This window comes from Cyprinus carpio, chromosome B3 (assembly GCF_018340385.1).
Source record: "Cyprinus carpio isolate SPL01 chromosome B3, ASM1834038v1, whole genome shotgun sequence".
In the NCBI taxonomy this organism is placed as follows: domain Eukaryota; kingdom Metazoa; phylum Chordata; class Actinopteri; order Cypriniformes; family Cyprinidae; genus Cyprinus; species Cyprinus carpio.
This window is the reverse complement of record NC_056599.1, coordinates 19,939,825-20,084,003: the sequence shown is the minus strand read 5'-3', so window position 1 is coordinate 20,084,003 and position 144,179 is coordinate 19,939,825. Positions and strand designations below refer to the sequence as shown.

The window sequence follows — 144,179 nt, the reverse complement described above, 5'->3', positions numbered from 1 at the left end:
TTGGCAGAAATTCTGTAAGGTGCCTCTTTCTGGTGCATACGAACGGGTTTGTTGAAATTTCGTGCAGATTCTTCTGACCTTTGCAGCCCCTCTGCGCCTAAATACAGGTCTTGAACCACATCCTCTCCTTCAAAGCCTATTTCTATGACTTTTATATAGAACCTCAGGGAACAGTTTTTCTCTTTTATGTCAGCAAGGGTATGTCATAGCATCTTTGCTTTTGAATGTTAATGGCCTCCTTTTTTGACTGTTCCTTTTTGAGCTAAATTCCCCTCTCCACACGTAGCCCATTTACATGTAACCTTCCATCGTCCTTAGTAATAGATCCCTAAAGAATGAGCTAGGTTAAATGGTTCTGTGCTCCAGAAAACACGCATATCTTTCCTCTTTACAGTCACACTGACTAAACCAGTTATGGTAAAACACCACTTCTTCTTTTTAAAATTATTATTAATTATTATTTAGGGGTGCTCCGATTGATCGGCTACCAATCACAATCAGCCGATAATCGCTTTGGGATAATTGATCGTCGGTCTCTAAAAAGACCGATCTCATAAAACCGATCTTAAGCTGATGACGCTGCCGTAAGAGGTTTGGCATGACATTTCAGCAAATCAGTTTAAGTCAGGGATCTCCAACCCTGCTCCCGGAGAGCTACCATCCTGCAGACTTCAGTTCCAACCCTGCTCCAACTCACCTGTCTGTAATTATCAAGTAGCCCTGAACACCTTGATTAGCTGTTTCAGGTGTGTTTGATAGGGGTTGGAGCTGAAATCTGCAGGAGAGTAGCTCTCCAGGAGCAGGGTTGGAGACCCCTGGTTTAAGTGAACGCGCACAACCTGATTAATATTATAACATTTTATACTGTACTTATTAGTAGAATTCATATAATTATTATTATCATCATCATCTTATCAGTATTATTGTTAGTTTTTTACAGAAACACTGAATGACCAAAAAAGCACCACCACCAGTCCGTTCCGTTCCGTTAAAATGACTAATAAGCATTCATACATGGTTACTAGTTTTAATTGTAATTACTAATACTTGATATTATTATCATAATATATTTATTACAATATATTATAATGCTTGACTGACTGATGTTAAGAGTGTACTTTCAGATATTTAAAAAGCTGTGCCATTTTACAAACATAACATAATGTATAACACACATATATGTATATGTATATGTTATATATGTATGTATGTGTGTGTGTGTGTATATATATATATATATATATATATATATATTATATATATATATATATATATATATATAATATATATATATATATATACATATATACATACATACATATATATATATACATACATACATACATACATACATACACACATACACACATACACACATACACACATACACACACTGTATATATATCTCCCAGTCTGGTGAGTAAATAAAAAAATTTACTAGCCAGTGGCAATTCAATTGCCAAGGTCTCCTTAGGGGGTTGAGTATTATATTTTTATTATTATTATTATTTTAGGAGGTATTCTTATCTACACAATTCTCACGAAGAAATCCTGGAAATATCAGGTAGTTTTAAAAATGATTGGAAACATCATAGAAATTAATTATCTTAGTTTCTTGCATGGAAAATAATCTACATAAGTCTTTTTAAAAAATTCAGTCATTTCTCGGTGTCATCATCATCATCATCCTCATTAAGTTTTTCATGCTTGAATTATTATTATTTTTTTTTTTGTAGTAGTAGTAGTAGTAGTAGTAGAAGACAAGTTTTAATTATAAACTCAAAGAAATGTCCTCTGACATTCAACAGCTTTTGTTTCCAGCAAATGTCTTGACGTGTAAATATTTGTATTAACAAAAAAACAAGTTTCTCAGACATTTGATGAACAAAAATTAAATAATGACTTCCTGAATGTATTATATTTGTTTAAAATTTTATTAGAAACATTTGTATATTGAAAGGTAAAATGGTTTATATCGGTTAATTAAAATGAATACTTTTATTCTGCCTGACAAAAAAAAAAAAAAAAAAAAAACTTTCCAGTAATCATGAGAGAACTGAGAAGTCATGTGCATTCATTGGTCAAAATGTGTGTGAACCCTGTATCTAGGTTCCTGGCTTGTCAGGACGTTTCTCTGCATTAGGCACATTGTGGTGCAGAACTGTAGGAAATGGCAGTGGCAATCAAAACTAATTAGTGCAGATATCGTGTAGGCTGAGACTTTCTTTCTATTTCACTTTAGAGAAAGCGAGATTAACTGAGATTAGAAATGTGCCGTACATTGAGAGCACGCCTGCCTCCACCACACCCCTCACGAGGCATGCAGAAGAACACAGAAATAAATGCAGCTCTGCAGTTCTAGCCCTGTTGCTAAGAGTAGGACCCCTTCAATCATCTCTCGGTATGGTGTGGGAATGCAATCAGCGGCATAGCATTACCCAGTCACCTGAGATGTACTAAATAAAGTGACAGCCTTTGAACCACCACTCTTCTTACATGTAGTGCCATAAAGACAGACACACACTGTGCAACGTGCACTTTAAAACAAGGTTGTATTTTTAGACCCTCAGTAACACTTAATGTTCTCACGTTACTGTTATCACTAATTACGAAGACTTTGCTTTGACTGTGAGGCTGCGATTGTAGATAAGTGTTGAGTAACCCTGGTGTTTTATTTGCAATGTTTTGTCTCCGACTCCCAATTAAAATAAAAAACTAACGGAGTCTTTCCTTGTAAATGTAGCTTATTTAGACAGATCATCCGATGAATGTCTTTGCCACCCGTACAATGCATTGATAAACAACTCAACCACTGGCATTTTGGCGATCGTGTGACTAAATAATATTACCGAACTAGCTTTGTGGGCTGACTCAGTCCTTTATTTAGCCTGTTGTTGACACTATGTGTTTTAAGCAGCCCTAGGAATTTAATCTATGGCATATGAGATCCACAGAGAGAGATTGAAGACACATTTTTGGTTTCTGAGGCTTTGAGGCCGTTTTCGTGTTCCCCCAATAAAACTTGCTTCAGAGCTCTGGTAACGCTCATCGAAATGGGTCGACCTTTGACCCTGCCCCTCTATCAACACTATATCTATCTCTCTCTCTAAACATTGCGTCGAAGAACTGACCGCTCCGGGCGCACACAAGTCAATCCATAATGGTTGATGTGACCTGATTTGAATTGCACTGGTGGTAAGAACTAATCCATTACACCTAAGACACTCCTGCTGTTGTTCATAAACTGAACTTGTCAATATATGTGCACAGAGGAGACCGGTCTGTTCACACTGCAAATTTGATAGCCAAGAATGAAGAGTTTTCTATACACTTGCAATCTTTGTTTATTTGGAATTTAACTCTAACCCTCTGCTTTCTGTCCTTCTTCAGTTGCAGTAATTTGTTGTGAAATCTTAAAAGGTGCTTCAGCAGCCATGTGCCCCCGTAGCTTGGCCGTAAATCCAATATAACGGCTGCTTGACCTTTCTCCAGCAAAGCCTCTCTGAACGTGTTGCAATTTTGCCAGAGGGATGGGAGAAGTGCACATTCCAGCCTTATTTCGCTCCATTCATTTGCAGCAGAAGCTGCTCTCGCTTCTTGTTTCAGCAGCTAGTGTTTAGCGCGAACACATAGTTTACGCCGCACTCTTTGATTTAGTGGTTACTCATCTCTTCAGGGTGTTCTTATGAGTCATGCCAGCACCACCTGACCTCTCGCCAAAGTGCTAAGCCAGCATGAAGCAGCCGCTGGTGTTCTGAGTAATTGCATGCTTTAAGACGCGGCCGTCTGAAAACAAACATTTTATTCGCCTGTCCTCATGCAGAGTCGCGCTTGGATATGTGTGCACCGGGGGCCAGGGCGGTACGGGCCTGCCAGTTCACTCTTTGTATGCGCCTCGGGTCCTGCTGGTTTTAAATGTGAGCGTGCCCCACCCACAATGCATTGCAAGTCTCACAATGGAGGTTCTGAGTGAAGGATGTGATCCACCCCTTTTGAATGTATCTTCTACAAGCCGGAATGATGAATGCACATGCATGACAATATATCTTCCAGAGGATTATGCTCTAAACATCATCCTCCCCTTTGAATGTCGAGCATTTCTATCTTTAGAGGGCCGTTTGTTCTTAGCCCTGACAACCCTTTTGTCTTTCGTTAAAGCTTATTTTTTTTAAAGGAGGGATAATGTTATGTGTCAGCATTATTTGTGCGTGCCTTTGTGCTTTTGTTTATAGATGTTTGTAGTGTTTGAGGTTATGAATGTGCATTTGTGCGTCTTTGCCCTTGGTAAAATCTTAGATGAAATTCATGACTTTGCATGTGTGAATGACCGCTCCCCGATTACCAGATGTCAGGTTTGAGAAATATTTCTCTCCCTTTTGCTTTGGGTGGTAATAAGTCAATTTTATTTTATGATTGGGCTGAGGTGAGCTGCTGCTCCGGCTATGAGGCAGATTCATGAACTGATAAGATAATAAATCGTCAAATCTGTATATTTGTAAGTGTGCATAATTTGGCTATGAATAATGACACCAAAAGATTTTTGCTCGGCTGGAAAAAGGTTTTGTGAGCCGATGTACAGTCAATGACTCAAGTGTCGCTGTCATAAACTGTTTTCTATGCCTGATGATGGGCAGATACAGATGCTGCGTTAAATACTGGAGGTAGTACTGACAGTTTGGGCCACTCCCTTAGTCTTTCGAATAACAGGACTTAACTTGTCTGTACTCTCTCTCTTTTGCAGGTTTTTCTCATTTGCCAAGCAGTTTGTACCCCAGCCCTTACATTCCCTTGGGCCATCTTGAGCATCCACAGCTCAGCCAACATGCACTCTTTGACTCACAAAAAGGTCTGTATATGTCTGAGAAATAACATGTTTAACCATTATCATCACTGTGATTTATGTGTGTATATGACTATCATAACATTTAGGTCTGTATGTGTATATAAAACTATCTATCAGGGTGAATCTCTCTCAACTGTGAAGAATTATCCAGGTCATGGTTCACTCCAAATACAAAAGGCAAATAAAGAAAATGAAGCCTGTTTTAGGACTAATGCAAAATAAGAATAGTAATAATAATTGTTTAATATGAAAATTGCTAAGTGTTAAGTATTTTTAGTAGTTTTTCTTGTACTAAATTTATGTAGGAGTTCAATGTTCTTATTTTACTTATTTTATCATGAATCTTTGTTTTTGTCAAAGATTCTTTTACATTTATTTTCATATGTTGATTTAGGGATTTCTTCATGAAAGTACCAGTAGTATATATATGGCTTTCTGAATGTCACACTATTATTTTTTTCTGTAATATGTTATCAGATGGAAATTAGGCTTTAGAACTAAACTGTGTGTGGATGAGTGGTTTGATAGATTGCTAGCTATTATGTTAGATGGACTACTTTAGAGCTATGAACTAGGCCTATATATATATATTTTAAACTATGCCATTTTTGCATTGGCTTTATGTTCATAACCCTGTGTACTTTACCTTTGTCACAGTAAAATGTTACCATTTAAAACTTTAGCACTTTATTTTTGTTAGCATTTACTAACTAGCGCTTGCATTTTTACATGTCCTTTGCTATTTACTCTGCTGTACTTGCAGATGGTGCCTCATTTATAGTGTTTTAACAACTTAATAATATATGGTCTATCTTTTTATATACTTTTATATCTACTTTATATACTTATGCACTTTAGGGCCTTTGAGCAGTCTTATCTTTTACACCAGATGTCTTAAGGTCTGTCAGGCTCATTCTTTCTATTTTGTTCTCATTTTCTCAGAGGGGTTTTACCTGCAAGGTTCAGTGCACTCCCAGTCTGCAATGGCCAGGAGCCCAGTGGCTCACATGCCCGGCTCCTTCTCCAGGGAAAAGGAGGCCCTGCCTCCTCACAAAAGCTCTAAAGACTCAAGTAGGGATCTGGGAAAAGAGAAGCCCTGTAAGAGTGACCTCGGCCACTCCCTCCCAAGGAAGGAACGAGAAAGGCCAAAAGAGGAGTCACGGCCCCACAGTGTGGTGGACCTCACCTTGGATGTCAAGGCGGAAGACGAGCGTAGAGTGAGCAACTCGGAAAGGTCTGCGAAAACTGCGGAGTATACTCGGCATTTCTCTCACCAGCACTCGCCTGCTCTGAGCACCACGGACACTAAACCCAAACAATCTCACCAGAGTTTACTTGGCAACTGCGGGACAAGCAGCAGCACGCCAACCCGACACTCGAGTACAGAACAGGACAGGAGGGACAGTGACCGAGATGACGAAACCAGCCGACCGGGGGGCCACCTTTCCTCCGACAAGCAGAAAAGAAGCGATCCGTTTGCTACATCAGCTGGCACTCTGCATGTGTCGTATGCCTGTCCCTCTTCCCTGCAGCCCAACCCAACCCATCTCCCGCCCAGGCTGGTGTCCTCTGGCACCTACCCTCCCCCTCACCACATGCCGCCCAACATGTACCCGCTCTACTCTACACCAAAAGAGCCAGGCAAAGAACACAGAGTGATAGCTCCTACTTATGTGCCTTCTGTCGAGGTTTACGACGAGCGAAAAGGGCCAATTCAAATTGCCTCCCAAGCTCGAGATAATAAAAATGACAAGAGCAGGGAGAGGGACTCGCACAGATCAGCCCTGCAGGTGGGGAATGAGAGAACGCATATGGAACACGGTCGGTCCTCCATTAGGAGCGAGTCTCCCCCTCACGGAGACGTTAAGAAGGACATTTTACGAGAGGAAGGCTCGATAATTAGGTCAAATGGTTTGGCCATGAAAAAGCCCTTGCATTTGGAAATGTGCACAAATAAATCTGGAAACAGCCCAGATGCCAGGGACTTATCCAACACTACATCAAAACACACGATCAAAACGGGACTCGAGACCGAATCCCGCAGCCAAGAGCGGGATAGGATTCAAAGGTCCACCCATCCATTTTCTAGAATGGATCCAGCTACACTCCATTCGGAACAGCATTCGTTGAAGGCCTTGGGTTCCGCCGAACCCAAATGGAAGCCTTTCGAGATGGGCAATTATGCTACCAGTCACATCGCCGCATTGGCGGCCCAACACACCCATGGCACCCGAGGTGAAGAAGAGGGCAAGCGAATGTACCTGGACACTACTGGCTTACATAGACCAGTAGGCACCGGGGGAAGTCCCAAGGGCCACGGGGAGGTTTCAGCCATGCAGAGCCTCATCAAGTACAGTGGCAACTTCTCCGGCGAGTCTGGTTCCAGGCACGGATCTGATAGCTGTAGTCCGTTTGGAGGACTGGGCAGCATGAAACTGGAGGCTGGTTATCCTGGAGTATCCAGAGTACAGCACCTTCCGCCCCAGCAGTCTGGAAAGCAGCTGAAAAAGGAACCCGAGAGACCAGAGAGTGCTAAGTCCTTTGGCAGAGAAGGAAGCTCTTCTCAGGGCGAAGCCGAGGTTCGTCATCCACCGGTAGGCATTGCGGTGGCTGTTGCCCGCCAGAGGAACAACAGCAGCAAGCCCAGCTTGGTATCGGATAGGGACAGGGCAATTCTTGGAGGAGCCATCAAAGGTGTGTTGCTTCTTATCTTTAAATGTATTATTCTTAAAGAGATAGTTCACCCAAAAATGAACATTCTGTAATCTGTTACTCACTCTCATGTTGTTCCAAAGCTTTTTTCTTCTGTGGTACACAAAAGGATATATGTGACCCGTGCTGGCAAAATAAGTTGGAATGGGCTAATTTTGAGTTAAAGGCAAAAAAAGTAAAAATGTAGATTTTGAGGTTTTCAACAAAATTAGTTCATTAAGCCCTTGTCTAGTGATCCCAATGCTCCAAATAGTAATTTAACATCTAAAATGATATTTAGTTATATGTTTTCTGAGAGGAGTACATTTTCTACACTCGCTTCTTGCGATGGCTGTCATCTGAAGTGCGCAATCTCCATAAATATACACAGAATTACAGTATTTAAGTATTCACGAAAACATAAACTGTTATGTCTTAATTGAACTGGGGAACTGTTGGGGAAAAACTTCTGATGTGTAACTTTATATTAGATGCGTGCCTTCTGTCTAATTAATGTTAATCTAACAATAAAAGAAAAGAGGGAATCACTCGCTGCTCTTGATTGAACTGCTTTTGTAGTCATCAGTTTATTTGTAATGAATGCACTAAAAGGATTTTTACAATTGATTATTTGTTTTTCTTACTTAAATGCTTTTGTTTAAATGTAAAATGAAAAATGTGATGCATTATTTGTTTCTTATATAACTTATGTGAAGTTAAAAAATAGCTGATTATTAATACTGTAATTATTAATGAGAAAAAGATGCAATGTTGCTAGGTGATTTTGCTTTCGAACCTTCAGAAAACTTGATTTTTCTCAAAATTGACTTCGAAGACTTGACTTCAAACCAGATGTAGCTCAGTCATTTTTCGTCTGATTCCAACAAATCATTTTGAACGTTTTTGAAAATTTGCTTATTGTGACTCATTTTGCCAGCACTGGTCACTTATTTAAAAAAAAAAAAAAAAAAAAAAAAAAGGAGGCCTATTTTTATGTTGTTTTGGACCCCATTTACTTCTATCGTATGTAGTTCTTTTTAAGGTCAGCAGAAAAAAGCAGCACAACTAACTCTTTGAGGTGGCAAAAAGTGTCCATTTCTGGTCTCTGTTGTTACATGCTTTCACGCCTTTAACGAAACTGAAGAACAACACACTGACCCACTCTTATTTTCTGTGGTTACAGCCCATTTACGTGGGCATGCTCGACAGCAAGGTCGCTCCCTCTTTCGTTTCATTTCTTAAACAGCATGAGCTTTGCTATTGCTTTGGCCCACAGCATTTCCTGTTAGCATAGGGAGTGTGTTAAACCTTTCACTAAGACACCGCATTCCCGCCTGCTTATAAACATAATTTACAGAGCTCTACTAAAGGTGGCAAACAAGCAGTGCATTCTAATATGACTTTAGGTTTGTTGCTTAGCAATCGAATCTGCTTCGGAAAGGGACAGAAAAGGGTGGGGAGAAAGGCATTCATTTATGTCCCCTTGTGTGCAAGGAAATTGCAGTAATAACATTAATCCCCACACTCTGAGAGAAGGTTTGAATTTACATTTAAAACAAGTGTTGGGGACAGAGCTTTGCTTGACTAATTTGCCCTCTTTTTGATGCAAACGGATAGCATGTCGGACAGGCTTTTGGTAACCTTGGAAACAGACTGAAACCTTTTCCCTGGAGCATGACAGAGATCTGTGTGCACTTTCGTCCCCCTCCTCGGTTTAGAAGAACACAATCTCTTCTCAGCTGCTGTCTGTCAGTACTGAAAGGTTCAATACACTCCTAACTAAATCCCGCTCAGATACTTTCTGCACGTTTATCTTTTGCTATACAGGAATGTGTAGTTGTGGTATTTTGAACAGACTTCAAAGGCTCTTTAAATTTAGTTTGAATTCTGAAATGCTGCTTGTTTTGTCTCTATGAAGAGCAATTTGAGCTGTATATGACACTACAGTGGTGGTGAAACATTGATAAGTGACTGATGGGCCTCAGTGGGTTCTTGTAAATGTGATATGTTACTCTGCATAGGTTTTTTCCTCTGCGCGGCCTGTCTGTAATCTCATAGATGTGTAAGACACTGCTTATGACTGGTGCTGAGTGTCTGGACTGATAAACACCCTTAGAGTTTGGGCTATTTCTGGAGCGGTGTATTTATAAAGCGAAAACTGTAACATTTAAGTCTTGCCAGACTGGCAGACTGTTTTCGTTGTTTGTAAGCTAATAGTAAGAAATGTGTGTATTGGTATCAAACATATCTTAAATGATGAAAAATTAGCTATCGGTTGTTAGTGAAGTTAGAGGACCCACTTTATATTATGATGCCTTAACAACTTTGTACTTACATTAAAAAAATAAGTGCAATGTACTTATTGTGTTCATATTGTATTGCAAATCACTTGCTGCTATTGAGTTGGAATAGGGGTAAGGTTAGAGAAGGGTTTGGTGGTATGGGTAGGTTTAAGAGTGGGTTCAGGTGTAAGGGATGGGTCAACAGTGTAATTGCAGAAGTTAATTAAAGACGTAATTACATGCAGGAAACTTTAAGTACAATGTAAAAACATGTATGTACACAATAATTGCATTGTATCAAATGATTAATTTAAATGTAAGTACATAGTTAAGGCCACGTAATATAAAGTGGGCTCAAAGCAAATTTGGTTAAAATATTGTGGATCAGATGTCAGTGTCTTCAACTGGTGTAATGTCCTCTAGGCCCAATCCACACAGAGGAAGAGCGAGGAGACGAGAGGACGCGTCGTGGGGACGAGCGCCTGCTGTCGGGACGTGTGGAGCGCGAGCAGGAGAAAGTGTTAAGGTAAGATGAGAGTTTATAAGTGCTGGCGAAAAGCGCCTTGAGCAATTTGAGTGCATGTTGAAGCGAGCTCTCAGAAATGTACTGGGCATTGGTCTAGCTGCTAATTCAATCCTGCGTTTTAGTTGCATTAGTTCAGCAGATCTGGAAAGACGCTGTAACCTTCCTTTTTATATTTATGTAAACGTGTCAGTTTTAGTTCACAAGTCATTTCTTAGGATAACTTTTCAACCTCTTACGTTTGAGGTTTATAAAGGTTTGTGTTTCACTGGCTGTAAATTTTAACTGTGTGGTGACAGCTGTTGATGTTGCTTTAAACAAGACTGAGGGCTGAAATCACATTGACGTTGGTCATTTTTGTGGTAAACCATACACTCAGTTAGAGGAATAATATATGCGTGTGTGTGTATTTTATACTCAAAATAGTTTTACAAAGAAATGAATAGTAGACCTTCCTTTGAAAATTGCCTCTGATAGTACTTTGTAGCCTAATTAAAGCATTTTTGTTTTACATAGTACATCACCTAAAGCTTATCACATGATTGGCCATTTCCTAAGAAAATGCATCATGGCTCACTGCAAATGCAGTTCTTCAGTGGCATTGTTGGTGTCCACATTATTAGCTGTCAGGACCACTGCCTTATTGTCCAGCACAAGATAAACAAAAATGAGTGAGGGCACCTTTTAGAGTCTCAACATTAAAATATGGGTATTTTCCACAACTTTCACTTTCTAATACCAAATGGTATATTACCCTGTGTAATTTTTTTGTCATACAAAGTCAAAAATGTCAACGGTTTTGGTTCAGAGGTTTGATTGAAAATGGAACAGGACATTTTTACAGTTTTCTCCAAAAAGCACAGCATTGATCTGAAAAAGAGATTTTTTTTTTTTTTTTTGAGCCCTGATGTTGTGTGGAAGCTGGTGATATGGGCAGCTAATGCACAGATGCCCTGTGAAGGTGACTTATTAAAGTCACTTCAGTCAAAATCAGTGACATCTTGAATGTGTGGATCTTTAAAGATACTCTCTCTGCTGCCTTGGTCGAAGCTAGTTTATAATCTCAGCAGACATTTAGCAGCAATACTGAAGTGCTGATATGTGCCAAATAGATGTTTTTTTAAAAAAGCCTGGATGAAAGTCTGTTAATTTAAAGCAGCTTTTTATTAAAATAATTCACCTTGTAGTAAGGATTAAGCATATCCAGCCAGTGTGAACCGATTCTTGTTTCTTTGATTCCACACACTGGCTAAATGGTGCAACATTTTACTTTCATTGGTCACACTCTCAGTGTGGTTTTCTTTAGAGTGGACGGATTTATGGCAACAGTTCTTGGCAAATATGAGCCTATTTTCAAAGTGTGGCTCTCATTTCGAGGAGCAGAAAAAGTCTGTCTTCCCCACTGGGGAAATTGGTGCTTATAAAAGCGACTGGCTCTCTCAGCAGGATTCCGCCCTCAGTGTCTGTCCTTAAGTGTAAGGCAGAATAGAAGTCATGGACTGGGGAATTTGTGTCTCAGTCAGGGCTAAATGGCCACTAGTCTTCCTGTTGGGCTTGAATAAGCATACATTTTGCAATTTAAAATTATCCATGACATTTAACTGGTTGTCAAATGTGGATGCCTGGATATTGGGCACTTAAAGGAAATAGGTCAGCCAAAAATGGTAAAGATTTACTTGCCTCATATTGTTCCAATCCTGTGTGATGTATTTCTTCCATTAAACACAGAAGGGGAATTTTTGAGGAATTTTCTTGACCGCTATAGTGAAAGTGGCTGTTCAGATTCAAATGATAAAAAAACACCTTAAAAGCACCTTTTTAGTTTGTTTCACTTTGTTCAGTCAAACAAAAAGTCATGAAGATTTTGAAAGAATATGAAAATAATTACATAATTATTGAAATGGCAATGAACTGTGCTTTTAAGGAATTAAGCTTTATGGGGTTTTTAGGGTTAGTTCAGTAAAAATAGCTTTCAAATGTTTTGAAAATATGTAGTGAAGCACCAAACTAAACATTCTTGACCTAAAACAGAAAATTTGGACACTTGGCCAAAAACTTTAACTTTAGTTTTTATTGGGAATAATAAACAAATTATTTAAAAATATATATTAAAAACTAACTAAATAAAATTCTTAAAATTAGATTTGTTGGGAATAATACATTCTAAAAACAAAAATAAATTATTTAATTAATTGATTACTCTTTTCTTCATTCAGATAGCATTACTACCATGACATCAGGGCTTTAACATATTTTCTTCTTCCTTTTAAATGTTGAAAAATATTAAAGTATGTAAATTAGAAAACTACCTTTTGGCTAATACAAGTATGTATATTTTTTTACCCTAAAAGTAGGATATGTTTGAATATATTAAAGCATATTTTTGCATGTTTTTGCTGCCATGTCTCTTTTAAAGGTAATGTGGCAGGTTTTTTTTTTTTTTTTTTTTACTACAGAAGCTTTTGTTGGAATGTTGACTTTAATGTGCAAACGCAAATTCTAACTGACTTTGCTATAGATTGGGCAACAATAAGTAAGTCTCTTGTCATTCACAGAGAGAATAAAGAGTTGGCAGACTACACCCAGTTGCATCCTCCTATGGTGCCTGCTAGTGGACTGAACCCCAACCTGATGGTGACTGGCGGACCGACTCTGGCTGGTGCAGGCCGCTGGCCTGCTGACCCCGCCTCCCACCTGGCCTCCCACCCGTGGCTGCCCCGGCCAGGAGCCCCCTCCATGTGGCTGTCTGGTTCTCCATATGGTACCCATCTTTTCTTTGCTTATGCCTGTTGTATAAGAATTATGTCATGTTACAACAAGCTATTGGCTTTCATTTATTCCTATTTTAATGAGTAATAACTGATTATGGGTCATGGACATTGGAATGCTGCAGAACTGTGTTGTGAATGGGATTTGGACGCTGAGTTATTTCCTCAAGGCAGTCTGTTCCCCTGCCAGACGGCCCGAGCATTTTGTCTATGCTGAGTGTTTTAGCCATTCTTAGAAACAATCAGTCTCACTCCACAACTCCCATCCAAGAATAACAGCTAACAGCAAAACAGCACGGTCAGTTCACAGTTGTCTGACATTTGAGTTTTTGTCTAGACTTTACTTTAAAAACAAAAATGTCCCCTAAGTAAATTGCTGTAGTTAAAGTGCTGTGCCTCTTGGCAGGATTTCAACGAGGTCCGTGCTCCACACACAAGGGTGAGATTATGGTGGGAATGGTGTTTCTCTTGGGAATTAACTCTTGAGTGTTTCACGAAGCTGCCAGAAAGCAAGTGCAAATGGACCATCAACTACAAGTACGGTGAACCCAAACATTTTCCTCTCTGTTGTGTACAGGTCTGGGTCCCCCTTCCCTTCATCAGGCACTGCCTCCAGGATATTCTCCTGCCTTGACAGGCTCCATCCCCCCACCTTACCAGTTTGCCCGAGATCCACAAACCGGGCAGGTGGTTGTTATTCAGACAGAGCATCTGCCACACTATGGTAGGTCCCATGTATTCGTCAGAGTTTCTGTGTTCATATTTACCGGTGTTTACATCCTCACACACACATAAAACATGCATTTCTAAAGGTGAGTGGGAGTGATATCCCTGACACGTAGCAGAATATATCTACTTGATGTGTGTTGCTCAAGTATTCCTCCTGTTCTTTTAAAAGCTGAGATGTTAGAGCGAGGCCCCCCGCTGTGGTCAGCCATGTACCCGGCAGCAGGAAGCACTCTGCAGCATGCCCATCAGCTCCAGCTCCTCTCCCACCAGCAGCTCCTGCGCCAACAGGAGCTCTACATGATCCAGCACCAGACCGCACAGGTCATGGAGCTGCAGAGGAATGCACAGTTAGTGGTATGAGGCTCTTTGTCTGTCAATGTCATTATAATCGTTGGGAGGCACGCATGTATTTCCCATTATGTAGTCCTTAAAGGATAAGTCCACTTCCAGCATAAAAATTCCCTGATAATTTACTCACCCCCATGCCATCCAGGATGTCCATGTCTTTCTTTCTTCAGTCGCAAAGAAATTACGGTTTTTGAGGAAAACATTCCAGGATTTTTTTGCATGTAGTGGACTTCAATGGTGGCCAAATCTGATTTTCTCCTCCCAACTTTAAAATCATCCGACATCAGTGTTTTACCTTTTTTTGTAAAGGGCATTTGACTTTTTTTTTTTTTTTTTCTTAAATTATCAAGAAATTTTTATACTGGAAGTGGACTTATCCTTTAGACCTAAAGGTTTTTTGCACCAACTCAGGATGTTAAACATGAAAAACAGGCATAAAAGCCAAATGCATACATCAACTTTTCATATCAAGTCCAAAATACTGTACTGTGGTATTTATTTTTTGTGTAAAAAATTTTGGTTTCAGTTTTTTTTTTTACAATTTTATTTTTACAATTTTTTTTTTGTTTTTATACATTTGCATGTATTTTATACTTTTTGAACATTATGTATTTTATAAAAATATATTTTGTGACATTTTTTAATAGGCTTGTAATTAAGTATTTAACATTTTTTTTTTATTTTGCAGGAGAGATTAAATGCAAGTCATACGAGGACAGATTTGGAGGAAAAGCTAGATAAAAGAGGAGCTGAAGGGACCAAATCCAGTCTCTCGGGCATCCCCACTCCAGCCCTGCACTCACGCAAGCCTCCCCCACGCTCCCCGACCCCCTCCACCTCATACAGCAAAGCCCTGACACCGCTGCCTGTCCCACCGCTGCCTTCACCTGTCACTGCACTGAAGTCTGAGGACAGACCCAAAGTGGAGAAGTCCCTTCCTCAACAGCCCTACTCCCATCCGTCGTCTCCTGTGTCTCACTCAGTCAGCCCCGCTTCAGCATCGCCCTCTCCTGCCTCCCCCATCCAGACCAAAGAGGAGTCTGTGGAAGTGCCTGAGAAAGAACCACTCAGTCTACAGAAGCAGCCTTCTACTCCCTTCCCATCCATTTACCGTGGTAAGTGGAAAGCAGGGCTCTGAACCGGTTCAAGGAACGAAAACGAAAACTGGAAATGAACTAAATTTTGACAGGAACAGAAACAGAAACTAAATCAAATTTTATAGTTCCGAACAGAATCGAAAATTTTAAATGGCCATTAACTGGTTAAAAATGTTATTTTTTCGTTCCGTTTAATATTTGAAATTTGCTGTCAAACAATCACAAATTCCAGTAGTCTATCCAAATGTGACGCTGAAGCCAACGAGTGAAATGTCACTCAGCTGTGAACTCATCATAGGTAAGTCGCAATGGCAATGCACCGCCCTTAGAGTTTATCTGAGGATAGTGTAAGATGAATTCAACAGATCACACACACCTGCAGCGCTTCTGTGAATGGAGAAAACAGAAAAACTTTAGGCATACATTAAAAAGAAAATATAGGCATATGCACTAAATATATTTCACTTATATTTATAGTTATATTTAGACTTCATTATTTCGGAAAGTAATAGGGCTAATAAAATGTGACGTGAGCCGCGACTTATGTGTTTTTCACTCGCAAAACGCAATCTTATACAAGTATTTTTTTTTTTTTTTTTTTAAAACAGTGCAGCAAACATTTTTAAATATTTAAAAAATACTTTTCAAGCCCTGGTGGGAAGATCAGCTTTCCCAAAATTAAATGTCCAGGATTGAGCCTGCTTAATTTGTCACAGTCGCCTCAGATGTAGATTTGCATGGTCTTATGAAATAATTGTTTATTTGCTTATTGCGCGGTAAATGTGAGGGACACTAATCAAAAACCCAAAGGAAAGCTGTTTAATAATGCATGGTCATTAATCACCATAGGGCTGTTTTTAAGGAAACATGTTTGGGAGGGGACCGAGAATCCACACAGGACTGCAATCAAATGCACTGTGCTATTCTTCATGTCAGAATGTGCAGGGTAGTACAGTCTTAATGAGTAGCCTGCAAATATCCCCACATATGGGATTACCAGCTGCCACTTCACTGGAATAGAGACTTCTTGTGACAGCAGCCCTTTTGTACCCGTATCCCCTGGCGGTTTCCCTTTAAAAATGTTCAATGCTCAGAATAAATAGATTTTCTGCTCACGGTGCATTCTGAATGTGTGAGTATGCATGAACATGTTGGCCTATGTGTATATAAGGGCTTTTGGGATGCTTGTGCTGAAGCCATTTGGTTCATGAAAGTTTCATAAAGCCCCTGTGCAGAAGAACATGTGGGGTTATTAATCACTTTGTCACTCTCTCGCAGGGAACTAAAGCCCCTCTACTCTTTGCATAAGCACCTCAAAAACCTGTCTCTTCTGTTTCTTTGGCAGAAATTCCTCCCGGCTACCCATACCAATCGATAACAGCACCTTTCGGCAGCCATTACCCCTACCTCCTCCAGCCGGCTGCTGCTGCAGATGCTGACGGCCTGGCTCCAGATGTGCCGTTGCCAGCTGGGACCTCTGAGCACTTGGCGACCGCCGCAGATGTCAAACCCCAGCACTTGTGTTCTCCAGTGGTTGTGGAGCCACTTCAGGCATCCAGAGAGCCAGAGTCCATGGAGGAGGGCGGCACAATGTTAAAAAAAGAGCCAAACCTGGAAGACAGCAAAGACGTTCTGGGCCAGGACAGCCTGAGGCTTGCACCCATCACCACCCAAGACACTAGCTCCCCCACAGAGCCCGAAGCCCACCCTAGAGACAAAGCCACACCATCGCCAGAGGAGGAATCAGATGAGGAAGATAGGGAGGCAGTCAAAATCGAAGCAGCCTCCTCAAGCCATCCAGGGCTGTACAAAACATCTAGGCTGGACTCTGAGAGAACCACCAGAGCAGAAACTGCAGAGGCAGTCTACAGATCCTCATCTAGTTACACGGACACACACCATGTCGTTTGTGACAGCCAGCCAGCAAAACCGCCCTTAGATCTCTCTGATAGCCTGAACCCAGTAGATCTCAGAGATCCTGTCCCGGACACTCCACACCTGGAGTCCAAGCTTGACAATCCTTTCCTGCCTAACAGCAGCCCTCCTCACCTTCAGCCCTCTTCCGCACCGGTGGCCATCCTGCCTGAAGACCCCATGGCAGGCATGTTTGCCCTGGTCACAGCCAGTGAGCTTCCGCAGGCCGGAGCGGTGGCCATCCTGGCAGATGCGTGTAGCTCTAGATCTGAGCTCTGCGTGGGCGTCAGTCCCCTAGAGTCCACTGCTCTGGAAGGCATGGCCCTGCTCAGCCAGATGGCAGTGCTGGAGATGCAGAGGCAACCCAGAGATGACAGACAGGGTGAGTCTCGTTTCAGAGAGAGGAAGGGAAATCTGAAGGATGTGGGACTTGATCTAGCATGCTCCAACAGTTCTCAGGGAAGCGGGGTGATTGGGGAGAGAGATTTGCTTGCTGTAGTGTGCCGCAAAGTAAAATGTGCTGAAACAAGCTCAGGAATTGTTTCAGCTCTAGTGAATATATTCAGAATTTGCTGGAGTGTGCTTGTGCTGCTTGTTCTTCATGCAGCTTTTAGAGTAAAAATGTGTGTTTAAGGAATAAGTAAATGCAACTGTCTGGTCTTTTGGATGTATCTGTCAGTCTGACACAAGAAACAGCCATATATACTGATGTATTGGAGAATGCAGGGCTGCCCTGTGCTCCCTAGAGGTAATTAATGTTGGTATCGATCGTGTGTTTGTGTGTGCAGCTGTAATGCTCTGTGGACTGGAGAGTCTGCTGGAAGCTGGCAGGCAGGTCCTCCTGGAGGCCATCGAGTGTCAACCTCAGATCAGCATCCGCCTCCCCCGAGAGCTCAACCCTAATAAGAAATACAGCTGGAGACAGAAGAAAGATGAACCTGTATGCTTGTTTTTTTATTTTCTTCTCCCTCTCATAAACCTCTGCTTAAGAAGTTTTTTTTTTTTGCGCTCAGAATAGTGATTCTAAAATATTTGTCAATTTAAATGCAGACAGTGCTAACATTTTTAAATTTGTCATGTTTACAAATTCCAGTAGCATCTGAATTGCTCAATTTTTAACAATGCTTACAAATGGTGGCATTTTAATTTTTGTACATTTGAGCAGTGTTTACAAATTCCAGTGGCATTTACATTATTTTAACTGTGTTTGCATCTAGTGGTGTTTGATGATTTAACTTCTAAGCAGTGCTTACAATTTCCAGTGGCATTTAATTTTTTTACGTTTTGACAGTTTACAGCTAGTGACATTTGAAGTTTTATCATATAAGCAGTGTTTACAAATTCCAGTGGAATTTAAATGTTTGTTTTCACTGTTTACAGCTAGTGACATTTTGAAGTTTTAACATTTAAGCAGTGTTTACAAATTCCAGTGGAATTGAAATGTTTGTTTTCACTGTTTACAGCTAGTGACATTTGAAGTTTTAACATTTAAGCAGTGTTTATAAATTCCAGTGGCATTTGATATATATATGTTTTTTTACGTTTTAACTGCGTTTTCAGTTCGAGACATTTGTAGTTTTTACATTTAAATGCAGTTAAAATGCAAAATCCAACGCCATTTTAATTTTTATATTTAGCAGTGTTTACTTTTTTTTTTCAGGCATTTGGCATAGCTAATAATACTTATGTTGCTTCTAAGAGTACTGGCTATGGAAGTCCAACCACAGACAGTAATCTGGTTTTCCTCTCTTAGATGTTCTCCAAATCCTCTTTGGAGGGAATGGACACCTCAGAAGTGGACTACCGTGTGAGACTCGCTGAGCTTCAGCAACGTTACAAAGAAAAGCAACGAGAGCTGGTCAAACTGCAGAGGCGGAGAGACAAAGAGTGAGTCTCCCAATTAACATTACCTCCCTTTATACCACTTCATTAAGACCAGTAATGCAAATCTATCTGATTTAATCCCTCTAACAAACAGTCTTCTGTTTGTGATCCCTGTGATTCACAGAGATAAACGTCAGCAGCAACAACAACAGATCCAGCTGCAGGAGAAGAACAGAAGTTTGGCCCGCAGGGGCCCGGGACGTCCCCGAAAGAGGAAACATGGCCTTTGCGCACTGTCTCCACCCTCCAGCAAGCTGGATTCGAAGTGTGCGAAGTGAGTGTGCTACTCAGGCACCGATAAGGCCCAGCTGTGCTCCACACGGCCTGCCCTCCAGCTGAACGCTCTGTTGTTTTGCAGGTTGGGCAGAAGCATGCTTTACTCCGAGGACTCTGAGAGCGGGGAGGTGCTGAGGAAGCGCTTTCGGGCCTGTAACCGAGATGAGGAGGAGGAGGAAGAGATTGCGTTGAGATTGAAGAAGAAAAAAAAGAGCTGGAGCGAGCTGGAGCCATCTTCAAGCTTCTCCCATGAGGTTGGTCTCTGTTATACTGGAGTGGATTTCTAGCTCCTAAATATCTGAACATTTTTGCTTTTGTAGAACATGCATGTTATATCAAATAAAATCCATTCATTGCTTGCATCTCTTTTAACAGGCACCTAAAATGGCTGTGAAGAAGAGCCGAGTGAGCATGCAGGAGCAGTTGGCATCTAAACTCGACAAGGCCTTGTCCCTCACTAAGCTCAGTATACTCAGCAAGCCCTCTTGTAAGTTCATAGACGGTTCCTCAGGGAAGTCCAGGGCTAGTTCTGGAAGCAGAGTCCCCATGCTTACCGATATAGACTTGAGAGTCAAGATGGGAAAATCCAGCCTGTCGAAAGATCTCAGCATCTTTCACAAGTCTTTCAAAGGAGGTAAAAGCAAAATGGCAGCCAAAACTAAACCTTCAGATCCATGCCTTAAGGGAAAAGGCCAGCGGAAAGCACCTTATTCTCCAATGAGGTCAGAAATCAGCAGCTATTCTAACAGTAAGTCAGACTTTTTGTAAGTGTGATTTTTGTTGTTGTTGTTGTTGTTGTTGTTTCCATTGTTTTGTTAGTAATGTAAACAGGTTACAAGAACCCCAGGGGCTTTTTCCTTTTAAACATGTCTTTTTTTTTTTCTTCGTCTTCGATAATGGAGAGTTTTTGTTGATAACTATCTACCATTATGTGTTTATGATAATATCTGTAATAAATTACTGTAGGCTGCATTTAGATGTTACTATTTAGGAGCATATATCACAGTAATAGTATTAATCAAGATTCATTTTTTTGTTACATAAAATGAATAAAAATGCTGTCCTGATATATATACATTTATTCATTACCATTCAAAATTTTGGGATCGTTAAGATTTTTACTGATGCTTTGAAAGAAGTCTCTCATACACACCAAGACAGAATTTTTTTTATCATAAATGCAGTAAAACCCGTAATATTGGGAAATATTATTTTAGTTTTAAAAGAACTTTTCTATTTTAATATATTTCCAAATGTAATTTATTTTCGATGGTAAAGCTGAATTTTCAGCATCATTACTCCTGTCTTCAGTGTCACATGATCATTCTAATATGATGATTTGCTGCTCAAGAAAAATTTCTTATTGTCATGTTAAAAACTTGCTGCTTAATATTTTTCAGGAAACTGTGATACATTTTTCAAGGATTCTTTGATGAATAGAAACAAAAGAACGGCATTTACTTGAAATATAATTTTTTTTGTAACATTACAAATATCTATGCTGTCACTTTTGATCAATTTAAGCATCCTTGATTAATACAAGTATTATGCATAAGTCAAAAAATATCTTACTGACCCCACATTTTTGAATGGCAGTGTGTATATATATATATAATAATAGTATAGTAAAATTGTTTTAAGTCGGTTTTTAGTTTATGATGCTTTTGGACCTCTATCCTGAGTGAAATCTGTTGTGATTTGTACCAGACACAGATTCAGAAGAGGACGATTTCCTGAAGGATGGCTGGCCTCCCAGCTCCATGTTGGGAAGAACAGGGTCACGTCCACAGCTTCCCGGCCTGTGCAGCACTCCATCCAAGAAAAAGCGCTCATCGTCCAAGAGAGCCTCTTCATCTTCTTCTTCATCACTCAAGTCCAAGCAGGCGGCCAAAGAGAGGAAAAATAAGCACTTTGCTTTATTGCTACAGGAGGCAGGAGTCAGCTCCTCTGAGGACTCATTTGACCAAGGTTAATAAAGCATACCTCACTATGCACAGAATCGAGAAGGCAGCCTCTCGGTTTTAGGTTTTTTTTTTTTTTTTTTTTTTTTTTTTTGGTCTTTGTATTTTTAACCATGACCATTTGTCATGTTGACCTTTTTTTCCTGAGAAGCCATTTTAAGATGCTTGCGTCAGAATTTGCTACCTCACATCCAGTATATAATATAATCGGCTCTTGTTAGAGTCACTTCGAAATGGTTTTACTTTTTATATGGGAATGTCTTGCCATTGTGCATTAAAATGTGTGTGGCTGTGGAAAGTGTTCTTTATTGTATTGCAGTTTGGTACCCAAGCTTTATTAAACATGCTGATTTCATTTTTACTGAAGTAAAGAAGTGCAGTGTTCTCTGTCTCTTTCGCTACATCTCCTGCTGTAGAGTGTTAGATTGCAATGCTCCACACTCCTGGTTTCCTCTGTTGTTCAAATATCCCTTTCATCAGTGAAGAGCTGTCACAAGGAGATCTTTGCATTAATTCAGCGCTTCATTCATTCATTAGGCCAGATGACTTTGAGCAGCATAACAAACTTCTTGTTAGGTTCTTCAAAGAGATCAGATATTTAACAAATGAGAAACTGTTGAATTCAGATAAGATGGATGTTGGCTGATGTTTTCTACATTTAATAATAATATTGTATACTTTGTAATTAGTCCTATAAACTAACGTGAAAGCACTGGTAGTAGAGCATACTACCTTTATAACTGCATTTAAGTCACTAAATCAACATGCACACAACCAGAATTTGACCTGCGATCATAAATCTTAAACGGTTCCAAGAAGTGTTTTCCACTATGGTAAATGTGTGAACATGCAAAGCATTGTGGGATATTTGGAAAATAGGGAGCTCCCCGATTTACTAAAAAATGAATAACCTAGCTTCTCTAGACTGCTCGCTCTCTCCCTGCAGCTGCTTGGCCACCCCTCCACCTCTGACCCCTTCTCCTACCCATGATGCTTTTGAATGTCTATCGGTCTGTGCGTTTGCTTGTCCTGCTGCAACAAAATAAGAAGCAAAGGGCTTGGCTGGGAGTAGAGCAGCCAGCTGTTCAGCGTGAGGTCACTATCCATGTCACCTGAGCCTTGAGCATTGTTCTGTAAGTAGGCCACCACCCTCTTTTGCTGTGACTTCGCAATAATTTCTACTAATTTGTGCTTACACTGTTACAGAACCAAAACACAAACAACAACAAAAAAAAAGACTGGATAACAAACGAGGTGTTAAAAATACCTTTGTAACATGCTCACCTCCTGTTATATGCCCTCAAGCCATGGTTATGTTTGTATTTGATAGAAAAAGTTTTATATATATATATATATATATATTTTGGAGATCGCTATCTTCTTCTTCTCCGTCACCATTATCTTCTCTTCCTACTTCATCTTCACAACCTTGTTCTTCATCTTGACTTCCTCCTCCTCCTTCACATTCTTCTTTACCTTCACCTTTTTCTTCTTCACCACCTCATTAATAATTTCATGTTTTAGAAGTTTTCTACATCTGCAAGATTTTGATTTATTTTGCCATTGTTATACAGTATATAACTAAATAGTGTTTCTCTTTTATGTTGGTTAGAATTTAATGTATGATTAAGATTGCTATGTATGTTCTAATTATTATTTTGATTTAGTTTTTATTATTATTTTTCCTTAAAGTTTTTTTTCTTAATTTCCTGCAAAGGAAGCAAGAGGTTTGAATAGAAAAAGAACATAACCATGAGTGAAGTGGTTAATGGTCTGAGTTGAGTCTCAGGAGTCATGGAGGACTGTCCTCACAGAGCCTGCTTTGTGTTCCTCAGCTTTCTTCTTCCTGTGCACATCCTCTGCTTGCTGTCAGTCCATGTAATACATGCTTCAGGTTTTAACGCTTTGCTTTGGAACATAACCAATCTGCTACAAAGTCTATGTCTTTAACAAACTCACCTCTGGCTTCAGCTACTCACATCCTGTGTGTCTGTTTCCATCACCAAGTGTGTTCCTCACCCTCCAGAGAATGAGAGAAAAGGGGGTGTTGCTTAAAGTGGGTACCTACTGTCTTACAGTTAATCCTAGGGAGATTTTTTTTGTCCTTTATCAGTTTAGACAAGCTCCGAGCTGAAGAGACTGTTAATAATTGATGACTTTCTTAGTCAGGGATTCTGCCAGCAACCTTAGCTTTCTGCAGTGCTTGTGGGTTATTTCTATTCCCATTTTTCCCTCAGTGATTCAGCTCATTCAGCACATTGGGCACGGCCACTTTTCTGGCTTCTCTTATTTGGTTTGGGCTTTTGCATTCCCAGCCCCTCTCGATTTGGAACGAGCCAGCAGCCATGTTGATTTTAAATCCTGCCCTAAAGCTCTGAAGGTTTGAAAGCTGCGCTTGCTAGATCCTGCCTGCCCAGCTTAGTATATGCTGCCCGCATGAAACCAGGCTTTGTCCCCCTCCAGTAATCTTGTGTAGTGGTGGGTGGGCTGCAGTGTTTGAGCAAGAACACATTAATCTAGAGACCGTCGGCTTCTGCAGTGCTAGATTACAATGGATATGTGAAAGTGAGAAGAACACTACTGCTGGCAGAATGATACGTTAGTGATAGTAAGCTAGTATTCATAGCCATGCAGATGAATTTGATGGTTTTATTTTTCTAAACTAGCAAGCAAAATGGTCTTTATATGTTGGATATTTCTTATTTATTTGCATGGGATTGAGGTTTTGATTAAATGGATAGTTCACACAAAAATGAATATTTTGCCATTCACTTCCTTTCATGTTATTCCAAACCTGTGATTTTTTTTTTTTTTTTTTTTTCAAATTTAGAACACGCACAAAAAAAAAAAAAAAATTTTTTTCATGCAATGAAAGTTAATAGGGTCTGAAACAACATTGATTAGAACTTCCATTGTATGGACAAGAAAAAAAAGAAACATTCTTCAAATTATCTTTGTTCAGCAGAAGAAATAATCTCATACAGGTTTGGAACGACATGAAGGTGAGCAAATAATGACAGAATTTCATATTTGAGTAAACGCCTTATCACTTTAAACCTGGGCACTTCAACTCCAGTGCTGGAGAGCCAGTGCCCTGCAATCTTTATCTCTATTTAAGGCACTTGTCTGCACACTCTTAAAAATAAAGGTTCTTTATTGGCCCCCACAATTTCCATGAAGAATTTTCCAACTGCACAAAACATTCTAGCGAAAAAGCGTTCTTTAAATTATTAACATGTTCTTTACACCAAGAAAATAAGTGGTTCTTTTAAGAACTGTTTGCTTAAAGGTTCTTTGAGAACCCTAAAATGGTTCTTTCAAAAAAAAAAAAAAAACCTTATGAAACCTTTGTTTTTAAGAGTGTAATTTACAAGTAATTCTTAACGCCTTCATTAGCTTGTTTGGGTGTTTGGTTGGGGTTATAGTTTAACTCAGCAGGACACTGGTCCTCCAGGTCTAGAGTTGAAAAGCTCTGCATTATATCACAGGCTTCATCAATTTCTGAACCGTTCATGTTTTGTCAAATGTCCTAAATGATTTTCTTCCCACTGTTAACAGAGTATTTTACCGAACGGGATGATTATGAGGATGATGACGATGATGAAGATGGGTATGATTACGAGCTTGATGAAAGCGATGGTCTGTGTTCGTCATCCATAGAAGAAAGTGGGCTGGGTCTTCTGGCCCGCTTCGCCGCCAGTGCTATCCCGAGCCCCATTGTCACCAGTCCGCTCTCCGTTGTCCAACTGGAGGCTAAACAGAAAGCCAAGAAGAAAGAGGAACGGCAGAGTCTTCTGGGTAAGGAAGTGCTTTTTTCCCTACGCTCTTAGGTTCAACTATAATCTCTTAAATGTGACACCAGCTGCTTTTCCAAACCCATGGGGCTTGAATTCCCAGGTGACAAGGTGATGCATTGTTATTGCCTGTCTTTTGTTGCGCTGTGTCGTGCATGCGCGCCGGCGAGTGAGAGAATTGAAAGGTGCTGGCAGATGAAAACACATTGTGCTTGGAGCAGTCACTCAGTAGGGGTGTTATTCAATGTAGACACCCATCAGTTGCGCCCCACCTTGAGAATGGAGTGTCATTATACCCCCGCCGCATTTGTGTGTGTTTGCTGCGCCGCTTGCGCTCGCTGAGCATGTGATGCTGACAGGCCTTGCTTTGATGAGGTTGTGCTGTGATCCTGAGCGGGTTCCCAGCAGTGCACACGACAGGCCTGCCAGCGGAGACCAACAGCCGCCTTCATTAACTATTCCAAGACCCTGCAACAACACTCGGACTTAATTCTGCTCCCACATCTGGCCCTGTTTATGTCTCACATGTGCACATTATATTGTCGTTCTTCGTTTGCAAATGAGTTGACCACATGTAGATGGTTTAAATTATAGCAGATGGCCTAGTATTTACATTACTGGTGTGTTTTTCATAAAAGGCACTTTGCGTTTATGTGCGAGTGCATTTAGTTTGCATGCTTTAGTAATAACAGAAGGTTATGTCTTCTGGATTGTAGGTACAGAGTTCGAGTTTACAGATTCCGAGAGCGATGTTAAGATGAGAAAGAAGTTTCCGTCACTGTTGCATGGCAAATGGTCGGCTCCTGAGCTCCCGCTCTTGCCGCCCGCGAGCGTCATGCGTGATGACTCCAGCCCCACCAAGCGTGGACGCAAACCCAAGAAACCCAAGTCTCCCCGGGAGTTCAGTTTCGACCTTACTGCTGATGGGAGCGAAGACGAACAATGGACACGGCGGAGGAGCGAACGCATCTTCCTCCACGATGCTGCCCAAGCCAACCCCATCTCCCCATCTAGCAAAACTCCTCTTCCGCTTACTCCCAAACCCATCCGTGGCCCTAAAGTGTCCCCGCAGAGCCCTAAGGAGCTGGCCAAAAGCAAGGAAGCGAAAGACCCCAACAAGGTAAGCCCTTGTTTTTTATGAAGACCAAGTTCTATGTGCCAGACCCAACAAAACAGTGAGGGCGCTTGATACCAGCAGGTGACTTGCTACATTTGTTGGACAAGAAAGCCTCCCGCTGTGAGTGTCATGTTGTTGGACACAAAAGGATGACTGCCGCTTGCCAGGCTACAATTACCAGCCATCACCGAATCCTCCCTCTGTTTTTTTTTTTTTATTATTTTTTTTTTATAGTGTTCAGTGCATGACTGCCTATTAATGTTTGCTTGTCTATCCAGTGTTGTTGAATGGCTGTAATGTGTGGGAGAACTGAGCCCAATTGTGTCTTGCATTTGCACTTGTATTAGGCTTTTCACTCTAGTCCATGCTGATGTTTTGGTTTTGTATCTGGTGTGAATGTTCCATCCATGTTCCAGAAAGAGGGTTAAGGAGACCCCCCTGTGTCTGCCCCCACCGCAGCTCTCCAGCACACCCTCGGACGGCACCGGAGCTCTCCCTGTCAGCCCAGGGCGCAAGAGCAAGGTGAAGCCCAAAGCCAGAGAGGTAACTTGCCTAAAACTGCAATGCTAATAAGTCATAAACTGGCTGATATTTTGCAAAATGAACAGAAATTGTAGTTTCCTCTTGAGTCAATTCCAAGATCTTCCAACAACCATCAACTGGGAAATAAATAGTTTTTATTGTTTATTAAAAACAGTTGTCAACATTTGAAATGGTTCAAAAAAGTTATTCAAAGTTGTCCTAAGACAAGAACGCATTTTGGTTTTAGGACAACTTTGATGAAAGGTTTTGATCCACTTCAAATGTTGATTAGTGTATTATAAAGGTTTTTATAAGCTAAGCTTATCTATTAATTTTATTAAGGCTCATGCAGTTGTATTAAATATTATTTTCCATTTTTCCATTCAGATGTTTAGTGTCAGTAAGACTTCTTTTTTCTCTTTAAAAAAAATTAGGGGCATTAAATAACCAAAATTGACAGTAAAGAAATGTATAATGTTACAAATGATTTCAAATAAATGCTGTTTTTTTTTTAACTTTCTATTCATCAAAAAATCCTGAAAAAATGTATGGTTTCCACAAACATATTAAGCAGTATGACTATTGATATGAAAATACAGATTTACCATCATGGGAATAAATTAGATTGTAAAATATAATGAAATATAAAACAGTTATTTTCCATTTTAATAATACTTAACATGCAGGCTTGAGGAGCATTACAGACAACTTTCCATAACCCAAAAAAATCTTACCAACCCCCAAACTTTTAAATATTATATTATATTATATTATATTATATTATATTATATTATATTATATTATATTATATTATATTATATTATATTATATTATATTATATTATATTATATTATATTATATTATATTATATTATATTATATTATATTATATATATTATATTATATTATATTATTTGACCACACTTAGACTTATACATTTGTTTGGCCTGCCTTAACACTCTTAGTGCATAAAATACATGATGCACTGTGTATTTCCTCACATTTTTAACATGCCACATAATAAATATTTGAAACAGACTTAGTGTTGCGCAGCCATTTTGTGCTACACTGTGACGCAGAGGAAAAACAGCGAAAGGGATTAGAATAATTTTACCTGGCAGGCTCCAGGCCTATTGGGAGAAGCCTTGCATATAAATGAGCCACCCCTTCCTGCTCCCCTGTCCCAGTCTGCATGGGCCTGCTCTCAGTACCCACTGTGACCAAAGGGAGGGAGGTGAGATGGGGAAGAAAGAGAGAGAGAAAAGGGGCGAGTGCAGTAGAGCAGCAAGCCTAATTAGACTGCACACTCAGCGGGAAAGCAGTGAAATTAACCAAACGACATCTCGCTCCATCCATTTCTCCACCCCTTCCGCACAATTTATTTATTTCTTCTCAAGATAAATCTCCACTGCTGCTGTTTTTTCATCTTCTGTATAAATCACGTTATAATGCACAGTGCAGAAGCTCGGGAACTCCTCTGGGTATTTGCCGCATTCAAAATCAAGAAATCCTACATCTCGTGAGCCGAGCTTGTCACTCATCTAAATGGGTTTTACTGAATCAATTCTCCTTTAGTAAGCACATGGGTCTCATCTTTAGAACTGAACCAACAATGGCTCAGTGTTCAATATTTCATATTGTCACAGGAATTGGGGCAAAATGTGCTTGAATTCCCCCAGCAGGCTCGAGGGAAGGGCGGTGCTGTCAGCAAACTGATGGAAAGCATGGCTGCTGATGAGGACTTTGAGCCCAACCAGGACAGCAGCTTCTCCGAGGATGAGAATTCCCTTGTGAGCGCTCAGCCCGAAAGACCCTGCACCCCCGGTGAGACGCTTTCACATTCCCTCTTGTCAGCAAGGCCACAGAGCTCTTTCCCTTCATTGCTCCCCCGTTTTTAATTGCTGTTTTACGACTAAATCAGACTTCATTTTCTTGTCCATGCATGCAATTAAAAGTGAATGTCTTTTGAATGACGTGAGGGAGAGATCATTTCACAGTCTATCTTATCTTAATCCAGCATTAAAAATCAGAAAATTGATTCGGTCTGATTGCATTCATGCGTTAATGTGGCGAGCTGAGTGTTACTGCATGCATTAGCTTGTGAGCTGCTTGCTTCCTACACTGACAGGATCATAACCGTCATGAAACCTCACAAGTGACCAATTTGGAACATTGTGCATAGACAGCAACTCTGTGTTGCCACACAAACAGCCCTTCAACCCATGAGAGTGAGGCACAATTGATTTCAGTAGACTTGAGGATGTTGCTAAGCTAGCCCTGCTATACACTTATAAGCACAGAAATACATAGCACATCAATTTTGGGAATAATATTACCTTTTTTAATTATTTTAACATTAAACAATTTTATATTAATATTTCAATTTAATTCACATCGTTTTTTTTTGTTGTTGTTTTTTTTCATTGACCTTGTCACAATGCACTCTGGGATTTACTTCTCCACGATTAATACATGTGATGCTGTCTCAGAATTTGGCTAAAATGAGGTATCTTGGAGAGCAGCATAATAAAGTTACCTTTGGGAACAGTTTTCACATTAAGATGCTGCATCCATAAACAGCTCCGTGGGTTGTGGAAGCTAGCTATTTTCTCTAACATTTGCAGTTTTAAGGTGATGATGAGATGTCTCAGGTTTTATTTAGTAGCACAATTCAGCATGTCTCTCTTCTCATCTCCCTCTGTTCTGTTTCCCCCAGCCCCTCGGAACTGTGTCATTAACAAAGATGAACTGCAGGATGGGTTACGCGTCCTCATCCCTATGGATGATAAACTCCTGTATGCCGGCCACGTCAACACGGTTCACTCTCCTGACATGTAAGAGACTGTTTTCAATCCTGAAGCGAGATCCACCGATAACAGAAGTATATTTGTAACAGAAATCACTGCAAAGATGGCTAGGTAAAATGACCTAACTGAAACTTGTGGTGTTTGATGCATTTACAGATCAAAAGAATGTTTTATTGTAAGCAAATACATTACAGTGATACAAAATTTGTTAATTTGATTGCATTATTCTCAGTACTTTACGCAAGGAGAAAGTTGTCTAGTTTTGCTCTGAATGAAGTGTTGGTTTGGTTTGAGGCTTCCAACCAAGGGCGCTAAAAAAGTTGGCGTTCATTCCTGTGCCCTATTTAGCTGTAGCTCCCTGGCCATTCGCAGATTTTTTGAGACTTGAGCCACTTAGTGTTACAGGCAGTGAAATATTGCCAAGGTCCAGTTCAGGGTTCTCCGTGGAAAAATTTGGAAGTACAACGTTTTGTTTGGTCAGGAAACAGAAGGGGTGTGAAGTGTCTTGCGGGAGGCGATGACAGAAATGGGCAGTTTTGTTTTGTTTGGACTTTGTATGCTTTCTGTAGTCTCCCATGGCCTATTATCCACTTGGATGAACAAATTTTAGTCCATTGAGGGGTGAGATAGTTCCTCTCAAAGTCATCTCTATAAAAGATCATTTCATTTGGTGAAAAATGTAAAACTGGTGCAGCATCTGGTCGGGGGGGGTTCTTTAATGAGAGGGGCTCTGTTGCATTTCTGCCCTCTGTGAAATGTGTTGTCCTCCATTTTAGTTTCATTAGAGCGACGGCCCGCGGTTGTTTAGCATGCAGCACAGAAACGCATCTTCCTCTTATCAGTCCGAAAGCGAGGAGCAACCATTACAGTCCCTTCTCCCAAACTCCAGCAGTCTGCGAGCCAGAGGTCAGGCGATGTGTTGAAAATCTGGATGCTAGTTCACAAACATGAATCCCTAAATTAAGGGAGCAGAAAGGTGGTGCTTTATCTGTTCGTTTGCAGCACATTTGCGTGGCATAGTGAGAGATGTTTGTCGTATTTTGGCAGTGAAATATCTCTCCCCCATCGCTCGCTCTGCATGTGTCTCTTGTACTAAAAATAGCAGTTCCAGCCAAGCAAGGGAAGGTGGCTTTGTGCAGGACTGTGTTACCGCAGCTCTTCAAAGCGGGTAGTTCGGTGTGACGGTGAGAACTGCTTGCGAGAGGATTTAATATGACGACACCAGGCGCTAGTGCAACAGATCGCTTGTTGTCCAGCCTGCCCTCTGGAAATTCAATTCTGTAACGGCTTGTGCTACATAACACCTTAAAAGCATCCAGAGATTGAAAATCCGTGCTTGGGCACTCAGATGTTTATATGCCTCGCCTGTCTTCATTAACAGAGCCTGTTGTGGAGAGCCTGGGCTTCTGCAGGCATGAACATACTTGCAGTACATGAGAGCGGGCTGGTTAATTGTGCAGTCAATAGCTCACACAGCCGGTGTCGAATTGGAACTGAAATCTAGGGTAAGGAAAAGTGTCTGTTCTCAGCCTGAGCCTCGGCTTTCACGAAGCCTTTGTGTTCTGCTCAGAAAAGTCCTTTGGCAAAGCCATTGTCACACTTTCTGACGTGAAGACCATGCTAATGGCACAGGCCCATTATTTATGGGTAATGGCAAACTAATTGAAGCTTTCACTCCATCCTTCACTGGCTCGCCATATTTTTTTTTCTCTCTGTTGTATCTTTAATTATGTTTTAGAGATGTGGCTCTATGTAAAGAGAGAATAATGTGATTTTTTTTTTTTCACAGTTAAAATTCCCCATCTCTCACTGTTCCGACAATAATCAAAGATTTCTAAATGTCATCATGTCAGCTCAGAGAGAAATATAATATGGCAAATTGCATTTTAAAGCCTCTACACACTCTCTAACTTTCTTTTGAGCAGTTTTCTCCATTGACATGAAAATAGTCTTTTTTTTTTAAACCTGTTTTTTATGCTGTTCTGCTGAAGGGTTTATTTATATTAAGTGATGCTGTAGTGTGTGTGTGTGTGTGTGTGTGTGTGTGTGTGTGTGTGTGTGCGCGAATCAAGTACAGTTTCAAGATATTCAACACTAAAATAAACCCACACAGAGCAACCAGTATAAGGCTACTTCCCAAATATATAAAACAATGGGTATAAAAAATTGATCTGAGCTGAAATTGTTTTTTATTTGAAAACAAAGAGACTCTGGAATGATAATAATCACTTATTTAGGAAAACCAGTTTCTTGGGAATATTCTTTGTGGGTATCGTACAAAAATATTTGACTGCAGAATGCTACGAGTGACCAATCAGAATAAGTCATTTCCCAAAGGAAATATTATTTTAAATTATGCTGTAAAGACTTTTAAGTACCAAATATTTTCCACTTAACAAACAAAAACAAATTTACAAGCCCACATCAGGCGAGCCATCCACAGACGCGACAGATATTTAACCCCGCTTGTCCGGTCAGTCTTCCTCCCCCCTGACGCAGCTGGTGTGAATTTGTCCCAGGCTTTGCAGACAGAACCAATCAGGTTTGGCCAGCCGAGTCCTCCCCCTCAGGCCAGATCCAGGAGGAAGTGATCTGGGGGACGCTGTCCCACATCACCTCCCAGGTCCATGTCACAGTAATAAGGCTGCCACTCGGTGATGGACACCTCTGAAGCCTGGCTCTGGGTCCATGCTTGAACTGCAGGCACCCTCATGAATCCAAATGAAAAAAGGCCAAACATCCAACTGTCACTGCCTTTTTTTTTTTTTTATTTAGACAGAAGCACCAACATGCAGCTGCATGTATGCATCCCTTCTGATTTATAAGGCTCATGTGCTTACATCCAATAATAGAGAGTGACCTGCACTTTAAAGGACCGTTCACTGTTGTTTCTCTTTTCTTTAGACAACCAATAAAAGTCCAAAAGCTTCCTTTTCATTTAACAGTACTGAGGCATTTAACTTTGGCAGTGGAAGCTAGTTTAGCTGAAAGTGGGTGTTGCAGATTGTTCAAAGGTAAAATCTGCCAACTTCCAGAAATAATATTCCAATAATATTCCAAATCTGGAGAGAGAAGCCTATGTTTGGATAGTGGTCTGCCTACACACTGACTTAGCCTGGTCTGCTTCTTTTTTTTTTAAATTCCTTTTTTCCATTTGCGTCAGAGCTCATTTTGGCTCTCACATGTGATGTCAAGAAACTGACTTATCTTGCATATCCCCACTGCTCTGACTTCTTGACAGTAAAGACAATAAAAGCGCCACAAAAGGATACATTTATCGGGCAAGGAATTCAAAAAAAGGGGGCAAGCTCCTCCAAATTGTATCCCTAAGGTTGAGCTTGAATAAGGAAGGGAGGGTGGTTGGAGAGAAAGTCAAGCTCCTTTGGGCATTGTGAATAAAGGCCGGTTCAAAGCTCAGTGTGTTTCTCAAAAGAGCCTTGTCTTCAGGCTCTGAGTCTTTTGGTTTGGCCCCTCTGCATCTCTCCTCAACAGCCTACTACATTATATTTTTAGACAAAACCATTATGCACTGGGTACAGACAGCTTCCTTCGACAGTTTCATGTGTGTTCTCACCTATCCGACATGACAAAAGTGACCCCCTTCACTTTATTACTACACATCTGTGGATGCTATTCCAAAGCATAAAAACAACGGTCATCTTAGTCTTTTGTCACATTGTAATAACTTGCTCAACTTTACTTTTTGCTGACATCAGCTAGGATGTGCAGGCTATTATTTGCTAATAACCAATAGCCATATAGCTCTGCAGCCATAGTTTTTGTTATTTGTTGTGGTTATTGCAGCCTTTGTAGAAACTTCATGATATTCAAAGTCTGCATTAACTGAAACGTCGCCTATCGCCTATAACTGTTGACGTATGCAGGACTTCTAACATGGTCTGTTAAAACCTGATCACTATCTTAGTTTACTGCAAGCTCGCATTCAGATCAAACAATGCATAGAATCCAATAGAATAGAAGTCCCTACTCAGTTATACTTCACAATACAAAAGAAAAGCTCTGTCACTATTTGTTGCAATTTGCAGTAATTTAATGCCATATAATATTTTATTTACAAATTATACCACCTGTATTTCAGAAAGGGAGTAATTCTTTTCCAAAATGGAACAATCACTTTTCACCATCAAATCAATTACTGATAGATAGATAATACAAAGTCCTGGCCTACATGTTTGTTTGTTCCCATTGAATATTCTGACGCGTTCTTAAGTCGCAATAAGGAAACAATTTAACGTTAACATTTTCATGACAACAGGATGTGCGTACCCTTTTTTTTTTTGCTTATGACCGTGTCCTGTCTTACAGATACAGTGTGGTGGTGGAGGGCGAGAGGGGGAACAGGCCACATATCTACTGCCTGGAGCAGCTGCTACAGGAGGCGGTCAGTATACCACACTGCCCCACACCATTCATTGATCCACACACACCTTACGCCTCACCACAACAGACTTGTGTGTTTTACTCCTGGCACACTCCTCAGTTTCCTCTCGCTGCTAACAGGCCCGAGGCACAGTGTGATATAGAAGCTGTTTAGCACCTTCCCCTGCTATTAAGCTAAGGGCATGTTTTGCTCCAGTACCTCTGTCTGTTGGTTTAGGCACACACGCTTTCGCGGCTACCGCCTTTCCTTCCTAATGTACCGTTGGAAGCGGACCACTGCCAAGAGCAACCTTAGCCATTACCGCCTCTCTGAGATGGATTATATACACAAAATGTACATTTCCACGCCAGAAAATGATTCATTAGTTATTCGGCTTAGAAGATAGACGACCGCGAAGTGTCTGAATACACACAGGTGTTGATTTAATAATCCTCTCTGATCCACACTGGCTTTGTCCTACAGATTATTGATGTGAAACCCCCATCCGTTAGATACCTTCCCCAGGGGACCCGGATTGCAGCCTACTGGAGCCAGCAGTACCGTTGCCTCTACCCTGGCACGGTCGTCAGAGGTATGGTTTTCCTGTTCTGCTTAATTGAGCGCCTTTCACTGGCTATTACAGACTATTAACCAATGCGTTTTACTGCATCTACGTTTCTCAAATGGAAAAATATGCACAAATGTCCACTGTCCTCCGCATAGAGGTGTAGTAAGAGAACCTTTCAGGGTTGTTTCATTTCCTTTAATCTTAAATCTTTTAGCCAAGCCCATAAACCGAGCCGGGGAATGAAGGATGGTGTGGTTAGCTACATGCAGAGCTCTGCTCTATTATTATTTATTTTCCCTCCCGCTGAGGAAGGAGGGAGCTGGAGACTTGTCAAGAAACTCTTAAAGGGAGGTCGCTGCTACTGCCGCTGTCAGCCAATGAAAATGAAAAGGCCCTGTATGCATCCCGGCAGCCGCTGAGAAATATGCGGTCGCTCTTTTCGCGCAGCAGTGTTTGCTGTTTCACTCAGTGGAAACGTAAATTGAGGTGATGCGTGTTCTTTTGCGTCAGTCGTCAACCCTGTTACTTGTCCACAGGGAGCCCGGACATGGAAGACGTGGACGATTTGATTACAGTGGAGTTTGATGATGGAGACACTGGCCGGATCCCGCTCTCTCATATTAGGCTGCTGCCGGCGGACTACAAGATTCAGTGTGAGTATTCAGAGAAGCAGGGAGTAAAAGCCAAGGCATGAAGGAGCGCATGAAACATTACCTGAATGTTGAAGTTAGGTAAACAGCCCATATGCGTTCTGTTTGATTTGGAGTCCATACGGCAACTGATTTGTGTTTGGTTTTGCTCTTGAAGCTTGATGATGGATTCAGTAAAAGATGTTTTTCCACTAGTTGCCAGGGGGTTGCATATGATTAAGAGTGAGACTGAGAGATTTGAAGGCTTGTGTGTAATATTTAAGAGCACTGGGTAAATATTAATGTGTGTATATGTGTTTGACTGTGAAAATGTTTGTGGATGATCATTTTCAAAATATATAAAATAGAGAAGCACAATTTAAATGTGCCAGAATTTTTGTGCGTGTCAATTTTGTCAATCACAAATGTCCTTATTGGTCTATTGATAATGTTTTCTAAACTGAATTTATCTTAACAGGTGCAGAACCATCCCCTGCGCTCCTCGTGGCTAGCACCAAAAGGCGAGGAAGGAAGTGCAGTAAGGATGTACCTGATGGCAAAGAAACACCACCCAAAAACACAGAGGAGTCTGCTCCGAAAAGCAGGGGCAGAGGAAGAAAACCCAAACCCAAGCCAGGTAATTTCCACTCCATTGAATCAAACATTTAACCTCATTGACATTTTGGCTGGTATTTTTGTAAAAGTGGTTAATGCTTTGGTTCAAATTAAATATTAAGACGTCAGAACTGGTGTTACTGAAATGAGAAATGCAGTGATCTTACAAAAGTGAACCGGATTGGTGGTTTCATAGATAGTAAATCACTTACTTTTGCTTGGAAAGAGCTTACTGTCATAACAGGAACTGCTTTTAGCCTCCCAGCATTTTTATGGAGGTAAGTGTGTTTTTGGTCTGGCATATTAAAACCTTCCCTCCTGTGCTGCTTTCCAGAGCCTGAAGTCGCTCCAAAGGAGCATGAAAATCCTGACACACCACCCCCAACGCAGGTCCCCGAGAGGCCCCTGTCTGGCCAGAAAAGCGGCCCACAGCCAGGTAGAAAAATTAAGCAAGTCTGCACAGCCAGCCCCTCCATCCCCATATCAAATGAAAGCCAGAAGAAAACCACAGGAATCAAGCCCCCGGCCAAAGTGCGTTCCCAGTCTGTCTATTCACCGCCGCTCTATGGAAAAGTTCTGTCTGTGGATCTCTATAATGAGCCCTCCAGTTCTCTGGCCTCCTTTATATCCAACAATGAGAATGCGAGTCCCGCGGGGAAAGGGAAGCCGGTCAAACGCTTGCGAAAGCCTGAGGAGGAGGCATCTGGGTTTGGTGTGAAAACGCAACGCAAGCAACCGCAGACTGAGATTCTCATCAAACTGGACCATGAGGGAGTCATGTCACCCAAAACCAAGAAGACCAAAGCCCTCATGATGATGGAGGGCCAAAACCTCTCCAAAAGAGAGAATAAGTCTGTCATGGGTGTCAGCTACACTACAATATCCACTGCAGACAAAACACTGAAAGCTAAAAACAAGCCGAGTGAGGCAGACCCGCCTACTACAGAGAGCGTGTCCACCTACAGTGTTCGTAAGCTTGGCAGTGGAAGTGAGGGTCTGATGAAGGTGAGCAAATCAGGGGAGAAGGACAAGAAGGAACTGGAGTGTCCCAACTGCAGTAGCAGCAGCAGCAGCAGCTCGGAATCTGAGGGAGAAGAGGAGCGAGGGGCCTCGCAGGAAAAGAAGCCCAAACAAGACTCGACTAGCTCCAACAGCTCGCGGGCATCAAGTCCCACCTCTTCCAGCTCATCCACAAGCAGTTCCTCATCCTCAGCTGGTTCTCACTCCTCTTCCTCCTCCTCATCATCCTCCACCACCAGTGAAGAAGAATCCTCCTGTAGCTCAGATGAAGAACCGGTTGTTGATTCTCAACCATCCCCAGCCACAGAGCATGTACCACCTCAAGAGGAGGAAGACGAGAAGGCCAAGTCAAAAACGGGGCCTTCTGCCAACGTCCTTAAGCTCCAGAAGCAGCAGGCATCTGACACACAGCAGCAGAAGCCCCAGAGACAACAGAAGGTGAAGCAGGGAGTCGGTCGCCCCAAAAGACGAGAGGGATTCCACCTCCCAACTACTAAGGAGCTGGCAAAAAGACAGAGGCTACCCTCCGTCGAGAACAGGCCCAAGATCTCCGCTTTCCTTCCTGCCAGACAGCTGTGGAAGTGGTTTGGAAAGCCTACTCAGGTAAGCCCATGTATTTTAAGATTACACCTTTCTTGAAGTCCCTATGCTAAATCTACAACATCTTAAATTATGTATTTCATTGAATAAAGTCCCAAAGTATAGTTCAGTTTTGATGTGAACGTTAGGGAAAACCCTTTCAATCTATGCTTCATATGTAGCATACACAAGCTTCACCCTTGTCCAGTGTCTGTGCTATTTCTCTTCAGAAGTTATGACTGATTAAAAAATGTCTTTGTATTCATTTATACTGGAGTTGCGAATTTTTGGAAGAACAATGGCCAACCCCTTTGTTTTGCTAAGGCTAGGCTTTCAAAACTAGCATTGTATGTATACTAAATACACATAATTGAATAATATTTTTACACTTTTTGCATAATTGGACAAAATTACAGCTTGATTGGAAATGATGCACAATGAAAATATTATTTTTACACATCACATCATTTTATCTCAGACGTGCTTCTCATAGACACCTTTGTCTTAGTGGTAAACAAGTAGACTATTTTCTGACATTTCTAGTAGCATAAATGTTTTAGTAAAATTCTTTTAAAATGGTTTTCATTCTTTTTTTTTTTAAGTGCCATAGTTAAAATTTTAATTTTTACATTTTATTTTAAAAAGTTGCAAATACAAATGAAGGCCTTGTAAAAAGTTTCCAAGACAATTTTAATGTGACCTTCATATAACAAAATGAAAAAAAAGAATCTGTTAGTTTTTAATAAAAGGACACAAAAGTGCCCGAAGAAATATCCTTTTGCTTTTCCTTCAACTTCTGACAGAGGCGGGGAATGAAAGGGAAGGCAAAGAAGCTTTTCTACAAAGCCATAATGCGTGGGAAGGAAATGATCCGTATTGGAGACTGTGCCGTGTTCCTGTCTGCTGGACGACCCAACCTCCCCTTCATTGGACACATCCAGAGCATGTGGGAGTCCTGGGGAAACAACATGGTGGTCCGTGTCAAATGGTTCTATCATCCTGAGGAAACCAACCCTGGAAAGAAACTTCATGACAAAAAGGTTACTTTCATCTCCCTTTGCTAAACAAGAATAATGGTTTGCGGGCACAGCATTATGATGTTAGTATTGGAATGGTACTTGATCTGTCCCAGTCTTGCCTTTATCTGGGTTTGTAACTAATCAAATTTTGTTTGGCAGAACTGGGAACAAATGTCTGGCCAAAGTCGTCCTGCTGTTCTGCAGGCTTCCAACCAGAGAAAAGACTTCATGGAGGTAAGAAAACCAATCCAGCAAATGGTTTGATCCTTTTCGTCTGGGTGAAAACAGACCGATAGCTCTCTCTGCTTTCTCTTTCCAGCGGGCCCTCTACCAGTCCTCTCACATTGATGAGAATGACGTCCAGACCATTTCTCATAAATGTCTGGTGGTCAGCCTTGAGCAATATGAGCAGATGATTAAAACTAAGAAGTACCAAGACAGCGAAGACCTCTACTACCTGGCCGGCACTTATGAACCCACCACAGGAATGATATTCAACACGGATGGAGTGCCTGTAATCTGCTGAGGATCAACAAATGAGACGCGTGGAACCAAACGAATGAGATACTAGGGCTAGACAAGATGTGTTGGCTTCACCCAAAGCCCAACTAATCAGACGAGTACAGAAAACGTCCTGACAAATACACAAGCATCCGTTGAGAACAGAGACCAGATGCCCATCATTTCAAACACGGTCAAATTGCGCTAGATTCGAAGTTCAACGCAAGTGTTTGGTCTGCTTCGTGATTGTGGTGGATAAATAATGTTCTTGGGAATCTCCAGCTGAAGAGTAAAACATGGCACAGAAAGTGAAAGCGTGTCAAAAATGTCTTGAAGGTCAACTGCATCTGCACCGCTGAGCCCTGTTTCTCAGCCATCACCGGTGCGGCTGAAATGGAGGTGACACCACTTCTGCAGGACTCATTCTCCGGGTGAGAAGGCCTGCTTGGAACCAGCTTCTTTGGCCATGGGACCAACAGTTACGGAAAGAGTAATTAAAGCTGACAGGCCATGTCACACTTCTGCCCAGAGAGTCGTCCCCATCACACGCTCTGCTGTCCAGTTACTGCTGGTAGGTCCCTGGCAGAACTTCAAGGGCTGGCTAATGAACTCAGACAGGTAAAACGATAGCAGACGTAAAGCTGCGGACCATGTGAGAAGCACTTAAAAGAAAGGACTGAACAGTGGTCTGCGAGCCTGCAAGGACTGTTTATTAATAGGAAAGTGTGAGTCACTTTTCCACCGAGCGGCCCATAAGATCTATCAGAATATTTATATACGATCCTCGGCACCTCAGACGCGGCGGCAGAAAGGTTTCTTTTTACGAGTCAAGGGCTCTCCTGGGACGGAAACGGATGCAGATGACGCCCGTTTGTAAATACATGCATACATGCTATATATGATATGGACAAATATATTTTATTTTCGTGTACAATAGATTTATGTGACGGTAATTTTTTTAAAGCATCAAAAGAATAAAAAAAAAGCTTTAATAAACTGTGAAAAAAATGTTAACAAATATCAGGAACAAGTTTTAGAGTACAGATCTTGTAAGTCGTTACTGGAATCTCAGATGCCCACTACATTGACGACGTAATGTAATGTAATCTTGATATCAAAACTACTATTACAGGACAAATGGTTCGTGGGATTTGACAGTGTTCGAATCCGGTTGTCCCATAATGCAGTTTTACAACAGAAAGCACTTAAATTCTGCCCTTGGTCTTACACAGGACAGACTTCCCTTGACAATCCCCTGTTCAGGTGGACGTGAAGCGCTTTGGCGGGAAAACCATTTTAGTTCTCTCATTGCTTCTCAGGGTCAGTGAGAGATGGAGAATGAGAGTTTAAAAGCACCATATAATCAGGCTACGCTTGCTTTATCGTGTCTATTTTACTCGGCTTTCTCTTTTTTCTGGAATTATCCCCCACAGAAAGCAATTACATCTCATGCATGAAAGCACTTTCTTCGAATAAACAAATAGCAGCAGTGCAGGTGACGTTATCTGTTAGCGCTGAAAGTCGAAAGCCGAGTTGTTTTTTGCCTTTCTCAAGTCTACGTTTTTTTTTTTTCCATCTCGTTTTCTGGTTCGTTCCTAATAGCCTTAACCTTGGTCCCTAAAAGCTGCCGTGTACCGGCAGAATCAAAGTCTGAATGTTCTCTTTGAAAACAGGTCCTTCTGATTGATATTGTGTTTCAGAGAAAGTGCCATCAGTCATCAGAGGCAGTTAGGACCGGGCTATGTATTCGCTGCTTCTCTAATCAAGACCAGTCAAATGTATTTGATTTATGACATCCTTACATGGATGAAGAGACTAGCAAACACCTTATTTGCTTAATTGTAATTAGGGTTCTTATTTGTGCCTCATTTTTACGGTTCAGAGGAGGTATGAATGTCTTTTTCTTTTTAAAGTGTTGTTTGATGCTGGAAGGAAACTGTTTTTCATGTCTATGTGTATGTTTTTTTGTGTTTGTTTTTTTAATGAAACAAAAACCATTAGATGATCTGATTCTGTACTGATCTTTTTTTAAACAATTATGGTTACCAAGATATATAGAAAAGATGATTGTTGTTGTCTGCAGTTGCCCAGCCCAATTTTTTTGAACTCTGTAATTCTTTCTACCTCCCGCCTTGGTTCAACGTTTCATGTTTTTGTTTTTTAATATTTTCTCTTGGTGGTATTTTTACACTTGTGAAAGAAATGTCACTGCATGTAGGCTTTTAAACCATTGCCTGTTTTTAATTCTTTCGCCATGATGAATGCCCTGATGTCTTTGTGAATGATGTTCATTAGATACTTGGTTCTTTCTGTTGTTTTGTTTGGTTTTTTTCCCTGTTTTTAGAGGGAGAATTGTGAGATCGAGAAGGGTATGGACACTAGAGACTTCCAGTCTTTGCGACTGGAAAATATTTGGCCTGCTCAGTATTTTGGAAATGTCTTTATATTATAGAAATGTTGACACTATTACGTATTGTAGAACCGTCTGAAATGTCTGAAATATATATATTTTTTTCATGTACGTTTCATATTACATTGCCCGGTCTCTCTTAAAGAGATATTATCTTGTTGATATTCAATAGGTTGTATTTCTTAACATGTTTTATCATTTGTATGTGTGGTCTTGAGGCTTAAAACGATATTCAGCCTATTCCGGTTCGGACTGTTTTTCTAAGTCACCTAATTTGGTTGAGGATTGTACACGCACCCAAAGCTAATTCAGATGCCAAATGATCTTCGAATGCACAGTGAATCTGAAGCAACAATAAGCAAGCTCTTTTTTTTTTCATTATTTGACACGCTGTGTTGAATATTTTTGCCTGTTTAGTGAGTTGTACAATTTAAGTGCCCCTCAAAACAAAAGTTTACTCAGAGCTTGAGTCAAGCTGAAAGCACTTTTTAGAGTATTTTTGTCTGCATGTTTTAGAAATCGCGTATATGCTTCTAGGAATAATATTAGAGCAATCAACAAAAGTATATTTTGCTTATTGTGACGTAGTGTAACGTGAATGGAGGCTGGGTCACTGAATGAGACAGTGGCCTCTGCTGGTAGCAGTCATGTGGGATGAAGCGCTGAAGTCCTCTGCTACTCGTCCAGGGTCTGTTTGAGTGTATCTTATGATGTATAAGGTTTAACTGGCTTGTTAGAAAACAGTGTATAGCCCAGTAGAAGCGTTCTAGAGTTCACTGTTTGCATGATTCTGTTCAACCTTTTTCTTTTCGTTTCTTTCTTAATGACATTCCCCCTCTCGGAACAATCGTCCTCCATGCTTAATGTGCAATACTGCTGAATTTGGATTCTGTGAGGTAGCTGCTAGCGAGGGAAGGAACGCGTTCATGAATGTGGGAGATGAGAGAGAGAAAGTTAGTGTGGACTGGAGGCTGGTCCTTCACTGGTCTTCATCTGCTGTTCCTTCTGCATTGATATGGTCCTGTTACAAAAGAAAAATAATAATAAAAATTTAAAAAGCTATAGTTTTGAAATTATTTTGAAATTTTAAAGCATCAAGGTTTTGTAAATGATCCTTTATGAGAGGGGGAGATGAGTATGGATATACTTTGTATACACATTTAATCTTGTAAAAAGCAAAATTACAAAATACATTTTTTTTTTTTTACATTGAAACCGATATTAAAGATTACTGTTTACTCGTGTGTGTGAACTTATGGAATTGGATTTTTTTTTTTTACCAACGCAACCAGCATTATCAGTGTTTTTCAATTCTTTTAGTATCTCAGTATTTTCTAGTTCATCAATAAACGTCATGAAATGGAATTGAGTTTGTCTGTTTTTTTTGTTGCATTTTTCACTTTTTTAATCGAGTGTGTAAAACCCTCTGGGTTTGAATCGCCTCAATAATCCACATTGTATTTGGATCCAAAACCTTTTTGGAGAACTGTTATTATGACTTGATGAGCTTTTTACAGCTCCTGTCATTTGCTGTATAAGTGAATCTTTAAAGATGCCTGTGAGAACAAATCAATAAGACTAGCAGTGTAACGCTCAGTCTTCCTTATGACCACCATCAAACTGAAATTTCAGTCATGTGACCGCAGGAATGCTGTAAAAAGGTTTCATCTTACAACATGGCTGAATTGCATATTCATGTCCACATTGAGGAAAATGAATACTGTCCTCTGTGAAAATATTGTGCTGCTCTACTGAATGAGTGTTATTTGTGTTATGGTAGTCCTTGAGCCATTTAACTGGCAATGGAATGTTTTCCATCTCTTCCTTTAAAAATCCCATTTCTGAAAGAGTGTTTTTCAACATGCGTGATGATTCACTGCACACTGTTCACAGTGGTGCGATAGATTCAAAAGGTCACCAGGGTGTTTTGTTAGGTAAGAGGTGGTTTCTTAGTCTCCCTTGTGAGCAATCACATCCATCAGGATGCCATTTTAGAGCTTCCTGGAACAATTTACAATTTATAGCAGCGATTGTTGCATTGAACTGAAGCTGAGCTTATTTTGCTAATGCTAGTGCAACATCTTTAGTGAATTCGACAGAATGAAGCTTGCTTTGAGGGAAAAAAAGAAAAAGTTTCCTGAGCAATTAATGTTACCAAGGGAGTCATGTTTGCTGTGTTGACCATTCATAAATTATTTCTTCAAGTGGAAATGAGCCACCTCCCTGCCAAAATGGCAAAACATGTTTGTGTATTCGCTGATCTCTAGTCTACCATGGTGAAATAGAACTAAAGTGCTCTCTTTGGAGGGAACTCCTATTGTTAGTGGGCTGGCATGACTGTGACCTCACTGTTTGAAACCATTCACTCTTCCAGTAGTCTAAATAAGGAAGAGATTGCATTTTAAGTGCTTGTGAAATCGGAAAGAATGCTTGCTTTGTGCTGACACAAATCATGTTGAATTTAAACCCCTTGGCTTATTTTTTGCTCCATCAAAAGCACAACTTCTCAATTTCCATTAGCACTGCAGATGAGATTTGAAAATGCATGTCTTTGATTTTGCTTGTAGTGGCATAAAATTAGCATAATGCAATCTAACAGAAGTGCGCCTTAAATTTTATTACTGACAAAATGCATCTTGCATATAGAGGCACGCATCATGATTTCTCATGCGTTTTTAATGTTCTAAATAAGCAAAAAGATTGTTTATGATTAAAGCAAATGGCTGTGAAGTAGGTTTAGCTGAAAAGTTCACTCTTAAAGGGACAGAAAGTCATACAGATTTGCAAAGACAAAATGATTAAATGATGAATTTTTGTTTTGCACTTAACTATCCCTTTACAGTGCCTTGCGAAAGTATTCATACCCCTTTATTTTTTTCACGTTTTATGTTGCTGCCTTATATTAAACTGCTTTAAATTACTTTTTTTTTTCTCACTCCATTGACCATAATGGTAAAGCAAGAAACTGTTTTTTAACATCTTTGCAAATGTATTAAAAATAAAAAACTTAAGTGATTCCATTGCATAAATACTCATACCCTTATCTGAGACAGTTGAAAATTAGCTCAGGAGCATTCATATTACTTGTAGATGTTACTACACTTTGAGTAAAGTTAACCTGTGGCAAATTCAATTGAATGGATATGATTTAGGAAGGCACACGTCTTAATTAAAGGTCTAGCAGCTGATAATGCATATCAGAGCAAAAACCAAATCCTGAGGTCAAAAGAACTGCCTGTAGAGCTCAGAAACAGGTTTGCGTCAAGCCACACATCTGGAAAAGAGATCAGAAAAAACATTGTTTCACTGAAGGGTCTTAGAAGCATGTAGTCTCTGTTATCCTTAATGGAAGAAGTTTGAAACAACCAGGACTCTTCCTAGAGCTGGCCTTCTGCCCAAACTAAGCAACTGATGGAGACGGGCTTTGGTTAGACTGGTGACCAAGAAGCTGATGGTCACTCTAGTTGAGCTCTATGATCATGTGTGGACAAACATCACTGCAACACTCCACCGATCCAGTCTTTATGGTGGTGTGGCCAAACTCAATCCTCTCCTCAGTTAAGACACATGAAAACACACTTGGAATTTGAAAAAAAGACCTAAAGAACCTCAGACTGTGAGAAACGGTATTATGTGGTCTGATGAACCTCAATCCAAACATCATGTTTGAAGGAAACCAGATCTGCTCATCAGCTGCACAGTACCATCCCAAAAGTAAAATGTGCTGGTAGCAGCCTCATGCTTTAGGGCTGTTTTTCAGTGGCAGGGACTGAGGGACTCATCAGAGTAGAAGAAAAGTTCAGTGCACCAAAATATAGAGACAGCTTTAATGAAAACCCAGTCCAGAGCATTCAAAACCTCAGATTGGGCAGAAGGTTCATCTTCCCACAGGACAGTGACCCTAAGCACACAGCAAGAGTGGCTTCTAGACAACTCTGTGAATGTCCTTGAGTGGCCCAACCACAGCCTGAGCTTGAACCCAATCAAATATTTCTGGAGAAACCTGAAAATGTGCATCTTGGGCACATTTTCTACTAAATATTGTAGAAACTTAATTTTCTGTAAAGTTGCTTTGCAATGATTTGTATCGTAAAAAGCGCTATACAAATAAACTTGAATTTAATTGAATTGAATCTGCCCCCATCCAACCTGCCAGAGCTTGAAAGGTGGAGAGGCGATGTAAAGAATGGCAGATAATTGACAAATGATGATGAGAAAAACTTGCATCAAACAAAAAAGACTTGAGGCTGTAAAGGTGCTTCAGCTAAATATTTAGTTAAGGGTATGAATACTTATGTAATGTACTTATTTCTGTTTTTTTATTTTTAATACATTTCCGAAGTTGTGACAGTTCTGTTTTTGTCAATATGGTGTATGGAGTGTAGATTGATGTGGAAAAAACAGTAATTTAGAGCAGTGTAACATAAGGCAGCAACATAACAAAACGTGAAAAAAATGAAGCGGTATGAATACTTCTCAAGGCTGTATAAAACAAACTGTAACTCCAACATTTGGGTTCGCTGTATTTCATCAGGGTTTCACGATCCTTTCATGGATCACATTCATAGACAAAGGAGAAACAAATCCCTCTGTATCTCCAGTGTAAAGGCGCTCACAACCGCAGCGTTTGAGGTGCTACGATCCATTCAGGCTAAAGACATGTTTGAACCTGCTGCTCTGATGACAAGTCAACACATCAGAACGCAGGAAGTTTTAATGTCAATCACTTAACCAGTGGCATCGCGTGAGAAAGTTTTTTTAGAGACCTCTGCGTCTCTTTGAGCACAAGGATAACTTGCAACAAGGCACAATCAGAGTAGCACATGCAACCTGTGATGTGTAGTATGTATGAGAAATTACAGACTGATGACTCTCCCAGCACTCTTCTGCTTGTGCTTTCAGCACGAGAGAATTCACATGTGAGTAAAAAATATTCAAAGGTGTACTGCCTCAGAATTATCATGGGATTTAATTTAAATAAATGAGAGAACAGGAGCTCTGGGGCAAAGGCAGCTACGGCTCAATAATGTGCCCGGAGAAATCGGCGACTCCTGCTGTGTGTGAAAATGACAACAGTCAAAGAGATGCGGTTGCTCAAAGGGAGCATATATTATACTCCATGGCTACACACATTATAACACCCAAAAGAAAAAAAAAAGAAGAAAAAAGTGAGTATTTTTAAGAGCAGAGCTGCAGCCTTGCGGGAGTCAACCGCTGCTGTCAAAGCTCATAAAAGCAATTAAACCCTCCAGTAAACCCACCAAAGGCCACCACCTTCTCTGTCAACTAGCTATGATCCTCTGTCAGAAGGGGCCACAGCTCAACGCAAAGAAACATTATGCTAATAAGACCAAAAAAAGCAGAAAGCAAGCATGCAATATTCATACCCTCCATCATGATAAACTATTCAGGAGTGCTCATTTAACGAGGCGTGGAACAATTAACGCGCGCCAAACGATGGAAGCATACTGTGATGGAGAGGACGGCGGCGGCTCAATCTCGCACCAGGGATGCCATTTGAAGTTCTACATTCTAATGGTTGACTTTACCCTCTACACTTCTCCTCAATATCCAGAGTCCATTTTGTGTCTTCCATCACCAAGGCCAGCATAAAATGGCCCCCGAATGGAAGCGGAGCTGATTTTCACCGTTAACAATCACAAGCTGCGTTTGAATGGAGATATGATTAAGTGTTTTATTTTAGGACTGTATTAAACATTAAGTTCCTCGGAGCAAGGGTCGTCCATATTGCAGGAGCATTTTACCTTTTATGACCCATTAGAATGATTGCAGTATAAAAACAAACATTTACCGGCAGTCTCAGTCCATCACTATAAAAGGGAAAGTGGAATAATTCAGAAGTGATTGCTGGGTAGAAAATGGCTTCATTTCAGTGTAGTGGTGCTTTGACCCTCTGGGGTCTGTGGATTGGAAGGAGACTCAGTCTAGAACCTCTGCCTTCCTTCATTATTGCATGTGCTGACAGCAAACAAGCCAACCGGCATTGCTCCGGGCCACGAGGCCTGTGTCATGGCTCTGAGGCCCAAGACCAAGACCAGTCCTGTCATGGCCCATATAGCTCTGCCTACCAAATTGCTTCACTCTCAACAGGAACAGGATTTATGGCTGTATGAAGCGCAGAGATGCATGTCTGACCGCACTCTCGGCTGAACAAACTGCTTCAGGGAGGGCCCTGTTCATATTATGATCTCCAGGGCATAGCAATCACCACCTCAGCATTAAGACAAAATGAGAGAACAGCACACAGTGCCGATGCGTGTGTGTGTGCACCTGTTAGGAATAAACCAAGAAAATGTGTGCAATGGACCTCGGCTCCTCACAGGAGAGCCATTTACCTTGTTGTTCCAATATCCTGCTGTGTGGATACATTAGTGGCCGACTCCCCCATTCCAACTGTCACCGAATCTCCAGGCTCCCATTGTGGCAAGAGAGAGACGCCCAGAGCCTTGGTAATATCACACTGTCATTTTGCTGGAAATGGTAATATTTTACACGGAAAGCAATAAATGACCAGTTGCATTGTGTTTTTGTACATTATAAGCTGTCTTGGAAGGGGCCGGCTGAGATTGCACATGGTTTTTATAGTAAAATTACACAGAGAAATTGCATGATGGAAGTGAATCATAGTATCTGTGGGTTATTCAGTCCTCGGAGTACTGAACTTATTAACAGACTTCATAATGAAAACTGCAGTCAAGCGCTTCCAATTTGTTTCGCAGTGCTTCATCGGAGAGGGGCGTTTGTTTAGCTGCGCTGATGTGCCGTGATGTATTTACTCTGATGGCGCCTTTGAGCACATGTTGGCTATCTAGTGGTGGCATATGCACCTTGGCAATTTAAGGCCGAATGTAAAATGCAGTTCACAAGCATTCCCACTTGGTTTTCTATTGGCCAATCTGTTGCAGAGTCGCATATTGTATGATGGAAGTTGCATGCGACTCACGTCAATGATTTTCCAGCATTCAACCTAGTCGCACATGCTTTGCTATTGATTGCAACAACATCATCATCAACAACAACATCAGCCATGCTGGTAATAAACTGTGTGCCAAAGTTGACTTATGGAGGTGAAAAGCCAAGCTCCAGCTTAGCGTTTTCTTTCAGGCAGAGCGTGCGCGAGTGAGAACCAGACAACCGGAAATCAAACTGAGCAAAAGGCAGTTTAGAGGAGGGGGTGGTTGGTGGTGGGGGGGGGGTGATTGCAGTGGTTGGATCAAGAGCCATTATGTTCAACAAAATGGGACCTTCAAACCCTGCGGAGCACTTTTCCCAAAGATTGCCAAAGTATGCAGTCTGAGGGGAGGCTGGGTGGGAAAAAAAAACAGATCTGTCGCTGGGAGGATTGCTTTTCCTGCTGCCTTCCTATCAAGTCACCGTTAACAAATTACTGTCGATCTATTCGGGAATTAGCAGTTGGGTCCCTAAAAGTGAAGGGCTGATAGATGGAGGTGTTAATAAAGGCTGCTCACCTCCTCTAGCTGTGACGACTGTCAAAAAGGGAGGTGGGCAATAATCAGCAATAGGCCATCTACACCGTTCTTCTGCCAGCAGAGCGACTTCAACGACCACGAGATTCACAAACATTCCACACACACCTAGGATGCCTGTCTTTTGAGGAGGGCTATTTAACAGTAATTCTGGCTCTGTGTTGCAGAGAATGATTTGACATTGGTGGAGGTGAATCTTGTGACGCCCCTTCAGTTTGCCGTTAAGGAGGAGGAAATTGACTGAAGGAGAATTGTCACCCTCAATAGAGTCCACAAACCGTGCAGTCAAGGGCTGGTTTCATCCGTCAAAGCTTGGCCCGGAATTAATGAATTCAAATGAAGTTATATCCAATCAGCCTGATGAACATTTTGGAGTTTTGACTGTCACAGTTTTAAACGGTGGGAAGCTCAGCTCAACTGCCAGTATAAATAGGATGTTGTCCTGAAGAATAACTCACAAAAGCTAGGCTAGGATGTTATTACTTTCTGTCTGAAAGCAGTGCCAGGTTTCATTTAGCATCTATTAAATTGTCGGTTCAATCTGGTGATGATTAGTTGATAAACCTTATTCTACACAAATATCATTAAAATTAAATTCGTATTTAGATTGACTGCAAACAAGATTAGGATTAATATGTGACCCACTCCATCACTGGAAACTGTCTTGATCCAGAAAGTCATTTGGTATTTTATGCATTGAATGAAAGTAAGTAATTTAAATAGTGATAAAAATCTTCACAGGTTTTTTTTTTTTTTTACATGTATGCTTAATTTATTCAAGCATACATTTCAGTAAATTAAGACATCAATAAATGATGACAAAAATAATCCATACATTTATAGAGCATATATTCATAGTTATATTTAAAGTTTTAGCTATATGCTCTTGTAAATGTATTTCCTGAATTTCATAATTAAACTGACATAATTTGAAAGCTGAGACTTTGTTTGATCAAAAACAACATTTTAATAATTTTCCGTCTGCTAAGTACCTCTTGTCGCAGTAGCCTTATGTAAGGATACTTTTTTTTTTTTTTTTTTTGCTTGTAGCTTTATTGTGCTTGTTTAGGACCAAATATGTAGGATATTATTATGGCACCATTAGCCCCTGCTGGTCGATGCTTTAACTACACACTCTCTGGGCAAGTATCTTTTCTTCAATGACAGCCATTAAAAAATAGCTTAGTATTCCTGACTAAATACATTTTTTTGCAAGCAGTATGTTTCACATTTTTTTTTTGTTCAGAGGGCTCTTAAAACCATTAAATAGACTTTCTGAAAAAGATTTTTGTTTTATAATAATTGCATATTTTGCAGTCATCACAATGTTTTTTCCCTGATGGACTGATGGATTTTTCTGTGTTTAGCTTTACCATATGCATGTATGTTTAGTTAATGACAAAATTAAATTCTTTTCTCTCCACAGTTTAACAAACTGAATGGGAAATGATGAAAATTGTTTCCAGCCTTTTCCATCTAAAGTCTTTTCTTCTTTCCCTCATTTCCATTATGTGCCTTTTCAAATGTTTTGATTGTGTGAGACATTTTCTTTTTACTACTTCATAATAAAGAAGCGGATAGAAGACTGCTGTGTTCTCAAATGGCTCACTATCTGGTTATTAATCTGACAAAAGCATCTCCACCAAGATCAACTGAAAGTACTCGCAGTGCAGCTCCTTTGCCAGTAATAACAAAGCGTGCTTTTTTAATATGCAGACCGAGAGTGCGAATGCATAAGCAGTTTGCACTCAGAAAAGTGCCAAGGCAGTTTTGAATTTTAATCAAATCTCGACTAATGCTTCTTTGCGTAAAAGAGTGCGTGTGAAGTGAATGCTCTGAAACGACACACTGAGGTTGTGAGCGCTCTCACTGCATGCTAACATACGATGCATTCATCTGCTCAAAGAGAGGCAGAGGAGGCCATTGATCTGTGTTGCCTGGAGGGGTAAAGGTCTCCTTTCCTGCGGGATCCGGTAGGTCTGCCTCAAATATTCTGACAGGAGTCCCAGATGGAGGCCCACCACCGAGCTCTCCCATTCCACTGCCGCCACGCCCCTCTGAAAGGAACAAACAGTGAAGAAGGAGCTGTCAACACCCAGACTGCCTGGAGGTTCTTTACCATCTTGCATTAGATGGTCCGGTCCACTGTAAACACGCCTGAAGCGCTGAGCTTTATCCTGTAAACTGTGTGTTGAAAGCAGAGTTCACTTAGCGACGACTGACGCCAGGATGTGAAAAAGTAAACCTTGTTCCTCTTTTCCTTTCAGCTGCCCTGCGGTGCCAGGCCTGCCGAGAGAGTTGGGCGGAAACTGTCTTTCTGCTCCCTGCAGGCAGGTAGACGGCCACTGTGATGTTCAATCAAGCCTTGCACAGCTCCGCACTTCCTAACTTGAAAAGAATCTAATCCATCATAGTCACCATAGCGTTTTTAGCTTCACACAGCATTCGCAGGCAATGCACCGAATGTATAACACATCTACCTGTGGTACTAGCAAAGTGCTTTTTCCATACATGTGGCGAACTCCACAATATACAATAACTTTGTCCCTAGTTCAACCCTGAGTGAATGAACAGAGACTGGCAGAGAGGCCACGAGGTTCAGTGTTCCCTCTGAGCTCATTAGTTTCATTCTACACCCGATGTCCTTACAGATTGATTGATGCCCTTCATCTGTAGATCACAGCATCAGAGCAGCAGGATGGCTGAGATTGTGCTGCAGCACAGGCTCCATTAAGTGTGTAGTCCAGCTGCTCACTGTCCCCGGGGTTTAGAGTGTGTGACCATGGGCGACTGGCGATTTCACCCAGGGCCTGGAATATTTCTGACAGCTTTCAACAGCTTGATGGAGTGAGTCACATAAACAAAGTGGCACTCTATGTCAAAGCGTCCATTAGCTTAAAAACATGTTTAAAAGAAGAGCTCGTACATATAATAAAAGTTCTGTCATCATTTACTCACCCTCATGTCGCTCTGAAACCAAATGACTCTTATTTCTATGCAGACATGTTGAAGACTGCGTCGATCTAAAGCTACTGAATCTATGCCGCTGCTACTGAATCTTTAGCACCACAGTAAAAAGATTTTACCTCAGTTTTACTATGAGTATGCGGTCTACTTTGAAAGTAACAGTTTAATAAATAGCAAAAAATAGTATTTGTATTGAGGACATTGTTGTGGACTGTAGGCAAAAACAACATACAATGCTATATGAGTGTACTATAACTCGATTCACGAATAAATGAGTCGGATCTTTTTAGAGAATCAAAAAAAAAAATGCAGTGACTAGGCCTAATTCGTTAATTAAAGACTCGATGAGCCAGTTATTTTAATGAATTGCGCAAAAAGTCCAGTTTGAATCAGTCTGATGAATCCTTCACTAAACTAAATCAATTAAAGCGGTTACAGAATCATCGGACTCACTTACTAAACTGCAAATAATATTTATTTTTAGTTGTGTCCATAGAAACCAATCAAGTTTTTTGTCAGTAAATAGACTGGCTGTGTTTTATAATTATGCTGCTATATATTGCTAAAACAAAATTTGATTATTAAATATTTAAATATATTAAAAAAAATTGTTATCTATATGTCATTATAGTTTTATTAGAATTGTGATTTTAAAAAAAATCTGTTTTTTTTTTTTACTTCCAGTTAGTGAACAATTTTAGTTCTTCCATGTAAACTAAACAATAACATGGCCTTAACTAACTTTTTCATTTTAATATTTTTATTTTATTTTTGCTTTATTTCAATGAATACATTTTTTTTACATCTACGTTTATTCATTTAGCAATTAGCAGACGCTTTTCCGAAGTGATTTACAAATGAGTAATATAAGCAATTCATCATAAAGAGGCAAACTGATATATGAGAAGTGCTTGTAAGGCAAAGTTTCAGACATAGTTCAGAATAGTACAAGCTAGAACAAGAAAGGGTTAAGAAAAAGTGACAGCATAGAGGAATTTATTTATTTATCTTTCAGAAGGATGTGGTTAAGTGCTCACAGAAGAGATGAGATGAATGTTCCTTTGAATGTTGTCAGGGGTTCTGTGTTCTGGATGAGGTTGGTAAGATCATTCCACTGGCAAGAATCAGTTAAAGAAATTGTTGTGTTATTGTTCAGTGACATTTATGGAGTTATGGAGCTGTGTGACATTTATGGAATTTTAGTTAATGATAATAACCCTGTTTCTCTATTGTGTCGTACGTGGCTTCAGAATAATATAAAATATGGTGTCACTTTCATGTGCATTAAATTTACTGCTTTTGTGCCTTTTTAGAAGCTTGAAAGCTTTAGTTACTAAAAGGCTTTGCGAAGTGAAAAATAATTCTGCTTTTTTGGGGGTCTGGCTGCTATTTCCTGAGATTTCATCCTTCCCATCTCGTGACTGCACTGTAAATGTCTTGGATGCTGCAGGGATGTCACCTCCAGCTGCGTGAGCTAAAACACAGGGGGAGATGTATAGGTTCAAGGATGAAGTGTGTTTTTTGACAGGTACATTCTAACCATGTGCCCAGAGCGGGACTCTGCACCTGCTGTGCCATCTGGGCACCATCTCACGAACTTTTATAACAGTGATGCTCCCGTGGCTGTTCTCTATGACTGACATATTCTGTATAAAATGTCCAAGGCACATGGCACTTTTTGGTAAGGGCACCACTGAGCACTATGTTTATTGGACGTATATCCGTTCCGAGCTGGAGTGTGACATAAAGCTCCCCTGACAACATGCAAACAGATCACAGGAGAGCTGCTGTTACTCACTTGTGTGCACATTACAACTAACACAAAGCTGTGTTTAAATGAAGACAGCAGGGTCAATGGGCCGTGAAGAGATGAGTCAGAGGATTAGGGCATGCAGAGAATCTTCCCACAAGAATATTCAGGTGTCATAATGTTATAATAAGATAGTTATTAGTGGAATTTTATCTCAGGACATAATGATTAGATGCCTTTGCGCACCACATAAGAAGTGTTTCAGTAATGCAATAAGCCGCTTAAAGGGATGGTTGCCTCAAAATGACAATTTTGTCATCACAAATCATCCATATGTCATTCCAAACCTGTTGGACTTTTTTTTCTTGTGGAATAAAACGAAGAAAGCTGATGTTTTCCATACAATAAAAGTGAGTGCTGATAAAGCACTGTCAAGCTCCAAAAATGACCCCCTCCCAAAAAAACATTAAAGAGTATGACTCTCAGAGTGTTACATCCCACATCTTTAAATGGCATATTATAGCTTAGTGTGAGGGCGACGTGAGGGTGAGTAAGTAATTACAAAAATTATTGTTATGTTAACTATCCCTCTACTGACGTGCATTATGGGGATTTAGGTTATGATGTTTACATTCATGATATAGATGATGGTATATACATTAAGCAATGGTACAAAAAATACTTGATTTCTTTATATTTTTAATATTATTATTTTAATTTATTTTTTTGTTACGTGTTTGTATAGGCGTATCGTTGCAAAGCAGCTTTACATAAAATGCATGTTTCTACATTACAATTAAGGGTAATCTGTTATCAGAGGTGAGTGTGTCAAAGTAATCTCCATATGATAGAAATTCACAAGGTTCTAAGGTTCTAAATGAACTAGTTCTAGGATAATACAAATCATGCAGTTAGATAATGACAGTATTTAAGCAGAAATGATGAACACAAATTAAAGCAATGATTACATGCTGTGATCATGATGATTATAATATAGCAGTTTCAGCTGTTGATTGAGAGTTTGTGCCATCTGATATGCTCACAGGGCTCGGCGTCTTCTAAAATCTTTCATTTAAAAATCTTTAAAATATATAACATTAACAATAATCCAAATAAACAGTTTTTCCATTATAGCTGAGTTTTAATGATTTGCAGCAATCCAATTGTTGTGTTTTTAGTACTATAATTGTATAAAGCATTTAAAATGAACACAATACAAATTTTACCGGGACATGTAATGTTACTGTAAATAGAAGTAAGCAGTTTTGCTCATTTTGGTTATGTTACACTATGTTGTTCAGTCAGTGTTTACAGCTGTGTGTTACAATGATGGCATTTTGTCTTTGTAAGGGTAACATTGCAACATAGCATTAGCAATTGTTCATGGAAAGCGATATTTATGATGATCTTTAATTCATCATGTGGCTTTCTGTTTTACTCCATGACATTATTGTTGTTATTATGGCACAAAGCAGATTTTAGTAGTTTAAGTAGGCTTGTATATTAATATTATTGGTTAATGAAAAACAGGCCTACAGTTATGAAATGCAGAACAGGCACCTAAATGCTTCCTGTAGTGCTTGAAGCGCTGGTACCATATTTTTATGGTGAATATTTGTTATTCTTTAACGCATGGAGAAATAAAGAATCCTTGGTTTGATTCTTTTTAAAGTGGAATGACAGTGTTTGTTGCGCAAGACAAAGAAATGCAGCGATGATCACAACACCTTGACTTTGTGGAATGACAGCGTAAAGCACATCATTCGAGCCTGTGCAGAGCTGTAATGAAAGCCATGATGAATGTGACATCCAGTGAATAGGGACATTGTATAGAATCCCTCAACGCCTCAGAAAGCCTCTAATCCGCAAGCAAATTGAACTTGGAATTAAGCATTTATTTATTTGCATGATTTGATTTATTATTCTAAGACTAGAAGATGAAAGATGAGATATTATTTATTAGAATAGCTGAAGATTTGACGTCCAGATGGCTTGTCTCACTTTCTCAATATTTTTCATTTGAGGCCAGAGTTAAACTGCTCAGAGGACAGACTGGCGCGTTTGGTTGCGCCTCGTGGATTATCCATCACTTCAGACAACATCTTTCTCAATTTCTTTGAGTGTGGCACATTCCCCATGCTTTTAATGAAATGGTTTAATTTATATTGGAGTTAGGAGATATAGCAGATTTGATTTGTACAATTATTTTTACATATAATTCTAGAAAGAGTATAGAAAAAAAAGCAGTTCATTGTGCATTCACAATACAAATTCTATTTGTGTCAAACAGTCATTTAAAAGCTGTATTTCATATGAACTGACATAAAAATATAAAGAGCAAAAGGAAACAGAAGCATCTATGCGGCTTCTCATAAGTATTGTAACATATTGCAGAACTGTCTCCTAATGATGAGTTACCTGCCATTATATCTGTCCCTTGGGCTCTGCAGGAAATGGGACTCTGTACTAAAAGTGGGAGATGCTCTTTTCAAATGAAACTTTACAAGGACACTGTAGCCAATCAATTATACTTCACCGTATGATGAAAAGATTTATTTCATGAAGTTAGAAAAAGCCTAGATCATCACAGATACTGAACATCTGGCAGCACAGATATTTATGTAGTCGAAAATCAGATCATTTTTCCTCTCTTTCAGCTGCAGAATCAGGTTCTTATAGTTAAAGGTGCTGTATGTAAGATTTTGACTCAACTAAAGCATAAAAATACCATAATATGTTTGCAGATATTTAAGAAACATGCCAAGTTAACATACTTGTTTATCTGAAAACCAATGCTACAGTCAGTTATTCTCCTTTGAAAATGTGCGTTCTGGGCCGGAATGTCGGTGTTTGTTTTGGTTTGTTAAACCCGCCCACTGCCAGTTTACCCAATTGTATTTCGTCTCCCACGGTTGCCAGTTGGCGGAAAACACAGCGTATTTCATTTCATTCATCGTCAAGTGCGCTCGTTCCTGTTTGTGTCGTCAATCTGGCAACCTGCTTGTGCCAATTCTGAGGAGGAGGGGCCGGGTGAAAAAAACACTCTCCAATGTTAAGAATTTGGACTGCAATACCTAGTTCAACCACTCGGTATCAATCCTACATACAGCACCTTTAACTAAAACTAAAACCATAAAAAACCTTTGTCACTTTGTCACAAAATATATTTTAAAGGGGTCATCGGATGCTACGTGCACTTTTACAAGTTGTTTGAGCTGAAATGTGTTTTGGCAGTGTGTGTACACAACCACCCTATAATGATAAAAATGCACCCAGTAGTTTTTGTTTTTTTAATCTACTAAATTATTTACCCCTTTCTCAAATCAAGCCAATCTCAGATAGTGTTTTACACTACCATTGAGACATTTAACCACTTTTCATCAAGACCCTAAAGAATCATATCAACTTGTGGAAAATGGGAATCCAATGACCCCTTTAATCATGTTATTCATACAACTGAAATGAAAAGATAGCTAGTTGTTAACATTTATTCTTTCTATTTAGTTTAAGTTGATGTAAAATAACTAATAATAATTAAAAAAAAGTTTTCATTTGTTTAAAAAATACATAAATGAAAAAGTGTTTCATTGTAAAAAAGAAAATAAAAAAGAAAAGAAAAAGAAAAAAAACTTAAGCTTAATTTATTTCAATTAGTTGCCAAGGCAATTTCTCATTTTATATTTATTTTAAGTTGTTGAACTAAAATTAACTTAAACTAAAATTATAATGAATAAAACCTACAGGACAGACTGTTAATTGGTGGTTCATTTAAAAATATTTATTTGAAAAATTATTTTATCTTATATTGTTCTAGCTAATTACAAAGCCAATTTTAAGCTGTTGTAAAATAACTCAAAGTGAAATAATAATGAATAAAAATACATAAAAATTCTCTCTCTCTCTCTCTCTCTCTCTCTCTCTCTCTCTATATATATATATATTTATATAGAGAGAATTATAAATAAGAATGATACAAAAACTTTAAAGTTAAAATGAAAACAAAATATAAAAATAAAACATTCAAAATATCAATAACTATAAAAATATAATAGCAATGAGGCTTAAATAACACTGGTTAGACAGAGGGTCTATCCTGGAGGCGACATTGCTGTGAGCAGAAGACCTCCTACACGCTCAGTCGGACACTGTGAGGCACCACCAAATTGTTCTGAGACCTCCAGTGCTCATTTGACCACAGTCCTACAGGGGCCCCGAGCACAATAGATCTAATGAAACTGGAGCTCGTCCATATCACAGGCACAACACCTCGCTTCCGTTCATTATAAAATCACAACCAAATTAAAACATCCTGCAGTCTAATTTGCATTAAGCAATCAATCACAAATGCTCATGTCTGTGGGACAGGACTAAATGAGCCTCTCAAATAATTGCGCAATCAATAAGAAAAAGCGCCGTGGATGCTGATGCCTCTGTCGCCCACTACTCACTTATTAGCGGCTTGCTCCTCTGTGTAATTATTTCATCATGAATGGAGGGGAACATTCGCGCGTGGCCTGCGTCCCTGCGTGGGAAGTTGAAGGGAAGAATGACATTGTGTGCTTGTGTTGGGGGCAGAGAGCGAATACAGATTAAATCGGATGATTATGAGATCCACGAGATTCATTTTAAAGCATTTATGTTTGCTGCTTAATGAATAGAGGAAAGATTTAAGGCCAGCTTTATAAAAACGATTAAATGGTCAGTGGTAATAAAAGATACATATAAAATAAATCTAAAAAGAGAATATGGTAGTATGTTGGTTAGATAAATAATGAATATTGATGTTGTTATTCAATCCACCGAAAGTTACCTCAGCTATTAATAAAGCACAATCTGTATTATGCTGTAGCTACACTCGCACAGATGTACACAGCAGGAAAATGTCTTGATCATTTTTCATCAAGTGCTGTCAGACGAGGAGCAGCTTGCAGTAAATTACATGCAACTAGGCCACCCATATTTATAAGTATATCCACTACATCAATAACCGAAGTTCAAGCAGACCAGGATCAACCTAAATACAGCAGACACTTATTAGAGTATATTGTTTGCGCAAATTGGATATGTGCCACGTTTTGTTTTTCTATTTACTAAAATATTTTTTGGGGATTCTTCCCAGGAGAAAACACCGAGTCTCTTGCACCTTGATTGAGTTGGTCTCTGTTTAGTGGCTGTTTTCTTAAAGCAAAGCAACAAGAACTTAGTTTACTGTGAGTGTAGCGCCATCTGCTGTACTCTTGTGAGAAGCACAAATTAAAATGCAGCACCATCTGACCAGAAGGTGGCATAATGCTCTCTTACAAAGATGTACTGTAGACTTTATCAATATAAAGGTGCAATTATGCATCCGCAACCGCTCCATAATATCGTCAGAAACTGATTAATATTAAATAAAGTCAATTTGTTAGCCCCTTGGGTCAGTTACATAAACTTTTAATAGAAGCTTGATTATTCTCTTACATACTTTAGCAGACCCAAAGTCATGTTTGGTAACACATTTGAGTTTATATGCATGAACAGTTTATGTCAGCCATGCTGGCAGACATTTTTAACCTCCAAGAAAAAAAAACTAAAAAATGGCCTCACAAAGCCTTGGTATAACTTGATCCAATGGAGGCTTAACCAAGGCTAAAGGCAGTTTCAAACTAAATTTAAGTACACCATTTGTAATTTCAGGAGAAGCAGAGTAGATAATTTAGACAAATGCACTCTGTATACTGTTTGTTTAATCTGATATTCTTAAAAGATCATTTGAGCAAATTCTGCATTATAGGCCACTGAGAATAAAGTATCGATTGTATACTTTTAAAAAAAAAAAAATCTAAATTTGTCAGGCCAAGAAAACCTCCATTTCCAATTCTCTCAAGTGCTCTAATTGAAGAAAACTAAAGAAATGTGAAGGTCCACAACCCTTTAAGGAAAGCAAGACTGCATTTATTAAAGAGGGAATCTACCAGAAGACTTGAGCAGGTTCATTTAGGACAAACAGGAAGTCACACAGGAGTAGGATGTCTTACACATGTGCACTTTTATTGGAATTGAATTAGTCAGTGTACAGGTTGACCCAACCAAATGTCTGGCACCGCCACGTTCCACACAGCTTTTACAATATGCCCAGGGGGAATGGAAACCTTTACAGCTTGAATGGTAAAGATTCATTTTTTTGGGAACAAAAGAAAAAAAAAAAAAAAATAACCCAAGATCTTAAGGCTGAAAGTACAAAAACCACAAATTGGTTTGTTACATAATTTACATACAATACTACAATGTTAAGTATGCTCCCAATTACTGGGCAGCCTTCATAGAGGCAAATAAGTTTCGGAACAATGCATTTAACAAACATTTGGAATGACTAAAGAAAAAAACAGAAACATTGAGTCCTCAGATGCATTGTAGAACTTCGGGGATGCTTATTTGCCAAAAAACATTGCCGTCACCTTCACCGTTCCAGTTTTTAGATCCTGAGTCAAGCGCCAAAAATAACAAGCCATGCCAATGTTGTCGTTTGAAGTTTTTCTCTGCGCAGTTTGAGTCGGCGTGAAGTGGTAACAGTCCATTTAGAAGCATTTGCGGTGGACGATGGATGGTCCAGACTCATCGTACTCCTGCTTGCTAATCCACATCTGCTGGAAGGTGGACAGGGAGGCCAGGATGGAACCTCCGATCCAGACAGAGTATTTACGCTCAGGTGGGGCAATAATCTGTGGAGAGAGATGAACAATTAGCAAGATGCAGAGCTGACACAAATGTTCAGTTATAGACTGATATGAGAGGCAAGTCATAATTCAGAGCCTAGCTCACCTTGATTTTCATTGTGCTGGGGGCCAGGGATGTGATCTCCTTCTGCATCCTATCAGCAATGCCAGGGTACATGGTGGTACCACCAGACAATACAGTGTTGGCATACAGGTCCTTACGGATGTCGACGTCACACTTCATGATGGAGTTGAAGGTGGTCTCATGGATACCGCAAGACTCCATACCTGCAAGAGGAAGATGAATGGTTAACCCAAGTTCTTCAAATCTCCTCCAATGCAAATCTGGAAGTACACACACAGAGCAGGGTAATGTTTGTTAGGACACCTACCCAAGAAGGATGGCTGGAACAGGGCCTCTGGGCACCTGAACCTCTCATTGCCAATGGTGATGACCTGTCCGTCAGGCAGCTCATAGCTCTTCTCCAGGGAGGAGGAGGAAGCAGCGGTGCCCATCTCCTGCTCGAAGTCAAGAGCCAAATAGCAGAGCTTCTCCTTGATGTCACGGACAATTTCCCTCTCAGCTGTGGTGGTGAAGCTGTAGCCTCTCTCGGTCAGGATCTTCATGAGGTAGTCAGTCAGGTCACGGCCAGCCAAGTCCAGACGGAGGATGGCATGGGGCAGGGCGTAACCCTCGTAGATGGGCACAGTGTGGGTGACACCATCACCAGAGTCCATCACGATACCAGTGGTACGACCAGAGGCATACAGGGACAGCACAGCCTGGATGGCAACGTACATGGCGGGGGTGTTGAAGGTCTCGAACATGATCTGGAAAGAGAGGGTTTGAGAAGTTAACTTCATGCTCAAAACAGTTACAGCACACGATCCACACATCCATGCAGAGGTTAGTTGGAAATCTGGAGTAAAGAAACAAGTGCAGAAAGAATAAGGGAGTGTGGCAGAAAACTGCAAAAACAGGCAGGCAAAGTATAGATAACCTGCTGCTTCCAGCAAAAGAGGAGAAACTCAGGAGCTCAGAGGACACAAAGCCTGGAGGAAGTGAATGAATGAACAGGAGAACTTAAAATGAGGTAACAGGACAGACAATAGACGTCAAAGCACCACTTGATGGCCAAAAACCAACCTGTGTCATCTTTTCCCTGTTGGCCTTGGGGTTCAGGGGGGCCTCTGTGAGCAGGACGGGGTGCTCCTCTGGGGCAACACGCAGCTCGTTGTAGAAGGTGTGATGCCAGATCTTCTCCATGTCATCCCAGTTGGTGACAATACCGTGCTCGATGGGGTACTTCAGGGTCAGGATACCTCTCTTGCTCTGAGCCTCATCACCAACGTAGCTGTCCTTCTGTCCCATACCAACCATGACACCCTGTAATAAGACAAAAGCATGTTAAAATTAGATAAACGTCAAGGAACTAAGTAGTAAAAACTCATTTAGCATCCTGAAATTAATCCTCCGTTTCTCACCTGATGTCTGGGGCGACCCACGATGGATGGGAAGACAGCACGGGGAGCATCATCTCCAGCGAATCCGGCTTTGCACATACCGGATCCGTTGTCAACAACCAGTGCGGCAATTTCATCATCCATGGCTGAACTGCAAAAGAATAAGAAACCCTGTTTAGAAGTGCACAGCTGCCATACAAGAGTGCTTCAGTGAGCATGTGACCACGTGGAGTCAACTTCCTGTTTCGTGCTGCATTCTACAGTCTGACCGCTAGTGGGTGCTAGAGTGACAATGCGCGCCTCAGATATGCCAGACAAAGGAAGTCCCTCTGCATTCTCTCATTATTACCATAAAAGGCAATGGTTTTAGCCGCTTTGCGGCTGCCGGCAGTGTGGCACTCAGCCAGAGTCGTAGGGTTCAGTAAAAAGGAACAGATTTCGACATTCATCACGCCAGGGCCACTCCCTAAATTCTACACAAATGAAGTTTTACATCCTCTTCGTCCTCGCCTGGTATCAATTACACAACCGAAATTCGGCGGGTGTCTGCCCGAAATGACTGCGTCACAGATCTGCAGTCCCTTCACTGACTCCTCACGAGCAGACTTCACACTAAACACGATCTTCCTCAGCCCTTTCAGTTTATATTAGAAAACCTGCTTTCTCCAACACGATTATAACCACCATTAAAAAAAAAAAATTAAGAACACTTCAGGTTATTAAAACTGACCAACTTCGCGTTACCTTACGTTTAATAAAGCTTTAATAGTTAACGTAGAATAACGTACTTGAATTAATCTTATTCAGTCATACTGAAAGACTGAAGGGCTGCACTATGCTAGAAAAAGCCATTTTCACTAAAAGGTGTCAGACGCGCTGAAAGTGAGCGAATAGACGCGTCTTTGATCACTTGAATATCAAAAGAGATGATTGTTTCATCAGGGTAAGGGCGGCAGATGAAGGCTGTTAGCCGGCTAACGTTAGCTAAAGTAGGTCACACCCTGCTGCAGCACCGCCTGCACAAAGAGCTGCCCATGCCGGCTACCCATCAAGTGTGCAACATGCCTCGCAAACATCTTTAAAACTACACTTGTACATATTTACAGCCGTCAAATCACTGTTATCCAGGGCACATCTCGATGTTAAAAGGGTTTAACGCTTATTTCACACCGGCCCATTCAACGTCGTGCATACAACGGGTGCCGTCATTGCCACCTGACATATCCACTAACTTACATAGAATTAAAATAACACAGCAGACATGTATCACGATTACCACATGTTAATACAGAATAACTAACATTTAAGCAAAAGTTTGTAACGTTACTTGACGCAAACTGCGAAATTACCGGTAAGTTAACTTCAATCTTCAACTAAATCTTCATTTGTACATGATAATTAACTTCTTAAATTAACGTTAACGAATTAATAATGTAATAAAAAGCTCACAAATCGACTTACCTTAGGTTGGGGGGGTTTGTCGACTTAAGAGAATGTGTTACAAGCAGATGATATTCCGCACTAGCTGCGTGTGGAGGAGCTCAAAGTGAGGCTGAGATGCTGGGCGCGCTCTTTTATATGACGGCAGATGCCCGGCTCTAGCCATAAAAGGTAAACTTTCGGAGCTCTGCGCTCTGATTGGTCCGGCGTCACACACCCGGCTGTCGCGTGCACATTGCTACACTTGCTTCTCGCAAGCAACTCGAGAGCGAAAGAAGGGGAAGCTAGACTATTTGAAGAGCCGGGCCTAGGCGATTTTGATCAAAGTTGGCTTTTTGTTAGCGAATTTTAATGCATTGCTTTCGGTATTCACGTATGTTGTTGTGAAAACGCCAGTAAGGCTCTTTTCAGTCTGTCCAAAAGTCTAGTATTGGTCATAGTGACGGACACCTCCTTGATCCTGTGTTGTGTTTACAATCTAACACAGCAGCAGCTCTGTAGGTCATTTACTTCTTATTGTATTCACAATAATACCATAATACTTATGTGTAGTGCTTCTCTATGCTAAATAGGGTTGACGTTGTTTTTCATTGAATTGAGGATAACAACAAAGTGACATTGACTGTATACTGTAGCAGAGAAGCCACTAACTTAGCTGGTTTCATTAGGTAATGTTTTCAGTGAAACCTGCGATGAATCAGGTTTGCATTCCTGTAATTGTGAGTTGCCTACACAAAATTCACAGGAGTAATATTTTTACGTGCTTAGGTGTGTGCATGTTATGTGATAAAGATGATAAAGGGAGAGATAGTAATGTTAGCTGCTGAGGGCTGTATGTGGGCCTAACCCAGGTTTATATTAGACATGACGTTAACTTAGCATTCAAGTCTTGACCACTGAAATGATGTAGATGTTTCAAGGCAAGGCTGGCTTCTCATTCGGAAATATATTACACATTATTGATATCCGTTCAGACAAATTAACTTTGACTTATGCGCTGGAGAGATTTAAAATAATAATAATAAATAAAATAAATAAATATTGAAAACATTGTTTTCTTCGCATAAGAACACAGTGTAGGCGTTCATGGTCAACTTCATTAAATAAAAAATATTTCTTGCATATTTCGGACGTTGCCACGGTTTGAATAATAGATAAGGCTGTGCTTGAACAGCAGTGATGCTGGGAAGCTGCATGTGACTTTCGTGCAACTTGGGAGTAATGCACATGGCCTTCAATGGCAGTTATAAACAAAAACAGCTGATAATGTCAAAATCTCTTGCTGATATCAAGGATAGTGTGGTTCTGTGGCTTATATTAATGTTTTTCGTCTTCAGTACATTTACAACATTTTTTAACGGGACACTTTTAAAGTTTTGAGCACTTTTCCTAACTTGTAAAATACATGAAATGATGTTCTCTGAATTGAATCCTTAGATATCGAAAGTTGAGTATAAGTTATGGCTCAAACAGCGCACAACAAATTTGTATTATTTGTATTAAAATTTTAGCTTCGGCAATTAAACCATGCATGACATTGTACGATTTATTGAGATAATATTTACTGTATATAGGCCCAAAAGTAAAAATGTCTAAAAGTATTTTATCTACAACCAGGACATATACTCATCAATATGGTCTATTCCTCCCATCCCCCAGCGTTTTTTTTTTTTTTCTTTTCAAAGAATGCCAAACATCCATCTGCCCTTTATAAAAACACAAGTTGCTGTAAGATTAGCAGATAGTAACTAGGCACCATACTGTGATTAATGTGATGTGACATGCATCTTCCAATGCAGTTGGTATTTTATTTTGAACAGCCATGCTTCTCTTTGTAACTTTTGTAGATTGGACTGGGGTCTTGTTACAGCAGATGTGCTTTTGTGAGTCCATAGTTCCCCTGAGGACCACCGCCCTTCCTTTATAGCAGCCTGCCTGTCCCCACTTCAGCATTCCCATTCATCTCTAAATAAGGTACTATCCTAATGATGTTCAGCTTTGCCCCATGACATAAGACGTCCAGAGCAATAAAAATTATGTTGTGGGCTATCACCATGATAATGTCATTGTACTTGAGAGTGCTGAAGTTCTTATCTTGTTTCTGATACCTAAGCAACACTTGCAACAAGATAAGAAACATAATTATGAAGTTCTTCTCAAAGGACCACTTTCTGGGTGTGTGTTGTTTTTGTGAAATCTGTTGCATTTAGAAAACTATTTGTCTGACATTTGTTGTCTGACTGATCATTTCCCTCAGTTCAGTAATATACTATCCCGATCACCAAACTAGCCTTTTCTTTTGTTCTTCCACACGTTTAAGTGTTGAACAGAAACACTCTTCATCTTGAAATAAGCATTGAAGCACAGCAGAAGGCCAAAATTTGCCCCCCACAAATAGCAGAAGGACCACCGATTGATTTTAGATTCACTTATACTTTTTTGCTTGATGGTGTGTAAAGCCAGATACTCAAGCTAGAAAGGAAGTCACATAATGCCAGCTGGCCTCTTAGTGTAGAGATTGGATTATCCCCCCACTTTATGACCCAGAAGGATCCATATGTACTCATCCATCTCCTTATATGCATGTAAACAAATTAGATACTTTTCTGACTCAAGTATTATGCAGTAATGGTTGATTTGAGATGCATATATGGGGGTTTTACATTCAACCAAATAATGTTCCGAGGGGATTCTGAGCTGAACTATTGCAGACAGAGAAATCTCTTGTATCTTCGTTTATGCTGTCAAACCATATGCAACAGGATTTGATACTAACCAAGAAAAAAACCCACTGTTCCTCATTTGTGTTCCTCAGCATAACAGTTGTGACTGTGTCCTTTCTTACCATACCAAAGCTTCACTTCCTCTTTGCTGTAATAATGGGTAGTGGACCACAGGTCCCAAATATGGCTGTCCGCATGTATACGGTTGACAAACATAGCTCTGCATACCTGTTGAGTCTGGGTTTGTTGTCATTCATATGCAAAAAAATAAAATTCTGGTACTTTTAACTCTCATATCAACCCAACCCTGTATAACTTTATTTCTTTTGTGGAGGAGTTTTTGAAGAACTGTTTTTGTCCATAAAATGAAAGTTACTAGGGTTCAAAACAGTTATTCTGTGGTCAAAAACAGTTCTTCAGAACACTCAGACAAAAAATTATTTTGTTTTCCACAGAAGAAATGAAGTCATACAGGATTTTAAATTATTGGGTGAACTATCCTTTTAATGCTGCATATGTTTTGGCACCTTCTGGTAATGTTTACACTGTACAAAAATTCTGTAGTTTTTACGAAAAAATTTTGGCTACTGTATGTGCCAGAATAATTTTGTAAAAAAAACAGAAAAACTCTAAACACATTTACAGAACTATGAATTTTACAGTATAAAACTGTAATTTAGAAAGAAGAAATGTTGAATGTAAACCAGTAAATTTCTCCTACTACTAAAATCTGTTTTGTACCCTTAACATATACTGACAACAGGTGGTAAAAGAGAAAGCCATGTGAAAAATCAAAGTCCATCACAAGTAGCTTTTCCACAAGCTGAAGTATATATAATATATAGAAGGTAGACAGAGTCCTTCACACAAACACAAAACACTGTCATGGTAACACACGACACTTAAATAATGCAATAAATATTAAGCAAACAACAGAAGATGTAACTTAAAACCCAAACGTACGTAACTGATAACAAAAACTATTGAGAAACATGATTATTTAAACAAAATACTTTCAAATGTGGAGTCATGCAGGGAATTCTGGGAATATCAGTTTACAGCTTTTGACTGTAAATTATACATTGATTTGTTCTTTTTTACTTCTAAAAATTGTATAATTAGCAGTATTGTACTGTAAAATTACATGAAATGTCTGGTTAGATCTTTTACACTTTTTCCTTGTATATAGTACGGGAACTTACTGTTAACCTATTAAAAGTTTTTTCTGTAGCATTTTTACAATATTTTACAGTTATAATTACACTAATTTTTTTACAGTGTACATGATGCACTCTCTTTTTAAAAAAGTTATACTCGCTGTAGTGATGTAAAAATCTGATCATTTTAATGTCTTGGATCTTTGAATCTCATTCAGGAAGATAAACAAAACTTTAATCAGGTCATTTTGCTTATTTGAGCTATTTGAGTTTTTTTTTTTTTTCCCCCAATATCCAGATCTCTATGTCAATATGTCTTTCATCAACTTTCATCATATTCCGGGTTAGAAAATCATGATAATGAAGCCAAAGACAAATCATGAGAAATGATTGATGACTACTTGACTCCTCAACTGGGCCTTCGTTCTTTTATCACTTGACAATCACATACAATGTGTGCAGTAAACAGAATTAATTAGTTCACCTGAGGAATCTTGTTCATGAACGAAAGGATGTTAAGCATGGGTGGTCACAAAAAAATGAACAAATCAAGTAATATAAAAATCGTCCATGATTGACACACCTCCCCCACTTTGACTACTGCTAGTAGATATACATAACATATGTATTGATATAACTGAACGTATTGATAGAATTTCTTCAGAGATTGCATAAAATGCCTACTTACCATTGTAAGCCCATGCATTATCAATGCCTGCTTATGATCAGTTGACATACTGGAATGTAGGATTAATGCATTTGGTTCCACTACTGTGTGGCCTGCAAATTTCCTCTCCAAGTGCATTGGGATTTACCCAGAGCCGAAGGGGCATGTGAGATGGTACTACCATATCGGTCAGTTTCTAGAAATATCTATTTTTCGACCAGGACCCTAGGCCTGCTAATCTACCCTCCACCATCTGTCTGCTCGTGAGAGGAGGGCTGAGCAGGGATTGGCTCTGGAATGAGTCAGACATGGAGACTCAGTCAGCCTTTAAACCAGCATGGGAGAGATTACTGTGCCAAGCAGCATCGCCTAAGCCTGCTACAGGAAGTTGAGTAATGCTAGCAGGAAAGAGATCCTGCATCATAATAGAATTTTACATATCAGAGAGCGGTTTCAACATAGCATACACTTAATACAAGATTGAAATGTTCCTTTCAGATCATAAAAGCTCTGGTTTTCTTAAAAGAAATTACCAGATTAGTGTCTTCAAATAATAACAGTCATGTTGACTACACCGGAAACTTTATCTAAATATTGTAAAGAAAGCTTGCTGTCATTTTGTCACTACCCTATTCATCAGACCTTTTATTCTGAAGAGTTTCGTATTAATGTCTCTTGTGCATGAAATATCTGCCATTCCTGAGTGATGTCTACGTGAAACTGATTAGGTGTGGCACTCTCAACATCTTTGGCTAGACTGTGTGAGTTGTACCAAGGCCCAGATCCAGCATTAATATTGGCAGAGACCTATGTTTGGGTCATCAGTGCACAAAACATACATTATAACTTCAAGTCTAACCAATAGCTGAGCACTGACCTAATTAACTACTAAACAATTGTCATTTACACAGATTTTCTTAACTTTGAGTATCAACAGATTCGGATCTGATCCAGTCAAGTAAATATGCTCATTGGAATGTAGCTCCTTCCTTAAAAGATTCAAATTCCACAGGATGAAAACCAAAGGCCATTGTTAGTTGCCAAATAAGGGAATGACCTACGCATGTCTTAGAGGAAGTTAATTTTTAAGGGATGTCATTTCTTCTGCAAGTTTGCACAGGAAATCAGATTCAAATATTCTGGTGTTGCCAACTCAGGAATGTACAGCTGAGTAGTACTTACTTACTGCTTGATGTGCAATACACGCTTCACTCTCACTGATGTGTAAAAGACAACATTAGAGCACACAAACAGTTTTTTTTATTACTTTGTAAACAGCTGCCCAGCTCATATGATTGCTTTATTACTTTAAGCAGAATTGCTCAAGAGCTTATAAAGATCATGTTTATTGTCTAATTGTATTGCCTGATTTTTTTAATAATATAATTCCCTCCACCAGAAGGCATTTATTTGTTTAGTTGTTTTATATGTTTATCTCATTTCATCACTCATTAATAGAATGCTGGAAAAAAAGAAATCATTTTGGGACTTAGCATAACATTGTGTTTAAAATATGAGCAATCGAAAGGAAAACCATACTAAGGTTTTCTGATGACTGCTCTGTTTGTAACCTTTTGCCACAATCCTTGCAATTCTTTATCTTATTTTCAGTGGCTTGAAATGCACTGACTGTGCAATGTGAAAGAAATAGGCAAGTCCTTTCTTGTAGAGCAATTTGGGAGCTCTTTTGGCACAGGTGTGGCGCAATGCTCAGAATAATAGCCAACGGAAAGAGTGGCTTTTGTAAATGTACAATATTTTACAAGTAATGTACATTTAACACAGTGTAATATAATATCATTTACAATTATGTTTTTGTAAAAGTAAAATGTTTTCATACACAAGCCTGTAAAACTATGTTTGACATTTGTGTATGATAGGAACCCTTGACATCACCAGATATGTGAAGAATTTTCATGCAGAGAGATAAGATACAATATAACAAGGAATTCAGCTTGGCTTGTGCTGCATTTTTCCTCTAACTTTGTCCGCAAAAGGATTCTTCATATTTATTTTCTCAAGGGCTTTTACTGTAGACGGTTTGTGCACTTTGGCTGTGTTAGGCCTCGCCCTCTAGTCGATGTAACAGCAACCGCCTTAAAAGGAAATCTTTAAGTGTGTCACATGGTAACAATGTCAAGAATTCAAGGACCTTGTCACATGGGACTTTTTCATGGAAATCAGATTGAAACTTCTAGGCCTAATGAATGAAGCAGCGCTTGGTCAGAGATGCTGGGGAATTTTAATTAAAGAAGTTTTTACTTTTGTTTTGCTGCAGTTTCAAACTGCACAATGTGAGTCTCTTTCCTTCACACATGCTTGCATATTAGAGTATTTTATGTAAATTAAACCTTCACAATATACAGAAATGTTTCTGATATTTGTTTGTAGTATTTCCTTTAGGTTACAGTTGGATTTCTGTTTTGTTTATTTGAGTTAAAGCAACAGTGTTCCTTATTCATTTCTTTAGTGAAAAACTGAAGGTTTGCCTCCAAATCTGCCTCACTATGAGTAAGAAGGAAGTGGTTTTAAATAATGACAGCGAGGTCATATCCATATATAGTCAGCCTTGGCAGGGCAGCGATTACTGATGATGTCTCAACTTTAGATAGCTGATTTCATCTCTCGTTTTTTTGCAATGTTCTCTCAACATCATTCGCTCACATTGCACTTTCACACACTAATGTTTGACAATTCATTAAGCCAGATATACAATCAACAATCTCTCGCTCTTTTTCAAAATCTCTTTCACTTTTACTCTTAATCTACCGCTCCCAAACAAGCACACATTCGCATACTCGCACTGTCACTCTCATGCTCGGCCCCTCCTTACACTGTTTAGACAGCAAACAATTATGAGTAGAGAGCTGGTGGGCGGGGCTTAGCTTTATCTTCAACTTCTCAGCCTCCATATATGGAGAGGACTAGCAGGTAGTGATTGCCAAACTTAGTCATCAAAGCATGCGTCTCATTCATTGCACACTCAGCTTGTGCTTTGTTTGGGCTCTGAAGACGTGCAACTCTTGCCTTGTAAGCTCTGACTACTTTCTGATTTCCTTTTTCTCTACAAAATTCCATGACATAATATGCTAATTGATTTCCAGCGGCTGAGATCTTTAAAGGAGTTCAGGGTCACTTCCTTCAGCTGGATTTGTGAGAGAAAATGGCATTGTGTTGTAGCAGAATCATATATCTTCAGAATTGACTTGTGGATGTGGTCACAGCAGCCTTTCCTTTGGTTTACAAGGTGGTAAATTCTTCTCAGCAGATTGTTATTTGTTGATTATTGACTGAACCAGTGTCATGTTTAAGATTGACGGACACAAAAGATTTCCCCTCTCCCTCCCTTTGGCTGAGAAAACAAAAGCGAGTGACCACATTTGTCAATGAAGATCCAGTCTGAATTATGTTTAGGTCTCAGTGTGTTCACTGCCCAGTGCCACAACTGTTCTTTAGAGAGGAAAATTATAGACTGTGCCCATGACTCTTGACTCAAAAGTTTTGTTAGGGTGGGTATGGTTGAGCCCATATGCATGGTAATCATCAACTTGACATTGTGGGATGAAACAGTGGTTTTTGGGTGAATGTTTGCCCATGTCAAAGTCTACTTTCATGGAGGCACAGCAAGACGTTCCCTGAGCGCCACTAGAATTACCTGCAGCTCTTATGTAACTAAATCTTATTGGCTCATGGAAAGCTGACCCTGATGACCCTGTAATTAAGAGTTAAGCCCTTGTATCAGTCAACAGCCACTCAAATGTGCATTAACCATTCAATGTATGTGAGCAAAGTACATCTTGGGAAATGTAGATTTTAACCTTATTAGTGTTTTTATTAAAAATGTAGAACATAAGAAAAATACCTTCATGGATTAAAAAATAAGATCTTTGTTTTGAAGGCCCCCAAATGCTGTTTAAGGTGACTAAACTGTTTAAAAACAGATTGAACATGAGGACTATAGTTCACGACACTGCTCAGTGCAGGCGTTCCCAACATACAGAATGTAGGTCAGGAATAACATCCCCCTTTCCTAATGTTACATAATGCAGGCTTTGCACAGCTGGAAGACTCGGGCCTGTTAACCATGTAATGAGGCAGCAAAGTGAATATAAAGGCTGCTGATATTAAGTAAGCTTTAAAACTCACTGACTCGCAATTCAGGAATCACGCATTCAAGTGGGGAATTAGCATTTTAAGCCAACTAATTTATTCACGTCATTCAGGATTTAATGCCGTTAATTATTCACATTCAGACTTTATTAAAGCTGAATCTTCCATACTGTGACCTACTTTTTGACTGTAATGCAACCAGCTTTTCACACACCTTCTCTGGTAAGCATAGGATCTTTCCTCTTTTCAGTGCATGAACAATTCTAAAAGAAGGAGGCACGGCTGTTTTTTGGGGCTCTGCTGTTTTATGGGGTATTGAAATTGAGATGCTTAGTATTCTGGCTGGCCCTATGCCTGGCCTCTTTCTCTTTTAGCTCCACCTCTGAACTGGGAAGCCTCTCCACCCTGATCCCCTCTCTTTCAGCAGCATTTCATTCTCTCCCTCCCTTCCTAAAAACACAGCCAAGCCAACTGCCGCAGGCAACAGAGGGTCAGTCAGCGGCCTTTAAGGGTACCATGACTGCAGCAATAATTTTGCTAAGCCATGGAAAAAAAAAAAAAATCCCTACAGGCTGAGTCTGGAAGGGTTTGTCTTCATATACTGTGTGCCCATCCCACCACCACTCTTTATGTATGACTGACTAGTCGATGCTCTGTTTACTAGATGAGGGCTGACGTCACTTCACCTGCTTTTGTGTCTAAATATTGCTGCCTGTTAGAAAGGAAAACGAGCACTCTGGAAAACCATTGTCATGTAAAGTCTGGACGGAGGTAATGAATGTTTAAATGGAATATTCATTTGCAAGATCAAGTACTGTCAGAGTTTTCTTGTTGAATATTGATGAAACAATAATTTGTTTACAAAAAATGGTCTGATAAGTTTGGTTTGACAAATAATGTAAATGCAGTGGCGGTCTATCTCTAGATGTTTATAGAAATAGTTATGTACATTTCACTTACATTTTGATGAACATTGATTTTATAGGTGTACTTCAGACTTGAATCTTCATTATGATTTCTGCAGTCTGTTCCTTCTTGGGTTCAGGATGAGGAAGTGTTTTCTAGAACTATCTAACTGTGTTTTGGCATTTTTGACCATAGTGGTTTTCAGCCACTGTTTCACTCCTTCAGCCCCTTAAAAAGGGTGGCCATTTACCCCAAATACTATTATTCCCCTTGTTTGACTGTTACAGGAAAACTGTTGATTTAATCACTTGAATAATCATAATCAAATCATGTTTTCTCTGCATGTCTGTGATACTTTCAGAATCATCAATATAATTACATATTAGATTAAATGACTTCTAAATCTTTTGTTATTGTACACACTGGCCTCATGGATCAGGACTGTTGGTGTTTTCAAGTCTTCCTGCGACGTTTGTATTTTATAAGTTGGGAAATTGCAATTATGATGTCAGGTGCAGATCACTTTGGTCAGAGCAAGATGGCAATGTACATTTTCTACAAAAATACAGCAAGGTCTTTAAACTCTACTTCTACAAAATTATTAATATATTTGTGAATCAGGTGTGTTTTTGCTTATGTTTTTATAAAGTTTTCTAAAGATGTAAATTGTAAACTGAATTGTTATATATGATAAATGTTGTACATGCAACTAGTTTTTTGTAAATAAAAAGAAATAGTAATTTCATACATTTTAACAAATTAACCATCAACTACAGATGCTGCATCCTTTGTGTCCACCATCTTATCTCAATGACATGCTCTCATCTCGGAAATCCTCAGTTTCCACTCGTAATTGTGACATTGTGGTGGCATTCATATGTGTTCAACTCACGAATACAATCTTTTCTAACATGACTTGAACACACCATTATTTTGCAGTTCATAGGTGTTTTTTTAATATCTGGTTGGGGGGTGGGGGTTGTTGTTGTTTAGTGTTTTGATAGAAAAAACGGTCTTCTGATGATTAAAGCTGTTTACTATGCCAGTGTAGCTTCTTCAATTTGATGTGAATCAGAGAAGTCTTTCAGTCTAAATACAATTCTAAAAATGGCATCAAATATCATCAATTATTACTGTGTTATAGAATGTGTTTCGTAGCATGCTTGTTGATAAAGAAAATTTTACACATTCTGACAGGAAGAGAGGGATGAAGAAGGAAACATGGTGAACTGAATAAGAAAGGAAGCAAGGGGAATCCAGAGCCTGCTCCAGGTCTGTGACAGCTATGCCCTAAAAAGGAAATGAAGTCTGTGGGCATGATGGGAGGGGCACCCAAATGAAAGAGAGAGGCAGAAGCACAGGCCAGGTAATGACAGACAGGTCTCTCTCTTGGAGACGGCAGTCCCAACCAATTAGCTGCCACCTTGTTTTAATTTATGACTGTGTGAATGAAGCTGGGGGAAACCACAAGAATCCCCAATCTAATTAGCTGTCCCGTTGACCATTCTGTTTACTACAGGTAAGCACTACCCTCATCCCACCTATGCCTTCAATGCATGCTGCAATGCCTAAAAAGGCAATTGAAGGTTGACAGCGGGGATTGGCAAAGCACGTCTGGAAATTTTGATCCTGTCTTTCCCTTTGTCTCTCTCTATTTTCTCTTTTCACTTCTCTGTAGAGACATAGAGCAGAGGCTCCTCATTTCTTCTCTCTCAGTCTGTGTTCCAGGAGGCCAGAGTGAGGAATTAGTCTACAGATATGATGAAAAATTAGTTTGACCAGCTACAGCCACAGAACCAGTACTGTGAACATTAAGGCTTCCAAAAAGAGATGATATTTCCATAATGGATGGAATATATGGGTCAGGTGTTCTACTCGAGGGAAGAGCCTGTTGAAATAACACATTTATCATATTCAAATATCTGTTCGTGTTTCCAGTAATTAATATCTGTGAGGAACATGGAAACTTGAGCAAAATCGTTAAATAAGAGCATTTCTTGTCAAGATAACAAGCAGATTTGCAACAGCAAATCACAAATGGAGTCAAGTGTAATCTCAGAAAATGAATTTCTCAACTCTGTGTTGAAATTTCATTTTAGTAGCAACAGATATTTTCTTTCATATTGTGACATATGTAGTGGTTTATAGTCCAAGACTTGGTTCTGTCCATCAGTTGATTTGAAGGAGGCAGATCTGAATGTGATCTCACAGTCAGTTGTTAGAAAGGATTTAAGCTGACTAAATAATTGATGAATTTTGGTATACGTCACCAGAGAGAAGTCTGATCTTTAACTGGATGGTTATGAAAATCTGATTAAACATAAGCTTAAAAAAAAAAAATTGTTAACAGCAAGGTCAATTACATGCATTTAGAAAATAGGGGGAATTTTATAGCAGCTTTAATTACTTTACCAAATAGTTCAGTTCATTTTGGTGTCACAACTATTCAGTCTGGTCTCATTGTTTATATGTAAGTATTAATATGTAACATTAACAAGTACAAAACATACTTTTTTTATTGATTCTGAAACTTACAAATGAGACGTATTTTAACGTTTAAAACATACAAATTGTTACGTATTTTTAGCTAAAAAACATAAAATATTTACGCATCTTTTATATCAAGATGTTAACATAAAACAACAACCAAAAATTAACAAAAAAATATAACATATAACAAAAACCACATAACCTACCCCCAAACCTAAACCTACCCATTTTATATCAAGTATGCATTTTTATAATTTTGTCAAATGCAATTTAGATTTTTAGACCCCTTTACCTACCCATTTTATAGTCAATATAAAAGGATATAAAACGCAATTGACCCAAATATGCAGGAAAATAACCATTTTGGTAACAATATAGCATTAAAAATTTTTTATGGTCGTTAGTCCCACTCCTACCTCTAAACCTAAACATAGCTATTTCTGTACAGTATAAAGCCTCGTGCATAACGGGACGATTAACGCGCGCTTATCGCCAGCGTTTTTTCAAGACGTTTTTCAATGCGTCTTGTGTGTTCATTCTTTTTTACAGTCTGTGGTTCATACCCAAGCGATTTTCACTGGCGATGAGCTGAGTGAATGTGCAAAATCACTCCCTGACATTAGATGGCGCTTAATGAAGAACAGAAATACCCACACATCGAATCCTATTTGATCTGCAATTCCTCTCCATAACAACTCCCTCTAATCGAGATTTTTGTACTCGCTGTCGCGTTAATCATAAAACTTTTTGTGTTCAGACACTAATGAGACCAGCAGCTCTACATTCATCTTGCTTCGATGCATCTTTTTCGTCTACTTACTTCTCCTTCGTCGTTAGGTCAATGTGTGCAAATGCCCCAACCTCATTGGTCAGCCAGTTTTTAACACTGCACATCAAAAAAAAAAAAAAAACGAGCCAGAGGTGTTTAAAAAAAAAAATAGGCTTTTACGCCTGCCTTTTTGCAAGTCGGTAGGTTGTGTGAGGTGCAAAGCAGAATTTATGCTGTTAATCGCTGAAAATATTATCCAGATAATTTTCCCGATCTACTCCATGAACTCGTGAGGGCGTTCACATCATTCAAACACACCAATCCCAACAGAAACACGGCATGTCGCAGTCTGTGACAAATGCAGGCAAGGGCCAATGAGCGTTAGATTTTCCTGCCGTAAAACCTGTCGTTTCATGAAGCGTCAACATTTGAATTTGTAAAGAGCACGTCAGTCAGCGCGGGCTTTACTGTTTATGGTCGCTGGACTCGCTGCTCGGGACAGAGATGAAGAACACCGAATAAAGGCTTGGATTTGGGTCTGTTCCTCGCAGTCGTATGGATTCTGAAGATTTGGATTACAGCACAAGAATAAAATTGTTTCATTTCGTAATTATGTTGCGTTTTTGGTGTATTTTGGTGTATATATATATATATTTATATATATATATATATATACCAGCAGGCATATCACCCTGCAGCCCATGTCTGGTAGCACACTGACGCTAAGCAGGGTTGAGCCTGGTCAGTACCTGGATGGGAGACCTCCTGGGAAAACTAGGTTGCTGCTGGAAGAGGTGTTAGTGAGGCCAGCAGGGGGTGCTCACCACGTGGTCTGTGTGGGTCCTAACCATAGACAGTAAAAGAAATGGGCACAGCGACCCCATTGGATTCAATGGAGACAAGTGAAGTCAATTAGAAGCACGCACTTTCTGGGGGTCGAGCGTACTGCGCAGACTCAAACTGAGCTTGATGACGTAGATATGACGTGAGCAACCTGTCTGACAATTGAATTAAAAAGTCTTCTAATAGCTGTGCCAAGAGAAATCTGAATCAACCACCGAATCTTGCAGAGACGGCGAGCGTGAACAGGAGCAAATTTTGGTAAGTATTCTGATTAATTATTTTGTCATTTTGCATAGTATTTATTTATTTTTAAATTTAACGCCAGTACGCCATATTAAGTTAAGATTGCCTGCGAGCTTCTCCTCCTGTCCATACGGTAATTTTTCTACTGTGCGACAGAGAGTTGCAGGTTATGACGCAATCGTTAGCCTATTTTTACTAAATCTGCTTCTACGGGGCCATAATGTAAGATACAAGTTAATGGAGCCTTTTATACATTTTCGTGTTTCTTTAGAAATAATTAATGGACAAATGGAGTCTTTAAACACCTCAGATGTAAAGTTATTAGCTGTCAAAGTGACGCCAAAATGAATGGGAGTCAATGGAATGCTACCAGCAGGTGGGGGTCCGCTAATCAATGGCAGCGCCCGGGGAAGCTTCAATAAAATATGAAACCCTGCCCCCGGTCCTAACGCCCCAGTATAGTGATGGGCACACTATACTGTCATAAAGCACCGTTCTTTAGATGAGACATTAAACCAAGGTCCTGACTCTCTGTGGTCATTAAAAATCCCAGGATGTCTTTCAAAAGAGTAGAGGTGTGACCTCGGCATCCTTGCCAAATTCGCCCATTGGCCTCTGACCATCATAGACCATCATGGCCTCCTTACAATTCCCATATCTACTGATTGACTTCATTACTCTGTCTCCTCTCCACCAATAAGCTGGTGTGTGGTGTGTGTTCTGGCGGACTATGGCTGCCGTCGCATCATCCAGGTGGATGCTGCACACTGGTGGTGGATGAGGAGATACCCCCCACACAGTGTAGAGCGCTTTGAGTGCTTAGAAAAGCACTATATAAATGTAATGAATTATTACTATTATTGTTATTTTATAGTTCTGTTGTCAGTCACAACATGTCTGAGACAATGCTTTTTATGACTCATGGCAAACAAAGTAAAGGTTAAACGATTGCAGAAATTTTATTTATTTTTAGGTTTAAAGTGAAGTCTTGTTTATGTAGGCCTATTCTTGGAAATGAGCTGGCAGCAGAAATCACACAACAAAACGAAATGTTATCATAAGTAAACGAGTTAATTTAATAATGCAATTGAAAACAAGGTCATTTATATGACAACTAAAAACAATGAATAATAAAATGAATGCCGCGATTTCAGTATTCATGAGGATTCATTTTTAGCTGTCGTCAATACGTCAGTTTTGTACATTTAGATGCTGAAATTATGTCAGTATTGTACGTTTTAGTGCCTGTAAAAACATAGGTAAATGAACGTTTTATAGAACCACATTTTACGTTAAATACATTGTCATGAGATCACGATGAACTGTTAGTCACAAATATTAGTCTTTCAACCAAGCAAATAATTTTACTTATAACCATGTTTGAGGATAAGCAAACCTAAGTCAACAGTCACATTTAAAAATGTCTGCTGCTGAATTTGTAGTTTTTATAGACAAATTTCAAATTAGCTTAATTTGGTGTTTTGGAGCCTTATAGGACACTGAGAAAATAGTTAAATTTTGTGCAGCTTGAGAAAATCTCTTCAGCTTCTTTCTTTCATCAGTCTAATCTGAAACTAATAAAAATGTTTGCTTCTTAAATTCAAATGCTCGTAAATTGCACTGTCAAAAAGTATGAACATTTATTACTTTCAAATATGTTTTAGCAAGATACTTTGATTTGACACAGCATACTCAATTGAGTATCTCAGCACTTTTTATTCCTGACAAGGTATTATAACAGGTGAAATCCTAGTAATAATTGTCAATGTCCCTAGTAAAGCACCTCTCTTCCTCACTTCATAAGAAAGCTGCACTCTGGCACTAGCACTTCTCCACAGATAGGTGGCAGACCTTGTTTTACTTCAAAGCATTTATTCCATGATTCATGCCAAAATGCCTGTTGCTCCAACAAACAACTCACATTTGACCTAAATTTCATAAACCATCAGTTTGTAAAGAAGGAGACTGGCTGTGCTCATGTTTTTAAGTACTCAGCCCTTCCCTTCCCCCAAATATTGTTTCTCTAATGGGATGTGATGAGAACACAAATGGACTGGAGCCAGGTAGATGTGTGCCATGGCAAACAGATTGCTGTTTGACTAATGAATGAGAGAATGTGTGTTGTTGGGAGCTGGACAGATGGGCAGTGCTGAGGCAGGATCTCCGATCACAAAGACTTGGCTCAGCATGAGATGAGAGGGTGGTGCCTGCAGGCCCCTTTCCTCCACCAGCTTCAACCTACAGGCCTACAGCTGGCCTCTGGTCACCCCCACTGCTTTCTGATACATGGGTGGGCTTCACAAAGACATTGTGGGCTGGTTAATAGTTTTGGGACATCGTATAGTCTTAAATCATAAATATTTTGACATTTTATTAATATTTTCATTCACATTTTACCTTAGAATTTAACAACAACAAAAAGAAGTCATTTTTGGATACTTTTAAAAATAAAGTTTTTTTTTTGCTGCAATAGAATATCCATTTTGGCGATGGAAAGTTAAAGGTTAAGTTAAAGGTTCTTTATGGACCCATCAATGCCATTAAAGAACCTTTATTTTGAGGAGTGTATTTTTGAAGTGTGAATTCTGGAACAGTTTCATAGTAGCTTTCCATAGAGTGTTTGCCAAAATGAGACAATGGACATGAACCTTGCAGACTGTACTCTGATATCAGTAGTGTATGTACGTGTTGGGCCATCAGTGCCAGATGTTAGTGAAACATCACTCTGTCTGAACAGATGTCCCAACATATAAAGAGTATGACACTTGGTAAGAGTCTCTGACTGGCATCAGTGTCAATGATAATATCTTTTAATTCATGACAGTGTTAAAACAACACAATGTTGAAAATAAACCTTCAATAAATGAGGCATGTTTTTTTTTAAATACCATCTCCATGGAATCTCCTCTAGAGGTGCTATAATCTGGTTCTTAAATATTTAGTTTAATTTAACTTCTCACAACCTGGCCAATATGTGTGGAGAAAGAGAGCAAACAGCTGGTTTGAATGGTCAAAAGAGTCAGCCCCACATGAGAGCAGAAGCTCTTTGTTGGACCAGAGCATATCATTAGCATATAAAATAACTTATTTACCCTGTGGAGACAGAGAGCTGAGTGAAGACAGAGGGGGAGGGAAGCCAACTGAAATCTTTAGATGAGCACATGATAGCTTTCAGTTACACCTCAAATAGTAGATGTGTCATTCACAGTCCTAATTCACAGCATGAATGACAGACAATGCTATAGAGGGCTTGATATTACAGAATTAACATGCAGTAACAACTTACTGTATATATATTTAAATTACAGTATGCAAAACAATATTTTAGTATGATTATCCAACAATAGTTTTATATATGTATTTACAGCTTTTTTCAGGAAGTGCCACTCTAAACATGTGAATGGCATTACACTAGATTACATAGATCGCATCAAATGGCATCTGAAATAAATGATTCTAGACCTTTTCTCAGGACTAACTTCATTTTTTTTTTTCACAAAATGACTTAATTTTGATTTACATATATCAATTGGTTATTCTTTTGATATAAAAGCGTGAATTGTGGAATGTTTTACTTGAAAAGTGTGCTTGTGCTTTCATACATTCACTTGGTTTGATATTTTGATATTACATTTTTACATTTCTATGTATGACCTATTTTGTCCAAATTCTTCTTGGGTCCCTTGTATTCAGGTGTGGCCTGGCAGTAGTTATTATATATGATGCAGTTGCACTAAAGGGTCAGTAGATGGCGCAGCAGAGCCCCAAACAGCCACAAAATCCACGTAATGCTGCACCCAAAAAGAAACCGGGTCAGTATGGCAGCTGGTTCAGTCAGACATTGTGATTGCTGTGTAATTTTTTTTCAGTTACGGAGCTTAGCCCGATGTTATATATATTTATATAATATAATATATATATATATATATATATATATATATATATATATATATATATATATATATATATATATATATATATATATATATATATATATTTTTTTTTTTTTTTTTTTTTTTTTTTTCCTAAATGATGACACATCATGCATCAACTAACTGTTAAAGGTTTTTGTTTGTTTCACTGATGGCCTGACCTTGAGCTCTATCATATCAGCAGCTGCAAGGACATGCATTCCACCTCCTCAGATCCTGTTCCCTATCCATCTGACACACTTTGCACATGAAGATCAATGGAGCCAAGGGCAACGTGAAAGGGGATCCAGGGCCAAGGAGGAGAGCAGATTTGTGTTTTATTTGTTCTGTGGCGCAGACCCGTTTGATGTGACCCTCTCCTGTTTCATTCATCCGGAAAATCTGCTGTGTGTGAGTGAAAACTGGGGGAGTGGGTCTCACTTGATACTCAGATGTAATGAGGAACTGCCAGTCATGTATAAGGGACAGTTCACCCAAAAATGTTTAATTCTGTCATCATTTACTCCCCCTAATGTCATTCCATACTTTCTTTCTTCTGTGGAACATGAAAGAAGATATTTTGAGAAATGTCTACATGTTGTCATTATTATTATTATTATTATTATTTTGTCATTACAAAGGTAGTCAATGACAACCAAAACTTTTGTTACCAGAATTCTTCAGAATATCTGAATATTTTATGTGTATTGCAGAAGAGAGAAAATCCTACAGGTTTGCTACAACATGAGGGGGAGTAGAATTTTCTTTTTTTTTTTTTTTTTGGGTGAACTATGCCTTTAAGAAATAGCAGTAGCGTAAAACATTGAATGAATTAAAAATAGTAAAAGATATGGAAATGTTGGTATATGAGTACTGTTTCCTGTCAGGGTCATCTTACAGTACCAATTTCTGAGGATCTTGGTGATGATGTGTAATTTTACTGATCTTAATTTCATATGCATAGACTTCAGCTTTATTAGGAATTTACTCCTGAAAGTGTAAACACTGTACTTTTATTTAGTTTGAGTGTATTTTGATCAGCCCCCAACACACCAACATTGACTCAACGAAAATGTGACTTTGGGCCAGGACGGTCTGTTTTGCAAACTGTCTTAGTTTCACATACATCTCACACTTTTTTTTAGCACAGAAGTCTCACACTTTCACAGTTCTCACATTAAGTTTCTATCGAAATAGCAAAAGATAAAACAGAGGATGCAACAGGAAAATTAGTTTGGGGTTTCCGAAAGCATTGTAGTGCATTGCTTGTTTAGACATGACAGAGATATGACTGTTATCTAGTCTTTTGTAATTAACCTCCGGGCTTTCCTGTGTGCTCCTAATTACTCTGCATAAACAATGTGGGATCAGTGCTAATCTGAAAGAGCCCATTCAGTGGCTTTCATGTGGGGCTTCTAATGGGCTCTGCATGCGGGGGAGTGTAGGCTGATCCAGAGGAGGTGGTGGGGGGAGTTCACAGGAGGGAACTGTTGACAGATCACCCACACAACTGGATTCAGAAACCAGGGTTGAAGGCATAAACTCGGCATCACATTAAACAGCCTGGTTCCTCTCGGAAGCCATAACCACCAAACCCACACCATAAACACAGGTCCTGCAAGTCTTAATGCACATATGGCGATGCAGACAAGGCTTACAGACTTTGATTAGATTATATTAGATTACAAGTACAGCCAGTTAAATGCACTTCACATCCAACTAGAAGTATAAATTGTAGCAAATAAAAGATGCAAATGCTGGACAAGTGTCATTATAGTGAAAGTGGTCAGTGCAGAAGATATGGAACAGAATGTGTAACTGAATGTCTCTGCATTTTGAAAGCTTAGGGTTAGGTTAGAAACAAAGAAACTTCATAATGTAAATGAATTAGAACTATTTCAGATTGTAATAAGCAAATTAGTGACATTGATCACGTGACTGTAAAGAAGGTCAGATGTTCTTCCATTGAAGCTCAAGATACTCTTTGGATCTCAAATCATGCAGCGCATGGTCATCAGGTTTCAGTCAATCTTGCTCGGGTTCTGCTATCATGAAAACAAAAAAAGGGGCAAATTAGTCAAATGCAAAATAGAAGCATTTTCACCAGAGGGCCCAGATGTTTGGATCTCACAATATCTAAGAAATGTGTGGTGAAACAAAATACTGTAGGCATGCCATTGTTTTCCTCTTCTCTTTTCTATGGTAATGTTTTCACTTCCAGCGGTTGTCTCAGTATGTTTATTTGGACACAGGATGATCACCTTATCTCTCACACCATGAAATCTATTTTATCTATTCTATTATGAGTATGCAATCAGCAGCAAGCCTAAAAAGACAGCTGAGCTGATAGGATGATCCTTCATTAAATCGTAATTGGATATATTTGTTTACTTTTTCACATAGTCACAACACCCTTGATTAGAATGCAGTGTCAAACGACATTTCCAGACCTTCAAGCCATTTAAGATGTAGATGAGTTTGTTTCTTTAGATCTGGAGAAATTTAGCATTACATCACTTGCTCACCAATGGATCCTCTGCAGTGAATGGGTGCCGTCAGAATAAGAAGTCAAACAGCTGATTAAAGCATCACAATCTTTAGTCTCTAGGATAGGCTGAGAATGAGTAAAATTTCAGCAAATATTCGTTTTTTGGATGAACTATTTCTTAAAGAATAGTTATAGTATAATATGTGACCCTGGACCACAAAACCAGTCTGAAGTCGCTGGGGTATATTTGTAGCAATAGACAAAAATACATTGTATGGGTCAAAATTATTGATTTTTCTTTTATGCCAAAAATCATTATTAAGTAAATATTAAGTAAAGATCATGTTTCATGAAGATATTTTGTACATTTCCTACTGTGAATATATAAAAACTTAATTTTTGATTAGTAATATGCATTGCTAAGAACTTCATTTGGGCAACTTTAAAGGCGATTTTCTCAGTATTTAGATTTTTTTGCACTCTCAGATGCCAGATTTTCAAGCTCATCTTTCAGATGATGTATAAATCTCAATTTCGAAAAATTTACCCTTATGACTGGTTTTGTGGTCCAGGGTCACATATGTGAAAATGTACTACAAATTAGTTTAAACAAGCATATTTTTTTTTACATTTTCATACAAGAGCACAGAAAAAAAAGTAAATGCATTTCAGTGCATGCCCCATCTGCTGCATCACGCACCACAATATCAGAATCTGAAAAATGATGTCAGCGTTGTAATCCAGCACCCCTTTTTGTGTGTCATGAAATTTAATTTACTGAATTGGAGCAGGATCAGTAAAGGCGATTATGATGCTCGACATCATAATGAAAAGCCTGCATGCTGAGTCCTGACATTGAGGAAGATTTGCATCTGCATGTACAGAAGCCACCTCCCGACTGACTCTGGTTCATGCGGTCGGTGGCGCACACTGCAGTCACCCCTCCCCACATGTCTCTGCAGCACGACCGCCCCCTCCTGCCTCGCCACCCTGTCTCAGGGTCTGACTGACCTATATCTGCCTGCACATAATGTAATCTCTAGCACTCTCATTGCGCTCTCTGTGCTGCCTGCGGTCTCAGCGCTGACGGGCTCAGACTCACTTATGCCACGCTCTGAGCCCAGGTGCCCCTGCTACAGATGTAGGGCAGCCCCGTCGGTTATTCAGCACTTCGACTGCTGCTGAAGTCCGGGTGGAGGGGCTAACCCACCACTGCCGGAGTGATGAATTAAACAGGACACTCACTCCCGCCTCTCTTTTTGGTGAAGCTGAGTTTTTTTCTGCCGGCTTTGCTGCTTTTGGCTCAGGCTGAGCAACCGTTTTCCTGTCAGCATGACAATGGCTGGAGGGAAAGAGGAGGCAAGTGCTCTAGCAGATTGGGCCTCCACAAAAACAAGCCTGTGACCTTTCACCCCAGCTGCTGGAGGAGTGGAGAGCTCCCCAGTGGTCTTTTGTTGAACAGAGGAGGTTGTGATGAGAGAGCTGCAGTTGGGTAGCAGTACATCCATTGGTGCTGCTCCTCAGACATAAACAAGCCATTCTTCAATTTGGAATTCTATTCAGATTAGGTGGCAGTGTTTTTGACCAGTATCACATTGTGGATTGTTTACGACTTGGTGCATTTAATTAAATAAAGCTAATACATATAATCAGGGACGCAATGCAGCTGTTTTGTGAGGAATCCAGTTGTAGCTCGCTTGGGTAAGATAGGCAAGGCAAGATAAGACATGATCAAAGCAATCATGAGTGCAAGATGTGTTAATTTAGTCATTCAGCACGGAGACCCAGGTGGTGACTCAGATCCCAACACAAATATGTACACTGCTGTTCAAAGGTTTCTCATAAAGGAAGTCTCTTATGCTCACCATGCTAAGTATATTTTAAAATGTAATTTATTCCTGTGATGGCATGAATTTTCAGCATCATTACTCCAGTCTTCAGTGTCACATGATCCTTCAGAAATCATTCTGATATGCTGATTTGCTGCTCAAGAAACATTCCTCGTTGTTAATGTTGAAAACGATTGTGCTGTTTCATATTTTTTTTTGGAAAATGAGATGCAATTTTTCCATGGTTATTTGATGAATAGACATTTTAAAAGAGCAGCATTTGTGTAAAATAGAGATCTTTTGTAACATTATATGTCAGTATCCTTGCAGAATATAAGTATTAATTTCCTTTAAAAAATAGTGAATCCAAACTGTTGAATAGTGTAATTTTAAAAAATACACAAAACAAAAAAATTGCATCAGAACTTGACTGCCAGTGATCACAGTGCATTTTCATTGTATTACAAAGAGCAACTTGCTCATTTTTATAACTTGTTTTGTTTTGCAAGATTAAAAAAGGTATATAATGAAATAAAGTAGATTTGGGAGGGGACAGTGAAGGTTACCCTTGCTCTCTCTCTGTTCCCCTCACCCCATCCCTGGAGTCCCTCTGCTTTTTCCTGTGCCCAAAACAATGTCATTCCACAGTCTCCAGCATGTGGAATAGTCATCAGAAAATGGTACTGCAGATGAGATTTACTGCAGAGTTAAAACTGCCACTTTTCACATAAATGAAATTAATATTAAACATTTAAGTTTAATTATAAGTTCATTATAAAGACTTTTTACATGTTTATATGGAATGCTGGAATCTGATTAATCAGTCGTTGTATTCTGCTGTAAAATAATTTTTGTATAACGGCCCCTAGCTGCATAACTGTTGGGACTGCTGTTCAAAGTAAATGATTTCCTACATAGCTGTACTAGTTTCATATATCTCATATCACTCTGCTGTCTCTGTTTTCTCACATAAAAAATAAGTCCAACTCAGATTAATATTTCATGTCCATTTATTTATTTATTTATTTGGGAATAGCTTTATAACAAGAAGGATAATATATGGCCCCTTTGATATGTCAGGTCTCTTCATAATGAAGGAACAATATTATTTTAATTTCCTGTTTCAGTTCTGTAAGAACATAATTTCCTTTGGGGTGAAGTCTGCCTCATTATTAATTTGTGCATAGCACAAATCTGGCCCTCTAATAAACCCCTTTGCTCTTAATGGTCAATAGAAATGTAAAAACATCTAAGTTTTGTACAAATTATAAAACCACAACTAGCTCTAGCTTGATGTATCCAGTTTGTCTGTGCCAGATCATCATGTTGTATAGGTGTGAGCCAATTGCATTCAATGCCTAACTCACTATGAGCATCTCACTGTACTGTATGTAGGTCAGTGAGTCAGTGCAAACTTTCCACAGAGAAGTGGCTGCTATCAGTTCAGATCCGTGGGAAACAGGACAGTCATTGCTCAGTCAGCGGAGAAGAGGAGAGCTGCAAAAAGTGCTCTTATGCACCACATTTGGGTCAATGACCTTCTGATGTGTTTCTGTCTGATTTGCCTTGCTATATCACCTCAACAGAGTTAAAAGGAAGTGTGGCAGAAACATACGCCCATGCAGGAAATATCCCTTAACATCCTCTTGGATTCTTCCACTGTGGTTTGGTGTCCAAAAATAAGAGCTATTGAGCCAGAGGCTAACGTGCAACAAAGATCCACAGTACACGTCATGTTTCAGGACAGTGTCACGTTTAACACATGAGGCATGTAAAGAGATATACAGTGATCACAGACATATTTGGACATTTTAGGCACAAATAAAAATCTATGAAAGGATTCCAAAATATCAAACCAAATGGCATTTATCTTAAGTAAACCCTTGTTAAAAAGAAGAACACAGTTTCGGAAATAATATACCTTAAAGGAATATATACAAACTAAATGTAATGTTTTCGGACACTTAATTGTGTGTTGTGCAATTAACTGAAAATGTATTATAGTTTACATTTACATTCAGTGCAGATAGCTTAAGTTCAGAGTGCTTTTTGCCTGAATTAAGTAGGACTTACATATATTATATGTAATTTCATAATTACTTCTATTGTCTTTGAAATATGACTAAAGTGTACTGCTGAATATACAAGCATTTTTGGTAAACTAAAATATACTTTAATGTATTTTCTATTGAAACTTGTATGTCATATTTAAATATATTTGTAATTAATTGTGTTAAGAAACATTTAAGTACACAAATTGCCTTTTGTTTTATTAATATTATAGTATCTGCAAAATATACTTTGAAGATTGAAGTACACTACAAGTGCACATTCCGTGCAATTAAGCACGCTTCTTTTTTATAAGGGAAGAGAGCACAAACACACTTTTCTAGCAAAACAAATCTTTTAGTTTTTTTAAATTATAAAATATTTCATATATATTAGAATCATATATTTTAGCTGTTCAAAATTAGGACAAACTTTGTGGTTAATGTTGAACTAGACCTTAATGTTCAAATGTGTGAACAGCAGGTTTGACTAATGTTTCATGTTGTGTTTTAAAGGAACATTTGTCCAACACAGAAGTCCTTTAGTGCCCTTGTATGGTGTGTTTATTGTAACATAATCACCTTTGTTGTGGATGTCTAGGACCACATGCAAAGTACAAAACTGGCAGCAGCATTTGCACAGTAACAACTGTTTTGCTTATTTTGTCGACTAGTGAAGTCTCTAGTGCCCGGGAGGTAAATGTGCTGCTGAAATTAGAAATTACTCATCATGGTGAACACAAAGAAGCTCTGTAATGCAGACTCTGATGGACTCAGACTTCAAGGGAGGGGCTACACGAGGCTGTGTCTGTCAGCAGCTCTGTCCGATTGGCTGGGATCCAGAGGGGTGTGCGTGTCAAGGATGTGGGTGCTGGAGGAGTCTGCATCTGCTCAGAGTGCTGCCAGGTCGCATACTGACGCAGTACTGCAGCATAGCATTAAAACGCTGGGCACTGCACCTTTTCCTCATATTCTTCAAGTGAAAGAGAGGCGATACAAAATGTTTATAAAGTTTTCCATGTGCACATCTGCTGTTTGGAGAGAGAGTGACTGAGCGTTCAGCCACACAAGGGTTTGTGTGCTGTTGCCATGTTGCATGGCTTCAGGCATCTGCAAAGTCAGCCTCTCATAACCAGCCGCCGCCAGCTCATGCCCACCCCACTATCCTCTCTCAGCAACACAATCTCAGCACACAAAAGACTCTGTTTGGATCAGACAGAACATTATACACAGCAGGGCCACAGTCGTTGCTTTGAGTTGCTGTGTGCTACTTAATATATTTGTCTTTCTGAGTGTGCTTATTGAGTCTTTCATTAAAGAAATAGTTCACTCAAAAATGAAAATTTGCTGAAAATGTATCCCCATCAGACAATGTAGTTGATGTTGTTACAATGTAGATGATGTTGTTATTATTAAATCCACAGATTTGGAGTGATTTAGCATTTCATCACTTGCTCACCAATAGATCCTCTGCAGTGCATGGGTGTCGTTAGAATGAGAGTCCAAACAGCTGATAAAAACATCACAATAATATTAAACAACTCCAGTCTATCAGCTGCATCTTTGTAAGAAACAAATCCATCATTAATGGGTTTTAACTTGAAACCACTTGAGTCCATTCTCCATAAAAAGAAAATCAATTCCCAGCTGTCCTCTTACAAGAAAACCCACCAGCATACTTGTTTTTCAATAGTTGTAAACAGTGCTTGGTCCGTGCATATTTCTCTCCTGATTCTGCACCCTTTCACTGCAGAGAATACATTGGGGAACAAGTGATGTTAAGGCCATTTTTTTCAGATCTGTTCTGATGAAGAAACAAGCTACAATCTACATCCTGGATAGCCAGAGGGTGAGTACATATTAAGCAAATTGTTATTTTGGGTGAACTGTCCATTTAATAAAAGCTTTAATAAGCACACTGAGAAAATATTTTATTTTCTCAGTGTGCTTATTGAGGTTTTATTAAGATTAAAAATTTCATGGTGATGTGAATCCTTATTGAAACACATGTTGGTGCAAGAACCATTTCTGATAAGATGTTTTGACCAATATCAGATTGCTTTCTACAGATTCTGTGTCTGAAAGTCCTCTTGTGTCTGCTTTGCTGTGATCAGCTTTCATTGTGCTAACGCTGCAGACCTTGGTTTATTTTAGCACAGCAGATTGGAGTATCGTCTCCATGGAAACTGCTCTGGCTTCACACTGTTAACAAAGATAGCTTTCACTTAGAAATGCAGACAGATTCCCACCTATTCAGAATCCAGCATTATGGGTGTAGCTTTAACCTCCCAATTTTTTGAAGGATTAAGGTGAAATTCTGTGTGGTAGACATGCAGTGATTTACACTTAATCTCTTTAGGCAAACATCAGCCTAGACAAATGCCACAACTGTCTTCCATTATGCATTAGGATCAAAAAGGGAGATGGCTTTGCTAAATGGCCGTTTCCTTTTACATTTTTGTAAAGTAGAGGGCCATTCTCAGCTCGTTAATCATCCCAGATAAGTAATGGGGGCTAAATTGTATTTGACTGGAATTTGAGGATTTTATCTCTCTTTCTTTCTCTCTCTAGTTGTGTCCCAAATGACGTACTATATACACTGTGCACTTTTACTATGCACTGTGTTGTGTGTTCTAAACTCTCTAGTGTATATGTTTCATAAGATTATTTTGTCATCCAGCATCGAAAAACCTGATAGCCTTCTGATACTCAGTAAAGCTGTTGCAGTTGAATGCATGAGTTTAACATTACACATTTATTTTTATTCAGTTAGTTCGTTAATTAGTTAGTCAGTCAGTTAAGCGCATTATCCAGGTATTTGAAGTGCACTTTTTCTTTGTGGAATTTTTAGTGTGAACACAATATTTTTTTATAGGAATATTTGTTTTCACCCAAACCACTAAAATGTTTCAGTAATATTAATACAAATAACAAAAATCATTATGCAATAAAACAGAAACATCTCCCTGACACAACTCTTTTTCTGCAAACCTTTCTAATTATACGCCAGAATCCACTACTTTACTTTTTAGAGATGTACTGTCACATTTTTTTTTTTTACCTGTTTATACTTTAAACTGCTCAAGATGAATAAGCATAAATAACTGTACATATTGTATGTTGTTTTGGAAATTCCCCTTCAAACACCCTTATATTCACCTCCTACTAATATGCCTGATGAATATCTAATCTGACATGCAAATAAAACTGGTGGCTCATGGTCTGATCCAGTTACTCTACACAAAATGCATTTGTTTCATTAAATAATCTCATATTAGCATTTGCCCTTTTAAATGAAACTTGTTTTTATTGAAATCCCTATAGATGATTTTTCCAAAAAGCTCTAATGTGCTTGTGTATTTACACTAAGGCATTTTGCATAGTTCCTGTAATAAATATATGCCAATGAAGACATTTCAAGCATTTTTAATGAATATGTGATTTATAAGTCATATGAAAGAGTCATAGTAACTACAAAGACAGACACACACTGTGGAATGTTTGTCCTGCATCATTTTCTCATGCCTGTGTGCTGCTGTTGAAACAGTGCCAGTGGTATTTGGATGAAGCTGCTGTTTATTTGACTAGACCTTCCTGAACCCACTGACCAACATGTGCAGCCTGTGAATATATCTTTATGCAGAATAAACACTGCATTGTGTTTCCTCATCGTCTCTCTGGCCGGCAAAGTGGCATTTGTCCTGAAGTAAAACAACTGCTGAGAGACTCATCATGCAGCATAAACATTATTTGTACATTTATGTAACCCATATACCAAGATCTGGTATGGTATTTGCCGTCAATTTTTTTTCCTTAAAATTTACCAATTTTAAAATAGTACTACTTTTTTACACCACTTACTGCTCTGTCGTCATTTACTCACCCTCATGTCTTGCCAAACTTGTTTTTTTTTTTTCTGTCTGTGGAACACAAAAGAAGATATGTGACCCTGGACCACAAAACCAGTCCCGAGAAGCACAGGTATATTTGTAGCAATAGCCAACAACACATTGTATGGGTCAAAATTATCTTTTTTTTATGCCAAAAATCATTAGGGTATTAAGTAAAGATCATGTTCCATTAAGATATGTTGTACATTTCCTACCGTAAATATATCAAAACTTAATTTTTGATTAGTAGTAGCCTATGTATTTCTATGAACTTCATTTGGACAACTTTAAAGGCGATTTTCTCAATATTTTGAATTTTCTTTTCTTTTTTTTTTGCGATTCCAGATTTTCAAATGGGCTGTACCTCGGCCAAATATTGTCCTATCCTAACAAACTATACATCAATGGAAAGCTTATTTATTCATATAATGTATAAATCTCAGTTTAAAAAAACTGACCATGGTTTTGTGGTCCAGGTTCACATAGCCTATGTTGAAAAATGTCCCTCTTTTTGTCCATACAGTTTAAATATAATCCAATGGGTTTTGGACAGGTTTAGAACGACATAAGTGTGCGTAATTTTTTTTTTTAGAACGTTCATTTTTGAATGAAGTATTCTTTCAAGTGCACGCGAGATTTCGACATCTATCCAGCACGCGAGGATGCTCGCGTCTATTTTACGCAATAGATTCAGCGCAAGTACTTAGTTAAACTCTTTCACTGCTGAGAATATTATCCAATTCTGTGTTTTATCAACTCATTTTGGGCTGTGAGAGCGTGATAAAGAAAGGCGGGACGGCGCGCGTGACATCACTCATCTGTATAAAAGCCACAGCTGTGTCTGTGCGCTCGCGATGTGAGGCTGCAAAGAGAGAGAGGCGCGCGCACGCTCGCCTTCAAACAAAGAGACCCGTCAACATCATCCACGGTGCACCAGCAGAACCCATTCCAGCAAGGCCGAGAAGAATCATGTCTGCAAACGGAACCAGCGACATGCTCCAAATCCAATTCGGACTGATCAACTGTGGGAACAAATACCTCACGGCTGAAACGTTCGGCTTCAAGATCAATGCATCAGCCACCAGCATGAAGAAGAAACAGATCTGGACCTTGGAGCAGAACGGCGACGACTCGAGCACGTTCTACCTGAAGAGCCATCTGGGGAGATACATCGCAGCTGACAAAGACGGCAACGTTACGGGTGACAGCGAGACCCCGAGCGAGGATTGTCGGTTCGTGATCACTGCACATGATGATGGGCGCTGGTCACTGCAGTCTGAGCCTCACAAGCGCTACCTGGGCGGCACCGAGGACAGAATCACCTGCTTCGCCCAGACTATCTCCATCGCAGAGAAATGGAGCGTGCACATTGCCATGCACCCCCAGGTCAACATCTTCAGCGTCACCAGGAAAAGATACGCGCACCTGAGCACCGAGCAGAGCGAGATCGCCATTGACCGAGACGTTCCCTGGGGCGTCGACTCCCTCATCACCTTGGTCTTCCAGGACCAGAGGTACCACTTACAGACATCCGACAACCGGTTCCTGAAGAACGACGGAAGCCTGTCCCCAAACCCTGACAAGAACACAGGGTACACGCTGGAGTTCAGGTCCGGGAAGGTTGCCTTCAGAGACTGCACTGGGAAGTACCTGGCTCCCTCTGGTCCCAGTGGAACCATGAAGTCCGGCAAGAGCTCGAAGGTTGGCAAAGATGAGCTTTTTGTTCTGGAGCAGAGCCACCCTCAAGTGGTCCTCACCGCTGGCAACGACAGGAATGTGTCCACCAGGCAAGGTAAACCATGCTGCTTTATTGTCGGTTACTTATGTGCTCGTTTATGCAAGAGTACATCAGTCAAAGTTGGGTTCCTGTAAATCCTCCATAATTATCTACAGCTCGTTCTTAATTATAGGTATTTCACTATTTTCCTTTTCTTGTGGTTGTGTGGAAATGGGCAGAGCCCAGGGGTGGATCAGTGCAAATGCGGGAAAAGAAAAAAAAATCCATATTCTTTACTTTGAAGATCCTGAAATTTGGTCTACTGCATCTCCATTTTGCTTCCATTTTTATTTTATTTTTTATTTTTTCCTGTCTGAGGACTCTCTGTGGGTTACAGTACTCTAGTTATTGTCATGATAGAAATCTGTTAGCTGAGAATGAAATCAATACTCAAGCCCTTGTCTGCAGCTTTGCTCAATCATTCTTCTGTAAATTCCATAGCGCCTGTAGTTTGGAGAGGCCAGTGTGCTGTAATTAAGTTGAGAGTGAAGGCAATCATTACTGTAAACACCCAGAAGAATTGACCTGAGACTGCCAGACTGAAATAATAGATCAAATTATACAGTGCTATACGCTGCATTGGTGAAATATCACGCTTTTCAGCGTTGCCATTACAGCTTTGCTACCCTATTACTGCTGAAAATGAAATGAGATGATCTGCTCTGTTTTAATAACTGCTAAATTGAAAAAAAATTAAATTGAAAGATATAAATGGCATCATTATGTGAGGATGTCTGGGATCCCAGCTCTGTTTTACCAGTATTGCTAGATGAGGCAGGAAAGTGCCAGTGTGTTGGGCCTGTGCCAAAAGGCACGTGGTCTCTGCAGGTCATGATCGGCTCTTCTATATGTCCTTTGTTTCTTAGACTTTACTTCTTTTATGTTTGTGATTTCATTTAGCCTTGTGGTAGTGCAAGATTGCATCTATTCTTAAAAAGCAGTTCATGCCATTTGCTTACAGTGATCTGGACTTAATTATGATGCAGAACATTGTACTACATCGAGACCCCTCCAATGCTCATGCTTGCCTAGATCAAATATTTGCCTTCAGGGATACAATCCTTAGAGAATAAGACTCAATGTTTGTGTCATGTCCCTTTGAGAGAATTTGTAAGGGGGCCGAGATTTCAGGCGTGTGCTGAGGGTAGAAGGAGAACAAAGACAGCATGCTCTGGGCCCCATCTCACCATGCAGCCCAGCTGCTGAGAGTCTTTAGGCAGCCCAGCACGCAGAACAATGGAGCCTTGCTATGCACAAGTTTAGCCATTTCAGCACACACAAAAAACACTGATGTACTCTCGCTTAAATGCATCTGTCTTAAAAGATTAGGAGTCTGCTCGCTTGCCTGCTCTTCCTTCCTTTGTGGCAAGGACATTGGATGTATGTCATTGCGTAAATGCTTAAATGGTTTTCCAACAGTGTCTTGCATTTTATTTTGTATTCATTTGAGGATTATTTGTCTGTGTTGCTATTTGATTGCAGCTGCTTGACCCCGTTGACCGAGTGTTTGGCAATTCACTAAAATTGTGAAATTGACTTAAAATATCCAAAATGTATGTCCCTACAATATTTTGCAGCTAAGGTTAAAGGCTTTTCACTGGGGAATAGAAGCCCTGCAGTTGTCGTGTGGATGGACCGACCATTGGTAGTCAGGCGTCGAGCGATGGGGGTTGGGGGTGTGTCTGCTGGTGGCTTAAAAGATCCTCCCAAACCATTTAAATGTCGGGTGAGGATGCATACCTCCCTAGAATGATTGAGGGGAATTTTTTTCCCCTCTTGTCCTGTCTGAGACTGATTTAGAGCCAGTCTCCGGGCGTCTTAGTCATTCTCCTTTGCAGATCTTCCATTTGCAGCCATGTGTTTCTCATCTTGGCCATTTATTTTCCTTGCTCATTCAGGCACGCATTTTTTGGGGGAAACTCAATCTGCCTTCCAGAGGCCAGGCCGCAGCAGTGCTAATACGCAATTTTGTATAGCTGTATTACGAGCTTGGTGAAACTGGAACATGAAAAATTAAACATTTTAAATATAGATGACGTGTTTGACCATGCATGTTTGAAAAATATACCATGGCAATCCAAAAGATTCTTGATTTCTCCAACCAAGGATTGAAGGATTCATTCTCAGAGTAAATGTTCATAAAAATTCTAGCTGTAACTTCATCTTGTAGATGTTTGTCTTCATGTAGCTTTAATATTTCTGTCTTCTGTTTTCCTCTCCAAAGACCATAAATGCAAAATGTATCTGATTACTGTGTGTCTAAATGCACACAATGGAGTTTAATCAGATTTCCTGCAGTAGAGGACTGGTGGTCTGGTCTTTCACTGAGCTTGAATCTAATACATGAATGATCCATGAATCTAAACTGCTAACCGGATGCAGTGACTATTGTTGTCCTGAAGCCTCCCACTAAGCATCCTGGCATATATGACAGTCAAAAATTCTTAAGGGGATTAACTCTGTCTGTGTGTGTGTGTGTGGAGGCCAAAGCAATTGCCAGAGTAATAGTCCTTAGCATTCAACACTCTTTAGTCAAGTAATCTCAAAGATCAGCATCCCTAAAACTGCCGAGCTCTCTACTCACTCAGCATGGCTGATCCAGATCTAAGATGTGTTGTGTGCTCACACTGATGAAAGCCAGGGCTTTGGTGGTGGTTATAATGTGGTTTACAGTATACTGTGTTTTTGTGTTTGACAGGCATGGACCTCTCGGCCAACCAGGATGAAGAAGGTGACCAGGAGACTTTCCAGATGGAAATCAGTAAGGACACGAAGAAGTGTGCCTTCAGGACCTGCGTTGGCAAATACTGGACCCTCACAGCTAATGGTGGCCTTCAGTGCACTGCCTCTACTAAGTGAGTGTGAATCACAGGAACATGCCATCATGAAGAGAGCTTAGTATTGTCAGTATTTTCATACTAACAGTCTTTAGATTAAAGAATCTATGCCTGTTCGTGGGCCTGTTTTTTAATGTCTTGCACTAACTATACAACATTCATTTAATTAGATTGTAAAGGGTATCTTGCAATCATTTAAAATAAATCTATAAGCAGTAGGCCTACTTTTATCTGTTATCAGTTTTTTTTTTTTTTTTTTTGTTCAACATCAGAATTAATACATTTCAGTTAATACATTTCAATGTTCGTGTGGCATTAAACACAAACAAAAAATTAATAAATTATACAAAATCTGTAAATGAAACAAAATGCAAGCATGCAGAATCTGTGGTGTGGTAAAACCTCATGCATCATTTTTTAATTTTTGATAATCGTTTTGCTTTGGAGTATCTTTTATATTTCATAGTTTAATGTATAATCTCTACAACAACCAGGTCTCCTAACTGCTACTTTGACATTGAGTGGCGTGGGAAGAAGATAACCCTGCGTGCCAGCAATGGAAAATATGTGGCTGCCAAAAAGAACGGACAGCTGGCTGCCACTATTGACACAGCAGGTGGGGTGGGGTGTTGCACACAGTTTCCCCCGTTTCAACCATTTGTTTGGAAATGCTGCAGTGATTTAGTAAACGTGTTGAGAGATAGATGTTAAGTGCAGCACTTCAATAGCACAATCATATTCCCGCTTGGCCTTTGTGAGTCTCAATTTAGAAAAATTGTTTTTTCAGGTGACACCGAGGAGTTCCTGATGAAGCTCATCAATAGGCCCCTCATCGTGCTGAGAGGGGAGCATGGCTTCATTGGCTGCAGGAAGGTGACCGGCACCCTGGACTCCAACCGCTCATCATATGATGTCTTTGGTTTGGAGTTCAGAGATGGAGCCTATAGCTTGCGAGGTTTGTTTGCACTTTAATGTTCTTAATTTAGACTCTCTCTTTGGAAAGGAAAAGCCAGGTTTTAAGACGTTTCTTGATGCCTTGAATCTCCTCTCAGACTCCACAGGGAAATACTGGATGGTGGGCAGTGAGTCGAACGTGCTCAGCAGTAGCGACACCCCGGTGGACTTCTTCCTCGAGTTTTGCGACTACAACAAAGTGGCTATCAAGTCAACCGAGGGGAAATATCTGAAGGGCGATCACGCAGGTGTTCTGAAGGCCAACGCCGACGATCTGGACACCTCCACTCTGTGGGAGTACTAAAAGCACTTAAGTAACCACTGTGGCTTTTTCTTTTCAGTTTTTCCCTTTCTTTTATGCATTTTGAATATGGTTTTTGAATACGAGTGAGCACACAGGCCTATAGCAGAGAGAAACCCAAAGGTGAAGGGTCTTACTTCTAGTCACGTATACTCGATTCTGTCTAAATACTTCAGGGTTTGTGTGCCACAGCATCACCGCAGTGTTGTGCGGTTTTCATTGATGACAAGTGGCCAAAACTGGGACTTCTGGAACTTAACTGGCATCCAAATTTGTATTGTGTGGTTACGCACATCTAATGTCATCTCTTAATCTGTCATACTAATCAACAAGTCGCTTCCGTCTCTGGAAGATCGACTATGCAGCGCCGCACGTTGAGCCACAGGATTTTGATGTACCAGATTGTAGCGTGATCCCTCTTCCTAGTCTTTGCACAGTCCTGTATGAGCCTCGCACTCTTAATATAAACACACAGCGAAATGTTATTATTGATATTGAGCTATTGATGATGTAATGCCTCCCACTGTATTGCCAGTCATAAGTACCTACCCTCATGACCCGAGGACTAAGGCAATATTTACAGGTAAATGTATGAATGTTTAGTTTTTTTTTTTTTTTCTTTTCATACACTTGACAGAGTTATGAAGGAAGCTCTCAGGCCACTGAAAAGGCGAGGAGCTAAACTGTTTTGTTTTCGTGTTTGAAGTACCGCAGTGCTTTGTGTACTGCCACACAATCTGTGCCATTAGAATTAATTTTAATGTTTAAAAAGAGGAAAACCAAGAGAACTGGGTTGGTACCATACAGTCCCTCATCTCAAAATAAGGGTTACGCCTGGAATTGCAAATGGGTGGGAAAAAAGAATAAAGTATAGATATTAAAGTGGAAATTGTTTTCTGCAACTCGAAAGTGATGTCATCGTTACATTGTGTGTGAAGATACTGACGTAAGGTATGTTGTTGCAGGTTCAACACAGTATTTATGCTAAATGAAACCACTTTTCCCCTCTTAAACTGGACAATTCTCAAAGGAATGGCGGGTCTGGGTTCACTGGACTTGTGCAGTGGTCGAATCTGGAAAAAAGTCACCTAACACTTTTTTTTGTTGTTGTTGTTTTTGTTGTTGTTTCTGAGTAGGCACAGACATTATCATAAACCTCATTCCTTTATACACATTACACCTTGGAGAAAAAGCCAAAATTAAGACATTAACACTTCACACAAGATTGCTTAAAGATTGAAACCTGAGGTTAAACTGGTGCTTAATTGGTTTTCAGGTGTGCATCAAACTAACCGAGCCACTCTAAGCTTAACTGCTCATTATTTAAGAGCAGAGCTATCATTTCACATGATAATGATCTCCCATTGCTAAGGGAATGATAATGACTGTGCCTTAAAAGGCTATTATGGGGGGAAAAAAAGACATTCCACATTATACTTTGTAAAGACTTTACAAATGTCTTTTTATATTGTTTTGATATTATGGTTATGTTTCCTCATGTGCCATGGGTACAAATGAAAAACGGAAATAAATACGGTTTGACTATGAAACTCTTGTCAGTGAATTGTTTTTAATTCTAGAAAAGAAACATTTAGAAATATTAGTTCTCTTTAAGTGGCAAAGCAATGATAAACACACTTTCCTTCTTGTTAAGTGATATGACTTCATCTGGGTAATTGTCATGAAGCTTGAGCACAGCTCCCAGAGTTTGTTTTGAAAGCTTACCCCTTTCTCCTGAGATCTCAACTCAATTTTTTTTTAATTTTTTTAAGCTGGTGGCCGCTCCATCAATGAGGCTTTTGTTTAGAGTTATTGCTGGAACAGCAGTTTGCAAAATGATGTTGATCCCATCTGCTGAGTTATTGAAACAACAAAAAAGTCATTTATTGAAGTTCAAGGAGCCTAAAATTGTAACTGAAAGGACACTACACTGTACAAAGAAGGAGCTTCAGTATCTAAAAGACAGAAATACAAATCGAAAGCATGTGATCTTTGCTGCAAGCTATAAAAATATTTAAAATCCACAACATTTCAGTAAGACCCTCAGAGAAGCCACTCAATATGAAAAAGAAACAGACATTTTTTTAAATGGAGATACCCAGATCACATACTAATTGCAACTGCAAAAAAAAAAAAAAAAAAAATGCAAGTAACGTTGAATTAAAAAAAAATAAGTAGAAAAACTGAAATGGTACTACTGTAGACTGACATTTCCAGCATGTCCCCCCCAAAAAAAGAATGTGCATCATATTCTCTAAGCTGGGAAATAAAACCATTTGTGAGTTCAATAATGCACCAGATTGACTAGTAGACTAATAGTCTTCATGAGTGCTGTATAAATTATATTACAAAAACAGCCTAAATGTTACCATGGAAGGTGACGCCATAAGCATTTCAATTCAGGAACTAAGAAAAACAGACTGAAAGGGTTAAATGATCTAGCCTGGCTGACACAGGGACCAATGTTTCCACGGTAACTCAGAGCAGGTCATTTGAAGGGGCTGTATTGTCGGGGTTGATGGTGGGACTGGAACTGCAGCTTTTCAGGTGGCCACGCAGGGATTTCTTAATTTAGTCATCGTTTTCATGAGACGCAGGTGCAGGTCGAGATCACAGAGGCTGAATTTAGATTCACATGATAGAGCGGTGCACAGGATTTGAATAAAAACATCTTAGCAACAGCTTTGCAGAGGTGACACATTTGGTGGAAAAAAGAACAATGTTTGCACTGTGACAAATGTCAGGACATTTCTCTAATTATACATGTGGTCTCGAAGTTTTCCATGCATTTGCATTTTTGTGATATGTGTGAAATGGTACACAACATACTCACAAGGTACACTGCCTTACATTTTTTTTTTCAAAATAGTAACTGAAACAGTAGGCCTCTATCCGTGACTGACATTTCAAAGTGTAGCAGACCCTTGACCTTATCTTACATTTTACCTTGAAAAATGCTTTTTGCATTTTAATCTTTTACAGAAAATAAGTAAAACTACAAAATAATAATGTTTAAATAACTGTTTTCCAATTTTAATTAAAAAATGTAATTTATTCCTGTGGTGGTAAAGCTGAATTTTCAGCATCATTTCTCCAGTCTTCAGTGTCACATGATCCTTCAGAAATAATTCTCATATGCTGCTTTGCTGCTCAGTAAGCATTTTCTTATTATCATCAGTGCTGAAACTCCTTTGCTGCTTAATATTTTTGTGGAAACCAGTATTCTTGTTTTCTCCAGCAGTCTTTGATAAATAGAAAGTAAAAAAAAAAACTCATTTATTTGAAATATAAATATTTTGTAACAATATAAATATCTTTATTGTCACTTCTAAGCAATTTAATGTGGCCTTGCTGAATAAAAGTATCAAATTCTTAAAAAAAGAACTGACCCCAAACTTTTGAATAATAGTGTTTATACTGCAGAGGTTTGTATGCCAACATGGTTTCCATTATATAAGGAAAAGACTGATATATGCAAATTATAGCCAAAATAAATCATACATTTAGTACTGTTCAGGTTAAACTGTTCAGTTAAATGCAAATGATTGCATTTGCATCCCACACACATCTCCTTCCTACCATATAACCTAATCTCTGGGACTTTATAATATCATGGACAGCAGATAAAGTCACATGACCATCACTGACCCCAGGAAATCACTGCTATGTGTGACCACCGCCTAGGAGATCACAACAGGGCATGATGACACTCTCATGACTGCAAGTCCAGCCCTTCACACCATTAACACTTCATGTTCTGGGTAAGAAAATGCCCTTCAGAAATGCAGCGTTTCCACCGAAATTACCAGGAACAATTGTACCAGGAACTTTTTCCCCGCAGACCTGTTGCTCTCTGCGTTTCCACCGTGGTCTAAAGTACCGTGAAGATTAGGCAAATAGTCTGGGGACGTAGTGTGACCTCCCGCAGACGGGACGACGCAAATCCAGTAATTCTGCAAACAGCAGCGATAACATCAGTCAGCTCACCTTGGCTACTGCAATTTTTCCTGACTATATATTTACAATAAGACGAAATATGATATCAGATACCACTGCCTCTTTTCATTTTCATTTAAACATAATAATAGCCACAGAAATGTACTTAGTTCAGGGAAATGTATATATATATATTGCCTACATTACAATGAAACGAAATATCATATTATTTTCATTTTAACATATAGATAAATTGAATAAAGACCAAAGATTTTGGACGAAAGTCCCGGAACTTTGAAAAAGTACTACCTCGAGAGCAGGGACTTTCAGGGATTAGTAAAATGGCGCTCGAACACTTCCGGTGGCTTCACTGACACCGGTTGGCAGTTTAGAACACGATGAGCGATGCAGTCATATATAGATCAGTGGTAAAGATCCAGCAGTGGAAACACGGCTAAAGTCCCTGCTCACAAGGTTGTACTTTTTCAAAGTTTTGGAACTTTCGGGGGCGGGACTTGGGCGCTAAACATGCTGAGTGGTTGAGTTCACGCAGCATTGTGATTTCAACCACCATTTATTCTGATAATTTTCAAAATATTACTGTTATTGTGTCATGAAATATAGTTTTAAAAGTATTTCAGGCGAGAATGTAGTTGTTTAAAACTCAAATCTGTGGTTTATTTATAAAGACAGCGCCATTTTTAAAAGTAATTTGCAGCTGGCTCTGAAGTCTCTTTAGTGGTTAAACAAACTATAATTCGTTTTTGGGTAAATCTAACAGGCAATCTTTGGACTTTATTCAATTTATCTATATTTACAGTTTTATTGTAAATATACAGTGAGCAAAATTGCAGTAGGCAAGGCGAGCTGACTGATGTTATCAAGTATGCTGCTGTTTGCAGAATTACGGACTTGCGCCGTCCCGTCCGCGGGAGATTACACTCTCGAGTCGAACTCAAAGTCCGAATTACCGAGGATCCAAGTCCGAAATTTGCGTACTTTGTATTGTCACCAAACTATTTGTCTAATCTTCACGGTACTTCAGACCGCTGTGGAAACGCAGAAAGCAACAGGTCTGGAGGGAAAAAGTTCCTGGTACAATTGTTCTGGGTAATTTCAGTGAAAATGCGGCAAATGTCACTGTTAAAATTCAATGTTCCAAAAAGAGGTTTTCGGCATGATGCCACAGTAGTAGATTTTTGGTCCCCCAAACAACCTTTCAGTTATTAAATGATGAAAATTCAGTTATATTATTAAAATGTTCTTCACACAAAGAAAAAACTTAACTGAAAGTTTTTTTGAGGAACCCAAAAAGGGTTCTTCGCTGGAATCAACGCATGGAATCAATTGGAATCCCTTTTTGAAACCTTTATTTTAATATTCCAAAACGGGGTTTTCACAGGAAAGCCATAGAAGAACTATTTTGGGTTCCTCAAAGAACCTTTCAGTGAACAGTTCTTAAAAGAACCACTTTTTCTTAATATGAAGAACATTTTGTTCAATGAAAAGGTTTCCATGGTTGTTAAATGTTCTTCAAGGAACCATCAATGCCAAAAAGAAGCTTTATTTTTAAGAATGAGAGACTTGAGGAAACATGAGGCAGAAGATTCAGGGGCACAGATCCAGTTTCAGGAAGCTCTTAAGCTGTGGGTGCATTGAGCGCAAGCTGCCAGGGTCAACCCTTCACACCTACAGGCCTACAGGCCTAAAGACTGTCCATCTGCTGACCCATTAGGAGGTTACCATGTCAAACTGAGACCCTTCATTCGCCTGCACTGCGTCAGGTGTGGTACACCGGTGCTCAGATACACCACCAACAACAGATGGGAGAAAAGGACCAGATTATCCTGATCTCCTCAGGATTGTGTTATTCTTCTGGATTGATTGGTCTCCACACCACCATCCCTTTGATTTCACCACAGAAAGGGCTTCTGTGAGAGCCTCGTGCTCTCTGTGAGGATGAGTAATGTGCTTTAAGAGGCGTGAGGGGTCTGAATAAAGCCCGGGGCAGAGGGGATACTGCCAGCGGGGAGGAGAGCAGGAGGTGAGGATCCTGTGGGCTCCATTAGTGAGCAAGAGCTGTGGCTCTTTGTTGGAGCTCTGGGCAAGAGGACGGGAGTCTCTGTGGGAGTCTCACTGCACTAGACACGCCAATGGAAGACTCATGCAATAAAACACAATAAACAACCCACTCCACAGGCATTATGGGCTGACGTGTGGAATAACAACAGCTTAATGCTTGACAATGTATTGATCTTTGGCACTGACAGCCTGCATTACATAAATCAAAAGCAAGAGTTCCTGTATCATTTTGTCAGATGTTGTTGTTGTGTGTCGGATTAGCAGGTCAGCACATGGATTACGAACCTGAAGAACTCGAGAGAAAACTCTCTGCAGAAGTGGAACGGTTGTCATTCACAAATTTTGCAGTCACCTTCGCATGTTCATTTATTAAAAATATTGATTCATTTGATAATGCTTGTAGTTTCAGCACGACTGTAACACTCTCTGCATAAGAGTGTGAACACATTTACCGTTGTAAGGCAAAATTCTGCTGGTGCATTAGGAATCTGATGGGTTTGGGCATTTTTAGTGATGGACGTGTTCCCCACACATTTGGTTAACTTTGGACAGAAAATGACCAACAAAAAACGACTTAGTTTGGAAATGACCTGAGTAAGCGGTGCTTCATGCATCAATACACTGACAACTGACCATCTTTGCCCATGTTATTTTGCCAAAGTTTTGCTAATGTGACTGCACTTTTGCTGCAGATTTCCCTTATCAGTGCAGAAAATATATTAAGCAGCATGTATGAACATGGAAAGCAAGAGATGGTAATTATAAGTTCATAAAAATAGCTCAACAGATCTAAATTTAAAAACATCCACGAAAGAGACTGTCAAGCTCACAGTGAGGACGTACCAGAACAGAGAAATGTTTAATATCTAATTAAATTTGAATATTCTCCACCAACCCATTTACATCTGCTTGCAGTTCCTCTTCCATTTCCCTTTGTGATGCAAACCAGATAAGCTGTCATATGTTACATCTCAGCTAGGGCTGGGCACCAAATTGAATATTCACAATTTACGCTGATATAAAATTGTGAGTATTGCAATGGTTTTGAAGTTCATGACTCAGAAGTATGAGGGGGTTCAAACTAATATTGTCTGATCTACACTAGCAGTCTAAGGTTTGGAGTCAGTAAAAACAGAAAATATTGTGAAACATTTATAACTGCTTTCTATTGTAATATTTTGAATGCAGTTCATTCCTGTTATGTCAAAACTGAATTTTCAGCATCATTACTGCAGTCTTCAGCGTCACATGATCCTTCAGAAATCATTCTCATATACTGATTTGCTGCTCAAGAAACATTTCTTATCATGATCAATATTGAAAACAGTCGCTTAATACCTTTGTAAAAATTGAGATACACTTTTTCCAGGATTTTTGGATGAATATAAAGTTCAAAAGACCAGCATTTATTTGAAATAAAAATATTTTTGAACATTGTCTTTACTGTGACTTTTTAATCAATTTAATGCATCCTTGCTGAATAAAAGTATTAATTTCTTAATACTGTTAATGTCTTTCAGATTCCAAAGTTTTGAACAGTGTAAACATCAGTAGCAAAAACTGGTCCTACATTTTGATTTACAGATCTGAAATGGTATCAATATCCATCTAAACTAATAATCTAGGCATTTGCACGAGGAGCAAGATGTTGAATAAGAAAAACCCTGGATGGAAAAACATTAAAGTGGTTTGTTGACTGCAGTGGATTCTTTTGATGACCTCATGAGGAACGTCATTGGAAATCCCAGCCAAACCAACATATATTTTGACTGATTTCACGAACAATGTTTAAAGTTCTGTCAAGTTCTTTGTTTTATTGAACTGAAAACTAACAGGTGTTCATATTATTCACTCTGTATGCTGTTCAAAAAAAATCCAACAGGCATACTGAAAACTCACCAGAAAATCAGTTTAGGTCCTGTTACAAAATACGTAGAAAAAAACAGCGAGGGCTAACAGTTAAGACACAGAAGCCTGGATTATTTTTTTAGTAGTTTGAATGTGGTGCTTTGTACCATGGTGCCCTCAAAGAGGTCTGAAGAAGCGATGCGGTGGTCCATAGTGCATAGGCATATTGAAGTCAAAGTTCAGGTTACGTGGGTTGTAGTTTACTGGGGGGAGGTTGTGCAACGGGGGCACGTAGGGGGCTGGAATGGGCTGAAGGAAAACACGCTGTGGTCCGGGCAGCATGACCTGGGGGATGAGCAGTGGGGCGCGCACGGCCTGAGGTGCTGCGTTAGGGGCCTGCGGTGTAACCCGAGGGCGCTTCGCTGGGATGGGCTCAGGGGGAGGTCCCACTCTCTTCCCTCTGCTTTCTGAGGGAGACATTACAAAATCTCATTAGAAACCACTCGGGTTTAGGTGGCGGACTCAAGCTGTCCTCCAGCTGAGGAACACTGACCTGACTGACTGGTCTTCTTATTCAACTCCGCTTCCCCTTCTTTCTGAATCTCCTGAATGATTCGCTCATCGTCTTGCTGTGGATTGAAAAAGACACAGAAAGTGAAAGGGGGAGAAGTAGAGAAAACAAAAAAGCCTTTTAAAAAGGCACGGCAATTAGGCTCTCCGGTTACGGTTCAATCATGTGAAAAGACCAGCAAACCCCGCCAGAAACAATCTGATGCCCACGTCCACGTCAGACCACAGTCTGGATGAAAATGGGACATCAGATGAACTTGGGAGGAGTCCACTTCATCGGTCAAACACAAAACAGCTCAAGTTCATCAGTCTGCCTGGTGCACGGTGCCAGGTGATTAGGCACGGCTCTGAATGGAGGGGTAATTGCAGCCCCCGGGCTGCCAGCGGGACGGCACCCTGACTGCGCTCTTCACACAGAAACACCATTCAAATGCCTTAATCGGATAATTAGTGGAACTCCTGGATCAACCGGAAAGGGATTTCTCTGCTAACTGTATAGAGATAGTTTCCCCCAAAATGACAATTCCATCATCATGTCCTCATCCTCAAGTCTTGCCAAACCCAAAATATACTGTTGCCACAAAACAACAAAAGGAAGAGCGCGAGCAGAATGTCAATTCTTTCTGATGGTGAAAATCAGGGACAAGCACTAGCTCTTCAGTTACACACCGTTCGTGGTACATATGAAGTTTGAACCAAAGAAATGTAATTTCTCTTTCTTCTTTTATGGTGTGGATTAGGGCTGGGCAATTTTTATTTTTCAATCATGACTTTGGTCTCTAACAAGTGTGAAAACAAGATAATTGAGATTGATATTGGACCACATTCCATTTCACAATAATGCTTTTGTGTTATAAATCCAGTGTAGCCCTTTCCTTTACAGTGGGCTGCTTTCACCTCTTCCTAAAAGCCCAATTATATTATTCGTATAATAATAGAATACAAATAAATATATATATATATATATATATATATATATATATATATATATATATATATATATATATATATATATATATATATATATATATATTATTTTTTTTTTTTTTTTTTTTTTTTTTTTTTTTTTTTTTTCAGTTGAACTATATTTAAAATCCACTAGTAAAAGGTTTATTTTTACAAATATATAAATGATTGGTGTTTCCAAATCAATAAATAATCTTTATTATTTCTGTCAGAAACTAGCAGCCTCAATGTAGAGTACTTTTAGGTGAACTCAATTCATAATGCATACATTACAAACGTTTAAAAAAAAGTTTAAATCTATGATGTAAAAAGAGGAACATTCTGCTGGGTAACTTTTAAAATTAATAAAAAGAATACGCTAAATGAGAATAAGTAGATGATTTTCACCATTAAAATGTAATATAATATTTGTGTATTTTACCCATTTACTAGGAAGGTATTTATAACAACCTTTTATGATTAATAAATGGAAACATGAACAGCATGATGTGAATAATGAATGAGAATTTTGTGCTTTAGTCATGGACAGCTGAGTGCTGCATCTTTAGCACTCAGTTTGTTATTATATAATATGCGGCTAATGCATGATGGTTGACTGTGGTAGCTGCAGTAGTCCTGCAGTAGGGAGCTCTCAGCACTCCTAATCCATCAACACGCATGAGAAGCAGCATGCTCCACTCAAGTGCCTCTCATATGTTATACTCACGAAGACTCCTGTATACAAAACCATCACAAAGCCATTACTCCATATATCACCTGGTGTTTATCCTAAGACTGAATCACTCTTATTACAAATAATCTATCAGTGCAACACAGGTTAGAGCTGATAATGTATTACAATTTATTCTGTCAAAAAAAAAAAATGCAATTCAAATGTAAAGGTAATGTTTTTAATGCCTTTGTCTGTTAATTATAAAACAGATTAAGTAACAAAAAATTTTTTTAAAAGAAGTACAAAAATTTATATTTAAAATAAAAGCAAGAACGCAAATGCAAATCATGTAATTTAATCAATTAACAGTTCCAGACACATTCCAAAATGAGGGTCAAAAAGTAGCAGCAAGTACGTCATGTAAAAGGAGTGTTCAACTGAGCACAAATCCCCTCAGGTTAGTGAACGAAAGGCTTGAGCATGTTTTACACCAAACCTGGAGGACTAAACCTGCTGTAAGCCGAGTAGATGTATAGAAAGTAAAGGTGTTTGCTGCTTTTCAAGCATTGAGCATGAAAGCAGCCTCTCTCAAAACAGAAGAAGTGTAGTGTGTCATCGTTTACCGTGGGGTCCGTCCACAGCGAGCACTTCTTGCACTGTCGGCAGGGGGCGCCGGGCGAGCGGGCGTGCTGGCAGAAGTGGTTGTAGCCGTTAATAGGCTCACGGCAGAGGTAGCACATGAAGGCGCCGCAGCGACACGACATCCGGTTGCAGCCCTCCGACTTCACCAGACCTGCGGCACACTTGTGGCACTTCCTGACACGGGCAGCGGTCATCTTTTCCTCACTGGCCATGAAACAAATGACATTAGGGTTCAGTTTACATGCAAGCACTGTGAGTTGCCTACCGAGACAGCATTGTAAATAGTGTTCGACAGATATAGGAATGTGATATCATACTATTTTATTTTAAAAGCAAAGCGCAAGCATAACAATTGCTGGAATTAAATATATTTCTTTGACAATGTTTGCTAAAATAATTGGAATTATATAATTTTAATATGAATCAATTAGGCAAAAACGTTTGCATTGTTTGTGGAATTAAGTCTTTAATGGCATAAATGACAAGTATTTTCTGAATGCTGACAGTACATTAAAAACAACACTATAGTGACAGATCGACAAGCATCATAATATGAAAACCACACCCACTGGGGAAAACAATCCAACGCTCTCCATTGACTTTGTATTGCGGGAAGCTTGTCATTTCTGAAAAAACAGAACAATGTCTAAAAGCTGCTGTGTGACGAGGTGTACAGCAAACAAGCTAAAAAACCCAGAACTACGTCTTTATAAGCTGTCGGCTCAAAAAAACGAGCGTTTAGGACACAAAAGTAGAGCGCAACGTGTCATATTACTGTGAGAACTACACCCACTGGAGGGAAACGTAATCGGCGACAGGAAACATTCATTATTTTTAACATGTTGAAGGATTATTTCACCACCCTATGTTAATCTGAGAGGAGGAGATATATTAAGAAACTAAATTTTATTGGTCTATGTCAGTGCCCCTTTTCCTAACCTTCCTTTTGTTTGAGAAATGATCCAACTGAACGGCCCATCTCTAAATACCCCTACATCTACAAAAAATCCTATAAATAAACACTCGTTTTTTTTGAGTCGACAGCTTATAAAAACGTAATTCTGTTTTTTTTTTTTTTTTTTTAAGCTTGTTTACTGTACACCTCGTCACACAACAGCTTTTAGACATCGCTCTGTTTTTTGTTATAAGTCAGAAATGACAAGGAGGCAGCTTCCCGCAATACAAAGTCAATGGAGAGCGTTGGATTGTTCTCAAAATTAAGAGAAATGAATAACAGATTGCTATAAGTTATATTCAATACAATAGTTCGTTTTTGGGCTGCAATGAGCAATACAGTTACTGTATAACATTAGTTTGATAAAGTTAATTAACAAAAAAAACTGCTCATTGTTAATTCACGTTAACTCAGTTCTATTAAATACTATTAACAGAACTTTTTATTTAATAATGTATTAGTAAATTCTGAAATAAACAATAACCAAGACTGGAAAATGCTTCAGAATTTTTCATTTTTAGCTCATGGCTCATGTTCATGTGTAATGTGTCAAACAAGGTTATATTTCATTCAAAATATTAAAAAAAAAAATGATATTGAAAATTGACTATTTTACCTAATATTTGTTTGATGTATTTTTTTTTATGTTTTTAAAGAGTACCACATCATTGGCTTAGCAACATGCTAACATCAAACCAAATGAGTTTAATGGGTTTGATTTCAGTTAGGATGCTGTCTTAGAAGGTAGCTGCAGTTCACTGGCTGTTGGAACAAAGCCAGTATGTTCATTTTAGCATCAGCTATTCTGGGCCATCTAACATATAGAAATCATACTGGTATTGAGACGTATTATGTTGCTCTATCACATCAATGTGAAAACACAATCTGCCTTTGTGACACCACATTTAATTCATCTCTCAGTCAGGGTCACTTTCCTGTCTCTATAAATGTAGGCAACAGAAAAGGTTTGGGGTAAACAGGATACACAGTCTTAGATTCATGTGTATGACAGGAAGGAAGCCCAGCCATCACATCCTGTCCAGTCCAGAGACTGAGCAGCAGTGATAGGCTGCTTTCACACCGCATCAGTTTATACAGACACCCACGCTCCAGTACACTTCCTCATGAATGCCCCGCTGCACACAGGGGCAGCTCTGGATGATGGGTATTTGCAAACATAACACTCAAGAGAATCCATCAAATACAGCGAGTGTTTTAGCGTGCCATGAGAAAGGCCTGGGGAAAAACAGCTGACTCAGCATCAGGCATGCTAATGATCTCCCAGGTGGTACGCTACACTATCGAGTACCCTCAATAGTGCACAGATGAATTATTAACAAGCTAAGAGTTTTCAGTCGGGCACTTACAAGGCCACCCGTAGCCGGATCTCGTCCCTCTCCAGCACCTGCTCGCAGGTCTTTCCTGCATGCTCCTTCCACACCACATGGCACTTCCTGCAACTCTCCTGAGGAAGGGGACACAAATAAGCATCGGTGTTATTGATCACAATTGAAATGCACAGGGGAAGAGAAACAGCTGGATTACATTTCATACATCCAGTGGGAAAAAAAGGGCATGTTTCTGTTGCTCAGTCACCTCTGTTTATGCATACGGAAGGTGTCGGTGTTCCCAGCATTGTTTCAGAGGTGCATATTGCTTCCTTCCCCATGCATAATGCACTATGACCCTTCTGGAATTAATCCCAATGTAGATTCACCATTTTGGCAACCAACCAGTATTATTGTACAAAACATAACCGCACATACAACAACCAGAAAATATAAATATGAAAAGCAGCATTGCTAGCATGTCAGCTGGTAGAATGTACTGATGTGAATGTGTGTCTTTCTCTGTGTTGCATGATGCTCACATATTATATGTGTTAGAGTGTACCAGGTGGTTTGCAGCATTGCTATGAGGTTGCCAAGGTGTTTTTAGTGTTGCTATTCTTAATTCTTAAATGCACCAAAAGCGGAAGAGCACTACTTGTTTAAAGCGCACTGCATGGACCGCTGTTAACTCGCCACAAAAGACAGCACTGCATGAGCTCAGAACAAATGTGTTTGCTCGCGGATTGGTCTTGATCACTTGACTACTAAACATTGCTTCAAGATCCATTAAAAAGCATCAGAGTTTGGCACAGAGGTCTCCGACACACACCACGCCACAAATGTCCCCCTGATTTTAACTAGTTTAAAGCCAGATGAAAGTGCTGACATCCTCTACAACTCTGACACTAAAATAGCTAAATGCCATAGCGCCATTTTAGATAGCATAGCAACCATATTTGTTACTTTTTAAAATGGTAGTGCCATGTGTAGTTTTACCAGGAGTTATCATGATCGAAATGTAAAACACTATAGAAGACCAAAGGTGAATTTTAATAAGATTAGAGTTTTACCTCAATAAGAATATTCAAATTTTACCCTTTAAAAACGAGATAGTCAATTTTTTTTTTTTTTTTTTTTTTTTTTACAGATGTTACTGTTTGTGTTAATGAAAATAAATTACCATCTGCATCCCAACTCAAGCTATTTCTGGTGCCACTGGTCTCAAACCTTAGTCTAATAAGTAAGTAAATAAATAAATGTGTGTGTGTGTGTGTGTGTTGCAATATTAGAAATTGCTAAATTAAAGGCTGATTTATACTTCTGCGTCGGGCCTACGCCGTAGCCTTTACGCCGTAGGCTATGCGTGAGTTTTCATTTATACTTCTGCGCTGTTGTCCGCGTCGTCATGCAGTACATTGCAAACCACAAGTCTGCAGTGTCCACGGGCATGTTGCTGGTGTAACCCGCAGTACCACTGCAAAAGCTGAAGAAGTGGCTCATCGGAGAATCAGTATAGCCGTGACGGCAGCAAATAAATATAATGTGCGACCACTGGACAGTGAAATGCCCATTGGGTCAGTAGGGTCACAATAAAACAGGTAGAGAAGAAAAGACATGGGCTAACTGCAAAAATTGAAAATGTATTTAAATAAATGAATAATTAAATAGTGCAGTACAATACTACAGTGATTTGGAAAAAAAAATCCAAAATTTTTCAACTCCTTTAATTCAATTCTATGCAATTTTTTGACCATTTTACTGTCCATGAAGTGAAAATAGTAAGTCTGTTTCCTTTACAAACAGCATGATTTAAATAGTTAATCATGGGCCTAGAATAAACAAGTGTTACATGCATGTAAATCTAATAAGTTAGAGGATTAATAAGTATAATAGATTAGAAGTTTATTCACATCCCTAAATGCAATGCTATGCAAGAATGACCAAGAGCTTGCCTTTTGCAAACAATACTAATAAAGGAATGACCAGGGCCCAAAATATGACTGTCGACAGCAAAAGGCTACTGAATTGTTAATTAAAATTACAAATAACAATTAACTAATCTAAATTGTCTGACATGGCTGTTTGCTTTTATAGTATAGCAGAAAGCAGCTAGCGCAGACTGAGGGTGAACAGCCCTCCACTCTGGATGTGATTCGTCATCTGTCTGGTTGCCTAGAAACAACATTTTCATCTGTTCCATTTTAGCCATGCCTGCCCACAATGCTTTGCCTTTCAGCTGACTGGAAAGGACATCCGAGTGCAACATGCAGCTAAACCTCTACATTCAGCGCATGAAGACCATGTGAACGCCTACGCATTTCACAGCCACACAGCTGGCTATTAAATTAGGATGTGCTTGACACTTCTACATTTGCTACAGTCTGTTAAAGACTGTTACCAAGTAGAATATTTCTTAAATAGCCAAGCTGCATGTATTTTTAAAATAAATATTAGCCGTTTCTTCCAGTGATGGAGAAGCGGCACACGTGGCCACTATCCACTGAGAGCTCTCTAATCCAGTAACCCACTGTTGCCTGCTAACAGTCCCCATGGTAAATACCATTAGCATAAATAATTAAAGATAAAGCTGAATATTAATGACAGTGACAGATGATAAATGACAGCTTAGTGTGATGCAGAGGCCCTCAGAACAATTGCTCCTGCCCCCGGGTGTCATCTTAAGTGGGAAACGTACCTACATGATGAACTACACTAGCAAAGTGGCTTCCTCAGAAATATATTTATGAAATCCAGCCTCGGGCTGCATGTTGTAAAAAACATAAATCATCATTCATCAGTATTGTTGTGAAAAAAGCTGTACCAGAAACTATAGCGGAAATGGTGAATGATGCAAAGATCAGGCCAGACAATAGCCAAGAGGAGGTGTGACCTATAGCACCACAGTGATGTACTGCCACCCAGTGGAGCAGAACAGCATAGCATGGGAGGGACAACACCTTTTAACTGATGTCAGTCTTTGAAAAGTATTTCATTTTACAGATATCATTCTCATATCTGAAACAGATCATGGTCAGACTAGACTACAACAATACAAAGATCCAAACGCTTATTTTATAATCAATTATTTAAATCACATTTAATAATATTTAAATTATTTACTAAAAACACATTTCAAGCCATAATATCAAGTAATGTACCTAGAAACTTAATTTAAAAATTTATTTATCTGAAAAAGAGTTTAATCGATTAGTTAAATCTTGTTTATTTAATAATTACCACTAAAAGAGTTGCATATAAACATTTAATTTGAACATAAGGTAGGTTATATAAACTTTTTAATGATAAGCATGTTCCTACTCCAATTCATTGTTAAAATATAAACATTTTATTGGTGACTGTAATAAAAACTTAATTTCATGACAGATTTATTCAAACATACATTAGAAAATTAAGTAAATAAACAGTATAAATTTAAGGATTAAAGTTAAAATATAATGAATATGTAATATAGTGCCTATATTTAAAAGGAGTTATTTCTTCTAGCTAATTTCATATCTAATATAACTGTGTGTGTGTGTGTGTGTGTGTGTGTGTGTGTAATTATTTCATTATTTAAAAAAAAAAATTAAATTATGTCATTATTTCATTATTTAAAAAAAAAAATTAAAAAGTGATTCTGAAAGTTTAAAACAAATCAGAGAGGCTAAATGATCTTTTCTTGATATGAATTCAAGAGTTTATCACACTGAATGGCATGTTTTTATGTGCACAGACAGAAGGAGTTAACAGGAAGTGACTGCGACTCTGTTTAGGTGACTCTCACATTCAGGAGTGTGAACACACACTGGGTACCTCTGTTTATATACACCACTAAAAATACAGCGGTGACATCACACTGGCATCATCACTTTAAACATCGCTTCCTGGTACAAAGTATACCTTGCAAGGCCAGGCTGACACTTCCTGATCAGCAGGGCGCACACTCTGGAAACAGGGCGGAGTCAGTCTCAGATGCACACAGGTCACCCCTGTTATGCAACGGTTCTTATCCGTGTTGGCAAACACTGCAGATTCCTTCAAAGCAAGGGTATGGTTTATGGAGCTTATGAGCAACCAAAGAAATTTACAGCCCCTTTAACATTTCTCTTTTATGATCTCCAACCTGTCATCTCACCCTTTCAGCAAAAAGTACTACAGAACTGAAAAATAAAAAAAAGTTTTCTTGCCGAGAAAGACATCAGACAGGCTACAGTGCCATGAATCACAGTGCTAAGCGTACAGTATGGGGTAAAGAAAAGTGACTTTGCAGATGTCATTTATCACTAAAATACTGTTTCACATGAGCCACAGGAACCTTCTAACCACACAGGATGCATGTAGCGTTCGTCTGCACCTGCATAAGGGTCTGTTTTGTGTAATAAAGATAGAAAATGGTTGACATCTAGCATAGCGATCAAAGTACCATAACAAACTGGAAAAACAGCTTATGTGACAAGAGGAAAACGGCTTTAACGGCAAGTCTTTATCTCAACAAAACAAGCCCAAGGTGACAACTGTGGTCACGCCACACATTTATGCAACATAAATCTGACTCACCAAAACTAACAACACCTTCTTTCCTGTTGATCGCTGTGTGCAGACCTCTCATTTAAGCTGAAACCTTATATCCCAAAACCACAGCTAAAGGTAGTCACGCTAGTTTTATCTTGACTGAACATATTTTTGTGCAAATTTAGTCCATTCATCTGTTGGACTCAGCTTTCAAATCCTCCTCAGATGCAGTGGTTGAGAATTGTATACAATCATAAACAGTCATGCATATGAATATAATGACAAATCAGAGCCATCTAAAATAGTCAATAGGCCTGTTCTAACGAGCGCGTGAGAGATCTAACAAAACTAAAATGCTTCCATTATAATCAATAAGACGTAAACATGGATTTATTCTCCAGTCTAGACAGTATTATTGATTAGACGAGAGCATCCGCGAACAAATCCCTTGCTTGCTCTCATCTGTGAAACAAAAAAATATATTTTAGTAACCAAACACTTTTGGCGACTATTGACTTTCTAGGATAAAGAATATTTTCTTTTATGTTCCATAGAAGAAAGAAACTCACACAGGTTTAGAATGACATGAGGGTGAGTAAATGATGACAATTTCCATTTGAGGGTGGATTAACCTTTTAAATGGCTTGACTAAACTTGGTCAGGACAATCTGTTAGTTTGCATTCAAATCTGGTACTCAAATTGACACATGAACCTGTGCGCTCAGTGATTACACTAAAACAGGAGCATGAAAATAAGCATTTTTTTGTAAATTCTAATAAATCGCAACGGTAATATCAAAAGAAGAAAAACAATAGTATGATTTCTGTCATAATCACACAGCTACCATGACACATTCCACTGCATATGCGGCTAGTTCTCCAAAGTAAAGCAGCATACACTAGGACAAAGTGTGAACTGTTGCAACATCTGTTGAGGCACTCTGTGAATAAGCTCACTGCTTCTCTCCTGAACAGCCGTGCCGCAGCAGCAGGCCTTATAAGGCAGAAGAGGAGATTTGCGGAGCATCTGATTGGGGGGCTGCTTGTTCTGGAGAAGCACAGGCCTGAATGAGCCTCAGGGAGAGAGCGACACACCCACAGCGCGTGCTAACACACACAAACATCCCTAAGCCGAGGCTACATATCATAAAGCTAGAACAGAAAAGCGGTTTTGATGAAACACTCAAGATTTCAGGGTTTGGCTCATGAAAAGTGCTGTGAGGCAGGGCTGAACAAATACAGCTCCCTATAAAACTCATCAACAGTTGAGTATGCAGCATGTCTGAACCAGAACGGTTCGATAGAATGCGTTCCAAACTAATATAGACTATATATATACTACTGTAAAAGAAACGAATAGCAGCAAGAAATGATGCATTGAATCAAAACTGACATTTATAATGTTGCAATGTATCATGGTTACCATATAAATACTAGGCAGCACAACTGTTTTCAACAATGTTTCTTGAGCAGCAAATCAGCATACTAGAATGATTTCTGAAGGATCATGTGATACTAAAGCCTGGAGTAATGAGGCTGAAAATTCAGCTTTGGCATAAATTATTTGAAAATATATTAAAATGGAAAACAATTATTTAAAATTATAATTATCAAATTTTTTACATTAACATTATACTGTATTTTTGATCAAATAAACGCAGCCTTGGTGAGCAGAAGAAACTTGGCAACAAATTCGACCAAGCACAAACTGTTGAATGGTAGAGGACGTTGGATTATATGAAAGTTACAGTATATATATTTAAATATGGCACATTTGAAAAAATCTTGGATTTGCATGCTGCTGCTGTCTATCAAGGCAAATCTCAGAAACATCATGGATACATGGAAAATATACAGTGCAAACAAAACCACCCCAACTGAGCCAGAGAGTAGGGAATGCTGGCAGATCTGCGTGTGAAAACCACAACTAACACATCCAATCACTGTGAGAAAAACAGCATTTTTTGAAAAATAAGAAAAATCTGGGTCAAATATGAACTGTACCATTCAAATTTGAAGGATCTGGGTCCAGCCAATGAAAGTCCTTGATCCACAACAAGGGGTGGGGCCATAGAGGCAGTGGAGAGGGGAAAGTGTGTCAGTTACACAACTTCAGCTTCACCGAGGGAAAAGAGTGAAGAGAAGGGCAGAGGAGAGGATGTCTCCTCACCACTAAAGACAGGAAACTTGAGGGCATACATCACCACAGAAAAATGGGACATCAGACAGGAAAAAGACAGGAGGGAAAAAAAAACTTGTTAACAGGGGAACTGGGATTCCAGAATTTTCCACTGGACAAATGTGGGCTAGACAGCTGCAAAAATCTCCATACACAATCAGAAATGGGAAGACATCACCCTCAATATTTAGAGTAGAGGTCCATCAAGGTTTATTTATTTATTTATTTTTTAAATGGTAGAATTTGGGGACAGTAATATTATATGGAACTGTAACATAAACATGAAGTCCAGCCATTTTAATAAGTATGCATGTGATTGGGAATTTTGCGAATGGAAAATGTCACAATGGTTTTTTTTTTGCCTTTATTATGATAGGATAGTCTGGAGCTCACAGGAAGTGAAGAGGAAGAGAGAGGGGAGGACAGGATTGGGAAAGGTCCTCGAACTCGGGATGCCTGTAGCACATCAGCTCTGTACGTCAGCGTGCTTCCCACACATGCTTTTATCGGCATCTACTTTCACAATGGGTTTAAGTCCATCACACAAACTTGCTACCTTTTCAAAAAGTACTACTATATTCCACTAAGGTACTAATATGTACACTTTAGGCATAATATGTACCTTTAAGGGTAAGCAAGGTATAAAGGTGTACCTTTGAAAAGGTACTGCCCCAGTCACAGCTATGGGTGCACGATAAATATGGGCCGATATATAATGCGCATCTCGTCAGTAAAGCCGGTTCTCTAATCAGCGGTAAATTCCATCAGGTGTGTGATTTCAAACAGAGCAGCTGTTACTACACAGAGCCGTTGTTAACTGACAAGCTGCGCAAATCCACGACTGCCTTTACTGACGAGATGCGCATTAATTATCGGCCGATATTTATCATGCACCCCTAGTGAAAGCTTTTGTACCTTTTTTTCTGAGAGTGAACCAACAAAAAGCTGCTTGGTTTGAAAGTGACTTCTGTCTCAGCTGTGTTTGGTACACAACCGACAAATTTGGCCATAAATTGTCCCTGTAATTTTGCTAATGTTAGCGCACCTTAACAATAATAGTATAACTCTCAATGATGAAAGTGATGTGAAACTGTCTACTAAGAACAACAACAATGACTTTTGCTTAAGGGGAAAACAGAAGTGTCTATTTTTACAGAACTGTAATGTACAGCCAAATTAAGTTCTGGAGAAAATGCAAAACAAAGAAAGAGATATTTAAGATTATTCACCATTTTTTAGATGACAAATTTTGGACACTGATCATGCATAAAACTTTGCACATTTATAAATAATTTTACCTAGTGATCAAGGACATTAATGTTTTTGTGAATGGTGTTTTATTGACATACAAAGGTGACGGTTCATAGACCAACCCTTTGAAACCTACATCCTTTCAGTTACCAGCTCAGATGTTTAACCACTAAGCCACAGCACTGTACGCATTTTACTAGAACTGACCATTTATCAGGTGGTTGCCATTTTATACAGATTATCTACCCAAGAAATTTGTCCCCCTGAAGCACGGCTTTGGAAAAGTCCTCATAATGCCGGCCAAGTCAAGCACTGCTGTGCACGAGAGCCCACTTCCCCATCTCGATAGGAATGCCATGCTGAGAGCCAGAAAGAGGAAATGAAAATGGGTCACATTATGAAATCAAACCACACAACCGTTTTCAATTTCCCCCCGTCCAGTCTTGTGACTCCACCAGGAGGAAGACGGATAGGAGGAGAAAATGGAGGTCCTGCCTGATGGCACACTTAATCAATCGGCTGTGCCGAGAGGAAGGCCAAAGACGTGGCCGTTTGAGCAGCTCCCTGCGCCCCCCTCTCCCGCCCTGCTGTGAGCTGCTGCAGAAGTGTGAGGCGGGGTTTAGCAGTGCAATCAGCAGCAGATGTGTGGCGGAATAAAACTTCGCTGCCATCATAGAACAAGAGCGCCACCCAATGGACAACAGGTATATGACCGAAAACACAAAAGCACTGTTAAATTCCTGATGGCAGGATATTAAAAGGGAAACGCCTACCATCATCTACCCTTTCACATCAGTAAGACTTGCTCAGACAATAATCAACAAAGATATATTGAGCATAACTGCCAATAGACCACTGAATGTTTAATAATAAATTAACTAATGTATCATTACATCTCTGGTATGCACTAATTTTCAATAATTCAATGTTGCATTATTCCACTTACATACAAAAAAATTACAAATACAAAGTTTGACCACACAAAACCAGGGAGCCAGAGACTACTATCTTGAAATGCTAGAAATACAGACACAAAAGCAACTGTTTCCATCAGTAATAAGAAAATACAGAATATTGTTGGGAAAAAAATTGTGTTTATATTTAAATTTATCAACACTCAGTTTCTGTTAATAAAATCTGAAAACAAGCAGCATTCTCACAATTACAGCCGAAATATTTTAGCCATTATGGGGGCCTTTGAATATTGTGTTGGACAGTGAGTGGCCTTCAGGTCAACCTTAACCACTAAACAAAAAAGACATACTAAATACTCAACTGTTTGCTAATATCTTTCTCCTGACACTATAAGATTCAGAGTGACGTGGGAAATGGTCTGCTTCAAAATGACAGGAACTCAAAACATACTTTACATTAAATTACAGTGTATGTATGTATACGAACACCATCAGCTTTCATAATGTTCACAGCCCTACAACATGCGCTTATTACTTTAAAAGTGATTGAGGGACAAACAGAGATAGAGAGAGAGAAACGGAGGTTGACAGATGAATGGAAAGATAGCCCTGACAAACTGCAGGCGGCTCTAGCATTCCTCTCAGGCCTGTTGAGAAAGTAGCTGTGAGTCCAGAGTCCTTGACATGTTCCGCCTGCCAGCTGAAATCCACTAACACACAGACGGACTGACAGCTCTCTGTGTCCTGGCACGGCCTGATACATTCCTCACAGCCCAACACTGATAAGACTCAAGACAAAACAGTGTTGGAGAAGCTACCATGCAAACACTACCTAATAACAAAAAGTAGGTGACAATATTAAACCTACCTAAGGGGACGCCCCTGTCTCAAATATACACTTTTGACCAATATTTTTTAATGACTTCTAATAATCATCAACAAAGTTGGTATTTTTTTTTTTTATGTTCAGCATCATTACTCCAGTCTTCAGTGTCACATGACCCTTCAGAAATCATTCTAATATGATGATTTGCTGCTCAAAAAACATTTATTATTATTATTAATACTGAAAACTACTTAATATTTTTGTGGAAACCATGATAAAAAAATTTGACATTCTTTGATCAAAAAGTAAAAAAAGTAAAAATAAAAAAAAAAACTTTTTTTTTTACTTACTAAATCTTTTGTAATATTATTAATACACCTCCTAATTTATATTACAAAGTCAAAAACTTAGTGATAAACAGCAACATTTAGCATATTAATTTACTATAACACACTATTTACTAAACATAGACCAGTGAATCATTTTTCAGTTGTTGTAAAAAAAAGGTTATTACTGGAAAAGTTTATCATTTTACAAACAGCTAAGCTACTGTGACACTACTGAAAAATACAGTTAAGCTAGTATCTCCTTTCAGCAGCCGCTTTTAACAAACACTTGATACAATTCAGTCTGTTTTACGAAAACCTTGCTTCTCAAGAGCACAACAGGTTGTGATTTGTGATTCATATCCTAAAGGTATAAGCCACATTTTCCTTGTTATCATTTCCAAAACATCATGAGGCAGCGATATCCCGGAATACTGATTCATCTAGTTCTGCTGAACTTCCCTGACCCTGCTTAAGCTCTGTTTAGGGTTTGAAGTGCTGAATATTTATAGCAGACAAGATGAATTGCTGTCTCTGTTCTTGCCCTGACCTGACTGATTCCAGCAAAGTAAACCCTGCCAATAAAAAAAAAAATTAGTTTCACACACTCTAGCCTGGTTCATTATGGGGCCTCAGACTGCAAACCAAAGACTCTGCTGACATTTTCCTCGAGCCTACGGCGCCACCAAGTGACCACTGTGGGGCTCAGAGATACAGAGGTTGACAGAGGAAGAGAGAACTGATCCAGAACATGATAGTACTTTCATAAAGAGATCACTGCAATGATTGAATTACACGTACACACTAGTGTATCCAGGCACACGGACTAACCTTTCTGCAGCGTGGGTTTGGGCAGCTGAACAGAGAAATGTCTTTATCCAACAGTGCTGGGAAGTTACAAAATGGACACTGAAAAGAAAGTGAGGAAAATAGTGTTGTTAGGATTTATAATAATGAATCATTTTAATCTCAAGTTTGTATAATTTTACATTTTTTGAATTGTGTTTCTCTATCGCATGGCTTTCAAAAAGGTGAAATATAAAGCACTATATGGACTACTTGATGTGGATTACTTTTTTGCCTTTTTGAAGCTTGACAGTTCCAGCTATAATGAACTTTCCTCGTATGGAAATGAACAGTTTGGAAATTCGTCAAAATATCTCTATGTTCCACAAATAAAGAAAATTCAAATAGCTGCCGATCAACACGTTTAACTCACCTGACCAGTTCATCAGCACAGGTGGCTGCTACGGCCTCCTCTGCCTGTCTCTCGTAATATTTGCACAGAATGTTTTCAGGTAAAACCTTCTCCAGCTCACTGGTAGGGAAGGAGCAGGTGCAGCTCCCATCCATACAACTCAACTCCGACTGCAAACAAACACAAAGAACCTTTTTAATACCAAAGTACACTTTATCTGTAAAATTCAACGAGTGCTTGCATTGAGAACCTACAATACTGCTAAAAGATTTGGGGTCAGTAAGATGCTCTTTTTTAAATGACGCAAAAGCTGATCAAAAGTGACAGTAAATACGTTCAGAATGCTACAAAAAAATCTATTTAAATAAATTATTTAAAAAATTATTTTGTATTCATCAAAGAATCTGGGGGGGGGTATCATGGTTTCCCCCAAAATATTAAGTGTTTTCAGCACTGATGATAATAAGAATATCATCATATTAAAATGATTTCTGAAGGGTCAAGTGACACTGCAGGCTGGAGTACTGATGCTGAAAATTCAGCTTTAACAAATATTAAACACCTGCAAACCAATGATGCCAGAGCTTTCCTGAGAACTTGTCGTATCCCATTTATTGTGCAATAATCAAGGTGAAAATAAACATTATTAGAAAGAAAATGAAGCACCTAAAAAGCACAGGGCAAAATGAAACCAAAACACACGGGAATTTTAAAAACATGAGAACAAAACATGAACACTGTGCACAATGCCTGAAAACATTGTGACATCATAATGGTCATGACTGCACACACAGTTTCCAGTAATACAATTACTGAAGAGACTGAACAGTCTGAACAGATGACTTACCCGTCCCGAGCCGAAAACTGCCTCCTGGGCGTATTTCACCAGACACTCCTTGCAGAACAAATGGCCATCTGTACACTGGGTCATCTCCTCGAAGGCAAACTCCCCACAGCAGCAGCCACACTCAATCAACTGCCCGTCCTGAGAGCACAGGTCAAAAATGTCACATGCTTTTAACACAAAGTTCAGTATTATAATCTACAACACATTACAAGGCTGAGCGAGGTCCCTCTAATCTGATTTTTTGAGCTTTAACTGTCTGTTTTATATAATAATTTACGACTGTGGAAAGGGACAAAATAACTTTCACACTCTAAATTGTTGAGTGAGTGTGCGAATTTTACAAGAGCATTTAAAGTACATAAACTGGCTCGTCACACCCACCTTTTGATACTGCTCCTCATTCACTTGCAAAGCCAACAGGAAATCTTCATGCTGAAAGTGGGAGAAAAAGCCTCCTAATTATTTTAACAATTAACACCCCGTCAGCTCATTTCACCACAACCCCATTACTTTGGGTTATTTCAGGAGGAACCATTAGAAATAAATAGAAGAAGTGAGCCATGTAAAGTACCTCAGCCATTTCCTTGGCTTTCTGCTCGTAGAACTGCAGCTCTTTCACAAGCGACGGCTCCAGTGTACTCTCGTTACCGCGGCTCCATCTGCGATTCTTCTCCAGAAAGTACATCTTTCTCTCCAGTTTAAGAGAACCTGAGTTGAACGAGATGCAATGAGCATTTGACTGTTTACCTGGTTTTATTTTACATTCAATGAAAGAATCATATCATTGCTCTTTTGTTGGTTTTGATCGCTTCTATTGTCCTCATTTGTAAGTCGCTTTGGATAAAAGCATCTGCTAAATGACTAAAATGTAAATGTAAAAAGCATACAAAAAACAAAGACATATGTACTCACCCTGCTCAAACTTGAAGTCTATGAATGCACGCTCATTTGGCTCTCTCCTTCTCTTCTTCTTCCCTGAGGGGTCAGTGGAGTTCTCTTGCCACTTCTTGAGGGCTTCGAATAAGGCCTTGAAAGGTTACCAGAAAGATTAATGCCACACAAATGACTAGTGTTCATACAATATGGTACTGCCAATATCTGGAGAGGGACATTTGCAGTTGCTCTGTTTTTTCAGGTGACTGAATGCTACAAAATATGAATGACACTAAAGTAATGACAATGAAATACAGGTGCATCTCAATAAATTAGAATGTCATGGAAAAGTTCATTTATTTCAGTAATTCAACTCAAATTGTGAAACTTGTGTATTAAATAAATTCAATGCACACAGACTGAAGTAGTTTAAAGTCTTTGGTTCTTTTAATTGTGATGATTTTGGCTCACATTTAACAAAAACCCTACAATTCACTATCTCAACAAATTAGAATACTTCATAAGACCAAAAAAAAAAAAACATTTTTAGTGAATTGTTGGCCTTCTGGAAAGTATGTTCATTTACTGTACATGTACTCAATACTTGGTAGGGGCTCCTTTTGCTTTAATTACTGCCTCCATTCAGCGTGGCATGGAGGTGATCAGTTTGTGGCACTGCTGAGGTGGTATGGAAGCCCAGGTTTCTTTGACAGTGGCCTTCAGCTCATCTGCATCTTTTGGTATTTTTTCCTCTTTTCCTCTTGACAATATCCCATAGATTCTCTCTGGGGTTCAGGTCTGATGAGTTTTCTGGCCAGTCAAGCACACCAACACCATGGTCATTTAACCAACTTTTGGTGCTTTTGGCAGTGTGGGCAGGCGCCACATCCTCTTAGAAAATGAAATCAGCATCTTAAAAAAGCTGGTCAGCAGAAGGAAGCATGAAGTGCATCAAAATGCCTTGGTAAACGGGTGCAGTGACTTTGGTTTTCAAAAAACACAATGGACCAACACCAGCTGATGACACTGCACCCCAAATCATCACAGACTGTGGAAACTTAACACTGGACTTCAAGCAACTTGGGCTATGAGCTTCTCCACCCTTCCTCCAGAGTCCAGACTCTAGGACCTTGGTTTCCAAATGAAATACAAAACTTGTTATCATCTGAAAAAGGACTTTGGACCACTGGGCAACAGTCCAGTTCTTCTTCTCCTTAGCCCAGGTAAGCACCTCTGATGTTGTCTGTGGTTCAGGAGTGGCTTAACAAGAGGAATATGACAACTGTAGCCAAATTCCTTGACACGTCTGTGTGTGGTGGCTCTTGATGCCTTGACCAGCCTCAGTCCATTCCTTGTGAAGTTCACTCAAATTCTTGAATTGATTTTGCTTGACAATCCTCATAAGGCTGCGGTTCTCTCAGCTGGTTGTGCATCTTTTTCTTCCACACTTTTTCACTCAACTTTCTGTTAACATGCTTGGATACAGCACTCTGTGAACAGCCAGCTTCTTTGGCAATGAATGTTTGTGGCTTACCCTCCTTGTGAAGGGTGTCAATTATTGTCTTCTGGACAACTGTCAGATCAGTAGTCTTCCCCATGATTGTGTAGCCTAGTGAACCAAACTGAGAGACCATTTTGAAGGCTCAGGAAACCTTTGCAGGTGTTTTGAGTTGATTAGCTGATTGGCACGTCACCATATTCTAATTTGTTGTGAATTGGTGGGTTTTTGTTAAATATGAACCAAAATCATCACAAATAAAAGAACCAAAGACTTAAACTACTTCAGTCTGTGTGCATTGAATGTATTTAATACATGAGTTTCACAATTTGAGTTGAATTACAGAAATAAAATTTCCACGACATTCTAATTTATTGAGATGCACCTGTACATGTCCAAAGCTATTCTGCCAACTAGCAAACTAACCAACCCTAAACAACTGCTTTCAAATGGCCTCAATTATGCCGACGCATACACGCACAGCAGCTTGGCACTTTCCAAGTAGCAGCAGTCTATTGTTTTTTTATTATGTCTACTCGTGTTGTCGTATGTGGAACCCTCTTGTCATTTTCATTTCTTCATTGAAAGTCTGTTGTTTTACTGTTTGTTGGAATTGCTGTTTTTATATGCTGCAAACTGGACTGTGTCAAAGAATTTCGTTGTAACTCTGTGTTAGAAACTATAGTATGCCCCGATCCAGATTCCACTCCACAATAGATGTTTGTTCATGCCCATTTCCCAAAATGGCTTAATTATTATAGAGAAGATGAAAGTCAACAGTTATGTTGTTTCAGCACCATTTGGGATGATTATATCCTTAGCAAATGGTGACCAGTTGTAGAATGAGGGCGTGTGTGGGACACCGAGAACCATCCCAGACAGTTAGGTGTCAGAACTTCATTAACACAGAGAGCACAACTGTTACGACAGGAGGAACTTATTTTGCATTAGGGGAAGTAGAGTATAAGTGTATAAAAGGTTTGCGCTTAGGATGTTCGGGGTTCATTCTGACTCTGTTGAACCCAAGGTACTACATGTAGTTTTCACTGCTATGCTGCAATAAACATCTTCATCGAGATCTTCTACATCATCATAACTTTTTCTTACATCTGCTACGATGACAATAAATGAATGTGTAAATATGTCTCTTTTTATGGATTTTAAACATTGAAGTATAATGTTATACAAATCCCACTGAGAACAAGCACTTCGTCCATCAGTTTTGGTTTACTGGCAAGTTACGAACCTCCACCCACACAGAGGTCACTTCCAAACCCGGGAGGATCGCTATTGGTCAGCACTGCGCACTTGTGTGTCACCACAATTAAAACTGTCACAAAAGTTCTATGCCACTTGAAGTTTATCAGGCGAAACCATTCACTGCACACATTTCGCTCTCAAAATTTTGCAGAGCAACAGTAAACGTGGCTGCAACTTCACACTAAATAGTTGAAAAACAGCCAGTTTACTGCGAATGTTTCTGTTATTTACAAAATGTAACAAATTACCTCAATATTAAGTGTATTCATCTTGCACTGCAGATGACAACCAAAGGATTTAGCTAATCTCAGTCATTTGTGACATTTAAATGTAGCACACAAAAATGTATGACAGTTATTCATCGTAATCATCAAAGCCCTAAAAGAGACAATTAATAGTCATAATCGCAGTTACTTCTTAAACAATTAAACTCTATAAAAAAAATTCTATAACAAGTGTGACAGCCCTAGTTCAATATTTAGATCATTCACAATTTTCCTTAAAATACACACAATGTAAACAGAGAATATTTTTCACCTTTCGGGTGATTGCATAGTGTCCTTTGAGGCAATTCAGGGCCCATTTGATATCCTGACAGCTCAACATTCTGAAGTCACCCATCAGCATGTCTGCAGCTTGAATGACAACCTCTGGGCCAACAGTCTTTAGTTTGAAATAATCAAAATAATTTTCACTTTCCTGCGTAACAGAGAAAAGTAAGTAAATTATACCACATTAGTTAGATGTTTATATTTAATACATTCATAGTAACACCACCACACATAAACTAAGGATCTGATGAAAATATTGTGCAAACCTGCGTCTCAGAATCATTCGTCTCGAGGAGAACACTGCTTTGTGTCAAAACTGAGTTTGCTTTTTTCGGATATTCAGGGTTTTCCAACAATAGATTGCATATTCTGTGATAAAAAAACCCAAACAATGTCTCACAAAAAAATAAATCACATGTAAACAAAATACGTCTGATCAAGAAATGAGCAGAAAAAGGTTTGTGCTTACACATTTAAATCTTTCAAGTCACCTCTCTCTATCAATTCTGCTACATATGCATCCTGCACATCGGGGAAAAGGTCCATCTGAAAATGTCAAAATAAATCAAAATAAATCCCACCTTTAAAATATAATATGCACACTTGGATCCTTTAAAGGGATAGTTCACCCAAAAATGAAAATTCTGTCATTAATTACTCACCCTCATGTCGTTCCAAACCTGTAAGACCTTTGTTCATCTTCGGAATACAAATTAAGATATTTTTGATGAAATCCGAGAGCTTTCTGACCCTCTGTAGACAGACACGCAACTGTAATGTTCCCAGCTCCAGTAACGCAGCAAGGACATTAGTAAAACAGTCCATGTGACATCAGGAGTTGTACAAAAACTACAATTTTGCAAAGCTACAAGAATACTTTTTGTGCACAAAGAAAACAAAATTAACAATTTATAAAACAATTCTTCTCCCCCGAGTCACCATCTTCTGCCATTCTGGAGAATACCCCATATTGTAATCAGCGCCGTTTACGTTCGGGGGGAAAGAGCACGCGTGAACGTAATCGGCGTAGTTTACGCTTAAGGGAAAGCGTGCGTGTGTGTTGTGATACTCTCCAAAATGGAGTAAGACGGTAACTCGGGGAAAAAGAATTGTTGTTCTTCGTGAACAAAAAAGTATTTTCATAGCTTCGCAAAAGTGAAAAGTTGAGCCACTGATGTCACATGGACCATTTTACCGATGTCCTTATTACATTTCTGGACCTGAGAAAATTACAGTTGCGTTTCTTATGGGAGGATCAGAGAGCTCTCAGATTTCATCAAAAATATCTTAATCTGTGTTCAGAAGATGAACAAAGGTCTTACCGGTTTGGAACGACATGAGGGTGAGTAATTAATGACAATTTTCATTTTGGGGTGAACTATCACTTCAACATGAGGAGCTAATCAGAAGACTCACCACCCCCTTCACCAGTATATCAAGGGCTGTCCGGTCAGGGGTCTGCTGTATGACGGGTTCTCTGGGCACTGAAGGTCCAGGTCTCTCATTGTCAGCCGGTGCAGGGAAACGTGCAGGAGAGAGAGGGGCCACCGGCTGCTCGTCTTGTCTAACCTCTACTAGCACAGTCTCCTGTGGCGTCCGAGGCCTTTTAGTGGTCCTTTCAGTTCTCGGCCAGACCACCACTTTTATTTTGTTACCTAAGTCTGACTGACCTGATTCAGTGGTGGGTGGAGCTGAGAAAACAGAATTGGCCTGATTCACTGAGTGTGCACTGGATGAAGGGTCCTTAGGAAGGGGCAGTGAGTCCATAACAGGCATTGGAGGTCTGTGCAAGGCATTTTCTCTAGACGTTGAAGGTACAGCATTCTGGTCCGTGGTTAAGACACCTATGGCTTGGTTTCCTAATGCAGGATGTGCGGTGACTACAGAAGGATGATGAGCGTGTGCGCTGGTAGGATGTCTGTTGGATCCAGATGCCTGGCTTGGGAAGGTGCTCACACCCCACTTGGCAGCAGGTCGGATCAGCTCACGATGAGGTGAGGGCTGTGGCTGCCGGAGGGAAAGAGAGTGTATGATTAAGGAACTGCTCACCATGTTTTAGTGCAGTAATTACAGAACATTTTTCGGGAAATCAGAAATTTAAGCACTGAGCAAATAATAATTTCTCTCAACTCAATTTCTCTGTAGTTGTCACTTTTCTTGAGGAAAAAAGTTTTTTATGGCCAAAAAGTAATTAAACAATTAAGGAACAATTAAAATTCATTAAAAATCATTAGATAGCAGACTTCACAAGATATTAAATGGTTACATGCACAATTTTAGTATCACTGAGTTTTATTAGTAACAGTAAAAAACTGTTTTTTATTAATTAATAATATATATGCATATTTTAGCACATCAAATTTAACGTTGAAAAATGAAAAATGTTGACTTGGAAACTAGTTGAAATTAAAAGTTTAGTTATATTTAATTTATATCAAAAACCAAGAAAAAAAGAAATAGTTAAAAAAACAAATCATAAAGTAATAAAGTATTCTTGTAGCTTCATAAAAAAAATCTTTACTACCTTTCAAAGCTGTTATAAAGTAATAAAGTATTCTTGTAGCTTCATAAAAAAAATCTTTACTACCTTTCTAGACCTTGAACATGGTAGTTTCGTTGCTGTCTACAGAGGGTCAGAAAGCTCTCGGATTTCATCAAAAATATCTTAATTTGTGTTCTGAAGATGAACAAAGGTCTTACAGGTTTGGAATGACACAAGGGTGAGTAATTAATGACTGAATTTTTATTTTCGGGTGAACTAGCCCTTTAAGACCTGTAGCGGGGCACCAGAGTGCCTGTGTAGAAAGATCATAGAACTGAGAATGTGTCCTCAACTTTGGTTCTTCCGAGAAATGAGAGGCAATATGCATGATCTAAAACAACATGTAGAAAGTTATAATATGCACTGTTGTTGTTGTTTTTTCATTACTATAGTATTTAGTGATATCTTCAGGACATTTTCACTGAAAAGCAGGCATCATATTGTTTGTTACCACAGCAACTGCTTGCGTGCCCACATTGAACAATTCTTTTGTGTAAAAAGTATTACAATATACCATGTAAGTTTCTCTTTAGGCAACTATATATTATTTAAGCCCATGCCATTCATTAACATTTATTATTGAGTAAGTTTCATTTAAATAATTCAAATTAAAAATTAATGTTCCAAGTTTCACATTCATTAATTTAGCAGATCCTTTCATCCAAAGTGATTTACAAATGAGGAAAACTAATTGTCATTTGTTAATCTATTTATTGATTTGGTAAGCTGCCTATTTAGCCCCGCCCACAGATTTGTGCATATGGTAGGTAAATGACAAGAGCGGCAAATGCAGGTCTACGCAGAAAACAAACTATAAAATTTATTTGATTAACTTTAAATTTAATTAAGTGACAGACAGCGTCAGTAAGAACTTGGTCCTTTGTTCACTTCCTTTTCCTGCGGATTTGTTTACAAACAAAGCACAAAACGCAGGATTTTCATAACGATTTAAACTAAAAGACGATGCTGTGCTGACTATATTGGATTCGACAGTAATGTCACAACACAAGAGTGAGTAACTGTTGTTATTACGTGATCACTATTGCTTTGATTGTTAGTACAGATCGTTTCATATATACTGAGTATTTATGTTTTTTAATCTAAATCACATCAGCGTCCATCTATGAAGGATGTAGCCTGTCAAACATACACAACTATCAGCCAATCATAGCAGTGGTGTTTACTTCTGTTCTGAGTCTACAATCGGCCACAACTGTTCAAACTGAGTTTTCTGATGAGGGGTTTAAAACAGGACATACATACCCTATTGCTCCTAAATTATGATGTTTTTTGATGTTCAAATCTTGATAACATTCAAAGTGGTCCTCAGAGAACAGTACAAAGTAACAAAAAAGGCAGTTCATGAGTCATGACCCCTTTTATATTTTGTGTTACTATATCATATTACCATACTCAAAATAAAAGGAGAAAAAGCAATATGTCAAATAGCCAAGAATATCTGCAATGTACAATGCCAGGACACTTCAATTAGAAAGCGAGCTTGAGAAGAGGCAAAATGCAGAGGGTGTGTGTATGTCTAAGTGCATTGGTTTATGGATGTGGGGAGGTGACATTCTCGCAGAAGAGGTGTGTCTTCTTCAGTTGTTTTTTTTTAAAGATGTGATGTCTCACACACTTCAAATCAAATTCAAACCAAAAAGGAATAACAACTGTGCAAAGTACCAAAGCCAAATGCAGATACACATTTTTGAACAACTATCATGCAATATTATTATACTGTTACTTATATATGGTTATAAAACCATATCACCAGGCCCTGCTGACTCCACTCACTAGTAAGCTATATTACTATATTCATGAATTCAACATGCATGTAGGGAGCAGTGAATACTACACAGGGACCCTGTGAATTGGAACGCAGCTCCAGTTACCTCTAAGATGTGCACGTCCTCCTCTTCCTCATCGTCCTTGACCACAACAGGGACATTTGGTACGAATCTGACAGGTTCGTCATCAGAATCCGACGATGAAGATATGGTTATGTAGGACGTCCTCGTCCTAACTCTTTTAGCTAACAAAACAACACAGCAAAAGTGTCATGACACCCAGAACACTAGGATTACTTCTAATAAAGATGAAAGTGACGGCAGAATAAAGGCTTGGTGACAGTACCTCGACTCCGATGGGTGTTGAAACTAGCCAGGTGGATGACATCATCATCACTGGACCCGTCAGCCATGATAAGACACACAGACTCCCTGAGTCGTCCACCTTCTCTCTCTCACACAAACACCCATGCACACACACAGGAACCTGAAAGGAGACAAGCATAACCACACACTCATGACACGGTGTATTCATCCTGCTCATGACATAAATAGTCATTGTTTCTTAATGATGCTCTTAGACTGGAAACATCTGTGCGTGTACACGCAATATTTCATTTCCTATTTCCCACGAAATGATGTAGTTTCCAAACATGACGGACATTTTTAAAGCAGGCGAGTAAGACGGATTCAAAACATTAGATTCATGACCATTATTCAGTTTGAGTTCATATACAATACACGCAAAAAGAGAGTTAATGTCCTTGAGGATTGAGTGTTGTCAATGAGTATCTCTGTGTGCAGAGACTTAAGTGTGTTCTGTTTATCTGTGACACCCACACATGTTGTCTAAGTAGTCTGCTCACTAGGTTTTGAAACACAGCCTTTTAATTCCAGCAGATTGGCAGAACAGACTATATCTGATCTCGCATAGCAGTGCTGAGAAACCCTGTTGATGTTATGATCATTCGCTCTCCTTTGTCTTTTATAACATGTGGACATTACCCGATTAGTAAAACATACGGATAAAAGAAACAAACAAATCTGTACTCGCTAAAGTCCCTAGCCAGGCTCAGCTAGCTGTTTGGCGTTACCCCCCCGCGCCAGCTGATATCACTTAAACAAGACAGATTTTCATTCTCAGCCGGGTTTTTCGTCCCAATTTATTGGCGGGGACGAACGAACTCTAATAAGACTACAACACACGAAGACTGCTTAGTAAACTGCACGTACCTCTCAGTCACAATATCCAGCACATCGAAAGGGTTTGATCGCCGGATATCGAAACAAACGGCCAAAACAAGTCAGCGTGTGACGTCAGACGCACATGCGTCTTGCTGTAGGCGGAGCCGCGGAGGGTCATGGGGGTTGTAGTTCTTCTCTGTTGTCTGTTGTTAGTTACTGGATGTCCTCTAGGTGTCTCTGTTTTCATTCTTACCTTTTAACAATCACTTTGATGTCGTTTTTCAAAACTTTAGATTTAAATCTTTCAACTGATCGTCATGTTTTTTAACACGCCAGACTTTTTTTTCCAATTGCTTGGATACACATAAACCTAACAAAATTAGTTCGTTGAAAGTCATTACAACTTAACAAAGTATTTCCATTTCAAAATGCAATTAACAAATTTCGTCTGAGATGACTGTCTATACATTTCATTACGATGAAATAACTATTAGTTGAAGTAACTGTAGACGGACTGACTTTTAAATTAATCTTAATTCCTTGTTTTACGGAAAGTGATGGGCAATAGGCTATTCCATGTTTAGATAGGCCTAATGATTTTCTGGACAATAGATGATCCATTGACATCAATTACTGTGCAACATTTGGGCTACATTATCTATGGATGCAATAGTTCATCATCATTATTATTATTATTAGTTTCGGTGGTACCATGTCCCAGTTTTCCATGTTTTCTGTTCTGACATGGTTGAATGTAGGCCTTTGTAATGTAAACCTGTATCCAAATCCACAAGACAGGGTTAATGAAAATTTAGAAATACAGTTATCAGTCCTACTTTTAATGTACTGTACAGTACTGCATTTATTTATTTATTTTGCTATATTCTGGACATGTCTTCCCTATAATGTTTATGGTGATTTAGAGACAAATCTTTATCACTATCTTTGTCTCTAAATAGACAGAAAGACAAATAGACAGATAAATCACCTTTTTCAAGACGATCTCATATGAGTGAAAGCTTTAAAAAAATCACAAGGGGGTATCACTGACATTTTAGCATAGAATAAAATTTCCTAAATATCTTTATTTATAGAAAAAATTAAATATGTTGAGCTTGTGTTAACCATAAACATACATTTAACCAAAAACCCATTCAAAAACCCATTGACTTAAGGACAATGGAACTGGAAAATGCTAACTTGTTTCCAGGTTAATGCCTTCAAAAATGCCATGCAGCATATGTTCCTAAAAACATATACATATAAATAAATAAAAAATTTAAAAAAGTAGAAGAATTGTCCATTTTAAATTGTTGATGAATTTAAAGAGGCACATTTATGCACTTGGTCTCATATCTTAAATATAGCCTACTGATCAAAATTTTTGGATAAACTGTATCCAAAGACTTAGAAAGAAATTACCTATCAGCCTCTCCAACAAAGTAGTCTTTATTCTGAATGGCACAGATCCAAGCCAAACAAAGTGACCGTCCTTAGCTTCATTTCATGAAAATGGAAAATATGCTGCTGGCCCTGGGAGAGATGAACAGTGGGCAATTATGCTTAGACTCCCTTAGGATCCAACAGACTCTCCTGCAAAAGGTGATGACTAAAATTATGAAGACATTTCAAAGTAGGTCAGTGTAAGTTGAACAGCATGCATCGGATGGCCATGACTGGCGCCATATGGAAGAACGAACTTGAAATCTAAACATGGGATCTTACCAATGTAAACTGCAACCGCAGTCTTTACTTCTCTAACTCAAAGCGAGGAATGTAGCACCTGTGGGCTTCCACTCATGTGCCATATGCTAAAAGCTGTTGTATCCTCATTAAAAAACATTTTCCGTTCCAGAATGAATGCTTCATCTGCATATGACTATACAAACATATCGGCTATTCATAAAAATTCTCATAAATGCTGGTTTCACCCCGTCAGTCGTCAGTCAAGTTCAGACATTACCAGCATTGAAACAGGAGAATCTATTCAAATGTCAATCATTAAAATCATACCCCTGCCAAGCCACTGAAATGGTAGCCAACAGATGTATCAGCTAACAGATGGGATCTCCTAAATCAGTCTTTCATCAAAATAAGAAATAATTTAGATTTCCTTTTTTTTTCTGTCAAAAAGGTCCAAATATCTTTAATAATATAATATAATGTTTAAAAAAGATTTGTGAATGTTCACTTGAAATACAAAATGAGAACACCTCAAGGTTTTGCTGTTTAAAAGAGATTTCTGAGCTAAAAGTCACAAAAAAATCTAATTGTATATGATTCAAAAGTTTGAACATTTGTTAACAGAGAACCTTTTTAGGTCTGGCTCACTGTAGTGATAATATAGGGATTGCAAAACCTTATTTGAAACCCCCCCAAAAATATTAACCCACCAAAAATATATTTCTGTGGAAAATATATTGCTTGGTATGACGTAAATTGTTTACAAGAAAGCACAGCTTCCCTGAACAGGAGCCATGACGTTTATTACTCCATTGCACAAGTGAAGGTGAGTCAAGAAGAAGTCCAAAAAGCATTGACCAGGATAACTGTAGCCAGATAGATGGTTTCGATTCTTCAACATAAAATAGAACAGCCAGTGCAGCGTGTGAATGTGAACAATACCTATACAGAGTAAGTGTTTGGCTTTAGTACCACTGGACTATTTAGATCATTCAAAAATGATTTGGAAGAGCAGCTTAGTAAAGTCCAGTGAGTGTCCAAGACACTATGGGATGTTTAACAATGCTTAACAATAAACAATTCTTGACCATGTCGCCAAGTTTATTTTCACAAACAAGGAGAAGAATAAACATAAGAGGAAACAATATATATTTTTTTAATAAATTCAAGCTAAAAAAAATTCTTTTTTTGCATTATTTTTGACAGTTTATTAAAACAAAACACTAAGTATATATGGATGTGATGCATTGACAATATTCCAGGCAACAGCGCTTTAAAGGAAACTGAGACATCGTCACTATGGGGACATTTTTCCAGGTTTGGTTGAATACATGATTTCAACCACATCTGCTTTCTCTAACATGAACAGCATGCAAATGAAACATCACAACAGACAATAGCTTTTTGAATAACTTTCAAGCAATACAAAGTGCTTGAGTACAACATATTTAATGTGTAAACTAGACCTTATATATACATATTGTTATATAACATATATATAACAAAGCACATATAAATAAAATATAAAAATGATTGAAGGTCATGTGTGATTTTTAATAAACATAAATTAAAGATCAATCCAAACACATTATTTACTTTGATATTGCACATTCATCTTTTTATTTATGATTGCACACATTTTTCACATAATAATCGAACAATGAAACAACCTGCATGTATTTCATTTAGTCCTTAGATTCAGAACCACGTCAGCATAAAATTGGTGAAATTGAGGTTTATACATCATATTACAGCTAAATTAATACGCTTTGCATTAATGTATGGTTTGTTAGGATAGGACAATATTTGGCTGAGATAACTATTTGAAAATCTGGAATCTGAGGGTGCAAAAAAAAAAATCGAAATACTGAGAAAATCATCTTTAAAGTTGTCCAAATAAAGTCCTTAGTAATGCATATTACTAATAAAAATTAAGTTTTGGTATATTTATGATGGGAAATTTACTAAATATCTTCATAGAACATGATTTTATCCTATAGAACATGACAGTTTTACTTACAATGTATCCAAATAATCTGGCTTTTGTGCTCCAGGGTCACATATTTGGAATGCAAAAGAAAAAAAATATGCCGTTTTTTTTCTTGTGACAACCTAAAAAGTATAACCTGCCCTAATGGTTATTTTTAGGTTTTTTTTTCTTGTGACAACCTAAAAAGTATAACCTGCCCTAATGGTTATTTTTAGGTTTTATTTTATTTAATTTTTATTTTTTTATTTGATCTTTCCTATACAACACAGAGGAAATAAGTTTGTTAAATTTAATTATCAATTCCAAAAAGCAGTCATGTTTAAGCAACAATGTAAAAGTTTGCTGTAAGCATCCAGAAGAATGCCATTACGGTGCGTGTTAGTCAGTCAGGGCCGGATTTACCTCTTTTCGTGACATAGGGAAAACTATTTTTTGGGCCCCCTTCCCTATTCATATAATAGACTTAATATTACCACCCAAACAAAAAAAAATATTTCTTAATAAGTGGAAACCATTACAGTGTTTTCTATCGCAATAAGCGCTTGCGTTCAGTCAATAAAAATCGAATGTAGTTCTTAATTTGTTTGAGAACTAAGAAAGACCATTCCATTAATAGGCGCAGCGTCGTGGCCACTTCAGGAGTCACGACCACACATCAAGACATTGTTCATATGATTCGTTTCAAGACATTTGACATGTTTCCGTGTGGGTTGAACTGCACCTCATCCCAAACCTTCTGTTGCAAATTCCAAAACGTAATCTTAGAGCTAATAACAGAAGCTTGAGCCATTGATATGCAGGCTAACGCAGTTATTAATGCAGTCTAATGCGGTTATTAGAGAGAGAGATTAAGTGCGTGTGAATACCTGTATCTCTCAGCAGCATGCAGCAGCAGCGTCTATTATAATAGCCAATCTTTACGTTAAACTGCTTCAAGAGCCTCGCCACTGAGAAATGTCATGTAGCTTTTCAGCAGCAAAACGATTTTAGTGATAAATTCGCGGTGCAGCGCTGACAAGAAGTTTGTGTTCGCGTCTCCGCGTGTGCGCGAGCACTGTGTGTGTGTCTGTGAGAGAGACTGGGAGAAAGAAAGCGTGATTTTCGTATAGCCTACATAAAAAAGTGGAAGACATGGAAATAGTTTGTCATTTTTTACCCTATTGTTTGTTATATTTATTTGCTCAATGTCTTCTGTGGCTTTGGTTCTCTTTCTGTTGTAGATAGCCCAACGTTTAACAAAAGTATTATATCTCTTCTCTTCATTGTGTTTGGGCCCCCCCTGGACGAGCGAACATAGGCACGTGCCTAGAAAACCTGTGCGTAAATCTGGCCCTGGTCAGTATAACAGTATTACAGAACTGATGACTCCCAGAAGACACAGACCTTTGAGACGACAGTCTGAACCTCTTCTTAAACTCTGTGCAGGTTTTTTGTCTGTCCCTCACATATTCCTGATAATTCCTCGTTAATAAAGTGTACAAAAAAGGGTTAATACAACTGTTACTATACGCCAGACAAGTAACAACGAAGTTAATATACACCACCGTACTGCTCGAGAGCCCTCTGTGCGCGTAATAATAGATACTGAGCAACTGCCACAACCAGAAGGGTAAGAAACACGCCCAATAAGTCAGAACTATACTGAAGATCATATATAACACCTTTTGTTTAGGACACTTCTTCATTTCTCTGGAAGGGAATATAGACGTTTGCGATAGCCAGTAGGTACGGGCTAATTTCAGGTAGAGATATCCAATGATTAATCCAGGTGCCAAGATGCAGGTGTTGAACAGGATGGTCAGATACACTCTGTACGCGGTCATCTGCCAGGTCGGATGGCACATGCGCTTCTCTACTCCATTGTGCACGTCTCTCTTGAGGTCAATCATGATCATGGTCGGTAGAGCCAGTATGAAGGAGAAGAGCCAGACGAGGCAGGTGACCGAGCGCCTGTAGCGCCGGGATCGGCCGAAGGTGTCCAGCGGGTTCACCACAGCCAGATAGCGCTCCGTGCTCATGATGGTCAGGATGAAGATGCTGGCGTGCATGGTGACAAAGTCCAGGCTGAACAGAACGCGGCATCCGATGTCGCCAAAGTACCAGTCCTTCGCAAAATACGTCCAAACCACGAAAGGGATGGTGGAGAGGTACAGCAGGTCCGCCAGAGCCAAGTTCACAATGTAGACATACATCGATCCAGTTACGCGCATGGAGAAGTTCATGATGATCAGGGTATAAACGTTTCCGATTACTCCTACTAAACACATGACGGTCAAAACTGTGCCGAGTATGGATGTTATTAGTATATCGTATGAAGGCGCGTGCTCTTCAGGTCCTGTTATTGTTGGTGAGATGTTGTTAAAAACAGCCGAGATATTCACCGGATTCCTCACACCAATTGGATCATCTGTTTCCATTTTAAAAATGCTTCACTTCATTCCGTGGTGAAATTAGTTCATTTTAACATCTGTTAAAGGAGCATAATGTGCGCAAAACTGCAGTTACCTGAAATCTCCATTAGCCTATACAAAATATAGCTATTAACTTACCAATATTTACATTAGCCTACTTCTAATGTATTTTCAGATGAAGCTATAAACATGTACATACTTTGTAAATCGGTGTAAATAAATAAAAACAAACGCGCGCAAAATGTGCCGCGTTCTCACCATCTGCGCGTAAAACTTCCCAGACTGCAGGTCCAGTTGGTGCATTATTGTCGTGGGTGGGATTTATGAGAACCTCTCGGGTGTAGTACGTACTGACTGCATCACAAGTATAGAACAATAATTTCCTTTTGTGTTTGTTGTGAAGTTTCATAAAAAAAAAAATAAATAAATTATTAACAAAAATAAATAATCCTTTTGTGTTTGTTGTGAAGTTTCAGCAAGGAATCTTGCACGTATGAATTAAAAGAAATAAATTTGTGACAGAGTTTATTAAATTAAAACTAAATATTTAAATGTATTAAAATTACTACACTTCATTTATAAAAGTGATTTTAAATTGAAAATATGAATTTAATGGAATTTTAAAAAAATCTTTGCATTCTTTTACACTATAGAAAATGCTTTCATTAGCCTATTTTAACAACATTTGTTTCCATCTACTCTATCTATACAGCTCACAAGAGTTTCTGTTATTTGTACTCAATGTTTTGAATTTTCAGTCATTAATTGTCAAATAAACCTTTGGTACCACTTTGATTTTACAGCAGCAGTGAAACTTTAGTTTCCATTATAACTGTCATATTTGTCTGAAATATGTGAGTGCAGGAGTCCATCACAAATGATTCTAAAAGTAAAGCTGTAAATATAGAGGCTGAATGTACATTATTAATTTCAGTAACATTGCACAGACATGATTTAAAACATGAGTTTTTTCAGCTCATATTTCAAAGCTTCTCCAATTGTAAAACTTTAAAATTTATCAATACTTCATCAATATAACACTTTGTTTTAATATATTTTTTCAGATTTTAAAAGTATAAAATGGCTTTGCATATGGGAAATGTTAATTCAAAAATGTTTATGGATCTTTCAGATAATTAAATTTTCATTACAATAAACACGTTCATAAATATCTGGCACTGAGCATGGTTTGTACTGGTCTAAATTAGATTATAAGAAGAGCAGAGTGAAATGAGGCAGTGTCAGCAGACGGTGAAAAACTCATTCTCACTCCACTGTCTGTCAATATGTGTACAGAAATAGCCTGGCACCATCAGTGCTGAGTGATTACTGGATGAAGACCTGTCATTTCTGCACAATTATCAACTTTTCTGGAGTGCTGACCATCTGAATTCATGTGCATGGATACAAAATTATATCAGCAGGGAGCAGACGGCTCAGTTGTCCATTACGCCAGAAATAAGCACCGGTGTCCGTTATACCCTTCAGATCTCATTCCATCAAGACTCAGAAAAATATTAAACATAAGACTTCAGTTTTTGTTTTTGATTATATGCATTGTTTATGCCTTTTCAGTAAACGCTGTTTGGATGCTGATAGAAGAAATGACAGACATTTCACTTACTGGAAAACAAACTCATTGAAATGCAGCTGTGAGGGGTTCAAAGATGCTTCAACACATCATGAAAGCTCAGGGTCTTTTCAAATGCAGAAATACCCTGAAAGCATTTCATTAGGAGACAAATACGTGCTCTTTGAGTCCATTTGTCAAAGCATTTTTTTCTGGACTGAAGGTATTTCAAAGACACTGCTTTGAGCATTAGGCTTCAGCTGTACAGGAAGCGTATTATATCAAATATAAAACATATAGGTGGATTCAAATAAAAGAATTTTTCTGTGCTCAAGGTTGTGGAATTATTAGTAACAATAAAGTCAACCAATGTTAAACAAACTCACTGCTTTTATCTGGATGAATAAAACTTGTTTCATTGTGAATGCTGCATTTTTTGTTGTAGACTGTATTGATTCCACTGCGGTGGTTGACATACAGTATCTCTATAATTCTCCTTCTGTGTCCTTCATAGTTCTGGCACGGTGACAGCAACAGAAAGAGAAATCTCTAACTGCTCTCCAAACATGTCCATACTGAACTTTATACTTCTGTGATACAATATTGAGCACAACAACCAATGCAGTGCAGATTGCTAGCTTTATGAAAAAAAAAAAAATAAGAGATTAACTAAAATATAAATCTTGTAATTTAAGATGAAGCTATGCACTATAATAATCATCTTAAAGGTAGAGGATGTACAAAACTCATTGCTGATTAATTATACAATATAATATTATCAAACGAATAATTGCGATTAATTGCATTCGCAAAAAAAGTTTTCATTTAAATATATATGTGTGTACTTTGTATATTTATTATGTATGAATAAATATACATACATACAGTATATATTTTGAAAATATGTACATTTATTGTACACATGTATATATTTATATTCATATAATTTATATTATATATAGATATATTTAATATATAAACATTACAGATTTTTCTGAAATATATACATGCATGTGTTTGTATTTATATATACATAATGAATATATACATTACACACATATATTATGTAAACAAAAACTTTTATTTTGGATGCGATTAATCGCAATTAATTGTTTGACAGCACTAAACAACATAACATAACATATAACATATAACATATAACATATAACATATAACATAACATAACATAACATAACATAACATAACATAACATAACGTAACATATAACATATAACATATAACATATAACATAACAACGAAACATAACATAACATAACATAACATAACATAACATAACATAACATAACATAACATAACATAACATAACATAACATAACATAACAACATAACATAACATAACATAACAGCACATAACAGCACATAACATAACAATATAACATAACAGCACATGACAGCACATAACATAACATAACATAACATAACATAACATAACATAACATAACATATAACATATATAACATAACATATAATATAACACAAAAAAATATAAAATAACACTTAACATAACATAACATAATTTAATATACCATAATATAACATAACATATAATATAACATATAACATGACAGCACATAACAGCACATAACATAACATTTAACATAACATAACATAACATAACATAACATAACATAACATAACATAACATAACAGCACATAACAGCACATAACATAAATATACACATATACATAACATAACATAACATAACATAACATTTGGATGTGATTAACATAACATAACATAACATAACTAAACATAAAATAACACTTAACATAACATAACATAATTTAATATACCATAATAATATAATATAACATAACATATAATATAACATATAACATGACAGCACATAACATAACATAACATAACATAACATAACATAACATAACATAACATTAAAATATATATAATAAATATGAGAATAAAACATCTACAAGGGTACAAACCAAGTATATAAATACATTTTTTTTGTGGTCAAGTTATAAAGAAAGCATAACAAAAGCCAGGAGAACTTCTTCTGTCTATTGTCTATTACTATGGCAGCTTTTGATCTGTTTGTGCTAAAAGGAATCTGAGACTGGATGCCATGCACAAAAACTCTGTGATGCCCTCAGCCAAAACACTGGGACAAATTTACTGCAACCTTTTCACTGAGAGAATCTGTTTGAAAATGCAGCCGTAACAGATCATGAGAGTTACATCCCAAAGCCCTGGTCTTTGATATTATCCAGACCTGTAGCAGCGGCTCACAGCTTATCAACTATAAATATGACAGCAGCTAAAGCCACTGACTCCAGGTGCACAAAACAGACAAATACCCAGACGTACATCAGTGACAGTTCAGCGTCTGAGCAGGAATGCATCCCTGCCAGGTCACATACTAATGTCGCATTCACTTCCCTTACATCAGGGTAAATCTTTCATTTGAGCTTAAAGTTATTAATATCTAATATAATATTAAAAGATTGACTTGTTACTTATTTAAATTTTTGCATAAGCAATTTTATTGGCACATATGAGATAAAAATAATTACAAGGGTATAAATCAAAGGGAAAATAAACCATTTATGTAACAAGTTCTTCATATGATCGATTGCAGCAACAGCCTGAATGTAAAATATTATTCACAACCCAGGACCGGTGGCGCTTACACTAGTCTTAAAAAATTATGCATCTATTTTTTTCCTTCAAGAATGGTCAACTTCTTAATGTCAGTAACAAAAAGGTAGCTTGGTCTAATTTGAATCTGAAAAGTAAGACTGATTTCCCCTTGGCTAACTGGCTAGTTGGTCAAATTAGTTCTTAAGACAAAGTCTGAACAGTGGCTATGTTTATGGAACTGGCCACTGGTTAAGTGAACAGAAGCACATTTTGAAACAGATAAAATAAGAGAGAATGTAAAATGAAACCAAATGAATGTCACAAGGACACAAAATCTGTGGAAAATGGACACTATTTTATTATAAAGAGCTCTTATGTTTAATGCTTCCTGGTCATGATGCATTTTTCCATTTTACACTCTAATAAACGTTTACACCACTGACTCCTAACTGAGCTTTCAGCATTAAAAAAAGATGTGGAAAAAGACTGTATGCATTATCAGATTTGTGGATCATCAGGTTTCAAAAAACATTTCTTGCATAAAAAAGAAAATTTACTGCTCTTAGGATCCACGTCTATTTGAACATTTTTCATTAAGCATATCAAATATCAGTAATTAAAGATGATAAACCTTAAGAAATTAATATATTACTCTTCTGTACTGTGTATTTATACAAAATAATAAACAAAACAAAAGTGCATTTGTTTAAACAACACATTTAAGGTTTGAGTTAATAATGAATGAGGCATTTTATAATTCATATTTGTTGACTGTTCTCATGACTACTGCATTTTTCAGTATTCTTGGTTTCATTAACAGAATATTTTCTCCATAAACTGAGTGAAGCTGAGAAACAGGTGTAGCGCACAGTAAAATAAACATGTGTATTTTTTCATGTTTTGTGATTAATTTTTGCTTTTCCAAATAAAAAAGCAGCCAAGGTTTCTTTATTGTCCCGTAACAAACCTTTCTCAACAGGAACATCTGGCTTTCTTTCATTTACCTTTTTTATTGCAGATGCATGTTGTGGTTGGCAACTCGCAAAACACTTGGCTGATAGTTTGTAGTAATTTTAGATTACAGAACATAGGTTGATTGAGCAGCAGATATGATCCTGTAGACCGTTCTACCGCTCTCTCTCCCTCTCTCTGGGAGTGTAAAGATCAGATGCTCTTGGTTATGTATCACTTTCACGAAAGGCAAATAAATGCACTTCTATGATGTCTGTGATGTACGAACGAATATGAAAATATGTCTCCATTTTCAGATGTTGGCAGTTGTCAAAGTCCCACTCCTGCTGTGAACACATCCTTCATGAGCAGTAAAAACAGAGAGTGATAAATGTCTCCTAACAAATTCAGCCCTAAATGGAAACAAGGCTACATTTCATCTTTTTATGTTTGACGTTTTTAAAAACAAACAGGACGGATGAAATAGAAGCTCTAAGTTCGTTACAAAATACTTTGCATGTTTCCCTTGAAATTTACGCAGAGGAACCATCTCATTAAATAGCACACAATAAATGCTTTTTTTTAAACCCAGCATGTGTTGCCATTAAATGCGGCTCATTTGTCCAGCACATCTCAACATAAATAACAAAATATTGGAGAGTATAAAAATTAAGACATTTAACAGGATTGTGCAATTATCAGACTATTCAGTAAAAACGGCTAAATATGGTCTTTTTGGTGGTTTAAGATCTGTAAATGGTTGTGTAAATGATTAGTTAAATATTTAAGGACCAAAAAATTAAAAAAATAAACAATGTGGCTTAGTGACACTCTAGCAAAAAAGACACACACACACACACACACACACACACACACACACACACACACACACACACACACACACACACACACACACACACACACAAAACAAATAAATAAAAATGAATGTATAAAAAACATTAAAAGGTTCACTTGTATCCATGTCTTTTAAAACTATACAAAATCTTGCGAAAAACGATTGTTCACTGATAATCTTGCTTGACAGCTCAGGTCACCATTCAGTTCATTTGTATGGAGAAGAGCTGCTTGGATAAATATGATCTTTTGTGTTCCAGAAAAGAAAGAAAGTCATACTGGGTTGGAACAACATGATGTTGAGTAAACGATAATAGAATTTTC

General features: G+C 38.8%; 5 protein-coding genes and 1 long non-coding RNA gene across 10 annotated transcripts in view; 3 read left to right on the top strand and 3 right to left on the bottom strand.

Annotated features, from left to right (window-relative positions):
- The window catches only part of tnrc18 (trinucleotide repeat containing 18), a 62,002-nt gene extending 19,360 nt beyond the window's left edge, over window positions 1-42,642 (top strand). Inside the window, exons 4-30 of one of the 3 annotated variants that reach the window (XM_042720143.1) lie at window positions 4,742-4,846; window positions 5,786-7,537; window positions 10,240-10,342; window positions 12,895-13,100; window positions 13,685-13,831; window positions 14,006-14,190; window positions 14,873-15,299; window positions 16,627-17,577; window positions 17,984-18,135; window positions 18,949-19,082; window positions 19,204-19,353; window positions 19,438-19,609; window positions 19,731-20,103; window positions 21,063-21,323; window positions 24,875-25,114; window positions 25,827-26,230; window positions 26,645-26,770; window positions 28,431-28,572; window positions 29,465-29,582; window positions 33,882-33,957; window positions 34,420-34,528; window positions 35,041-35,157; window positions 35,612-35,770; window positions 36,083-37,371; window positions 38,151-38,387; window positions 38,526-38,600; window positions 38,686-42,642. In XM_042720143.1, the coding sequence (XP_042576077.1) occupies window positions 4,742-4,846; window positions 5,786-7,537; window positions 10,240-10,342; window positions 12,895-13,100; window positions 13,685-13,831; window positions 14,006-14,190; window positions 14,873-15,299; window positions 16,627-17,577; window positions 17,984-18,135; window positions 18,949-19,082; window positions 19,204-19,353; window positions 19,438-19,609; window positions 19,731-20,103; window positions 21,063-21,323; window positions 24,875-25,114; window positions 25,827-26,230; window positions 26,645-26,770; window positions 28,431-28,572; window positions 29,465-29,582; window positions 33,882-33,957; window positions 34,420-34,528; window positions 35,041-35,157; window positions 35,612-35,770; window positions 36,083-37,371; window positions 38,151-38,387; window positions 38,526-38,600; window positions 38,686-38,892 (8,417 nt within the window). In that variant the 3' untranslated portion in view covers window positions 38,893-42,642. Of the gene's footprint in view, window positions 1-4,741; window positions 4,847-5,785; window positions 7,538-10,239; window positions 10,343-12,894; window positions 13,101-13,684; window positions 13,832-14,005; window positions 14,191-14,872; window positions 15,300-16,626; window positions 17,578-17,983; window positions 18,136-18,948; window positions 19,083-19,203; window positions 19,354-19,437; window positions 19,610-19,730; window positions 20,104-21,062; window positions 21,324-24,874; window positions 25,115-25,826; window positions 26,231-26,644; window positions 26,771-28,394; window positions 28,573-29,464; window positions 29,583-33,881; window positions 33,958-34,419; window positions 34,529-35,040; window positions 35,158-35,611; window positions 35,771-36,082; window positions 37,372-38,150; window positions 38,388-38,525; window positions 38,601-38,685 lie in introns of all 3 variants that reach the window. The other 2 variants (XM_042720142.1, XM_042720141.1) reach the window with 2 other exon arrangements.
- Window positions 42,643-59,506: 16,864 nt separating this feature from the next.
- On the bottom strand, window positions 59,507-63,270 carry LOC109092410 (actin, cytoplasmic 1-like). Its single transcript, XM_042720140.1, has 6 exons — window positions 63,123-63,270; window positions 61,683-61,812; window positions 61,345-61,584; window positions 60,590-61,028; window positions 60,304-60,485; window positions 59,507-60,203 (listed from the first exon to the last, which is right to left on the bottom strand). Exons 2-6 carry the CDS (start codon window positions 61,803-61,805, stop codon window positions 60,060-60,062), a joined length of 1,128 nt encoding a protein of 375 aa, XP_042576074.1. The 5' UTR covers window positions 61,806-61,812; window positions 63,123-63,270; the 3' UTR covers window positions 59,507-60,059.
- A 48-nt stretch (window positions 63,271-63,318) lies between these two features.
- LOC109092411 lies at window positions 63,319-82,965 on the top strand. Of its 2 annotated transcripts, XR_006154200.1 has the most exons (5): window positions 63,319-63,598; window positions 64,949-65,075; window positions 73,862-74,183; window positions 80,703-80,821; window positions 81,123-82,965. It is a non-coding gene; the product is annotated as an uncharacterized LOC109092411 (long non-coding RNA). The 2 variants fall into 2 exon arrangements; XR_006154201.1 differs by lacking the exon at window positions 73,862-74,183.
- A 9,049-nt stretch (window positions 82,966-92,014) lies between these two features.
- On the top strand, window positions 92,015-98,594 carry LOC109092409 (fascin-like). Its single transcript, XM_042720139.1, has 5 exons — window positions 92,015-92,967; window positions 95,651-95,807; window positions 96,284-96,405; window positions 96,577-96,744; window positions 96,842-98,594. The coding sequence occupies exons 1-5, from the start codon at window positions 92,145-92,147 to the stop codon at window positions 97,045-97,047; spliced, it is 1,476 nt and encodes a 491-aa protein (XP_042576073.1). The 5' UTR covers window positions 92,015-92,144; the 3' UTR covers window positions 97,048-98,594.
- Window positions 98,595-104,849: 6,255 nt separating this feature from the next.
- On the bottom strand, window positions 104,850-131,971 carry rnf216 (ring finger protein 216). 2 transcript variants are annotated; one of them, XM_042720137.1, is made up of 17 exons: window positions 131,824-131,971; window positions 130,937-131,077; window positions 130,696-130,835; window positions 127,678-128,268; window positions 126,731-126,807; window positions 126,528-126,630; window positions 126,248-126,409; window positions 122,992-123,106; window positions 122,651-122,787; window positions 122,461-122,511; window positions 122,080-122,217; window positions 121,254-121,402; window positions 120,866-120,944; window positions 110,063-110,160; window positions 107,722-107,944; window positions 105,464-105,539; window positions 104,850-105,377 (listed from the first exon to the last, which is right to left on the bottom strand). In XM_042720137.1, exons 2-17 carry the CDS (start codon window positions 131,001-131,003, stop codon window positions 105,088-105,090), a joined length of 2,496 nt encoding a protein of 831 aa, XP_042576071.1. In that variant the 5' UTR covers window positions 131,004-131,077; window positions 131,824-131,971; the 3' UTR covers window positions 104,850-105,087. The 2 variants fall into 2 exon arrangements, with proteins under 2 accessions (XP_042576071.1, XP_042576072.1); XM_042720138.1 differs by lacking the exon at window positions 131,824-131,971 and adding an exon at window positions 131,431-131,747.
- Window positions 131,972-136,186: 4,215 nt separating this feature from the next.
- On the bottom strand, window positions 136,187-138,103 carry LOC109045701 (urotensin-2 receptor). Its single transcript, XM_019063534.2, has one exon. The coding sequence runs from the start codon at window positions 137,863-137,865 to the stop codon at window positions 136,708-136,710; it is 1,158 nt and encodes a 385-aa protein (XP_018919079.2). The 5' UTR covers window positions 137,866-138,103; the 3' UTR covers window positions 136,187-136,707.
- Between the last annotated feature and the right edge of the window lie 6,076 nt (window positions 138,104-144,179).

Bases quoted from the DNA above. Each gene is read 5' to 3' on its own strand.
- LOC109092410 (XM_042720140.1), bottom strand. From the start codon at position 61,805: ATGGATGATGAAATTGCCGCACTGGTTGTTGACAACGGATCCGGTATG. The intron at 60,486-60,589 runs GTAGGTGTCCTA...TTCCTCTTGCAG, and splicing joins GTTCCAGCCATCCTTCTTGG to GTATGGAGTCTTGCGGTATC. The intron at 60,204-60,303 runs GTGAGCTAGGCT...CTCTCTCCACAG, and splicing joins CCAGCACAATGAAAATCAAG to ATTATTGCCCCACCTGAGCG.
- LOC109092409 (XM_042720139.1), top strand. From the start codon at position 92,145: ATGTCTGCAAACGGAACCAGCGACATGCTCCAAATCCAATTCGGACTG. The intron at 92,968-95,650 runs GTAAACCATGCT...TGTGTTTGACAG, and splicing joins GAATGTGTCCACCAGGCAAG to GCATGGACCTCTCGGCCAAC. The intron at 96,745-96,841 runs GTTTGTTTGCAC...ATCTCCTCTCAG, and splicing joins TGGAGCCTATAGCTTGCGAG to ACTCCACAGGGAAATACTGG.
- rnf216 (XM_042720137.1), bottom strand. From the start codon at position 131,003: ATGGCTGACGGGTCCAGTGATGATGATGTCATCCACCTGGCTAGTTTC. The intron at 126,410-126,527 runs GTTTGCACAATA...TCTGTTACGCAG, and splicing joins CGAATGATTCTGAGACGCAG to GAAAGTGAAAATTATTTTGA. The intron at 122,788-122,991 runs GTGAGTACATAT...CGTTCAACTCAG, and splicing joins AGACTTCAAGTTTGAGCAGG to GTTCTCTTAAACTGGAGAGA.
- LOC109045701 (XM_019063534.2), bottom strand. From the start codon at position 137,865: ATGGAAACAGATGATCCAATTGGTGTGAGGAATCCGGTGAATATCTCG.